The sequence below is a fragment of the Tinamus guttatus genome, unplaced genomic scaffold (genome assembly GCF_059628265.1).
Source record: "Tinamus guttatus ecotype Peru unplaced genomic scaffold, ASM5962826v1 Tinamus_guttatus_pri_ptg000197l, whole genome shotgun sequence".
Classification (NCBI taxonomy): Eukaryota; Metazoa; Chordata; class Aves; order Tinamiformes; family Tinamidae; genus Tinamus; species Tinamus guttatus.
This window is the reverse complement of record NW_028288731.1, coordinates 853,888-994,139: the sequence shown is the minus strand read 5'-3', so window position 1 is coordinate 994,139 and position 140,252 is coordinate 853,888. Positions and strand designations below refer to the sequence as shown.

Here is a 140,252-nt window from a genome sequence, read left to right as displayed (position 1 = left end):
TAACACCTAATTTATTTGTTTTTATTTATTTTCCTGACTAAAAAGCCTACTTAAGTGTTGGTGACCTGGAGCTGGGGCTATTGGCACAGGCAGAAAAACTCCCCATTGCAGGAGAGGTCGCAGGATGACCCAGGATGGGGAGGCCCTGCAGGGCCCAGTTCTATAGAAGGGTTTCTTATCCAGCTGCCCTCACGTTCAAGAGCGCCTGAGTTAGTACCTTTTAATACTGTCACACAGCTGTTTTGCAGGTCTTTTTTCGCGCTGAAGGAGCAGCAGAGCTGCAGGTCGGATCTTTAGGTGGTATAAATCAGAACAGCTCCGCTCTTTTGGCACGCGATCCGGTTGGCAGCGTGGCTGCCGCTCGTCCGGTTTGTGAACTGCATCAGCCACTTCTGGACAGGCTCCTTTTCTATGGCTGTGGTGTCTGGTCTGCCAGCATAACTCATCCTTTCCCGTCTCTACCTTGCTGCTGAGCCTGGCCCCGTGCTCCCCGCAACGGAAACGAGAGCGTGACCATGCAGCAGGCAGGCACAGGCTAGCCTGCTTTTTCTTGCTCGTGTGTGTATATATAATATATATTATATACATATATTTTATATATATAATTCTTTAAACTTTTTCATGGTGACCCAAGAGAGTATGGCTGTGACTTTTAAGTAACTTCTACTACCATCCCCTGAAATGAGGTCAGGGATGAGGGAAAATTAAATCATGTTCCATAGGAGCACCTTGGCTGAATGCAAATAGGAACAGATAGCCTGAATTTAATCTCATATAGGGTTTTCACTGCGGATAAGAGATGCTCAAGAGGGGATAGGGGCTGTAAAGGTAGGGGCTGCTGTGTGTTATCTCCTTCTCTTCCTGAAGTTGTATGTAGTTTGCTCTAGGACGGGTGCACGTAGGTTCCTGGCCTGAGCACAGGATTTTGGAGCAGGTGAACAAGTGCAGCCTGTGAAAACACTGGCTTTTCCTAGGGTGGAAAAGCAGTTTGCAAAAGCTGTAAGGCAAGCTGTGAGTTCGATTGCACTGCAAAATTAGTGACTAGATAAGTGCACATTTGCCCCTGTTGCTGTGTTTACCCAGGGGTTATTTCTACACATCAGAGCAGCCACCCTTCGCTCTGCACCCTTGCACCTCTGCTGCGGCACCAGCTCGGCAGCTCTCCGAGGAAGTCATGGCTCCTTCTTGGGGTGAAATGGGTTCTGTGTCTTCAAAGGGCGCCAGTCCTTCAAAGAGCATTGAAGACAGAAGAAATAGTAGAAGTCAAATGCTTTGGGCTGGGTCCTGAGGTACCTGGAGCCTCCGGGATGCATCCCAGGAACATGCAGGTGTCGGAAGCACCCAGCTGCATGCCAAGCTGATATACGACCATCCCGACAGCGCTCGTGTCTTGAGAAAGGAATCCAAGTGAAAAACACACTTAAAGCATGAAGGTAAACTGCCACATTTGGGTGCATTGGTAACGTGGCCACAGAGATCTGTGGTGACCTCTTCTTTACCTGAAGTGGCTGATCCTAAAGCATCATCCCCCTTTCCATTGGGGCCTGTGACATGAAGCGATGTGATATGTCCTTTTGCATCCTCAAAAAGGGTTTAGCCTGCAGAGACAGTTCTCAAAGCTGTAGCTCAGCAAGTGGAAAAACAGCATGAGACCATTCAGGACATGAGGACTGTTGATGCCCTCTCAGGCTTACTCACTTTCTCCTTTTTATTCCCCTTCCTTAAAGGCCACACTTGATCCAATGTTGGGTCACCCATGGCAGCCAGTCTTGATGCCAAATGCATGGAAAAAACAGAGAATAACGCTTCCAAAAGATGTCGCAAATGCAGACATGAAAAGCCTTGTGCGCTTGATCGCTTTCCTCTTTGGCTGATCCTTACTCAGTGCTGAGAAAAAGCTTGGGATTTTTTGTTTGTTTGTTTTTCCATCTTGAAGCCTCTCGGTGACTTCTCAGCCTTTCCAGCATTAAGCCTCCTGCTCTCTCTGCTGAATTTGGTGACTACGTTTGTGTTAAATATTTCTACATGTAAAAAGGAAAGAGTTTTGTTATCTCTAGCAGGTCTTTCTGCCCACTCCGGTGAATGGGAGAGCCAGGCCCTACTGCCTGGCTGGTACCACGTATTTCTCCATCAAGCTGAAGGGCTGCTGCCTGTCAGGTCGCATAGTTTCGAGGTTACATCTTTGCCCTAAATCTAGGAAAAGGCCGGTAATCCCTAACGTCGAGTAGGTCCTGCTTGGCCCCCTACCACCTCATTAACTGCTAAAACGTGCAGATTTATAATAATAATAATAATAAAAAAAGGTAGGAAATAGGGAGGTGTGAAAGGTAAGGCTCTAAGATGGGAAATGTGTAACGGCAAATGTAGCGCAGAAGAGGCGTAATAAACCATAAGGGAAGAATCTGGAAAACGTCAGCAATCTAGAAACCAGGCATTGACAATATATATTAGTAGTGATAAGTGTTTGTGGGGCCGAGGGGAAGAAGGACTGAGGTTGAAGGAAACCCTCGCTCCCATTCTGCAAGACTTTGCAAGGCCTTAAGCAGCATGTACGTCTGCGTAATTTAAAGAGAAGGTAACTTGAGCAAGTGTCTTCTGAACATCTTTCCCTGTGTCACTGGGGTGCAGACCCTGCTGCTTCAGTTTGATGCCCCCTGTAACACCCCTTCTCTGTTGTGGACCATCAAAAAGAGATACAAACCACGAGCTCTGCAATTCTCTGAATTTGGACAATTTCCACCCTGCCTCTCCTTCAAGGAGGCACGAAGGAAAAGGACAATATATTTTTGTGCAGTTGGGCAAGTTAAAAGTCCAGTTGTGCTGTAAAATTGAACTCTGCAGATGCTTCAAGACTGTCGCTGTGTCTTAGCTGCCTTTTCCAGCTGCAGAGCTGCCAGTTCATGAGCGTTTGTGGAGGCGTGAGGCTGCATCTGCCTTTAATTGGGGTAGATAAACTGCCAGCAAGCCAAATTCCTCGGCATGTCTGCGCATGGCTCTTGCAGAGCTACAGTCTCCAGCTGATCCTCGCTTAAATGTATCCAGAGTGATTAAAAGATGCCCCTCCCTTATTTTTTGCATCATGATTTTTCTTCCCTCCACCTTGAAAAATAATTGGAATATTCCAGCCCTGCAGCACACTTTGTTGATAGGAGTCAGAGCAGTTTAAAGCTAAGAGTTAAATATGAGGCAGGGCTGGGGTTAAAAATAAATAAATAAATTCTGTCTGGAATTGCTGATTTATCAGAACTGAAACCATTTGAGGGAATAGGTATTTCCCTTAAAAAAAATATAAAAATAAAAATAAGTGCCTTATCACTGCTTTTAAAGGCACTGCTGTGATCTAAATGTGAAGGTTTATTTTCTGGATAGAAACAATGCTTTATTTGGCTTATCCTAAAAAGCTGGAGAATGTAAAAGAAAACGTCAGAAGTTGAAGCGAAACATCTTGAAATTGTTATAGCAGCATTTTTTGGATAATAGACTTGTGAACATTTTTGAGATACAAAGTTTTGCTTGAAGGCAGATGCAGAAATGCCAAACTCTTGACAGCAACTCAAGTATAGAAAGACCATTTTGCCATCAGCTCAAGTAGATATGATCTCCCTGTCTTGCTTGTGGGCAGCTTTAAGGATGGATGGAGACTGAGTTGGCCACGCAGTCCTGGGATGGCTTTGGGAATGGAAACCAAGTTTCCAAATTCCAGGCCAGTTCTCTTTTGCCGAGGTAACATCATTCCCTTTCCTCCCTGTCCTTCATCCCTGAAGGATTCATCAAACTGCTGACACCAACAGACATGGAAATGCGTGTTGAAAGCTGGCCAAGGTCATTTGAAGTAGATGTGTCATCAAGAAAGGGTTTCATAGGCAACTTTGTTCATGTCAGATCTGCTCTCCGTGTGAGGTTTCACAGTTCTTTGTTTCTAATATAGTTTCTTCATGCCAATCACTGCTGCTTTGGTTAGGTCAACACATACTGCCAATAAGGTTTTGCATTTCAAACTGCTTTTGCTATTTTTGAAGGGGAAGAAGGTATCTCAAGCTCTTGAGCAGGAGGTTGTCCCAGATGACCCTGTCCCTAGGTCCATTCCAACCTGACTTTTCCCTATGACCCCTGAGCCAGGAGAAAGGGTTTGAGCTCTGTTTTCTTCCCTCAGAAACTCACATGTAGACTTTGGGGAAATTTCCTCATAAGCCCTATTTGTTATGTTTGGGACTATGATGCAAAATAGGGCTAGATGGGCCGCTGGCAGGAGTTTTGTTTTTGACTGCGGTGGTGTCTGGCGTTCCCCTGGTGTTTATGTCTCCGAAGTCTGACTCAAGCCCTGCAAAAGCCAAGGAAAAAAATCCCGGTAGCTTAATAGGTATGAAGTTGCTACTCTCCAAAGGATAAATTTCTGGTAGCCTGTTGTTTCATAAATATATCTGCCTTCTGATCTACTGGGGGACGGTCACCAAACAAATGGGGCTTTTATGATGGTTGCTCAAGCACGCACAAACGCGCGTCAACGTGCTGGTGCTGCTCAGATGGCCCACTCTGCATCACCATCACGGCATATTTTTGGCACCTACTATGAACCTGTTGCACCTTTTTCACCTTCTAAATACTGTTTTCTTTTCTTGGGCAGAAGCAATAACTGGCTAAGGAATAATTTCCTCCATTTGCTATCCTCTTCTCTTTATTTTTTACCACTTTGAGCAAATAACTTCTCCTCTTAAAGCTTAAAGAGACAAATAAGATATTTCACCAGGCCACCTGTTAGGAAAACTCAACAATCTTCTGGCCATCTAATTCCCTTTTTGGGGCATTTAGCCCAGCAAAAAAACAAATGGGAGAGGTTGTGGTGGTTTTGCCTATGGGATGGCAATTCTCCCTACAGATGTGGCAGTAGTACGTGGAGTTTTTAAGGCAAGGAAATGTTTCTGATAATTCAGAAGTTGAGTAACAAGGATCCCCTTTGCAAATATGGCTGTTTGTCTTCAAAGGAATACTTTTGGAGAACTATTTTGTGTTAAGTCACTCAATATTACTGATCCTCATTAGATTAGAAAAGCTTTCCCTCCAGGAAAAGTATGCAAGTGTTGCTATTTCTAATGTTAGAAATGATTGAAACTGAGGGGTTTGAAGTGGTAATTTTTCCTATAGCTGAAATTTAAAAGACAGCTTTTTTTCTTTCCCATGTCTGTTCTCGTTATTTATTGGAATTTATGGTGTGATTTACATCCACCGTGAGTAAAATGGAAAGGCTGACTCCTGGTCAGGCCACCACCTCTCGCCTCCATCCGGCACTGCCAGCCTTTACCAAACACCGTCACTGCCACCTTCAGCCTGTTTTACAGCTAACAGCTGAGCTGTCATGGATGATCTGGACAAAGCACACCACAAATTCTTTCTCCTCATGTTGTATGCCCTGGGAAAACTCGGAATAGGCACAGGAAACCACGCGAACAGGCACGCAGTCACCATAGTCTCCAGCCAGATTTGACTTTAACCGGTCTCTGTTTTGAATGGACACGTGTTACCTGCCCACTACCCTGCGTGTCATTGAGCTCTTTGAGATAAGAGGACGGGAACGCTCCTGCTCTGTTCCGAGTCACCCACCGCTCTTAAGTACTTTGCTCACCCACTCTTAAACCAATGTGTAGACCAGCGTTTAGCGGCATGGGTTTTCCCCAGGTTCGCTGAGCAAACTGATGAGGGAGCAGAGTGAGACAACCAAAGGGAGGTGGGAGAGAGACCAAGCTAGACCAATAGTTGGAAAAAATCAGGATTGCTCACTTGTCTTCAGGGGAGCTAGCGTGACTCGGTAGCAAGGGGCTGCATGTTGCAGGTTATCATGTTAACCATGTTAGTGGTGTGTGTTTCCACCATGACCTAGGAAAAAAGAAAAAAAGGGAAATCTAGGTGGTACATGCCCATGTTTTGTTGGAGGGAAGAAAAAATGCCCTTTTTTATTTATTCGTAGTTGACATATTGCTGAATACAAGTTGAGGTAACTCTTACCTGAAAGTCGAGTGGGCTCGGATGCCTATTTTAGGCCCCCTCTCATAGATTATTTTAGCAGGTTCTTGGCATTTTTCCTTCCTCAGCTAAAGGAGTGCCAGCCTCGCCTTCCAGAGGGGAAGATGAACGTGCTTGGTGACCATGCTAATCCCTGCAGGTGCCGGCCCCCCGTGCTGCATGGGAGCTCTGCCTCCCAACCGGCAGCAGAGCCGCCCCGGCCCCGCTAACCTTGGCGAGAGAGATGGGCTGAGCTCTGTCTCCTGACCCAGAGCGATTATTAAATGGCTAAAAATCAATCTCAAACCAGCAAACACAGGCTTGAGGGCCTTGATGCGTGCAGCAAAAGCTTGGAAGGTTTCCTCGTGCCTTTGCAAGCGGGATTTCCCTCAGCGCGTCGCGGCGTGGCTAAGGGAACAGTGGCATCTGGTGTTCACTCGGCTTTCTTACACCCAAAGCTTCCGAGGCGGGTGCTCGTGGGGTTGCCTGGGGCTGCAGCAGGGTTCAGTTACCCGTGTGCAGGTGTCTTGTGCAGACTAATGCACCTATCCAGGACTGCAGACAGGATATGGGGCCTATGGGACCCCAGAGCGCTCTTGGAGGGTGGCTAGAGGTTCAGATGGACCCCGGCAACGTGTCGAGTGACGGAAACTCAAACCTCCTCTTCACATCTTGTGTGATCGCCCTCTTGGGAGTGAATATCCCCTATCCAGGCCCATGAGAGTGATGCTTGCACCACCAGGGAACCCCTGACCTAGATGCTGCTCAAGACATTTATATATTTTATGAAAGTCTTATTCTATCTTTCTTGGTGGTGATGCATTTCTTGCCTAATGAGAAGGTCCCAGTCTCTATGCTAATTATTGTCTTCGTTTTGGTAACTGGAATTCAGTCTTCCACCAGTCTTCCACCTCAGATGTACAGAGGACAGCTGCACCACACCATAGCCCTTCTGCTGCCCCACAAGATTTAGGAACTTGTGGGCTGGTTGTGCATAGCACATGGCACTATAAAGTGTAAGCTGTCACACATTGCATAAGTTTTGAGGCTTTAATGACATTTTTCCATAAGGGTTGGATTTTGTGTGGTGTTGCATAGTTTACTCCTAGGTCTGCAGGGTCTCTGTTCGGCAGCAGGCTGTTCATGTAAATGTTTAGCACAGGAACCATCATGCGCTAGTGTTTATTTTATATAAAAATACAGAGGTTTTCCAAGGTGCAGCTGAAATTCTACTAAAAAAAAAACTATGGGAATGTTGCCCTAGTTCAGTTCCCATCCTTTATGAAGACTTCAGTCTCAGGCTGACATGCTGTGTTAGCGTGAGGAAAACGGGTCACAGAAATGTGTGCTCTACCACCCCCCAACCCTTTCGTTATCAGCAGGCAGGGTACCCGGTGCTGCCTGCGATCGTTTCCACTGAACCATTCCTCACCAGGGTCGCAGGGAGAGCAAGAAACCTTCACCTTGCTTTCATAACGAGTTTTCTTTATTAAATTTGGTTTTCATTCATGTCTAGAGTTGACAAAAACATTTTCCAGGAAGACTGACAAACAAACAACTAATAAATATGTATATAACATGTGCGTTTCAAACACTGTAGGTATAAACAAATAAATGCTCTATATTGCTATTTTGGGAGGTCTGGTGAAACCAGCACTTTCAGCTGGCCAATTAGCAGCAAATGTGTTAACCAGTGTTGAACATCCACTTACTCTTAAATTATCAAATCCAGTGTTTTAAAATTATTGCTCATTAGCAGACAAAAAACTAACAACATACAAAGGGTGTTCATTAAAAATCTTCAATCCCAGCAGCGCCTGTAAACTTCAGTACATGCAGCTTTGTAGTGTTTTCTTTTTTGTAGAAATGCAATTAAGACTGAAACTTTCAGAAATGAATTAAGGTGTTGGGTGTCCAATCTGGGATGTTACAGGAGCCAAATTACCAGCAGGCCCGACCTAGCCCCCTTCCTGAAATGCAGCTTCAGGCGGTGAACGCCGCAGTGCTGGTGATGAGCGTAGGGCTCCCTGGTTCGTGTCGGGGCGCTGATGGTCGGAGCTCCAAGGAGATTTCTGCCCCTGACAGCACCCCAATAGCTAAGGGTATTTTCTGCCCTTCTGGTGCAGCACTGCCAGCAACATGGGGCACAGCACCCACCTTTAAGAGCCCTGCACCACTTCGATGCCTGGAGCTACTTCCTCTCCCAGCTGTAAACCCATTTTCTGGGTCCGCCGGGAGAATGGGAGCTGGGGCTGTCTCCACCCGAGCGGCAGCGGTCAGCCGGAGATAAGGAAGATGACCGGTGCATGGAGGAACGTCACAAAACCGTAGCCGAGGGAGGAATGTTCCTCCTTCCTCCTTGCATGCTCCTGGCTATGAAGGTCAAGGGAGGGAATGGTACCAGGGGAAGCTGGAAATGCAGATCTCAAAGTGGCGCTTGCAACTAGAGATTTCCTGGCTATTGGTAGCATTGCTTTGGCAGTGGATCCCCCCTTGCCTAGACAGCGGTTCAGCTTCTCATCAGGACTACATCAGTTCTTGCTCCTTGCCACGGCTGCTTCCTTGCCAGCGTCCACCGGGACCCCCTTTCCGCGCCGCTTCGCTCTTGGGGACGGTTGCGCTCAGCTCCAGCCGGCCTGCTCGCTTCTCTGAAGGGAAACAAGGAACGGCTCTACTGTACTAACCGCTTGGCAGAGGAGCCAGATGCCAGGAGGGAAGGAACCCACCATCCATGCTGCGTTTGCGAGGCCATCTCCTCAGGGCATCACAGAGATGTGTTGTGTTGCCTTCTGACTGTCATCCGCTCTTTCCCCACTGGGTCTCTTGGGATACACCACGCTGGCCATCCTGAAGAACTCATCTGCGGCATCAAGGGCTATCAGCCGGTCCTACCAAAGCCAAGGAGTTTCACAGTCACTATAATGCTTATGTCAGTGGCATCTCCCTATCCCACATCCTCCCTCCAAGGTGGCTCTCTTAACAGTTCTCAGGCAACATCAGGCATGAGCTCTTACCCTTTCCCACTTCAGTCATCCAGCTGCAAGAGGACCCTGCAATGCCCAGGTGCAGAGCAACTTCGAGGGCTGGATTGACAGCACTACAGCACGGATGTTTCCAAAAAAGTGAGTTCTGAGTGCAACCTCTGTCACGGAGGCCAACATGCATGGGAGCTTGCTGCGATGCAGCTCACCTCCTCTGGCCATCTTGACCCTGCTTGTGGAGGTGGGGGTGACAGCAGCCTCCGAGTTACTCACCACCACAAAGAGGTACCGCTCAGAAAGCTCCCAGCTGGTTGGGAAGATGTTTGTCTCTTCAGAGAGCTTTAGCAGGATCTCCCGGGCTTTGCCCATGTTCTGAGAATCACTGATAATGCTGAGCTTCGTCACCGATAACAGGGAGTCTGCTTCCTTCTGGAAACCTAGGGCAGAAATGGCCACCTTTGAGTCCTGCATGTTCTTTTGACCTTCCTTGTTCTACCTCTACCTTGTGCTGCTTTTTTGCCTCCTTGTTAACACAAATTAGTGTTTCCCTGAGGCAGTCTCATGTCTACACTTGCTGTAGGGATGAGCTTGCTTGTGGGGATGGGAGAAAAAGCCCTAAAAAAATCATATGTATTTGTTGCTAGTTTTCCAGTGAAAGGATACTAACACTCACCACAGACCTCCCTGCACGTCAGTACAGCTCCTATGTGCTCCTGATGTACTTACAGCAAGTACTTTGAGGGTAGGCTGGGGGTCCTGTGGACTCTAGGGGTTAGAGCTATGTCAGCAGGTCTCTGATAATAGTAATAAAAAGCCTACTGCAGTAATACTGTGTGGATAATTGCTCCTGAGGCGTTCAGTATTTCCCATAGGAAGGGTATCCCAGGAAGGAAAGGGAGAGATATATATCAAGGGGATGATCAGGAGGTCTTTAAGGATGTCACGTCATTGCTGTCACGTTTGGCCCGAAGAGGTAATGTTAGCATCTTGACAAAGATGAAGGCTGATCCCCAATTCTAAATTTATAATGTTCCTCCTCTCTTGACCCCGGAGCGGCAGACAGGGTGGGAATATCGGAGATACAAATCACATCTGCTCCTATTGATAACGTCCTTGAGCATCCTCGAGCCAGGCAAGGACACGTGAGTCACGCGCGTCCTCCTCTCCCTAGCCACTGTCCATGTCCATCCGCAGCGTCACCCACACGAGCTGCTCGGCCAGCGGGCTGGTGCCACGCGTGGTCACCCGGCTCCTGCCTCTCTATGGCATAGCCTGCAGCTGGGCCTTGCTGTGGGAGAGAAAACAGCAGGCCTGGGAGGGCCCCTGTTGAGCAACATCTTCTGTGAGGGAGTGCGTCTGATTTGCTTAGGCCCAAACAGAGTGGGTGGGTTGCCTCGGATCTGCTGGCACAAGGAAGAAAGATGTCTATCTGTGTTCAGATCTGAAAGGAATATTCATTCTTCCCTGCTTATCTTGGTTATGAAAACACCAGGTGAATTCCCAGGTATCAATCTTCCCTTTCCTTTATCCTCTGCAAGTCTGGTTTTGTGCAACTGCCTGAATCCTCAGCGATCATGAGACCCCTCATTTGGTACCACCACCTATGCCCGTCCTGCAACATTTTGTGTTCCACAAAGAAGGCATCTTTTTGTCTGCTGGCTTACCTAAGTCTTCCAAAATGTGTTTCCACCTGCTTCTCACTTCTTTTCGGGTTTGTCGTAAGGTATAAATATCGTAATTGAGCTTTTGCCATTCCTGCAAAGCAAAAGGATAAAAGATGGTCAGTTGTCTGTGTGTGGTGGAGTCTCCATTGCATTTCTAGGAATGTGGCCTTTTAGAAACGGGGCAAAATCCAAAGTGATGATGTTGGCATTGAGGGATCAGCGTGAAGGTTGATGGCCAAACTTGCATTACTGCTGGAAGACAGAGCACTGGCAAATGTAGAGTATTTTAGCATAATGTTTCCTCTCTTTACCTCTTTATCTTCCCGGCATACACAAAACAAGTAACCTCCTTGGTAGCTTCACAGACTTTTAGTTACTTTAAAGTCAGATTGTGGAATTTGGCTTGTGAGAATTTAGCTGATACCTTGTGGCCAAAGTGGTCTCCTTAGTAGGGGCAGGGAGAATACAGCACTGCACCTCTGCTCATGGCTGAGAATTATAACCCTCCCCTCAGCCGGAGGACAGCATAAGCTTCCAAATGTACCCTTAAATGTACACACAAATGTACAGTCCCGCTCTTTCAGCCCGAAACTTGTATGAGATAAACAAACCTTGACATCCAGGTTAGCATCAAAAACTGAGGTTGTGAAGACACCTTATTTGACCTTTGCAGCTTGGGAAACCAGCCATATATCAATAATTGTCTCCTGACAACTCTTGCAACACCTTGTTTGCATGCACTTGCACTGAAAATGGCATGATGCTGGCCCTTGGGAAACTAGAGATTTGAAAAAAGAAAAACTGTCGCTATATCTGGGACAGACACATGGTGGATTCTCTAAACTGCTTGGCCCTCTGTTAGGCGTTTAAGTAGAACAGAGAAGTTTTCCAAAGCACTTGAGAACAACTTGACTTTTTTAAAGACTGGGGAAAAGGCTTTTAGTGGCAGAGAAGAGGTATGCAGCTGCAGAGTTGAGGTTTCAGTTGGAAGCATTTGCCATAATAACTATTCTTAGTGACTACCTGTTCACGTAGCTAAGGCCTCGGTTAACTACACAGTACATGTAGTTGGGCTTGACCTCAAGCTTTGTATGTGCATAATGTGACACTGTCTAAAGGGGAAGGTTTTCAGGTTGCTTATTAAAGTTCTGGCAATGCAAGTAAACATGGCTGTTTATACAGGTACACTTTCCTGTGGGAACATCCATACTCTGGAATAAAAGGGCTTTTCCTAGTTTAGTTTAATAAGTTTACACATGTAAAAAGATGCTGTGGTGGAAGTGTCCAGACAGCAGGTAGTGCTGGTTTTGAGCACACGGAAATTATTTGAGTGGTGTTACAATCTTAACGTGTGTCACTTCCGAGCAGGAGATTACAGAAACGAATGCTCGTAGGATAAATAGATGTTTATCTGTGTCGTCCCACTGGTGTTTTCCTACCCGACACGTTGGGTTCCAGCTGCGAGGAGCACCCACGGGTGCAGGCTGTGCTTTGGAAACACAGCTGCTCTCTGGCACGCGGGGCCTCGGAGAGTTTGTTTGCACCAGCCGGGGTCCTGTGTGAGATCCACACCATGGACCCGAGGACACGGAGATTTTCCAGTGTTGCCCCTGAGCACAGCCCACGCTTCTGAGTCAGCCGAGCTGTACGTGGCCTGCGCAGCGATGGCTGCAGCAGCTCCTTGGAGATCAGGATTTGGAGGAAGGCCGTCCGCAGGGCTGCGATCCTCGTGAGCGCAGGTCAGGGGCGCGGGGGGATTTGGGAGCGCGGGCGGCTTGCTCGGAGCCGCTGGGCGGCCCGGCGCGGGGGCAGCCAGCCCCGTCCTCCTCAGCTCGTGCCGGTGCTCACGGGAGCGGTGAGCTGCTCTGCCGCCTGCATCGCTGCTCGTGAGGGGCTAGCGCCGTGGATCAAAACACTGTTTCCTTCCTTACCCAGGAAAAGGGAGGAGGCAGGAACAGCCTCTTCTCTCGTGACACGGACTCATGGTCAGGGAGGGGAGTCCTCTCCCTGAGAAGGATTCCTTTCTTCTTCTCTAATTGGAGAAAGCTCTGTGGGAAGTTTCCCCTCAGCCTTGAAAGTTTTCAGCTTTTGGCAGGGCTCCCTTGGACGCGTCTCAGCCTCCTCGTGACCCCACAGCCTTAAGCAGAAAGGAGAGAGCAAACCAGTCCGGGCACACTGGTGGGAAAACGAGCTGCGTGCCTCTGTCCTGCTGTGTAGATAAGCCATGGGACACGTGCTTTGAGGAACACGATCGACACGTGCCTCCGTGGCGCTGACTTAGCACGCTGAGGTGGCGGCGAGGACCTCATGGCACCCAGAAGGAAGCCCTCATCCTTCTCTCTCCTGAATGTGGTTCTGGAGCAGGGACAGCCTGGACCAGGAGGAGGAGGCCACGTTGTGATGGTCATTGAGGAGCAACCAGAGACGATGTTGCAAACTCTGGGCGAAGATGAGCCAGTTCTGTTTTAAGGGACGTGCCACATTCCCCAGCAGCCTCAGAAACCACCTAGATGATATCAAGTTCCTACGAGGCCAGGAAGTGCTGAAGTGACTTCCAGAGAAGATATTTATCAGGGAAACCTCAAACTCAGCAGTGCATCCACTGCAAATGCCAAGAGTGCAGGAATCCTTGACATTAAATATAAGCCAGACTGGCACAGAGCTGAAAGCCAGGGAAGAAGGTGCCAACGGGACCAGGCAAGCACTGTCCAACTTTTCCTCCCTGCTCGTATGGAAATTTCCTAATTAGGAGTAGTTTTATTTGCGTTGCCAAAGCAATCCTCTCTCCAAGCCATTTCCTTTATTCCCTTGGAGGTAATTTGTATCACCGTTCTATTCTCTAGTTATTTAGGAAAAAGGGTGAAAACACAGTTACTGGGGACAAGCTGCAAAAACACCGGTCCAGCTTGGTAGCACTTCACATCAGGGCTGCGCCTCACGTGGCTCAGGTGAAGTGGCCCAGTTTGAAGCAGCTGAGCAAATACAAACACTTAGATCAATCTCCCATAAAACACTTTCCTCCCGCTAGCAGGGTTCGTGCTGAGGCGGCACCTTGGTTGTATCTATGCAGGAACTCAAACAACGACTTGTTTTCCTCGAGCCCCTCTGTTCACCTCCAGAAGAGTGAGGGGTTTTACCTTCCACCACCGCCAGGTTTGGCAACACTGCAGGGTGGAAGGCATCCTGCAGGGAAAGCAGTATTTTTACATATTTGAAATATCGACCAAGTCTTTAAGAGGTTGGAGCACTCCTTTGATCTCCAAAGATTGCATCGGTTTTACCCATGTCCTTAAGCCAGACCTTCAGCTACAGCTTTTCTGGTTCTCTCTCCCACACTCCTCTCTTCCTCATGCTTTTTCTCCTCTAGGTGCGTCCAGGCACGTTGCCCTCATTGCCCGATGGCAGAAAAAGGCAGGAGCTGTGAGCTGCTCAGCCCTCACTTAGGACATCGCCTCCAAAATGTGTGCTCCCCACGTGCCTGCATGTCTGTTCACATTTCTGAGCTCTCTTTTGCCCTGTCTCTTGTGCTGGTGAGGTCTGTCATAGCTGCAGTTTGTCCTTTGTAGGCACCCCTGGCGTGTTAGGAAGAGGAAAGGTGTTTTTTAGAGGTAAACCAGATTTTGTCCCTCTTTTCTCCTCAGTCCATTCACACCCGGCTCTTTTCTGTGGCTCCTCAGGAGCACAGGCCTGGCAAGGGCAGTGCCATTCGCCAGGCCCCTTGGAATGAGGTCCCACATGGACCCACTGGCCTGCACACATATCCCATCTCTCAGCATCGCCTCAGGGCCACAGCAGCACCCAGCTACAGAGCTGGGCACCTCCCGCTGGAGATTTGTCTTAGCCTAAACATCCCCGGCTTGGGGAGGCTCCAGGGAATTTCATCTTAGCGTGCCTGCCGCGCGGTGGCTTTTGCAATCGCAAGGTGCTCCAGCCGGCTCCTCCAAGCCCGGCGTCGTGATGAGAAGTCACAGGGAGCAAACGGCACCGAGCAGGACGAGCCAGTGGGCGGGAAAGGGGCCCACGTGCGCGATGCCTGGGCGAGCTCGCTGCCCCGGTTCAGCCGGAGGCAGGGCAGCTTGCGTCGCCCGACCCGCAGCCCGGCCTGCGTCACCCGCTGAAAACGTCTGCAGATCCCCAGGCCCACAGAGGGACGTCCCTCGGCCAGCCCGCCCGGAGCACAGGCTGAGGAGCCTCCTCAGCATCGAGCTTGTGTAGCTGGTGTAGATGAGCTGCGGCAGCTCTTCCAGGGAAACGATGGAGGCGATCCTCCTCGATCCGCAGACCTGCCTCCCAACCCCGCTGCGGGTATAAACAGACCCCTCCAAATGTGATTACAGGTTACATCCTGGTATCGCGTGAAGGAAGCAGCTAGTTCCCAGCAATCAAACTGTAAGACCTTACTCATGCTAGAAGGAAGAGCGTGGTGCAGGAAATCATTTTTTTCATGCATTCATCAGTGCTGTTATTCAAAATTACTGGCAATTGTCAAAAAGGTTTGGTTCTACATGAGTTATTCTGCTGTAAAGCCTGGTGGGCACTGGGCACTCTGCTTTCCCCACAAGCCAGACAGGGTCCCCACTGCATCGTGGCCCACTGCTTCTGTTCTGTGGCTCGCAGCACCTCATCTCCACTAGCTTCATCATAGTTAAGAATAAATAAGTACAGGCACGCAGAAGCGGGTGAGCCAGATTAAGGAAAAGCCAGTACCGGAAAGCGGCAAAGGTGGGGCCGTACGGATGCCAAAGACGTGAGCGAGGATTACCTGCTCTGGGTCACCCTTGCAAAATCCCATCCTAGGGAAGCACGATGTCGATGGGGGCAATGCTGAAGGATATAATAAGGACACAGCCCTTCCATATGGTTTTCCCTTCCATTTTATTTCAAGCAAGGAAGAAAAGGACCCAAGGTTTTGTAAGATGCGTGTACACACATAAAGAGCAACCCCATCCTCCGTGCCCAGCACGGGGGCATCCCCGCTCACGCTCCTCGGGGGAGCGGGAACCGAGCAGCTCCCCAAAGCCGATTACGGCTTTTGCTGCTGCTGTTTTGCAATTAGGTTTTTTCCTCTCTCAGGGCTGATCTCTCATTAGATGAAGCAGTTTGGCCTAGTTTTAAAATGCTCGCTGCAATAAGAGCAGATCTCTGCACCCAAACACAGCAGATTTCCCAGCTAAATGTTTCCCTGTTCTGCAGCACATTGTGTGGGAAGGGCTTGTGTATTCCCTTCTGAAGTGATGCAAGGCCCTGCATGGGGTCGCAGGAGGCACAGGTGGGTCCCTGTCTGGGGCTGAGCTGTTAACTGCATTGCAAGAAGAGATGGGCTATCTGCACTCGCGTTCTTACGAATACCCATCACTTATGAGTGTTGCGGGTCAAGGGCACAATGGGCCCTACCCCAAGAAGGAGGAAGGCGCCTTCAGTTCGGGTTGCTACAGTGAGAAAGGCCATGGGCTGTCACAAAAACGTGGTTACAGAGCTCTCTATTGTAAGTGGCAGCATTAAGCCTACACCCACCAAAAAACAAACAAACAAAAGGCATTAAATGGGAATTCTGGTCATCTGTGTACACAAAGAATCACATTATCTCATTTTGACTTTTTAAAGAAATGTTAATTTTTATCCCAAGTGTGCCTTTGGAGCTTACGTCTCCTGGTGAAAACTGAGCTGTTCTTTAAGGGTGACCCATGGCAGGGGGAATTTTTAATCTGAGCCTTTCAGCTAAAGCAGGACCACTCTCGAATGCTGCTGAAGTCAAACATGAAGCCTCCAGGTTTTATAGAAAACGTTTTGGGTGGGGGAGAGGTGTCAGTATTTGCCTCAGCCTGGCGCTAATCCGTGGCTGTGGGAATCTCCTTTGCGTGGCCAGGCTTTGCAGCCAGGCCCCAACACCCCCTTACGTAACAGCGTCAACTTCCCCTCCATGACGCTGGCCCCGTAATTACCCCACAAGCAATTAGAGAAGTATTAGACTTGACGCATCGTAAGAGCGGCGGCTCAGCACGAGAGGAGAAGGCCGAGGAGCGGAACTGGCCGAGGACCACAGACTTTTCCTGCTCTCCTTTATCCCATCCCCTGTTTGCTACAGCAGCTCTCTCCTCACCTCCGAGTCCGTGTCCAGCTGGTTCCTCACCACGATCATGTTGTAGAGGATGCGGTCGTCGTCCGCCTCGGTGTGCGTCACGTCGTGGGGGGTGCTCCACAGGTTCTGCTCCTCGTCCCGCGCCAGCGTGGCCCCGAACGACGCGTACGGGTTGTTGTTGCTGCAGAGAGGAGGGCAAACGTGAGGCAGGGGCGGATGGTGGATGGCGCCCTCCCATCGCACGCTCCCACCCCTGCCTTCCACGCGGAGCTTTCGGGCACCGGAGGGTGGGTGTGTGCAGAGCATCTCCTGTGCCTCTTGGCCAAAGCAGCAGTTTCTACCCATCTTCTTCTCAGAGCCGTTGCAGATGAACAGTATTTCATTGTGGGCAAAGGAAGACAATTCCACTTGAACCCCAGAGAAGACTTTGTCACTGGCAAGGCGGTAGAACCCTGGAGCAGGTTGTCCAGAGGGGTTGTGGAGGCTCTGTCCTTGGAGATATCCAAAACCCAACTGGACTTGGTCCTGGGCAGCCTGCTGTAGGTGACTCTGCTTGAGCAGGGCTGGGACGAGAAGATCTCCAGAGGTCCCTCCAGCCTCAGCGATCTTCTCCTCGGCATTAGTCTAACGTTCATTAGACATTCAATAAACCAAGAAACCTGAGCAACAGGTAACAGGGGGAAAGATCCTCTGTTACGACCTCTCATTCAGGACGAGCGAGGGACGCGACGTGGAGGGCGCGGGCTCAGCCGCACCAGGGCCAGCACGGGTTCGCTCAGGCCGTTCCCCCGGCCCTGCCTCTCGCTGCTACGAGCACAAACAAGCAGGGCAAGACGGTGCAGTGGCACGAGGCGGGTACCCTGTGCCTGCCCTCAGCGGGAGCTCCTGCTCGCCCATCGCCAGCGCTTGGCATCGCTGTGCGAGCCCTGCTTGGCAGGGATGCCGAGACGCCTCCGCGCCTGCCAGCCGGCGCTCTTTGAAATGTCACGTTCGTTGGGCCGGAGCCGCTCGGCGCGGGGGAAACGAGGCGAACGCTCCTGACGTCAACATTTAGGGAGTTAAACCCCGCGGGAAGCTCGGCAGCCAAGGAAGCCAAAGTCGGCCAGCAGCCCTGAACGCCAAGCGCGATGTTCATTCGCAGCAACGCAGCACGGCCAGACAAGCCCGCGCTTGCGAGATGCCCGCGCGGCCGCAAAGCCCCAAAGCCTCCTGGCCCGCAACAGGCTCATGGCTGGGGAGCAGCTTAGCTGCGGCGACGCACTTGGGCAATGCCCAGCCGTGGGATGGGCTTTCCTGCTGCAAGCCAGCATTAATTGGATTGGCGTTTAAAAGGTTGCTAAAGAAAGGTCCCCTGCGCGGCGCGAGAGGGGCCGCTGCTTCCTAAGGCAATAAAACAATAAGCGGCTCCGACCTTTCAGCACCTGCACTGAGCCCTTGTTAGGTTAATGCCAATTTCCTGGGCTGCAGCCCCCTCTTCCCGGTTGGGATTATCCTGTTATTATTTAGGACTTCTTTGCAGCACGAAATCAGGACGTCGCGATTGCTGCCGCTTGCTCCCTGCATGCGAACAGCGGCAGCGAGAGGCGCAGCCGCCCTGCTGCGGGGACGGAGGCCCCTGTAACACCCGCCCGTGCATCTGCACGAGCTGCAGCCAAACCCTCGGGGCCAGGACACGGACCCCGTTTTGTGCCATAGCGAGTGAGGCCGCAGGGCTGGGTGCCGCTCAGCGGGGGCACGGACAAAGGCCAGGCGGTTTCTGTAGTGAGGGGGATGCGGCAAACCCTTCTGGAGGAGAGGGAAGCAGCCGGCAGCGGCGTGGGGTGCATGGGGGAGTCTGCCTTGCCCGGGGCACGCTCAGCCCTGTGAAGACCCAGACTAAACTGAGATCACAGGATCGAGCTGCCGTCCCGGGAGCTCCGTAGTCACGAGTGGCTTGGAAGCGGCCGAACGTGAAGGGGAAGCGCCTCAGACATCCCACCCAGCGCATCCCGCATCCCACCCAGCGCATCCCGCCGCTGCATCCCGCTCCCACCTCAGCAGAGGCTCCTTCTCGGGCGCCGCCGCGTCGCCGGTGCCGCCGCCGCAGCAGCCGCAGCAGCCGCCGCAGCCGCCCAGCGCGCGCAGCCAGGCCCCCAGCCCCATGGGCCGCCGCCGCTCGGCCGCCCGGCAGGCGGGTGATGGCCGGGCCCGGTCGGGGCGGCGCATCCTGGCGCCCGCCCCGGTGCTGCCTTCCCCCGGGCGGAGCGGGAGGCGGCGCCGTGCGGTGCCGGAGAGCCCCGGCATCCCCGCGCAGCGCCCCGAGCGCGGCTCGCCTGGAAGGATGCGCGCTCCTGCAGCACGCTGCCTGCGAGGCCTCTGCGCCCCAGCACGCCCCTGTCCCCAAATGCAGCGCAGCGCGGCTGCTGCTCCTTCCCCCGGCGATATCCCGCCGGCGGGAGCGCCGCTTGCGCCGGAGCGCGAGGGCTCCTGCATCCGTCCTGCCTGTTTCCAGCAGGACTGGCTTGCAGGGCTGCACCCTGTGAGGCTTTTGAGACAGGGCCCGCTTGCGAGATCTCCCCGTGCAGTGCAAGTTGGTGCAAGATCCCCAACTGCCGCGGTTGGGTAATGCTGTGTGGTCACCCCCGACATGCATCGTTTATGGAGGGAGCTGTAGTTACTGCGTGGCCATCACGCAGCCTCTGAATTATCTTGAAAAAGTGCTTTTAGGGGTTGTTACAGCATCATCAGGCCTAATTGCAGGGGCAAATGACAGCGAAACATGCCGGGGTAGCATCCTGCGCTCACCACCTAATTCAGTTTTAGTGCAGTGGCTTCCAGAGAGCATCTATTTTTTTTTTTTTTGCTCATCCCAGAAGATACCACATCTGCTGCATTTCTCTTCACTGCTGGGAGTGTGTCTCTGGAGGTGCTGCTCCTGCTCACATGCGCTCAGGATTAGTCTCCCTTTCAATGCCTTCCACGGCGCCAGTTCCATTGCGTCCGTAATTTAGTGGGTGACAAGTTTAAAGCTAGTCAGGAGCTTAGAGAGAGGGGCAGAAAATCGCGTATGTGCAATTGCAGTTTTGTCCTGACCATTTCCATACTCCTGTGGCATTTTATTCCCATCTCCCTGTCATTATTGACCCAGCATCAACCTCAGGAGGAGCCAGCTGGCTGCTGCAACCATCAAATGCAAACAGGGAAGATCAGCAGCAGCTTCCCCCATGCTTGCTGCTCTGCAATCCAGCTTCCCCCAAGGGAGACGCACAGGGGAAGTTTCTGGGCACCTGAGGAACCTGAAATGCAGCCGCCGGAGCTGGAGGCACATGTAGTGCTGCTGCTCAGCACGAGGCTTCTCCCCTGCAGATCTCAACCTGTTTGCTATGCGGAGGTTGCCCCAAAACACACAAATAACTGTTAATACTTTCACATCGCACACCTCTGTTGCAGGGGACCTCTCTTGGCCTGAACCAAACTCATCTGGAAAGCTGGATCATGAAGCTATGACTATGGTTTGGAGCGTTCAGGTCTGTGCAAGGCCACGCGTGAGGGAAGATTATCATCTGGGTCTCTGCAGCACGAAGTGGCTCTGCGCAGGGGAGGGAAGGCATAGAGAGAATAGGAGTGGAAATGCTGCACTGGAAACCTAATCCTGAGAGTGATTTATCCCATGGGGAAATAGAGATGGAGAGCCAGGCACTGCATTTGGGGCAGGGACTAATCTCGGCGACTGGCAGAAATTCAGTCATTTCAGTTGCAAAGGATTTCAAGAGAAAAATAAGCTGCTCACGATGCTTTCACAAGGGAGAAATGAAAGAGACATTAGAAGAGATAGAAAGGAGGAGATTTAGGTGCTGAGAAGAGGAAATCTTGGCATGCTCCCTGCCTCTGCCACAGCTCCTCATGTGACTTTTCAGTTTGATTTCATAAGTCAACCCCACAATCCCTGTTCCCGTCTTCCTTTACCGAAAGGGTCGAATCTCCTATATTTATTTCCATGATGCTCAGGATCGTGCGCACTCCCAACGCATCCTCCCTGCTCCCTCCCCTGGCTTAGCTCTGGCTCCCTCCTCTGCCCCAGGGCCTTTCCACATGACGGCAGATTATTTTTCAGATAGCAGATGCCAGGAAGCAGGGGCCCTGCCTTGGTTTCTGACAGAGAAGCCCTGATCCCAGAGGAGCCCTCGAGGCAGGGCTGTCTCACGCGCAGTCATTTGCTCGGCTCTCCCCAGCCGAGACACCCCCAAATTGGGGTTACTTTTACACCATCGATAACTTCACGATGGGCAGCCCTTCAGGAGGTCTCCCAGACACTGCAGGGAGCAAGAGCCTTTCCTAGGGTCAGTGGCTACATCCCAGATGGCATTTTCCATTCCCCGTTGTAATTATCATCTAAATCCGTGTCCTCTAGGCTCCAAGATGGCCAGGGGAGGAGGAGATGAGCACCTGCCTCATCCTGGATCAATATCCTTGCAGTTGGCTGCAGCCCAGGAGGAATATGTCCCCATGGGAAAAATGACAGGTCTCACAGAATATGACATCAAAGCAAGTCACCGGAGAGAGGCTGTGCAGAGGTGGCCGAGGGGGATGAGATTCTGCACCGATTCGGGTGCCCCGCATGTGTGGTTGGCTGCAGCCTGGCTTTGTGTCTGCCCCATCAGGGCTCTGCATCTGGCCAGCACAGGCCCGAAGCGCTGGGTGTCCCCTCCTTCGTCTTCCTCACACACGCAGGACATAGCAACCGGGCTCTGCTGCTGACCAGAGCACAGGCCCGTGGCCTGGCTGCTGCTTACAGAATTGCTGTGATTCTAGTGACATAAAAGGCCTTGCCCTGGCACGGAGAAAGGACACAGGATTCGCTTGGTTGGCACGAGGCCTAGTCCTGCGGCTTAACCTCCACCCAGTGTCCAGGTGACACAGACGGAGACTTCTAGTCGGAGAAAGGAGGAAAACGAGGCAACCTCTCAGTATCCCAACCCTCCCCCCAGGTGCCACGCATCTTCTTGGCATCGTCATGGCCTCGAGTTTAGCGAGATGTAATTAAGCGGTGCCCTCCTGATCTGTGTCTAGCGCCAACGGCAACAAAACTCAGACAATATCCAAACGCGCGCAGCTAGGCCTGGCAGTTTTCCTCAAATTCCTCTGGACCGGTGTGGGAAGGGTGCCCAGGCTGTGTTTTCCCAGGACAGTGTGAGGATGTTATTCTCCACAGAGAAGGTGGAGAACTGGGAGCAAGAGGTGCTGCAGTTGTTTTAGCACTTGGAGGCTCTCCAAAAGACGTAACGTGGCAGTTAAGCTCACTGGGTAGCCCGACGGGCAGAGTTGTGTAGGTCAGATGATAATAACCTATAAACACTCTATAGCTCTTCTCTCTCTATAGATTGATATAAGAGGCTTTTTTATGCTACAGAAGCTGAACGGAGGCAGCAGCTTCAGCAAAGGCAGTGACGTGAGCCTGGCCTAAGCTAGGGGAGAGCCAGACTCCCTGGCTTCACGGCGGGGAGTTATCATTAAGGGAAGATTAAAAGTCACCTCGCTGGGAAAAAGACAGAACCGATTATGATTTTTAAAATGGGCCAGTCCGAAAGCGATCGGTGTCAGGTGCGCTGGAAGTAGAGTCGCAGAGGAAATGAAGGGGAATTAGCTTTCTGCTTAGGAAATGCTGCTAGTTAATGAGAAGGCAGCTCTGAGTTTTATGACAAGCCTTTCTTAGCTGCAGGAAAAGCAGATCATTAGCTGTGTTCATAATGGAGTTAGCTAAGATTTTTCCATCAGAAAGTTCATACTGGGGAAGGTGTAAGCACAATTTTAGAGTGTGTCAGGCTCAGAGAGGGAACCAGTTGTCAGTTTGCACAAGTGCAAGAGGAAAACGGACAGGAGCATCATTTAGACCTTTTCCCCCAACCTGGAATTGTTTCCCTCCAAAATCTACTCAGAGAGATTTTCAATGGTTAAAAAAAGAACTATCTCTATGGCACTGATGTGACTCAGCCCAGTGAAATGCGGGAAGCCGGCCAGGCAGGGAGCTACGCGGATCTGGACTTGTGCAGGGTGATAAGGACAGGGAGTGGGTGCTGCCGGCGGCGCTACTGGATAAGCAGCTGGTGTGGCTGGTTTGAAATCCTCGTGAAGGAGGTGGCTCCGGCAGGTAGAGGGCCTGATAGTGGCTGCTTTGCTTTGCTTTGGCTCTTTTGCATCCCTCTCAGTGCACAAAATAAGCCACGGGACTGCTGCGTGGGCACAGGGCCCTCAGTGCCACAGAGAGGAGAGCAGCTACTTGGAGAACAGAAACAGCTTTAGAGCAGGAAAGCAGTGGGGCAGAGCCCATGTGTTGAAGGCTGGCGGAGGTTAGAAATGGGCTGGTGTCATTTGGAGCCAATGTCTCTCTGATAGCTTTTTTTTTTTTTTTTTTTTTTCTGTAGGCATTTGATCCTAGCTGTATCCAGCGGGCAATCAGATGAATGTCATCTTTACCTTCCCTGCAGGACTAGCTGGTGCCATAGGGACCTCAGCGCTAGGAAGAGGGCAAGCCGTGGAGCTCTGTGCCTTGCATTTGCTTTTCCCTCTATGCACTTCTGCTCAGCAGATGTGCTCAGAGGGAAGCAGTTAAAATTAGGGAATATGGAAACCAGGGAAGCTGAAGGCTTGCTAGGTTCTGAAAAAACAGGGAGCATCACGAGGACACGGTGGTCTTCTGTATTTTCTCTTAGTGTAGAGATGCCTTCCCTGCTGTAATCAAGGCTAAGCTTTCTCTCAGGTTTTCTTGGGACTTACAGAGGCTTTAGATATAACTAGGGTTAGGATCAAGATAGGGGTTACGATCAAGTTTGAGCTGGAGGAGCCCATTCTTACTCTGGGCTGTAGATCCATTTTTGAAAATAAATATGATTTCTTGTGAGGCACAATTCAACTAGGGTCACCTGTTGAACTCTGAAGACTCAGTTCTTGCTGCTCCTATTGGGAGGAACATGCAGGGAAGAGCAGGGAAACCTGAAAAATCAGGTAACAGCAGGGAGATCACACAGTCCTCACACTGAGACACCGAGGTGGTCAGAAGGGAGAGTCATTTTTCCCTGGCATAAACCCGCGATGGGGGGATTTTGCAGGATGCTCGGGGCTCTTTGCCGAGCTGCTCTGCAGCAGGTGGCCCAGAGGAAAGCGCTGAAGGATCCTCGCTCCTCAGCACCGCTTCACAGGTGCCGGGAGGTGAGGGCACAACACAGGTGAGTCGCAGAGAAGCATCACCCCAGTGACTCCTCTCAGGGGAGGATCTTCACCTAATTCCCGAAATATCAGTGCTGCTTGTGCCCCCTCTTTGTGTGGGGTGACCTCACGTTTCAGTAAGCTGGTGCTGGAGCTCCAACCTCAGTGCCAGCGGTGCCACCGGCCGGGCGGCCTCCGCGAGCGCAGCCTCGCTGCTGCTCTAGAGGGAGCAGTTTGCTGGTTGAGTGCAGGAAGCTGTGTGTATTCCGGAGGATGCCGCCTCCTGTGCCTTAACCCTTCTTTGCACCAAGAGGATCTGAATTTTCACACTGTGTTTTTGTGTATATAAGGTATAAGTGGATGGCGCAGCGCGGTGCTCGCGTGCGAGGCGGCCCGAGCGGCCTTGGCGGCAGCGGGGCTGTGGCCGGACACCGCCGGAGGTGGCCTTTGCTCTTGGCCTCTCCCTTCCGGGCCCTGCGGCGCTTCCTGAGTGGCTCCCGAGCTGCGGGAGGGCCCCGGGGCGGCTGATTCCCAAGCTGTGTTACTCGCTTCCCATTCCGGCATCGGCTCCCGCAGCGCTGGACGTGCCCCTTTATTAGCTGATATTGCCTATTTTTGTGTCCTTCGAGACACTTTCTGAGGGCAGTGTCCTGTTATCCAGCCTGCTCGCTGTGCGTGCAGAGACTCTGAAACACATCGGGGAATATTTCCGGGAGATTTTTCAGATCCCGGAGCTGCTGCTGTCACGGAAAATTCCTGCTTGCTCGCTGGGATAACCGGGACACAGAGAGGCTTCCACTGGAAGGTATTATCTTATTAAAGAGAGATACCAGGAGCTGCTGGCTGCTGTGAGCTTGATGGACCTGTGCCCGGTTGGACCATGGGTTTTTTAGGGATTAAATCCATAAATAAAGGGAGGAGCATCAGAGGTTAGAAAGGCAGAGGGGTGGTATTGGTGCGACGAGGAGAAATTCTGCTAGTACTAAAACATGAAGGAGCTAAAAACATTTCTTTTCTCTGCTGTGAGTTTAGGGGCTTTAGTTTTGTTTTTCCTCCCTACTCTGGCAGGTCCCACAAAGTCACAGGTATCCCAGGTGCGATGGATATTTTTATTTCATTTTACTTAGTCTCCTACCTCCAAAGGGGGAAAAAAAAAAAGAACTAAAGAGGAAGTGTTTAAAACCCTAGAAAGCTTTTCCTTCTCCGAGCTCTTCCTGCTCTGCTTCTGCTGGGAAGGGCCGGGATGCAAAGTCTGCAGCTCATGCCAAGTCTTCCCGTGGCCGAGCCGCTCGCACGCGAGGCTGCCCGCAGGAGGGAGCCAGGGGATGAAGGCGGCGCTTCCTCCCGGCAGGCGCCCGCGCCGGGATGGCCACGCAGCTCTTCGAAGGGAAAGGACACGCCGCGGTCTACCAGAAATACCGCTTCGCTCCCGGCAAGGAGCTGCAGCAGCTCATCCTCTCCTACGTGGAGGAGAAGGTAAGCGGTGCCCCGGGCCTGGCGGGGAGAGGAGGTTCCATCTCTGCTGGGGATGCTGGCCTGGGCATTAGCGCGGGGAGCAAGGATTCAGTGGGACACCGTGACGGTGACTTGTGCAGGGGAAAACATGGGCAGCCAAGAGCATTCCTGTGGGATATCCTATAACTAGATCATTCCCGTGCGCGGGGAGGGGAAGGAGAGGGCTGGAAGTTGGTCTCACCTATGGGGTGAAATTAGCTGGCTGCTGAGACGCGTCTGCTCCTTCCGTCAGAGGACCAGCCCCACGGAGCTGGTAGTGGACGTGGGCTGCGGGTCGGGACAAGGCACCCTCTTCCTGGCGGAGCATTTCAAGAAGGTGGTGGGAACGGACATCAGCGAAGCTCAGATCCAGGAGGGCAGAGACGCGGCCTGCCCTCCAAACTTGTCCTACCTGTGAGTGTCGCACACGGAAACCTCGGCTCCTCGTGCAGAGGTGGTGTTTTGTGGGGCGGGCTGGGGCTGGCAATGGAAATCCCTTCAGAACAGAGCCCTCTCCGTACACATCTCATGGAGAGGGTGTCCTACCTCTGCCCAGGCAAGGTGGGGGCGGAAAAGGAATTATCCAAGATTGACAGTCCTGCCCCTTGGGGTCTCACAGCGGAGAGTTGTGTCAAGCTAGAAATTGCCGCTGGCTCCATATTCTGCTCACTAATTGAAGTATTAAACACTGCTTCCCCCCACCCGTCCCCAGTGTGTGCCCTGCCGAGGAGCTGCCGTTCGAGGATGGCTCCGTGGACCTCCTCACCTCATTCACAGCCGCGCACTGGTTTGACATCGAGAAGTTCATGAAAGAAGTCGTGCGCGTTGTGAAGCCGCACGGTTGCATAGCCCTCAGCACCTACACCGTGGACATGAGGCTGCACTACGGAAACTGCTCCGAAAAGCTGACCCAGATCTTCGAAGAGGTGAGGCAGCGAGACCCCAACCCCAGAGCTGGGCAGCTGCTGCAGGCAGGAGGAGCAATGGGCTCAGGGGCAGACACTTAGGAAGAGCAGGTGCTCCATCCATCTGCTTCTTGCTTTGATCCTGCTCGGGACTGAGGATGGGGCTGCCAGCCCTGCATGCGCCTTGGCTTTGGTTTCACTGCAAGGTCTGATGACCATGAAAGTAATGTGAAATACAGGCTCTTTTAAGAGCAAGAGACCAATAATGTTTTAGCAACTCATTAGAAAGCAACTTTCTGTTATAAATAATGGTGGAGGGAGGAGGACAGAAGCCTATAAAATGGTATCCTGAAATCTTGATACTGCACATGTGTGGTGAACTTTAAAAACAGGGAATATAAAATTATGATAATAAAGTTTGTGTGTGTACCTCAGGCATTAGGGCCAAGAAAGCCTGAGTTACAGTGGAGGCTGAGAGCTGTAAGTGGTTTTGTTTTAAATCTCCTCTCTCTGTCTCTCTCTCCAGGTCAAGGATCTGATTTTTAAGTACTCGCACGGTAGAATAAAGCACGTCTTGGAGAACTATGAAGAGATATTTGAGGCATTGCCATTCCGAGACAAGAGGAGGTGAGGAGGAAGTTGTGGGTGAAGCACCGAGGGGAAAGGAGGAGGAGGGAAGAGGCAAGGAGGAGACACATTAGCAAAGGGGGGTGGGAATGGGTCTGGGTGACCAGACTGTATGTTAAATGGTACCCAAGACACAGCTTTTCCAGCAGTTTATCCATGACAGCACCTGACCCACCAAACACCATAATGAGTAAAGCTCCAAGAGGAGGAAACATCTGATGTCGTGGGTCTTCAGTCACTCAGTTTGCAGTGGTCCTTGGTCAGCTGCCTTTTGGGTCTAATTTGCCAATTCTCCTTTCTTCCCCTGCTTCTGTCTAGAATCACTGATATCTTCGATAAAATTCCGATGACGGTTGCTGGTGTGGTTGGTTACTTGGAGTCTGTCTCTCCATTTCAAACCTACATGAAGCATGACCCTCAAGCTGCAAAAACACTCCTCCAAGAAACTGAAAAGAGGTAAAAATTGCTTAGGAAAGTAAGCAGGATATGGAAGAGTCCCTCATGCACTGAATGAAGAGAGGCCACAGTGAGACCTTTGGAGCTAGAAGTGGCCATTACAGCAAGGTGCTTGCTCCTTCCCCTCCATTCTGGATGGATATTTGGCAGAGACTTTAAGCATCAGCTGCTCGCAGCACTTCAAAGCTCAGTTTAAGTCAGTCAGGCTGGCCCATGCACCTGCACGGTGCAGCAGTTCAGTTTCATATCGCAGGTCTTTTAGTTAAGCTTCTCAGCTCAACTTTTGATTAACAAAAAAAAAAAAAAAAAAAAAGGTAGATTACATCAGTACCTGATGTGGTGCCATTTTGGCCCATGCCAAGGATACTCTACAAAGTGAGCAAGGGAAGAGCAGCCATCCCCAGGGCACGTGGAGTGTCTTCCCGGAGCAGAACAACCCTTGTGCATAGGCCGTTAGATGCGTCCTGCATCTGGGATGAAACTCCTGGTGCTTTGGAGGAGTTTTGCGCAGAGCAGGGCTATCCTGGCTGTGCATGTCACCCCAGGTCCTGTGGCAGCGGGGTCTGCCTGGACACAGGGAGTCCCGTCCTGTTTCTTGTTTCAGGTTCCTGGACACGATGGGAGTTTCCTCTCGGGAAACCCAGCTGGAGTTCTGGGTAAGGCACGTCTGCGTCCTAGGGTGCAAGGGACCGTGAAAGGAAAACTCTTCGGCTGGTTGAAGGAGAAAAAATGTGGATCTCCTACTATCCTCTTTGTAACCACTCATATTCCTTGGAAAGATTGATAGTGATTCTTTTTTTAATTTTCTTTGGTGATAAAGTTCTTATCTTCTGTGGAAAGCAGCCATGGTTTCATGTCTGCTCTTAGTCCATAACAGCCTTTCTGTGGTGCCTGCCCAAGGAGACAGCCTTGTCCTACCCAGCGCTGCTACTGGGAGCAACCAGTTTCCAACTGCAGCTGTCGGCCTGCGCTGGGGATGAGCATTACTGACACAGCGGAGAATCTTGCTTATTTTCTTGCACAATAATTAAAGCAAAATGTTTACAAATAAAGCTGTGGTTTTGGTTCCTTTTTAGCAGAGGCTGCGGAGCACCTTCTGGGCTGAGACTAAGCGGGCTTCATGGTCATCATTCACCCCAGCACCTCCGTGCTCAGTGCCCGTTTGCTTCCCAAGCACGAGGTGCCTCCCTGCAGAGAGAGGACAAGCCCCAGGCTGGCCGATCTCCAGAGGAATTTAGGCTACCCCCCTTTCCCCAGCGCGCTGCAGCTCTACAGAAGGTCCCAGGTGTGAATGTGTCAGGCTGGGTAGGTGCAGGACGGGCTACTCTGTGCCCTCCTGGCCTCTCTCCCGGGTGGGGAGAGCTCTATGGAGCTGTGTTTGCGCTTGCAGAGCGCCCAGCCGCACCGCGAGGCCGCGATAACGGCCGCATGGCAGCGAGGAGCAAACAGAGGTGGATGGAGCGCTCCAAAGCAGGGAACAAACTGGCACGGGTCGCCTCCTGTTTGCTTTCCGGAGCCTTGCAGGACGCCAAGCCCTTGCAGGTGCGCCTCCCATTCCCGTAATTCCTGCCCCAGCAGAGAAGGCTGCTGTGGAGAGGGCAGCCAGAGCTGTGTGCTCACCTCCGGAGCAGATTAGCTTGTTGCTTTATCAAAGACACCAGAATGGGAGTTACCGAGTCACGGTCCTCTAAGGGATCCGGGTTTCTTACCCTGGGCAAAGAGGAGTTGGGGGCCGGCCATGACCTGGGGGCTGAGCAGCCTGTGCCCCCTGGTCACAGCAACACGCAGGAGGTCAGGTATTAGGAGGGTTGTGGGGCAGATGCCCTCGCAGGTGGAGATGCAGCTGGTTTGTCATCTCCTGCAGGAGCACTAGAGGTCCCTCCCTGCCCAGGATTCCTCCATGGGAAGCAGCCTGGCCTGCACGAGGGCTGCTGGCCCAGACTGACAGGGTCCCCATCCCCAGCAGGGCCTAGTCACAGGAGCAACCCCGCAGCCCCCAGGCCCTGCACATCCCCGCTGCGCTTCCCAGGGCCCTGGGGAAGGAGAAGTGCCCAGGAACACACCACACGCTTGTGCCAGCTGCATGTTGCAGCGTCGCTGTCCTCCGACCCAGACACTGTGTCCAGGTCTTTGATCCCAAGTGTGCCATGGAATGGCTCTGCGTGGCTGCTCTCTGCAGGTGAGACCCTGCTTGTGTCCCTCACAGTCCCTGCTCCCTGAGGAGGGGCATCTAGAGCAGCTCTGGAGCCAAATTTTTGCTCCTTGAGGTCACCTGCACCACGGTGATGATGAAGTGATCCTATCTCGTCATCACTCCCCAGGCTGAGCTCATGGCCCGAGCCTTTGTGCCCGCCCCGGCCTGACGTTTTCCTACGTTGGCACCGCTGGATGCCTGGTGAGTCATGGGGCAATTGCCTCAGCTCTGCCGTGGCAGCTTTCGCTTTCCTTCCCTCACCGGCATCGCTGGGGCGGCTGCGGGCAGCAGCGGTCCCACGGGTCAGGAGCAGGTCCTGAGGGTCAGGAGCAGGTCCTGAGGGTCAGGAGCAGGCCTGGCACACGCCAGCTGCAAACACCTGGAACGGGCACCCAGGGGCTGCAGCCCCGTGCCCGGCTGCCCCGTCGCGCGGTGCCCTGCAGCGCTCCGTGAGCCCGCGGCTGGGCTCACGGCTTCCCCGCTCCGCTTTCACTTTTGCTGGCCATGGGATTTTCATTTTTCATGTTTTCTTTTCCAGACAAAAGTGATGCCCGGGGCCGTCAAAGCCACAGGCGTGTGGAGGAGAAAAACCAAAGCAGCCTGCGGTGCCTCCTTCCCTTCTGAATGTCTTGCTGAAAGGAGGAGAAAGATGTTGTTATAACTGGGGAGGGTTTCACCAAGAAGTTACCTATCATGGATGCTGCACCTCGCTCCCGCGACACCTGTGTACTTATTTACACCTTTCAGGGCCTTTTCTTGTATTTAATAGGAACAAACTGTGTGGAATAAAACATCTGTTACAAAATCTGTGTGTTTCTGTCTTTAACCATACGGGACATGCAAAGAAGTTGCATTCACACCAACTGCCAACTAAGAAAACTGGTCCTGGTTGCAGGCTTTGCTTTTATTTAGCCACCACACTCAGCCCCTTGAAAATCTTGCTCAGCCCCGCTCACTTGGGCAGCGAAAGCCTGACCGGGATCCCGGCTGGGCTGCGAATCCTGCAGCAGTGTCTGCGCTTTCACACTGCAAACCACCTTTCTGACCAGGCTGGCCCTTCAGCCACCTGCAGCCACCGCTTTTGGGCTGTCACGGGCCGCGCGGCAGCAGCGGTGGCGGCTGTGGCTTTTCTTCCCGGCGCTTTTCCGCGGCGATTCGCACGCCCGCGGGAGGCTGCGGGCAGGGCGCAGCCGCCCAGAGGCGGCACGGTGCACGCCTGCTGCCCGGGATTCCCTCTGCCGCTTTCGCTTTCCCGTTTCCAGACACGAGCACCTGTGGATTTTCCTGCCGATCGGAAAGCGCGCTGCTGTTCGCTCAGCTCCGTGCCGGCCCTGTATAAAAGCGGTCGGGATGGGGCAGAGCATCCAGACAGGCAGCCACGAGCCGAGCGAGGCAGCTTCTGAGCATCCAGGTGAGCAGCGACCCGGCTCCGGCTCCGCGGGGGTATTTGTCTTGGCAGCTGCACCTGCCAACGGAGGCTCTTACATTGATGCAAGGGGGTGGGTTTGGGGCTGTGCTTGGCTTCATGGCCTCGCTCTCTCGCGGTCCTTGGGGGGCCCTGGCTGATGCCGGCATCCCCCCACCACGATGCTCCCAGGCAAAAATGCAACCCGTTGGCGGCCGATCCATGCTCCTGCTGCTCCTGCTCCTGGGCACCAGCCTGGTGGGCGCTTTTCCCCACGAGGCCCCACGGAAGAGCTGCGGCCTCTCCAAGTACCGCTTCATCCTGCCCTCCGAGCTCAAGGCCATCCAAGAAATGAAGGAGCAGTTTGTGAGTACTGACCCATCTTGTCACGCGCCCGGACCTCCCGAGCGTGGGCGGCAAGGTCCGACGTTCCCTGGATGCTCACCCCTTGGAAGGGGCATTTTTTTAAAGTTGCCCCTCTCATGCCTCCTCCTGCTCCCAGGAGAAGACCATGCTGCTGTCGGACCGAAAATGCAACACCAGGGTTTTCCATCGGAAATGGAACACGGCAGAGCTGTCGGTAAGAAATTAAAAAAGCGATTAAGACGGGGGACTCCCGCTTTCCCATGTGTCCCTCGGGAGGAGCGAGCTCCCTTCGTGGGGAAGCTGGAGGGCCAGGCACCCAAAGCGCCGCTACCCGCAGGTGCCCGACCGCGTGCTGCTGGCGGAGGCCGAGCTGGAGCTGGTGACGGAGGCGCTGGGGCGCCCGGCGGCGCCCGGCCTCGCCGAGCGGCGTCGGCGCCCGCTCTCCTTCCTCGCCCAGGCCCGCGAGGACCTGCGCGGCTGCGTGAGCGCGTCCTCCCGTTCCCTGCGCGCGCCCAGCCTCACCGCTGCACCACCCGGCCTCGCCGGCGCGCTCGCTCCACGGGCACCCGCGCACCAGCCCTCCGGGAAGCTGCGGCACTGGCTGCACAAGCTGGACACGGCCAAGCGCAGGGTAAGCGCCGCTCTCGCGGGCTCTCTGCGCGCGCGCCCGGCCGGCCCCGCCGTGACGGCCCCGCCGTGACGGCCCCTTGTCGCCGCTGCAGGAGACCGACGGCTGCCTGGAGGCCTCCGCCATCCTGCACCTCTTCCAAGTGCTCAGCGACCTCAAGTGCGCGGCGCTGCGCGACGAGTGCGCCAGCCCCCGCGCGCCCTGAGCGGCTCCCGGCCCCGCGCGGACACTGGCGTTTCCCGTTCTAATTTATAATTTTTTAATGGACTATTTATGGGCGCCTTGGGAAGACGTGGAGAAGTGTGGCTGCTGGAAGAGGTTCTCCAGCAGGAACCCACGCCCGCCGAGGACGCTGCCGTTTTGCTGGTTTTCAAAACGGGGACTGTTTTTTTTTAAGGAAATCTATTTTTGTACCTACTATTTATTGGGGACCACACTGGGGGGAGTTGCATGTATAGATAAGTTATAAATTATACTTTATATGCTATTTATAATGGAAAATAAATTAAAATAGAATAATGCTTTTGTTTTCACTGAGTTTTGTTATAACATCATCACTCCAGCCAAGAGAACTGCTTGTGGGGACGGAGGAGGAAAGCAATGTGGATTGGGAGCATGGGAAAACCAGCAAAAGCCTTGTTTGCTTCTGAACAGAGGCTGATCAAAGTCCTGGGGCCACGGGAGCTGCGTGGAGCTGGGAAGGGCACAGCTTAAGGTGATGATTGCAGCTCGCTCAGAAGAGCAGCATCCTCGGGGCAGTCTATCCAGGAGCCTTGAGAAGCTCCCTGAGAGATGGAGCCTCCAAACCCAAGGTCTGAATGGGAGCAGGTGAGGGGAGCGCCAAGGTCCTTGTGAGGACCCTATCAGCCAGGACTATCCCGGTCCCGCATTTATGGCTAAGATGTAGTGGTGAGATCTTGAGTCTCTGCAAGAACTGTGTATGAAACGCAGTCTTACTTTGGTAGGGATTTTTTTTAAGTGATGTTTATTTCATGCATATGCGTAGCTTGGCTCCTGCTGGGTGAGTGCAGAAAAGTTTCCTGAATCACAGAAAACGCACGGGAGTCTGTGGCACTCTCCACTCCTCATGGGATTTGTCTCTGAGAGCATCAGGAATAAATGGGCTCCCACCTTTCCTGGGAGGCCTTAGACCGTGCGGTATGTACACGTGAGCTGCTGCTGTTATGGGAACGTGCTGATTGAGCAGTTTCCTCTTGCTCCTCTTCCGTATGCATGAGGAATAAATCAATCCCAGGCAGTAAGAAACCAGCGTTTCACCATCCATCTCAACAGCGAGTCACCCAGTGCAGACTCTTCACCCTGTGGTGGAACAGCCGCCCTGTGCTGCTGCAGCCACCTCGCGCCTGCAAGGCGTCACGTTGTGGTAACAACCCAGCGCAAGGAGGGTCGGGAAGAGTCGGCGGGAATAAAACAATCCCGCATCTCTGATGTGGAGAGCCCTTGCTTCACCTCAGCGAGCTCTGAGGACAGCTTGTCTGTGCTGTGAGTGTATGTTAGAAAAAGTCCCCAAGTGCTGGAGAACCACCCCGCTGCTGTACTCCTAAAGGAGAGGCTGCAGCTGCTCTTAGCAGCTTATACCATGGGTATTTTTCCTCTTCCCTGGGCTCAATGTCTTGAAAATCAGCTGCCAGCTGCTGCATCTGGTCATGCCTCTTTCTGCTCTATTCGGATGTGACTTTTTTGTTTCAGTTTTGATCATTCCTGGAAGGGATAAATAATTCCTTCTGCAGTACTCTATCCCAAACACCTTTTTTAAAGTCATGACTTGTAAAGTTCCTATTTTATAGTATCTTAAAAACAGGATGGTGCTCTAGATGTCGCTTATTCTCCCCTATAGTGCTGGTAGTAATTCTGCCCATCAGAAATCACGAGGGAATCATGAGGAATCACTTCACCATGCTGCTGTCAGCCCAGGGAGCTCCAGCTGCCTCTCATCTGCTTTGAAAAATCACCTCCACTTTTATCTGCGACGACTTCAGTAGCACAGACTGAAGCTGGTTGTTGGGGCCCCTTGTTTCCACGCAAGCAGCTTGGGCTTTGTTGAACAAACATGAGTGATTTTTATTTTACTTTATTTTAGCTTTTTGTTTTTTTTCAGGACCTGCAGGCAAAACCTGGCTTTGTAACCTGCTTCTTGGTGTTGTTTCAGCAGTGCCCAGGGTAAGCCACGGCTGAATCCCAGGGCAGCCCAGCCTCTGATCGGCATCAGCAGCTAACGGCGCCCATTGATGTTTATCGGGGAGCTGCATGGTTGACCGTTTGCTCTAAAATATTCCCCAAATCTCTGTAGCTTGGCAGCCCCCATGAGATCCAGGCGGCGGGACCGTTTCATTCTTCTCTCTGCGTGTTTCTCCTAAGCTGCCCGGCGTGCAAACTCCCCACAACGTGTGCTCTTAAGCCAGTCATTATGGCAATGCTGGCAATTAATAGGATTTTAATGAAGCTGTCTGTGGAAAAACACTCTGATGTTGCCGTGAGGACCACAACACAACAACAGGTATCTGCTCTCTTTCCATGACAGGTCAGTCTCTAATGATTTCTGTCTAAAACCCAATTCCTCTTGTTTGAGAGGAATGGCGTGGGGGGGAAGGAAATAAAAAACACAACATGGCTTAAATTCCAAGAAAGAAGCAAGCTGAGGAAAGCAAAATATGTTAGTGAGCACGTACGCTGCCACACCAGAGATTTTCTCAGGTGCTCGCTGGCCTTGTTCATGCTTAAATGCTGCAAACTTTGTGATACCACCCTGCTTTTACCCTCAGGCCTAAAATCAGATGCCCTTTCAAAAAGGAGCCTTATAGGTGAAGTAAATTCTTCTTTCTGTTCAAAGGCCCATGCAGCCTTCTCTTTGCAAGATTTACTTTCTTGCTTTTTTGTGGATGAAACCGGTGATGTAGCTTTCTGGTTTGCTGGGGCACTTCAGAGCACCAATGGAAAATTAGCATATCTTAGGAGATTGGAAAATCTTGGGCCAAAACAGGAGGCATCTGTGGCCTCAAATTAGCACGCTGCTAATTTGCAGGGTATGCAACACAACTTGCACAAAGGAGCAACTTCCAGCAGAAGGCCAAATTTCTTAATTACACATGAGCCACAAGTGTATCATCGTCATCACAGGTGACAATGTTTTCCAGACCGGCCTCCCTTTCTGACCAAGCAAACTCCCCAAGGCATCAGAAGGGCCACTATTATCGCTCTAGTTTTACTGTAAAAGCCTTCCTTTTCGGAAAGTAAGTATTACGCTTCCCAAGCAATAGCCAGCTGGTGTAGTTTTTTTTGCCTCCCTCTCGTTACTGCATTTTTTTCACCCTTTTTTGGGAGGAATGACTCCAATAGAGGCTCCCAAGTTTGGGATGTGCCTGTTGAATTCGGGACTAGCGTTTGCTTCTCGTCACATCAGCAGGCAGGTTTCTTGAGGCTTTTCTGTTTGTCCCGTGAAACCAAAAGGCATCCAGAGAGTCTAGTAAGATGTATAGTTTTCCCTGTCTGAATCAGGGTTTCATAATGTTTGCCCCAACAGGAGCTGGAGCATCACATCATTGCACACCTTCTCTGCCTGCTCATCACTCACATGCCTCAGAGATCAAAAAACATCTGAGGAGGGGATGCTCCTACAGTAAATATTTATTCCTGCAGAATCATTATGCATTTTGCAACAGATCATCTCTGACATGTGCATTAGAGGAGTCACAAAGTTTCAGTAGGTGCCCTTTATTTTGTCTTCATGCAGCACTTCTTTTCACCTGCTTCTGCACTCTGAACTGAACAAGCAGATATTGTTGCGCTGTGAACATGGGCACAAGGATCCTCTTGCTCCTTCTGACTATTCAATCTCACCACTGAGTGCAATCACTGGCTTCCGTGTCACCTATGAACACCAGAAATGACAAGACTGGCAGCTGTGTGTGCGTGTGTGCTAAGAAACAATATTAAACCAGCAGGATACTGCCTTTTTTTTTTTTTTTTACGTCTACTGTCTGACACTAAAACATCATTCTAACTCACTTTTTCCCCGGGGGATCGAAATACAGTAGTAGGATAGCAATATTGCAGACAGATGTTATGTGCATGAGAAAAGGATTTAAAGTTACTGGAGATAGCTCTCAAGCTTTAAAAAACATGAAAGCAGATCATGTTAAACTAAATGAGCTCTCAGTTTTAGCTCTGGAAACAATCATGTTAAATTACCCTTCTTGAGTTAAAACCCCAGCCACTGATTTCTGCTTGTCCCCTGCCAAAAAAGAATTGAAATCTTGGTTTTGTTTGAGGTACCAACTGATGCTTGGAACTCTGCAAGTTTGACAAGTGAATATGGAATATTTCTGCAGTCAAAGAAACAATGATGGGAAAACAGCATATTCCATAATGTGCGCATCGGCCAAAAACAGGGTCTGCTAACCATTTTGAAATAGTTATTTAGCATTTGTAGATAATAATTAATGTTGAGATATAAATACAGATGTAGAAATAATGGTACCAAATTGCTTTAGAAAATCAAAATAGTCTGTTTTGTGTTAACGGAGTCTCTGTCAAGATTCTGGTCTCCTTGCTTCTGGTTCATGGAGAGATCAGCTTCTAGAGTATTCTATACCTCAAGATTCAGTGAGAAAAGGAGATGAGAGAATGAGAAAAACCCTCTTAAACATGAAAGAAAATATCGAAAAAATAATTTTAAAAAGTGGGAAGTGTGGGTATGCATTCATCTCATATGATACCTTTTTGTATATATGTCCATTTCTTTTCTACCAGACTAGATTTTTTGTGTGTAGAGGTAGGACACAGCAAGAGACTCTCACTTCCAGTAAGATTGCCATCTCTCTATCTAGATGTCTTTGTCTCTCGCTGCCTTTGCTTATCCATCTCTTCCAGCCTGCAAGCTTCTCTGTGATGGCTTAATTTTGGTCGTGTTTATTTTTGGAAGATAAAAGATGGAAAGCTATGCATGTGCTGGAGTTTTATTGGCCTGCTTTAACTTGATTCTAGAAAGCTCTGCCAAAGAACCAAGCATTCAAGTGCGTCTAAAGACATGATATCCAAGCCGTGATATTAAATACACCCCTGCAACAGGTTTGTTGCATTTGTTGTTAGACAGCCCACTGCTGCTACAGGTCTGGAGCTGCAATGTAGTTTAAATTACTTAAGCCCTCTCGGCTCCCCTCCCCAACCCGCACGGCCGTGCCCTTCCCGCCCCTCTCCGAGCGCGGCGACACCGCGGCGTCACGGACGCCGCAAGATGGCGTCGGGCGCCCCGCGGCCTTCCCGCCTTCCGCAGGTCTCGCGAGAGCGCGGCGCGCTGTCCGCGCCGCCGGCGCCCATAAAGCTCTTGTTGAAGGCGCCGGCACTTCCGGCGGCGCTGCCGAGGGAGGCGGGCGGGCCGCGGGGAGGAGCTGCCGCCGTCCCCGTCCCGGCCATGGTGTTGGCCGCTGCGGCCGGAGCCGGGTCCTGACTCCGCGCTCAGGTGGGTGCGGGACGCTTTCCCCGAGGCCGGCCCCGGCCCTGCGGGCCTGCCCGGAGCCGGCCACCGCGCGGCGGCTGCCGTTAACGGTGGCGGTAGCGGCTCCCGCCGCGGCTTTGCTCCCTCAGGGAGGCGCGGGGGGCGAACGAGACGCGTACCCAGCGGTGCCGCAGCTCGGGGGGCTCAGGATACCGGCGCGAGTGCCGAGTCTGGGGCAGTGCTGGGCTTCAGCCGCCCTTTGCGCTTAAGAGCCTCTGGGGAGGAGTTTCTGCAGCGCCCACTTTTATTTTGCTTTTTTAAAATTATGATTTTTCTCTGAATTTTATTTCTTTTAGAAGCCTCTGTCACCCTGTTTCCTCCCTCCCTCCCCCCCCTTTCTGCTTCACCTCGGAGAAAACAGCTGCTGTCTTTCCCCAGGAAATGAAAATACCGTGTTTTGGTTGCTTGTTCTTTCTCTCTCTGGGGCAATGGGAGTCGGGGAAGGCCTCCCTGTCTCAGCTGGGCAAGCTGCATTTGTGTTTGCCCCCATTTTCCTTCTAAATCTTTCTTGTGCCTACCAAGTATGTTTGTCAACTTCTGTGAGCCTGTCCTCTTTGTATAGCTTACTAGAGTGTCCTGCTATAAAGCATTGCTGTGAAACAAGTTTCCTTTGCTTCTTAAATCCTACTACTTGGTCCACTGCTGTGCTGCTCATAATTTCTGAGTGTCATGTCACAGTTTTGTTTCTCCTTTTGCCCCGTAGCTGGTGTTTCAGTGCTGGTTTGTTGCTGGTGTAAATCCATTGTGTTCTTCTCCAAGCTTGGGAAGCCATAGGACTGTTTTTACGGATGCGGTGTTTAGACTGGCAGCCCAGAGGCTTTTCTCCCCCGTTGCCTGGGGCATGAGTAAAGGAACAAACTAAAGTAACCCCTGTTGTGAGAGACCTGGTAAACTTCACTTCAGGGCTTGCTTACAAGAAGGAAATGCCAAAATGCAGAACTGAAGCTGATGCGGCTGAATTTCTTAGTGCGTCTGTGCTTTGCATTGTGATCATATTATCTTGGTGTTTTCTTCAACTCAGCCATGAACCCTGTGTGCATCTCAACTGATTCCTCCTTTTCATACTGTGAAAGCTGATGTTTCTTTGACATCTCTTCTTATCTTGAGTAACATTGCTCATGTCATACCAGCATGGTCTTCTGTTCGAACTATTGCACATGCAGACTGAATACTGGATGGTTTTTTACAGAGTTTTTGACTTAGATTAGTGAATCAGTATGAGAGAAGAAATCTTGCTGTATTAGTGGTAATAGTATCTTAAGGGTATGGATCTTGTCAGCACTTTTTTGGTTTTGGCCAAACTGCTGAAAAAGGGTGAGTTGCCTTTAACTAGGACAAGAGTCCAAATCTTTTGGGAAGCCAGAAGATCTGAAGAATAACTTTATAATTTTAGGATCTCGTCCACCTTTCCTGTATCGTTGGTATCTTCCATAGGAGAGGACTGACATAGCAAAAGAAAACATTTCTCAGTCCTGGTTACTAACTGTCTGTGTGTGAACGACTTTGTCCCTCATCAGTTTGTGCTGTCAGAGCCTCGGGTGTTACTCTTGTGCAATTGCACAGATAATAGCACTGCTTTGGAGTTTGGATTTGTTTCCTGTGTTCTGATACCTGACTCAACACTCACTTCCTAGTGTTACAGAGTTGTTTCAGTGATCCCTCGCCTTCCTCTCCTCTGGTCAGCCAAAAAGTAGCCCAGAATGGCTTGTCACTTGAAGCAGGGCTGAGAATGGACCCAGCAGGCTACCTGGCCAGCAGTCTGGTAGGGTATTTTTATAGTAATTCTCTAGAGGGAGTGAGGTCAAGCAGTTGCTCTACTCTGGGAGATGGTGCAGTGAAATTAGGTGGCTGAACACTGTTTAATGAAAGTCTACACCTTTTCCAGTAGGACTGAATTTCCTCTTGGCCTTGCACTTGGTATTTACATAACAAACTTCCTCTTTAGTTCTCGTCAACAGTCATCTTTGAACACAGTCATGTTATTTAGGTATATACACTTTGTTTACTAAGAATATAATAATTTTTAAATACAGGTCTGACTGTAAGCTGTTTTTCACATGTCTTTTCTCCTAGTGTTTTGAGCTTTGGTAACTTTTTCTTGTAATGCTTGTGCTCTAGGCTGAAGAGAGCAGTAATGCTAACTCTGGCAAGCAAGCTGAAGCGGGACGATGGCGTCAGAGGACCCCGTGCATCCAATCCAGCGTCTGATTCAACTCGGAGAGTGTCAGTTCGAGATAAATTGCTTGTTAAAGGTGAAAGGAACTTACATTTAAAATTTCCAGGATTTACACTTCTCAATTCAGCTGCCAGGACATGATAAAAAAAGTTCAGTATAAAATCATTTCCAGAAATATTTCTAAATTGTTTTTTTTTTTACCTTATGATTTGCACTGTGCACTGTCTATTGGTATATCTCAGATCTTCACCAACTTCTTGGCTGTAGGACACTAGCTTTTGTTAAAATTATGCCAAAGTTAAAAAGCATTCTGCACACTCTATTGACAAAATAATCCATCCTTGGGGAACTACAGTGTCTCTTCAGTTAAACACTGTGGTCAGGTGTTGGCACTTAAGTGTTCCTGAGTATGTAGGAGAAGGAATATCAGATTTGGCTTGACAGGAAGGTAATTCTTTGCGCAAAAACACAACTTCTTGTGACAGTAAAGAATGTCCTGAAAGTAACATCCGTGTTCTGGTAATCTTCGATGACATAAATCAGAGGCAGTCAACTGTGAAAGGCCAGCGTAGCCTTCCGGAAAGGCTGGTGGAGGGAGGCTCGAACTATCTGGCTCTGCAATGGTGGGAAAAGCTTTTACTTTGCAGCAGTTCTGCATAAAGAAGGCTGTTAGCAAGACTGACCAAATATGCTGTTTTACAGTAAAATTGGGGAGAGGACTTTTTTCAGTTTTTCTCCAATACAAATAATCTTATATTTTAAAGTTCACAGATACCAATACTTTGCAAATGCTGTGGTTTAACTCTGGTTTACTCCCTGCAGTAACCATTGGGTGCTGTAATGTCCAAGCTGCCCAGCTTTGTCTAGTAGCAAGGTGTGTGTTGTTCATGTTGATTTTTCTATTAAAAATAGTCAACAGTGAAAATACAACTGTTGATGCTTAAGCTTGTGCGGTTATAGTTCATGCCATTCCATCGAATTGTTCAAGTTTTGTGGTCTTATTTCAGAAGGACTTCAGAATGATGCTTGTGCATCTGCTTGGATGGCATTGCCCACCTATAGTGCTACAAATGGCTTTTTGTAATAAGTTGGAGGGGTTGCTGTGTGGCTGTACACTGAGGGAGGAATTCCTTTCAAGTTGTATTCAGTGCCCTGAGAAGCATCTCAGGCAGACCATGGACTGTTGTTGTCACACTCTTATCTCTTCTTCTAGGATTGTTCTAAGGATTGGGAGCATTAATGCATTTTAAACCCCTTTTGCTTGTTTGTTTCAGACTTTAAGTTTGGGGATTCTCATTTGACTAATTTGGGGGTGGAGAGAGGGCAGGTAGGCAGTACTGAACAGGAAGAATAAACTCTTCAACCAGTCTAAGCTGCAAAGCCAAACTGCTAAAATATGTAATCTGTGCTTATATTAGCCTACAAGTGTAGATTAAAGGGAAAAAATACTAGCATAATATAAACACACTTGAGTTACACTAGAAAGTGAAGTACCAGAAGTATAACTCTGCCCTTAGTAAGAGCAGTCACATTTCTCACACTTTAAGAGTAAAACTTTATTTGCAGTCTTTCTCCTCCTGCAGAGGTAAGGGGTATGAAATTAATACTGACATGGTTATTGCCATTATCACCGTTAGCAAACAGCAGCTGACCAAGTATTGAACAAGCTGAGTCCCAAGCTCCAGGTGTTCAAAGCAAGTCGCTGCAAGCATCTGTCCAACAAATGTGAATGTTGTCGGGTCTGACTGTGAGAATTGTCACGTGGCTCTCTAAAGAGAAGTGTACAAGCAGCTATTGGTCTGTTTAGAGTGACTTTTCTAGACCAAATTGGGAACTGAGGGTAGAAGTAGGTCACTTCAGTATAACCCCACTGAAAGCGAGAGAAAAATCAAGTAGCTGTATCAAAGATGGCTTTTCCCAGGTCTCTTTGTAGCCATGCTTTTTACGAGATGTAGGCCAATTGCAAAATTGGTCAAGTGGCTAAGGACAAAAGCTTCTAGGACTTGCAGCAGTTGTCAATACTGGGTCACCTGAAGCAACATCTTCAGTGTTGAGTGAAGGGGGGACTTCTAATACTGGTAGTTTTAAAATTATTTTGTCTAGATCTGCAGGAGTGAAGAGCTGCCTATGACAGAGGCTCCCATTGCACACAAAGCAGTGAACGTCTTCTGCTGTTTTGTTGTATACAACTGTGGTAACCTGTTTATGTGCTTAACTTTAAGCCTAAAAAAAGCAGTTTTAGGCAGAAACTCTCCCTGAGACCTCAAACATAGTCGCTGCAGAATGGGTGGAAGGGTAGGGTCAGTTCTCTGGCAGCTGTGAATTAAATAGTCCCTGCTGTGTGCATAGAGTCTAGTGCAGAAAGGCAGAGTGGGATCTGTTGCAGGCTGTGTTGGTACACTGATAGTCCTGCATCCTCAAATGTATTGTACAGAGACTTGTAAATTAAATGATGCCTATTTGTTTATGGAGATGAATGATTATGACTCCAACTGCTGATAAATGTAGATGGTACTTAGCAAATTCTGAAAACTAAATGTAAATTAATTCTGTATGTTTGCTTCCTGATATGGCCTTTATGTGGGGGGTAAAAAGTGATAATCTAGGTATAACTACTGAGGAGAAAACTTCACGTCCCAATTTGAAATATTTTTGCTAAAATTGCAGACGTGAGTTACTGACTGTGATTGACTGCTGTCCTTGGATGGAATGAAATAGGATGCTGCTTTTTGCGCTTTTGTGAAAAAGTTACTCCTAAAATAATGGGGCCCTTTGTGACCTGAGACATCTTAAAAGAAGCTCTCTAAAATCACTAAGGGTAGAAGCCTCTGAGGGGTAAGGGTGGACAAGGACCAGTAATTTAGACTGCCAATTCCTGGAGAGAGGCTTTATAATCAAGAAGGGATGAACTGGAAAGAGACCAAGTGGTGACTAACATGCATCAAGACAAATTAAATGGGAAACGTGCAGTTGAAGGGGGAAAAAAGTAAATACTCTTGCAGAGAGGGGGAAATAGGCAGAAATCATGTGTATGAAGAGGTTCTGCTGCCTCTCCTTCAGGGAAGAGAGACTCAAAGAAAACACAACTTTGTTAAAAGCTCAGTGTGACTCATTCTTGCATCTCGTAGCTGGATTTTCAGTATAGGCTCAGCTGGAGACTAGGACCTTAATTCTGCAGGCTTGGTATGTGAGTTAGAGTAGAGCAAGCATTGCACTTGGCTTTAGCAACTTTCAACTTCTCTGCTGAGAATCTCCTTTTGAGTTAAATTCCTTCAAATTGATAGTGTGCACACAAACATTTTTTAATGCTAAAGCAACTTAGTTCCCCTCTACGGATGAACTTTAAGGTAGGAGTAGTGGCCGGTGCCTGCTCCTGTAATGCTCGGGGCCTTGTGCTGAACTTGAAAGGCCTCTCCTTTTTTTGAAAGTTTGAAAGCAGCTGAGGACAGCAAGCCAAAGTACTATATAAGGTTAACATTATATAACAGGCATTGAATTAAAAATAAATGCCAGAGTGTCAGTGCCACTGACGTGTATGCGTATTGATCACAGAGGCTTTCACTTCAGCTGCTTTTTTCTTGCATCTAAATGTCAGTCAGTTTTATGTTACCAGTGGTGTTTTATTTATTTATAAATGACATCTTGAAGTTACTTGGTTTACTAGGAAAAAAAGTTAGCGTGGTTTATCCCTCGGTGGTCTTCATGGTACATGGGCTTTACAACCAGATTTTTAAAAACTGAAAATGTGTCAGGTGGCTTTTGTAGAAGCCCAAGGCAGTAAAAGGAAGAGTGAAACTTACTGTATAAAAACACAGATAAGTGGGCAGAGTAAATAAAAACAAGGGAAATCAATATATTAACTTATTTCAGACCTGCAAGTATAGTAATGCTCGTTGTCACAATAGTAGGTGAGAAAATTGAGAGGAAGAAGATAGCACCTTTCTTAGGATTTTTTTTAATCATCTTTAATTTGTTAACACTGAAATTATGGGTTTTTTTAATGCTTCTGTTTATTGAAAAGAAAATACTAACCATATTGTATAATGATGCTTTTGAGTCCAAATAAATAAATCCCATATTTTAGAAGAAGGCATTGGAAAATTTTGTGGTAAATAAGCGATTAGTATTTATTAAAGGGAAAACTAGTGGTTTACAATAAAACACTTGCAGTGTAACTGTGATTGACATACTAAAGCTAGCAAGATACCAGGGGATTTGAAATTAATTCAAAAAAGTATCACCAAGATACTTCTAGGACTGGCAAGGGAAAGCTTGGCTCAGTGAATTATTTCAGCTCTTAGGCTCTGCTTTGCAGTATACCTGAAGAAGGAAGTAAAATGATGTATTTCAGTGTTTGTTTTCCTCTATTTCTAACCCCAGTGGCTTGTTCTAGCTATTGATGCCAGGGTAATAGCTTTTGCAGCATAGATAATAATGCATAGAAGCTGAAGCATGTGATTTGATGTTATCCTGATGAAAGTAATCATTGGAAGAGGAAGGAATCCCTGAATCTCTTAATATATTTAATAACTGGTGATATTAGGCGAATTGTTTGACTTACAACTGCGAGATTGGTGTTTTTATAAGGTATGGAGGAGCTAAGAACAAAAAGCTATGAAGATGGATGGGTAAGAATTGTGTTGCTAGAATTAGAAGACAGAATTTTGTTTTATTTTATCTTTTAAGAGTTTCAAGGTCTGTCTTCACCTCAAACAATCTTAAGATGTACATTGAGCTGGGAGCAAGCAGTGGAGGGGATTTTTGGATGAAGCCAACGCAAAATAACATTGCAGATGAGAAAAACACTAGTTGCTTTTGAGGAAATAATGCTTTCAGTTTGCGTGCTTAAAAGCAAGCTGCAGTGGGAAGCATCTGGCTTGGCTCTTGATGGCAGGACAGCAAACAAAGCACTTCTATATTCTGACTTGTTGCATTGAGCTGGGGGCAGGGGAAGGAGCAGAGCAACTTTTGATTATAGCTTGTGTGTTATGTAGTCTAATGTTCCTGTGGTATGTCATAAACTGTATGTTTGTACACATGTCAAGGGTGTACATTCCCATTTCTGGCCTGAACTGTCACGGGTAGGGGAAATTAATCATTTGTGAAATCACCGATGTGTAGCTTCGGCTGTTTGTTTTTAGCTTTTTCCCCTGTTTTTGTAGGGTTCTCGAGCTGTTTCTGCAGCATCACCAGTTTGTGTTCAACTTTTCCGAAGTCTGTGCCACGCTTAAGTTTACCTGCTGCGTTCTTACTCTTTCTATAGCTCAATGGCATTTGAAACTCTGGGAGCAGCTGAAGGGTGCACGCAGGAAGCACTGTGCAGTGTGACTCCTGGTTACCTGTGGCTGTGTTGTCCAAATTGCAGATTATCCCCTCTGGATGGGAGCCAGCTCAGGCCCTGTAGAATTTGTTGGCTTGGGCAGGTGCTAGGTCCAGAGCACCACTCTGCGAATACAAATGCCCATTGGCCTTGCTTCTGCACTGGATCTAGCAAGGCTTTAGAGGCATGGAGCAAGCTTGGATCTCTAATGGCTGTATTTGAGTCTGTCCCCAGCAGAAGCTCTGGCACGTGTCTGCGCTCGCACCGTGGCCTTTTGGACCTGCCTGGGACAGTTTATCGGCGTGGGTGCTGGGTCTTGCAGCCCTCTGGCACTTGGTCTGCCTTGGCAGCCAGCCCTCTTGACAGAGAGAGGAATTCAGATGCTCTGCAGTATTTCTGCAGCACTGCTGGGCCAGCACTGACCTGAGTCAGCAGGCGTTGATTTCTAAGGAAGTTTTTCAATTTTTTTTTTTTTTGGGGGGGGGGCACTGTGTTTGTGTAAGGTGGACTGTTCAATTGTCTCTCTCTGCATCTTAAGGAATGGTGGGGTGGCCGTTACAAATGGAGAACACTAGCCATGCTTCTCCTTAAAGTATTGCTTGCGTGAAGTGCTTAAATTCGGATTTTCGTAAGTCTTTCTATAGAAACTGTTGCTTACTGGAAGCGGAGGTCAGTGCATGCGTGGGATTAAGTTTGTTTTAGTTTAGTGAGGTTTCTGAAGCCCTCTGAAGTTCAGTGTGATTGAACTCTAATAGTTGCTTCTAAATTTTCCTTCTTTACGAATTTGTTAAGACATCCAAAAAAGTTGGCACAATGCACAAGAAGCATTCACTTATGAGGAGTGTATTTTGACGAGGCTATTGCTTTTTGTAGGCAATATATAAGGCAGAATACCAGGATCTTGATGAAATTCAAATTGTATGGTAAAATGCTCTTTTAAAGCAGCAAAACATAAAAATGATATCAATGTAAAGACTTGTCAAAGATGCATACCATTTGAAAAAACTTGCAAATGCTCTGGTTTTGGCCCTGTAAAATGTGCTCGTTATTGTTGATCACCCCTATTAACATGGTGCAGGTGGTAACATCTATTTCCTGACTTTGCTGCTGATTAAAATTTTAGATGGTTGAAGCAGTTAAGGATAGAGCTGTTTGTTGTTTTAGTGGTTTGTTGCTGAGTTAAAAACCTTTATTTTTGGTGGGACCTTGACTCACAAAATTTTCATGTACGCTATAGCCTGTTTGTTTGCATACCTTGAGAGAGCTTGCTGTTCTGTACTTGTGCCTGGGTGCATCTTCGTTTTTGTGCATTTGTAAGAAAACAGTTTTTGTACCAAAACAAAGGGAAACACTGAAGTCTGAATGTTTTGCAGGTAATTTTGAAACCCGTGTGAGTAGTGAACTTCCTGCTGAGTGCTGCAGAGGTGAAGCAGTGGCTCAGTGGGGCTGCTGCTGCCGCCTTTGCTCAGATTTGGTTCTCTGAATTCTCCCCTTTCCCCTGCCTGCCCTTTGCTCAGGTGGGATTTGTTAAGTCGAACAGTTCACAAGGGAAATGATAAGGAAAAGGAATCAACAGCCCTCAAAAAAACAGGCCTGGTCCTAAACTTCCCCTGCAGTGTGAGCTGGTGATTCCTCCAAATACTTGAGGCTGATGAATATGAAGGTGATGAGCTGGGAAGGGAGGTGAATTCTGATGTGGGTGCTTAACTGCAACACAAGGTTGCTTACCGTCTGCACTGGTAGCTGAAGCATTTTGGGCTGCTTCAAATTCTATGTTCTTCCTTTCTGCTTTCTTGCATACACATACTTTGGGGAAAAATTGTAAATTGTGATTTGTCTTTCTCTCCCACCTCCTGAAAGTAAAAATCTTTGCATATATTGAAACTGCATTTTTTGCTTGTTGGAAGGATTACACTCTGAAAACTTCAAATGTAAGTAGGTCCTCAGTATAATGTGTATATTAGTACCAAGTTTTTGGTTAAGTCAGTTACAGTTACTCAAATGCTGCTGAATGTAGAATTTTAAAGTGCAGTTATGAACTTTTGATGCAGAAAGCATGATACTCTTTGCTGGGCTCCTCAGTGAACTGTTACTTGGTGCAGCAGGCTGCAGACATGGGGATACACAAGTGCAGGCTGCTATGCCAGAAGCTGGCTGTGAGGGTTTATCTTTTCATATTGCTTTAATGCTCCTAATGCCGATTTTTCCAGGCAGAGCAATGTCTGGTGTGAGCCTGGCCTTGCACAGGAGAGCAGGGAACAGGTCAGTGAGAGAGGGAAAGCTGATGAATGCTGCAGGAGGAGACAGAGTAGGAATCCAGCAGCAGCCATGCAGCAGGATTTCAGCAGATTATGTAGGGAGAGGATGGAGCATCCCAAACACTTGAGAAATCCTTGCCTGGAACCATCCTGTCACTGTGTAATCTGCTAAAGTGGGCAGCTTTGCCCTTATGCGTTTGAAGAGCCCTGTGTAGACTGGCTTGGTGTGGGGGTTGGATAAGGTTGTCTCTTGAAGCACCAGCCATCTGTGTATGAGAAGCCCTGGCGCTTTAGACTTGGTGGAGCTGAACCTTTAATCACAGCAGGGTGTTTGCATTGTCTGTAGGGCAGATGAGCATTTTTAGCAATGAATCACTGGGTAAGGTGTGTGACTTAAAGGGGAATTTCAAGGTAAATCATCTGTGCTCCTTAGTTTTGTTTTTCAGGATAAAATTTTATTTACTAGGTAGTTTAAGTTAGAAGATCTGCCAATTCAGACTTCAGGAATGGCTTTATACTTGCATAAATAACTGTTTTTTTTTTCTCTCAACAGAGGTTGCAGAACTTGAAGCTAATTTACCTTGTAAGTATAGTATTTAATGGCATGCATTTTGAGGAGAAAAGCTTTGCTCACTGTGATTGTTTCAACTGACATATGAATGCAAATGACATCCCTTTTCTTTAGGGAAAGCCATACCTTGCTCCTATCTCTTCCCTTCTCTCATAGCTTCCAAAACAAGAGTAGCTCAGTTCTCAGGAAACCCATTAAACCAGTCTATTGTCTTTTCATTTCACATGAGATGTAATCTGAAATGCTTGTTAATAGTGGGAATGGTCATAAATACTAAAAAACAGAATCCATGTTCCTAAAAAAAAAAAAAGAAGATACTCTGCTTTTAGCCCTGGGATCTCCCTTTCATGTTTGTTTTTGTTACAAGCAGACATTACTAATGTTCCCTTTAAAGTAATAAAATAATATTTTAGGAAATAGTAAAACAGATTTTTAAAAGTACATGGTAAGTAACACGTTGCTTCTGAAGCTGAGAATAAAATAGTTAATTTCTTGATCCTGAGAGAGAAGCTACTTCAAGAATGGGCAGCAAAATGAAAAGCCTTTTATAAAAGGGAATGAAGTTCCCAAGGCTCTGCAGTTGTTGCTGAGAGGGGATGTTGACAGTAAAACTGAGCTGTTGCCGAGCTCTCCTTGCCTTCAAGCATAGACCAGGGCAGCAGCATTTTGTGTCTGAGCGATTTTGCAGTGCATACTTGGGATATGGACAAGCAAAATAAATGATTGCATGGTGCGCTTAGAGGCATCTTTAGAGCCCATTGCTCGCTCCGTGAAGCTTCTTGTGCTGCGTCTTCTTGTTTGAGTAGTGCAAGATGCTTCCCAAGCAGGGGAAGAGGTGTGAGCAGCAGTCTGAGAGTATGTGTGCAGGTTCTCACTGTGCCGGCTTACCTGCGCGCTCGTCCTTCAAAAGAAAGCAGTGAATATTCTCCCTCACTATACTGACAGGTAACTCGAGATGTTTCTGGTGTTCCCAGTCTGAGGGAAGCTTTGCTCACCATTTTTGGTTTAGACCCCTGAATGTTGTGTCTTTTTGGTCTCTCTGTTTTTGCAAGCCCTTTTAAATCCAGATCAGCTCTTGGATCTCAAAACCAACCACCAAAAATTCCTCCTTTTCAGTATATAGGTTCTGATGGGAAAAACTAGGAGCAGAGCAGAACAGAATCTTCAAAGGGGGAAGACATGAAGAAGCATTACTCTTCCTTTAGTTATCCTCGTCTTTCTTGGACAGTCCTACTGAAAGCTCGCACAGAGTTATTTTAGCTTTTTGTTATATTTCATTGCAGAGACTTTTTTATTGGATAATGGATGCTAGAGGAGCACCTCAGTGTTTAGATATTACAATGCAAATACTTAACTACACTTTGTAGTTAACAAAGTGTAGTTAACATCAGTTATATAGTATGTTTTTCGTGCAGATGAAGTGTGCATCTCTAGTGCTGTTTATTTTCTTGACGAAGGCAAAAAGGACAGCCAGCTTGCTAGATTCAGAAGCTTAAGGCTGCCTAATATGGATCTTAATGCATCCATGGACATAGGCCTATTCTAGTGCCAGCTTGACAGCTTGACTCTGCTGTGCTCAAGAAAGGCTATTTTTGTGCCTGAGAAGGGTTTGTGTCATCAGTTGCAAACGACGGGCTGCTGTGTTGTAAAGTTCCATCTGCTGGATGGAAACCATTGACTAATTTCATTACAGCTGCCAGACAACCTCTGATGTTGTTGTCCTCTTCACATGTGTTCATTCTAGTTATTCTCCTTCGACTCATAGAGTGTGAGAATGCAAACAGTGTTTAATTTGTAAGGCTGCTCCACCAGCTTTGTGTGTAACTGCTTACACAGCATATAAAACACATACAAAGAAAGCTTGCCCTGGTAGTTCTCTTTCACATTTGGAAGGTGCTCAAGGAAAGCAGTTAAGTGTTGGAAGGCTGTAGTAGAGTAAGGGCAAGCACTTAGTATGTTTGGAGATACCAGATTTGAAGCTCTTCAGGATTACATAGGATAGAAGTGTATAGTAGCTGTGCATGCCTTGGCAGGCGAGCTGGAATGCTGTGTATGCCTGCCGGGTCTTTGCGTTCCTGGCACTGTCAACAGCTGGTTCTGGAGTGGTCACTTCATCAGATTCAAGTAATTCCGGGCTGATTGTGCTGCCCTGAAAAAGAGAAGCATTGCCTGATGGATTAAAATGTGCCAGATGCCAGGCAGAATGATAACTTCTTTTAGAGCACATTTCTCTAACAAAAAAACTATGCAGCTGTGCTACATGGACCTCTCCTTTTCATTCTAATACAATAGCTCCCATGTTATTAAATGATTTTGAGAATTTTTTGAAGGGACAGTTTAAGGATCTGATAGCCTAATGTGATTTTGGAATTCATTCTTGGATTTAATGAATTAGGCTAATTAGAGCTAGGAATTCATTCTCACAGCTCATGGAATGAAATGCCGTTGGTACAGGTGAGTTGGCATAAAGGAGTCTGAGCAGTAACCCTGTGGGAAGGGGGCCCTTAGCATAGGAGCTCAATTAACTGGAATGTAAGAATTAATTGGGGAGCAAGCTTGGAGTATATGAAAGATGATATATTTGTTTTAGTAAGGATAGAAGTAAAATTGTTTGATGCAGACGTATTTTCTTTGCAGGTACATGTAAAGTGAATTTTCCCGACCCAAACAAGCTTCATTACTTTCAGCTAACTGTAATCCCAGGTAACTTTCTAAACTTGTTTTTGGTTTTGAGTGGTTGTTCAACAAACTGAAGTCAAAGATTTTACTCAAAAATTGAATAAAATATTTTGACAATAGTATTTAAAAAACTGTGCGTGTAATATAGCGACTGTAGCAGCAGGGGAGAAATAAGGTTGGATTTTTGACAGCCAAGTTCCATTGGAAATAGTGGTTAAAATTAAGCAAATACAGGAATTGTTCAGGTCCTGCTTGTTCACTTTGATTGAAAAAAAATTTTTCCTCTCAGCCAATTTTGCCCCTGATTTTATTTGCTGAGGGAAAAATCTCAGTCAATGCTTGGAGAAATTACTGTATTACAGGCCCTGTTATGTTGCAGATTCATTCTTTTCCAATTGCTTGATTCTCTAGATTTAAAAGGAAAGATGACAGATTCAACATCGGTATAAAAGTTCAGATATATGCATGCTTGAAGGCATCAGATATGTGTGAGTCTTAGTCCTTGAATGCTGAATGTGGAAAATAGACTTTTTGGTACTGATACCACTTAGGTATACTGTGGAGCTCCTGCTGGCATGGTATTAAATATAAATGAAGACTCAGTAATACTTTTTCAGAATTCATTATTTCCAGGTGAGTTTCTTAATAGCTATCTGAAATGGAGCTTGTTGCACATATAATTAAGGCTGTCAATTTTAGAATGCAAAGTTGAGTTTTGTGGATGAAGGTCTGTGGAAGATCCACTAAAACTTTAGGCACATCTCCTATCACTGCTACATCTTCTTTTTGAGACTTTGTGCTGCGTTTTTAAGCATGAGTATTTACCTATGCAGGAACTGTAAAATGTCCAAGCTGCTGCTGCTGGGATCAGCACTTTCCTGCCAACTGGTTTCTATAGGTCTGCATTTTCTGTATTAACAGCAGAATTATGATGCAATGCTACTTGTGCTGTCTTAACTGTACAAATAATGGCTTTCACTTGAGGGATGCAAGCTTGTATATAGGAATGCTCCCCAAAATCCAGTCTCTTGATACTAAATGGGCACTAGATGTCACTCTTGTTATTACTTTGCTGGAATCAACTAGCTCTTACTGGCAGAAGAAATTCTGGGTGGTCTTTGTCAGGATGCCCCTTCATGTAACTTCTGTGATGGAAAAATGAGGGAGGAAAATGCTCTATTCAGTATAATCAAAATAATAAATGAAAGTGGGAGTATGGAACTGCTAACACCTCATTCTGTATAGGAGATATGTTCCCATGTATGTGGTGAATGCTGGTCTGTTCATCCATACCAATTATTTGTTCTCTTTTATGTGATACACCTTCCTGTAGTTCAGAAATGAGTTGACTTTACAAGGTCATTCTGATGCAAGTCAAGAATGTCTTAGATGTGAAGCAATGGTAGCTTTATATTAATATAGAAGTGCCTTAATACCTAATGAGTTAGTCTCTTAGTCTCCTAACTGTTGGAAAGGTGGTGTAAGGCCTTGCAGTGCATGGATTTTGTGCTAGCTTCATTGCTGAAATGATCTTGGGAATGAGATGATCTTAATTAACATGTTGTTACTCTAAATATAGCTGCACAGCTGAAGTCTCTGCAGTTGCAGTCTGGCCGAAGTAAACATCTATTTTCAGCTGTGCATAATTCAGGTACAGAATCTTGTGATCAGCTGCAGCTTAGCACAGCTCGCTGAAGGCAGGATATAATGCATAACAAGAAAATCTCTGCAGCTTTCTGATTAGTTTTATTATTGTAAAAGTCTTGCTCTATTGTGTTCTAAATCTTGGTTCTCTCTGGGATAGCAGAGGCAGCCAGGTGGTTCCCAGTTTTTTTTTTTTTTTTTTTTTCCTGACTCAGATGAGTAAAAATTCCAGCTAGAAGCACCTGTTATAATATCTGAACATTGTTACACAAATCTCCACATTTATAGGGGAGCGGCCTTTTTTTTTTCCTTGTGCCTGGAATCCTCTCTAGTGCTGAGTAGTTGAGTTACTTCTAGAAACTCAGCTTGTACATCTGGCTCCTACGGGAGCGCTTCCAAATAGCTCTGCAGCTCTCCGATTGCAGAGCAGGCGCGGAGCCGAGCCCGGCTGCTGCTGCCAGGGAATACTGAGCGCTGCCTTCAGCGCTCGCTGCCAGGCTCTGTCTGGTAAGCAGGGCAGGCAGGTTTGATACTCTGCGTCGTGAGGAGCTGCTTGAAGACCCCCTTCTTAGGGTTCACCCCTAAGGTGGATCATTTGCTGTTGCAGTGCTTGCATCCTTTGGAAAACTGGTAACAGCGTCGTAACCGTGATGTTATCCTGATAAAATATTTTATGCTCAAGTTATTAAAATATTTTATGCTCAAGTTATTTCATATTTTGATTAGGACAAGAGCTTGCATTCTCTAAATGTAAATTATGAAACCAGGACAGTTTCTCACAGTAGCTGCTGGTCAGAGTACTGTGCAGGTACCAGCTGAGCCTGCTTTTTAACCTAAAGAATGACACTTGTGGTCAGTGCCCATATGCCTTTTTATAGGGAAAGTCTCTCCCTGGGGACTGTTTTATGCAGTCGTGTTGGCTGGTTGTGAATGGATAATGAAAAAAACCTTTTTTTAGGTTCTCGCAACTTAAGTGAGAAATGAACTTTCCCATCAATGTTGATTAGAAATCCTTTTAAGGGATGTAGAATAAAGGTTCAGCTCCCTTTTTCTCTGCCTCTCATCATAATCTTGCTGTATTTGTATCACAGGATTAGTCTGACAGGCAGTGTCAGATGAAAATGACTTTGTGGCAGATCCTGACAACGATGACTGCTTGTTTCACATAATAAATTTTGTTTAAACTGATGGTCTGAGCAGTTTAGATTTCTTTATGTGATAGCTCTGCTTGCAATGTGTATTGAGTAGAGGCATAGGATCATAGCAGAAAACAGGAAAGACTTGGTTTGTCCCTTGTGATGGTAAAACCTACGTGTTCCTGGAGCAGATGCTGCTGACTTTCTCTGCTGTCTGGAGCTGTTCCCTCCTTGTGCTGTCTGAACCAGTTCTGTTCTGTAAAAACATTGTTACGGCACCAGTTGCCTCTTTGTTTGTAGCCAGTAGCATGGCAGATCAAGAGCTAGGAAAGACCTAGAAAGGCAGGTGGAGTCTGTGGACTACACTGATATTTGGAGTCCAATATTAGATGCGTGACACTGGTTGGGGGGAAATGTGTGAATTTGGATAGCTTGCCCATGAGGAAAGCTAGAAGAACGTGTGGAGTTAATGTGACTTCCCTATAGTTTCCAAGCAGTTGGGGTAATCTGGGATAGTGTGGTTAATTTCTGCATCCTATTCTTGAGGGCTCTGATAGAGGCTTTTCTGTTCTGCTTGCCGTGGCAAGGCAGGTGTTGGTGAGCCTGGCTGAGCACTGCAGTGCTGCTTACTTGAGGAGCTGCCCAGTGAAGTGCCTCCTTGTCCTTCTTTTTGCTTAAAGGGATAAAGTGGAAGTAGTAGAACTTAAAGATTTGAATTTAAGCAGTAGGAAGACTGGAGCAGTGGCACTTACCTAGTCCCTTCCTGCACAGGTCCTTGTCAGTGACCAGCTTGAGTTGCACTCTAAAGCTGTTTCAGCTGACTGCTTTATTTACAGCCCTTTCCTCACTACTGACTTTGCTGAAACTTCAGCTTTTATCAAATATTTTCATGTGAGTAACAAATAGAAGGTTTTCATCTCGGTATGACTGTTGATGGGAGAAAGGGGAAGACAACCGCGTGAGAAAGCCAGGTTGCTTCATTTGTGAAGCCGTAAGATGCTTCACCGTGAAGGCTCGCAGTCTTGTTAATGCGTTGCCTGCTTTCTGGACAGGTGCTGGGGCTCTCCAGGGATATGAATTTTTAATATGAATTTGAGTGATTGGTGATGAGTTGCATGCTTTGTTGCCTTAGAGATTTTAGAGATTTACAAACATAAAGGGAGAAGTGTAAAAAGGGGGAGGAAGGGATGCTTTGCATTTGGTAAACGTCTCCTAACTTTGTAACAGGAAAAAGTAGGCTATCAAAAAAAAAAAAAAAAGGATTTTTTTTTTCCTTTTTTGTTAGTGTTTACATCAATTGATGCCAAGGTAAACCAGGAATGTGAAATGAAGAGTTAGGAATTGTAATGCAAGACAAGGAGTATTAATCTGTGTTTCAGGCAAGGGGAATTGGTTTGTGTAGTGCATGTAAAATAGCTGTAGGTAGGATGCAGAGTCCAAAGTGCTCTGAGACTTTCAGTGCTTTTTTTTCTAGCCTTATCTAGAACATAATAAAATTGATTTAAAAAAAATAAAATATTGCATGCAGTTACAAAACACCTGGGTATCAAAGGCATGCCTAGTCCTGCCTCTTCCCTGACTTCAGGGATCGTTTAACCTTTCTGTGGTCAGTTCATCCCAGGGCTTCTGTAGGAGACTTTCTTTTTGCCGTGGTGAAGGGTGTGTGTTTTTGCTCTCTCCTCTTCAGAAAGGAGTCCCACCAGAGCTGGGTAGAAGCAGGGCTGCCCTGAGCTCGCCCCTCTCCTGCTCCCGCACGCAGAGCTAGTGCAGGAGCCGCTGCTCTTATTTCCGTACCTCTCATGAGCGAAGTCCCCGGGGTCTTGCCGCACGGGTCCTGCGCGGTGCAGAGGTGCTGGCCCTGGTGCCTTGGCATGCAGCGAGGTGGGAGCCTGGCTCTTCCTCTTGCTGCGTGCCTGCCAGGAGGCTGGGGTCTTGGCCACGCTCTCACCTCAGTTTCTTTTGGACAATTGTATTACAGTTCAGTCATTTAAATATGAGGATTTTCTTTGGTATAAGGCATATGTAGATTCTTACATCGATAGCCATCTCTCTGCCTTTTTTCCTTTCTGCATGTGCACTTCCTTGTTGGTAAAGTGTATTTTGCGTGACAAAATTGCTTAATCAATGAGACCTACTCCAAAATTGCATTGGGATGAAATGGAGAATGTCCCTGAACCATGTGTGCTGAGCAGACTGTTAAAGGTAGATCTGCAGTGGCCAAGGCCTGCAGTTTCATGCATGTATGTGGGATGGCTAAAGATCTGGGTGGGCGAGGTGCTAGAAATCAGTAGCTCATTGTGGAGACAGCTGTAAATGTTACTGTGTGGGATGGAGAAAAACAGCCATAGCTGTGTTGTTGTTGTTGTTTGTGCTGCTGTTGGAGCCAAAAACTCATGCTGATACACAGTGCTCTGAATCTTAGTGGCCCACACAGAGGTTCCTGGGAGAAACCAAATCACACCGTGTTCTCCAGTGTCATACAAGTGAGAATTTGTTATTTAGTGGAGTAAGTCCCTTCAGCAGCTGAGAGGTTGCAAGGGGAAGGGGAGGAGGAGTTGGCTGCAGGCTTGTGGTTGTTGCAGTTGTGTGAGCATCAGCTCCGAGCCTCTGGGAGGGCAGTGTGGAGTGCAAGCGGAGCAGGGGAATAGAGGGTGTTGGCTGGTGGGAGCATGAGCCACATGGGAGTTCTGTAAGCAGGACCCTATGTTGATTTAAAAAAATAATAATAGTACTGAAGAGACTGGTGTGTGAGGGTTGGCCTTAGTGACCCTTGGGTCTTCTCCATGGCTGTTAGTGCACAATCTGGAGATCTAGAGTGCTTGAAGTAATTTGGACTAGAGCATCCCTCAGGTGTCCATGACCTTCAGTGTGGGCAGGTACCTGCCTATGCCCCTCCATAATAAAGGTACAATAATTGCATGCCAGACAGACCCGTTTCACATCATTTGTGAGTATCTTGGCTTCTGAGCACAGAAGACTCAAGAGTTTCAGGTTGACTGTTACCTATTTCAGTCTCCCATTAAGTGCAGCTAGGTATTTTCAGGTTTCGTGTTTTAGAATTTGGCAGTTTGAATAATTCAGTATTGAATCCGAAGTTGACGGAGGCAGGCAGGTTTTCCAAGCTGATACATCCAGGATAACTGCTGCTCAGAGAAACGAGCCAGTTCCCTTCTGCAGTATGCTGAGGTGTCGCATGTATCACTTTATCTGCACCCGCTTTCATCTGTTATTTTTACTGCTTGATCTGGCTGGATGCAGATTGTCTGGTGCCTGGATAGCTGCAATTGGCCCTTTAGGGGTATCTTACAGCTGCAGGGCCCCTTCCTACTTCATTTTTTGTCTGACAGTGATTTTACCCTTACTGTGGTGCCTGTGAGTCTGGCTGAGGAGTTCAGTTTGTTCTAGAAAGGGAGGCCTCTCTCTAGCTCTTTTCTTCCCTTCCTCCATAGTTAGGGCTCAGAAGAAGTCTGGTAATTGGAAGGCAATAACTCTTTTGGAGGAAGAGAAGCATGGTGAGTGCAAGAATAACCTTTGGTATTTACCCAGTAATAGATAAAGCTCACACTTGGAGAATAAGGTGAAAAGCAGCATATTAGGAGTTGCATTTTCATGCATGCTTTTTACAAAACTCAGTACTTGATACTGTACTAATTATTTGACCAACCGATCTCTCCATTGCAGTAATGGTATATTACCAATAGAAAACCAGTTTTCTGCTTTTTTTTTGGTGCATGAGTTTTTCTCTTTTTCACTCATTTAGCCTAAGAGATCCTTTAGAGAGCGGAGTAAGACATCTTTATTTTACTAGCTGGAATTGCATTCAGGGATGACTCAGAAGATGTCATTCTGCTTGCTATAGTTATTGTTGGCAAATGACTTCAGTGTTGGCCTTTAGGAAGGGATATTAATAATGAGAAGAGACTGGCTTTCATCTGGTTGAAGAGAGTATAAAGAACATATGAAAACAAGAAATCTGGCCATAAATCCTTAGGAAAGGGGTAGTCAAAAAATAGGATGATGAACATGCTTTCAAGTGTAATTTTACTAGATGACATTAGAGTTTTATGGTATAACTAGATTACAAAGATTAAAATAACTGCATGGGGTTACCATTGAATATTTCTTAATGACAGGTATTTTGTATTACATGACATCTGTTTCTTTTCTCTTATTTAACCATCTGTATTGTGGCTCTTGTTTGTTTGTTTTACTAGATGAGGGCTATTACCAAGGTGGAAAGTTTCAGTTTGAAATTGAAGTTCCTGATGCCTACAATATGGTGGTGAGTACTTGTCATTAGTCTAATAGTTGTCATTTTGTGTTTCCTTTCCACGTAATAGGACTTCAAAGAGAGCTTGGCATTGAGCCTGAAAAGAACTTCTGTCTGTTGCTAAAATTTCTTAGAAAAATCTTGGATGCAAGGGACATTCTGAGGTCATCTAGTCCCCTGCTGAGACCTGAAATAGTGTTAAAGTTGGATCAGGTTGCTCAGACTTTGTCCAGATGCCATTTGAAATTGAGGACAGCATTTCTCCTCTGGGCCCCTGTTCCAGTGTTTCATTACCTTTAGTGCAGATACTTTTTCTTACCTGGTCAGAATTCCCCTTGTTGCAACTTGTCTGTTGCCTGTAGTGTTCTTGCTGAGCACCTCTGAAGGAGTCTGCCTTTGTCTTCTCTGTAGCTTCCCAATAGGTAGTTGAGTTTGCAGTTGAGTTTGCTTCATTTTGTCGATACACCCTGTACTGTGTCCCACTTGGGACTCCCCAATATTGCAGATGCAATCTTGAGAATCCCACGGTGGTGAAACCACCTCCCCTTGACATGCTGGCTATACTCTTGCAATCTAGTGTTTGGTTAGCTTTCCTTGCCTCCAGGGCAGTATTCCTTGAGGGAAGAAGGGGAAAAAAAGAGGAAAAAAGGGACGGAAAAAACGATGAGTTTGCGGCCTCTGGCAGAAGCTGCTTGGAAGAGCACGCTAGGATCTCCCTTCTGGCTGCAGTCGTCTTGTCTGTTATTTTCAAGACACACACTTAATGATTATTCTCATTAAAATGATTTTACATATATGAAAGAAATAGGTATATGGAAGATAAATTGTTTCTTTCTAGGGTCTTCAAAATTGTGCTTGTAGTTCTGATATTGGAGTTTGAACATCCTCTACTATTTGTTCTAGAAAGGACATCAGTGGCATCTTTCTACTCACTCCAGCAGTTCTGCTTGTTCTCAGGCTGCTTGAGTATCTTGACTGTTTTAACAGATTTTCAGCAAACAGTTTCAGAGAAATGCTGTGTCTTATTGTGGAAAAATGAAAGCTTCAGACAACTTGCTCTTTTCAAACATGAAAAAAAATCAGTATTTCATGTCTTCATTATACTAAAATTTCTGACAAGAAGAGGTAGATGCACATGCAATAAGAATAACTACAGAGTTTGGAGTTTAGCTATCAAAAGAGCAAGATTGGCCCCCAAAATGGGAAACAGTTGAGACAGAAGTCTCAGTCTCATGAATTACTCCAGACAGTCTGTGTTGTGGTGACCTAGTATGTGGAAAAACTCATTTGAACACACCCTGGTGTTTTCAGCTCTTGGTGCTGATAATTCAGAGCCCTCATTTTCGAGGGGCTGAGGAATGCGTAGGGGAGGATACTAGTGAAACATCTGAGAAGGCCTTTGACTCCTGTGTTTAGCTGCCCTAAGCCTAAATACAGCAGCATATATGTCCTGTAGTTGCAGTCACAGCATTATTTACATGACTGTTTATATATACACACAAAGGAGGTGCAGACTTTTGGAATTTTAATAGTTTGAATTCCCAGACTAAGCTTGGAGAACAGAGCATTAACACTAGTGGTTCAATAAAAAAGAAAGGCTGTTTCTCAAAGTGACAAAGATGGATTTGTGTTCTAGAAGATGCCTTCATAAGTTCTGTTATATTTCCCTACAGTCTATAGCTATGTGGGATATGTACTGTATTTCTTCTTGAAAATTTGCACCTGTGGAGGATAGGTATGTTTCTGATACAGCTATGAATTTTCCTCCTTTCCCAAAAATCACGTTCTCCCTTCAAAATATTGGTCATGGAAAACAGGCAACATTTAGCAATGTTTTCTGGTGGACTCCGTTACTGGTAGAAATTTTCTGTTTGGTGTAGCCTCAGGGAGCCAGTTTTGATTAGTCCCCCCTACAAAGGACCATTTTGCTTGATGCATGAGTCCTTCTGTCCTACTTGATTCTTTAGCTTTGAAAATGGTAACAACGGGAAAAATAACACTGCTTGAGGAGCTCAGTGTGTGTAGGTGTTCGAGCTAAAGCTCATGCAGCTGTGACTTATTTTTTAAGTTGCCCTTAACCTCAATTTCAAGCTGTGATACAGGTTGATTTTATTAGCTTGTGTGTGTGTTTATGCACATGCTGTAAATACAAAGCTGGTAACTTAAAATGACTGCATCCTTGTTCTAACGTGAGTAAACTGTGCTGCCACATACCCATCACTCAGGTGGCAGATTTTTAGTCCTCTTCAGTAACAGCAGCTTAATAGCTTTGGAGTAATGCTGAGTGTTAATTAAAGCAGAAGGGAAGGCTATGCCGTGTATATTCATTCTATCTTCTTAATTTTTCTGTTTATGGTATTCACCTCAACAGCCCTGTTATGGGAAACTACTCATTACATGTTGAAAGGAGAATGGGGCTTTTTTAATTCTAAGTTGTGGTATTTAAAAATTCTTCTGGTTTGTTATGGCTGGTGCTCAGTTTTAATTAAGGGTTTCTAAATTATGGCATTGCTCTGCAGGTGTGTCTTTGTGAAGTGAAGAAAGGAGTAGATTGAAGTATGGTCAAGTTATTAATGAAAACATGTAAATTCACAAATATTGAGGCAGTTGTGCTGAGACCATCGTTTCCTGCCAGGCAGGATCTGACTGAAGTCGATGGTGGCAGTGTCTTTAAAGGAGCGTGTCGGAGCTGCTGGTGCTTTTTTAAGCCCCTAAGCAAGGCTGGGGTGTCACACATCTGCATCAGGCCCCTTGCTGAGCTGCTGAAGATGCTTGTTAGTAGGGAGTGAAAATACCAGGCGGGACTAGCAAGTCATTAGAGCTCTGCCTCAGAGCCTGCATTTTCTATCTAATTTCTTTAGCCTGCAGGAAAAAAAGAACATCTGTTTTTAAAGCTATAAAATGCATAATTTATGGTGTGATTCTGTAACAGCATCCTTTAACTTCTGTGGTTATGCTGCTGCCAAAAATCTGTGTTTGTTGGTTCTCTGAGGAGTTCCCCCCCTGCCTTTTATTCCTCTTGAGCTCTTTCACTAGAAAGAGAAACAGAGATCTGGAGCAGTGGTACAGTGGAAGACGATAAAAATCCATAGTTAAAAAGGGGAAGGACTTGGAAGGCTTTTGAGTTGCAGTCATGGCCCAGTGCTCTGCCCAGCAAGCAAGTCGCTGAGACCTGAGCTGCTCCCTTCACCAGCAGTGCATCTGTGAATACAGAGAGGTGGCTTATCCTCATGCCTTACTGATGCCTGGTTATGACATGCAGCAGCCTCTGGCATCGAGGCTATGCAATTCCTTGGTGCAAAGATGCAGGAGCCTCTAGCATGCGAGGGATGCTCTGCAGCAGGGATGTTTTGGAAGCTGGGTCCTGATCTCTGAAGTATGGCCGCTCGCTTGTGCGCGGAGCTCACAACCAGGGTTTAGTCAGGGGCTTCTAAATCACCAAGATGCTGTCCTTGAGTAGCAGAAAGGTTTATTAGAATCTTCTGTAAAGCAATAAAAGACCAGGAGGGTTCTTCCAGTAAATTCGTAATTGGCTAAACCTATTTAAGCTGCTGGAGGGGTGGGTAATTTTGGAGAGCAACTGAGCTTGAGAAATTGGAACAGGGGGTTATTTTAAGTCAGTTCTCAGACATAAGGTTTGGGTACATTCCCATTACAGTGCTATTAGTACCTTAATTGTATCACCCACTCCTGCAGGTTGGTAGGCTGCATTTTGCTTTGTGGTTTCCAAAAAGGCTGAGGAGGGGAGAGCAGCGGCAGCAAGAGCTCCCCAAGGGACTTTCTGAAGCTGAGTGTTCCCCAAAGACGAGAGCTCTTCCCTGTACTGGAACTGTGCACTCAGGGTGGTTAGTGGCAGCGATGAAGCTTTCACTGCTGTGAACTCACTGCTAGAACTGAGCAAATGTTGGGGTGGGTGGTTCGTTTCAGCGCAGATGAAACGGACCTGGCCTTTGCTGTGGCCCTGCAGGAACCTTCTCCTGCACTGCAGCTCTGCGAAGGCAGCGCAGACCCAGGATTGAGCTCATCTTTTTTCCTGTTCATGTGTTGGTGGGAATCTTCAACAGAGAGCCTCAGTATTGAAGGTGTTTGCTCTTTCCATCTGCCTTTTGGAAATGGGGCAGGCGGAGGGATTTTGTCCTTTATCTGTGGCATCCACATGAGCACTCAGGTGATGCTTCCTGCGCTCCCAAGGGAGGAAGCAGAAGTGGCTGCGCTCCCCAGGGCACAAGTGTGTGTGTGGTCCTAAATGGAAAGGTCTCTGCTTTCCAGGGACCATCAATGTAAAAATCCCATCTGTGTCCCCAAAATGCCTTTAGAAGGGAACTTGGTTACATTCCTTCTTGTAAGCTGCTGGTTCTTGCCTGCCTCTGAAATTTATTTGCAAGGAGGAGAGTGTTCCAGTGACTTAAATATAGATGGGAAATTGAGCTCAACCCAACACTGCTTCGGGGCTCAATTTTTGAAGCAGCCTCTGTTGGAGAACCATGCTCTCCTCAGCACTGAGGAGCCCAGGCTGGCAGCCCTTTGGGAAGCTTAGGAATATCTGGCATTGCAAGTGCAGAATCCTGATTAGATCTGAACTCTTCCATTGCCTTTGAATTCCCTTCACAGCCAAGATTTTAAGCATTATTCTTATTCTGTTGACAAATCTGTCAGTTGGCATTTTAAAGCATTATCCTCTTCAGGAAATAGGCTGCATACTCATGAGCGTTTGGAAAACAGGAGCGTTTGGAGATCTGTCTGCAGCATCTGTTGCCCGAGCATCTCTCCTTGGTTCATCAGCTGCCCAGAAACGGGGGTCAGTGGCAGATGGGAAGAAATGTGGAAGTTGCACTGGTCAGGGAGATCTCTTTATCAAGAGACAGCTTCTTTCCTGCTTTCAGATGCAACTGAAACCAGGATGTTGCAAGATTGGGGACCTCGTGTTTAATCTGACTTCAATAACATAGATAAGGTTGAGCCTTGACATAAAACTAACTTTCTGATACCGTGGCTTGTGCAGTTCTTGTATGTGTTTAAGGCTCACTCTTGTAACACTGCTGCTCTTCAGCTTGCTGAGCTGTGTAACGCAGCTTTAATCACAGTCCATTTAAAGCCCAGAGCAGCGTGGCTGTGTCATATCTCTCTGAGATATGAGCTGTGCTTGGTTTCAGCCTGTCTCAGAAATGGTCAGGGCCTGGTAAAGGAGAGGGACTGGCAACTAACAGCTTAGTAGGGCAGAGCTAGGTTATAGTTGGGTTGCCATAATGGGTGTTCCCAATAACGCCTTTTTTTTTTTTTTTTTTTTCCCTCTGTAGAAATTGTAAAGGAAAAAAACTAGAATCATTAATGCTGTGTAGTTTACAAGAATGTTTTGGGCTGAGCATACAGAGTCTAGACAAAGCATTAGAAATAACACTGTAGACTTCAGACTTCTGCTGGAACCTCATTATTTCTCCATGAGAAATCTTGTGAAGTGGAAAAAATGACAGTTACAGGAAAGACTGAACCGTACGCATACGGGCACACTTGTATCTCAAAAGTTATTACACTCTCCCAACTGATCAAGGTCTGCAAGTGTTAATTAACACCACTTACTGGCTGGTATTTCATATCTGATCTTCACATGGTGAGTGGTTCTTGTGACCTTGAAGAAAGCAGAAAGCTTGAAGGGGTTTTGGGTCCCTTCTTCGTATATCTTGCAGCAAATGGATTTATAGCACAGCAATTACTCTGGGTAGCTTCCATAGTTACCTGGGGCAAATCCCCCCTCGGAGCAGGATGGTGGTACCGCCGAGTAAGAGTGTGCCTGTGACATGAAGCATTCGGTTGAAAGCTGCTTCACGGAGCTCTTGTGCAGGTTTGGTGGTGAGAACCAAGACTCAAAGGCGGTTTGGAGCCCAAGGCCTGCGAAAGGGCGGTCTTGCCTGGCAATGAATTCCTGATAGCGTTTCAGTTCTCGGAGAGAACTCTTTCTTCATGGCCTTGAGTGACTGACTTTCTCTTCTGAATTCTGCAGATGAGACGCTTTGGGTTTTGATGGAAGGGAAAGATAAATTCTTTTGTTTCCAATGTTACTAAAAATTGAGAAATGAATTACTCACTTTGAAGATTATCTTTCTGTTTAGCCTTATAAAAAGAACTTGAGGATCTGACTGGGTTTTGAAATGACTGGTCTGTGTAAAAGCAGCCTACTTTTCTTCACTCATTGCTGTGTTTGCTGGCTATCAGCACGGATGTTAGAAATTCTTTGTCTTGAGCTACAGGTATGGGGGGAAAAAAATACCACTACTTCCTCTGGTTTTGGAGAACTGGCCAGAATCTCTCAAAACAGTGTAACATAAAGGCGTAAGACTGGGCGGTTACGGGAGTACGAAGGGGAATGCTGGGCAATTTTGTAGATAAAAAGATGGATGGAGCTTTCTCTGTACCACTTTTTCCTGGTGGGGTGGCCCAGCCCTTGGGCAGTCAGTATCCCACAATGACCAAGTTTTGTGCAGTACGTGGGGCAAACATTAAAGTCTCAGTTACAAGCTGTAGGTGGGTTGTAATGCTAGCTGTTTCTTTATTATTCCACTTTCCTGCTGCCATACAGGTATATTATTATTTAATACCACCAATATTTGCATCTCCATGGATCTGGGAATATGTATTTAAATATTGTGCTAAGATGCTGGGAATTTGAGAAGAAAGCAAAGACACAAAACAGGTCCTGCAGAGAGCCCTTGGAGCTGGTTTGTCTCCCGACTGCAGATTTTGTGGGAAGCAGTGGAGAGGGGAAGCCCCGCAGCCCGAGTGCTGCAACTTGAATTGAAATTAAGAAGGGTACTGGCCCCTGTTGATACAGACCCCTGTACCTGCTATGAGAAATATCTGCTTGATTGAAAGCTGCAAATTGTAGCTTGAAGAAGGGGGCTGGCATAATGTACTGTTGCTAAGCTACTAAAACTTTAATGGCCCAGTCTTTATTTACTTTACACAACCAGAGCAAATGAGAGTGTATTTTAAGACTAAGGACAAAGCCCACTGTGGAATTTAGGATTATGGCGACCTCGCCTTAAAATAAATCTTTTTTGCACTAGTGCATTATGTCTGAGCATGAGTGCTCCTCATACTTCTGAGTGCTTATGAATAGGATGGTCTCTATTTAAAAGAAACTGTTCTTTTGATGTTGTTAGTGATAGCTCCTGTGCTGTTTTTAGCAAACACCCAAAACTTGAATAAGTGCTGAGAAGGGGAGAATGTAGCTCTGTTGTTTAATTTTTTATCTTGATGATTGAATGTCAAGAACCTGAATAACATGGAAAGCTTCCTTCCCCTGAAGGAAGCAGAGTAGATGGGAGCTGGGCTTCCTTAAAATTGCCTTTTTTCTTAAGCAGCAGCTGAATGCCAGCCCAGCTTTAGTAAAAGAGCTAAGAGAAGCTAAAAGGACAGAAGGCTGGTGCTCCCCAAGCTAGATTATCAGGCTCTTTAATATGGCACCTTAGGCTGTCGCTATCGAACATGCTTGGCTTTTCAGTTCTGTAACTTGTAACAGTGGTTTGCTTTTATTTTGAAGGCTAACACTGACTTGTTTTCTCTCCTGGCAGCCTCCAAAGGTAAAATGCATGACAAGAATCTGGCATCCAAACATAACAGAGACGGGAGAAATCTGCTTAAGGTAGCTACAGCTTTCTGATCTTTGCTTTAGAAGTCTCTTCCTGTGTGTGATAAAATACTGTGTAACTTTCAAGTTAGCTTTTAGTGCCTCAACAGATGCTGCAAATCAAATGGGTCTGGACTCTTGGGGACCCAGGGAATTCACTGTTTCTGCTGTGTGGAAGAGACTGTATGACTATATAGATTCCTGTTCCGTAGGTTTGGACATAAAATGCTATCTAGGGTGAAAGCATAAACTCCAAGCCTAAAATTGGCTGGTCTTTTTTTTTTTTTTTTTCTCCCCTCCATAGGTGAATAATCCTCAGTGAGAGGGCTTAGTTTTGCTTGTTTAATGGCTCTACTCTATTAAGTACTTGAAAATCGTTTACATTTCCCAATGTGGAGGGAAATCCTGGAACTTGGACCTTAATGGCTGTATTTGCCATTTTTTTGTTTTCACACTTAATATCTGCTATAAAACACGGGTGCTAGTTAGAACAAAATATGACAGGGATACTTTTGCTTTAAAATGAGGGGTGTATAAGTTAATGTGAATCCTCAAAACTCTCTTTTAGTGAAGTAACAGATTTGTTGCTGCAGGCTCTTGCACAGTAGCAAATGTTTCTTTTTTAAACTCAGCTTTTGAATCTTCTTAATTTGAGTTTTTCATCGCAAGTGCCTGATGGTGAAATTGGCCAGAAACTAAACATAAACAGGAGTGAAAAGCCTAGCTGTCACTTTCTTAAGTTGATGGGACATAAAAGAAATAAACAAATGAAGCATAAGCAGTAAAAATAGCAAGCTGGAAAACTCTTCTGAAAATCCACAGCAGTTGCCACCATATATAGCAGATCAATGTTTTCTTAAAAAACACTTTCTAAACTGCTCTTTTTCCTCTAGATGGAAAAATCTCATTTTAATGTTGTGGCCAGGGTCATGATAAGTTTTCATACCAAAGTATGTCGTATCTTATAGGTTAGTTCTGGCTCTTTGGCTGATAACAGGTACAAAGCTGGTTACTACAGGTAAATATGCTGATATACTGTGTCCTTCTGAGCAGCTGATAATCAAAGAAGAGACCAGGCTAGGAAGGGCACAGAGCACCTGCCTGATCTGATGTGCTGTAGCTGTCACTGCTGCAGGAGTCAAGTCAGTGGGACTGGTGTCCGTAGACTCTAACCTGCCCTTTGAGGAATTAAAGATTTTAAGCCCCAGAAAAGCTTTCAAACCCCTGGACTTCTCAGACTATCTAGCTAATGCTTTTTGAAAGAGTGTGGTTTGCCCATTGTTATTGGGATTTCACTGCTAGTGATATAGGAAATGTGTTTTAACAGAAATGTATTGCAGCTCTTAGCAACTTTACTATCTATCCAGACCTGCACAGTCTGAGTGCCTCCCACCGCTGTTGCACTTTATGCAGTTGAACTGTTAATTTGACAATGGGAACACAGATTAAAGGATTACTTTTTTACAGTTTAAATTCCTCCAAAGTCCTCGTGGCTTAATCAAAGGAGAGAACTTGGCTGCTTTTCGTCAAAAAGTCAAAGAAAAGACTGAATAAGGGAGCTGTTTGGAACCAGCCAAAGGGATATACTAGACACCAAAATGCAGCTAAAAGGTTAAACTCTGACTACAGTGTAGCATCTCCAGAAACTAGATGAAGCCTCCTCATCTTCCTGTGGATATTTAGACTTCTGGTCTTAAAATGGTTTTAATTCTGACAGGTGAACTTGGTATTTGAGCACCATAATTCTACTTTGTGAAGTGGTTGCTTCAGAATCTGCTCTGAAGCCTCAGCTTTGTGCTTTATATTAAACCTTTTACCTAAGAATACTTAATACCTAATACCTAAGAATTTAGATGGAAAAAAACTAAAATAATCTAGACTGCTTTGTGCCTGTTATAATGGAGAATGCTGCCTATATATAGTACCTGCAATCAATGTCTAGAAGAGTCTTCATATAAAAATAGCTTCAAGTATTTTTTTTTTTAAAGCAGAAAAAATCCTGATCAGTGTGTTTTTCCAACTTTCTTTCACTACATTTAAACACACCTTTACGGTATCACATTGGTTTACGTGATAATCATACCACAATCAAAACCTAGCAAATGATTAAACTTGCATTAGATATAATTGTTTTGGGCAGGGGAAGCATTGCTTGTGTTTCATGGGTTGCAGTTAATCAGTTTAGATCTGGACCCTCCTTGTTGGTATCGTCTCCATGAGATGCACGCGTGGGTGACAAACATCAGGGTACCTACAACAGAAACTTCTTGCATGTTCCAGGTGACTCTTTCTCTGAACATCTATTGCATGTGTCTCTGATGGTTTCTCCTTACTCATTTAATTTCTTCTGCACAAGCTGTTAGGGTAGTGTTTTCATGTTGCATTGACACTGCCAGATCAGGAAGGTGGATGAGAAAGAGAAGATGTGAGCAGCTGGAGGAGGAAGAGAAGCCCTCAGAATTGTCCCTGCCAATGGAGGGGTTCAAATGTAGATTTATAGCCTTTTAACTCACTTACCTTCAATGATATTTTCTACTGGCAAAAGGAAGACAAAAGTGTATTGTTGGAACTGACATTTTATGTTGATAAATGTGTCCATCTGAGATGTTTAAAGTGGATTTTCTCTGGGACTGATCGCCCTCTTACAACAATTTTTTTATTCCCTTAAGCTGTAAAGCATGTCAATTTGAGCTCCAGAAGGACTTAAACTTGTCAGGACCATTCAGTTCCCGCTTCAGTAGAAGTTTGGAAAGCTCTCTTAGATATGTATTTAAAGGTGAGGAGGCTTTGAAGAAATTCAGGAATTAAGTCATGAAATAACTGGAAACTAATGACTAAACAGCTGGCTGGTTATATCAGTGGCTGTTTTGGTTACTATACATCCAGAAATAGCAATTTCACCATCTTCTCATAAGAAATCAGAGTGGTTGGAAGTCACATTTTGTTTTGGGAGGTCTTTTTAGGGATATAAATGCCAGACATGAAGGTGTGGTTGTCTGTTCAAGTCATTCCGCAATCGAGGATGCGTTTGACTTGTGAATTCCTCACTCAAAGCAAATGGGAATATTCTTTGTTGTGTCCCTCCTTATTTTTTCGTCAAGTTACCTGCTTGATAAACTGCTGTTTGTGCCACAGCTCTTACCCTCCCGTTGGCCTTGTCATTTCTTCCTCAGCGAAGCAGTTACTCCCTAGCTTTGTGTCCCCAGGGTTGCAGAATTGGCTCAGCCTTCTCTTTGTGGATGCAAAATCAGTCTCAAGCATCGCAAGGGAAGCGTCTGAAGGCTTGTTTAATCTAAACAGTAGTTAAGGTTCCTGGCACACTTATACAATATAGCAAAGTCTTGGCGATTTTAGCATACTCAGTGCAAGTAAACAGGTTTTCCCATCCATCAGGTATCTCAAAAACCCTTGCAGAACAGATGGTTTTTGTGGCAGATCTGGGAGCTCGTCAAAGGAAGCCTCTTAAAGCATTAAGGAGGGGGAAAAGCATGTTTGCCATTCAGATGTCCCCGTAGCTCAGCTCTATGGCAGCGTGTCCCCAGAGGACAGGCCTTTGAGCAGGTATGCAGGTGCCAGTTTGTCATGTAATTTCTCGTATTTTGAAGCCTCCATACAGTCTGGCTGCTCTATCTGGGTCATTCCCAGGCAGAAGGAGAGATGCTCTTTCTCTAGACACCCAGTGCAGGGCAAAGGTGTTGATAAGGGGCATGATGATCCTTCCCATCTGAAGGGAGAATGAGGGTGCTTCCTGGAAATGAATTATATCAGTAAAGCAGTAATAGTAGAAAAAGGGATGCTTATTTATCTTCATTGCTTGGTTGCTGGAGCTGTCGGAGGGGAACGAATGTGTCAGGTCCTGGCTGCCAATCTTCCCTAGCTGGAGATTTGCCTAGAGAGCTCTGAGCCTTTGGGAAGCTTGAAGGGTGTTAATGAGGCTTAGCTGCTATGCTCAGGCACTTTGAGCTCTCTCAGTGGATATTTTTATGCTTTTTTGTGTGTTTTGGGGGTCTGTGTTAACTTATTCCTGGCTCTTGTATGAACAGGCCAAGAGATGGACCGGTAGCTAATGTAACAACATGTTTTGAAGGGGAGATGTACTGAAATGAAGTTAAAATTATAATTCACTACTTGCACAAAACCACAAAATCCTGGCTCTTTCTTGGTCTGCACCATTCTTGCTTTTACTTTTTTGCTATGAACAAAAGCCATAGCCACAATATCCTGTTTTTAATGTTCTTGAAATTAGTTTTGGGCTGCACTAGTGGTAGTTTTATATTTTCTTTCTAAAGGCACAGAAATGAGCATCACAGTTAAGAAGGATTTATTGTGCCCTGTATTGTTGTTACTGAGTTCTGAAGGAAGCATAAAGCACTTCATTGCAGGTTAACTCTCTGGCCTCTGTGCAGGCAAGGTGGGATAGTCCTAATCACCAGTTTTCCTTGAATTTGAAAACCTTGTGTATTGAATAAATACTTAGATGGCTATGGTTCAGTCATCTGTAGTTTAAAAAAGAGTTAATCTCATCCTGAAAGTTGGCAAAAGCTAGTTTAAGAAAATTTTCCTTTAACCTTATTTTAGTCGTAAAAGTCCCTTTTCGTGATACATTTTGCTGCCTCCCCCCTTTACGATGTGAGTTTTCTGTCTTAGATAATTTTTTGACAGAGGAGGAAGAGCTTGTGAAATGATGTTTAAAGGAGTTTTTACACTGTTTTCCTTTCTGATTATTATTTTTGTTTGCCTGAATGAGTGAGAGTTCTCATTTCTCAATCATGCTCTGGTTTCCAGTAACTTTGACTCTCATAACTGCTAATGTTTTGATCTTTAAGGCCCGGAAATGACTAGCCAACTTGATTCACTTCATTTTTTTTTTTTTTTTTTTCCTGTTTTTCAGCATGTAAATGGGTTAACTGCTTCACTGGGCTTGGTATGCCTTAGAGTATACAAAATTTCTACAGTGGGTGGCTATATAGGAAGTCTGTATCCTAATTGTTTATACTCTACATTCAGAAGCATTTGCCTACAGTTTATAAGAATCTTTCCTCCTGCAAGTAGTCTGTCTTACGCAGTGCATGCTCTTTATTTGTGCTTTAAGACTTACTGATTTCCACTTGTTGGTGGTTTTGAGTTTGTCTGTAAGACTTAACCCGCTCTTGCACACAGAATATTTTGATCTTTTAAGCAGGATATACCAAAAGTGGTGGGATGCTGTGGCATTTTGCAAGACCTGTCTCTTTACCGGAGACGAGTATGTCCTAAACTGGAGTCCAGGTGCATCTGTGTGCTCAAGGGAAAAGCAAAGCTCAGTATTGGACTGTTATAAGGATTGTGGCCACACTTACTACACTGAAAGTAATTTTTGTTTTTGTTTTGTTTTTTGACAAAACTGAGCTCATCTAGCTCTATAATGCTGTAGGAGGAATATAGATCAAGGATATACAGATTTCTTTGCTTTCTTAATATCTTGGGACGATATATAGTGCAAGTGTTCTGTAGCTCTTACATTGCAATAACTTTCTTGTTTTCTGAGAAACTTCTGATTGTTTATTTACCTAGCAGTTGCACTGTATAATACGTGTGTCTTTTTTACAGTTTATTGAGAGAACATTCAATTGATGGCACTGGATGGGCTCCAACTAGAACATTAAAGGTACCAGTTCCTTTTAGATATGTACATGAAACTAGATATATCTTTTAAAATACTATGTCCTTGCAAAGAGACAGATGCCTTGGAAGCAACTGGGTTTTTATCTTTCAGTGGTGTCTTTCCACCAGTGTTGGTGGCAGTATTAGTGACAAGTGCAATGCTAATGAATTATAAAACACTTTGCCAGTTTTGGTGTACCTGCCAAACGATGCTTTAATCGGAGGTTATGCAGAGTAGAGACTGTATGTGAGCCTGGAAAGTCCTTGCTAGTGAGGGTGCTCTGTTTTAATGGTAGGTTTTTTTGCCCTGTCAACAAAGAGCAGGATGTGAGGTGAAAAAACTAATTCGTGACCCTTGTAACTTCTGTTGATATTGCTGGCAATAGGCTCTCTGAAGCAAAGGAGCTTAGAGAAGTAAAAGGACGGGATGCATTTGGGGAGCAATGCTGTCCAGAGCGTAGGTATGGGGCTGTCTTCATCCTTTTCATTCTTGATGCTTGCAGTCACGAGCCTGCATTTAGGTGTTGTACAGGCAGTGCCCACTTGGCCGCTTTAGCAATTTCAGTGAGGATCTAAGTGCCTCTGCCCTTTATTTTGTCCCAAATGTCATTTTGCCCACGTCTCTAAAACGTGAGTGAAATTTTGCCCCTTTTAAAGCTGGTGTCAAGTCTGGCACTGTAATTGCAGAACAGCTTTAGAAACCAGCCCCTTAGTAGAACAGAGCTAACAAATTCAGAATTGTAGTTCCTGGAGTTAACCAAATACTTGGGCTCCTTTTTGGGACCGTGAATAAGATCTTTGGCTTCTAGTTGTCTATCTGTAAAATCTTTTCATGATCTGCCTGATTTTTCAGGAAAATGAAATGGGTGGATGACAGCTCACCCCAACATCTGCCTCAGGCTTAGCTGCTCCCTGTGGGCATAGAAGCAGCACAATGAAAGATCACATTTTATAGCATTAGAAAAATCTTACAAGTTTTACAGTTTTGTTTTGAGAGAGTCTATTTTAAATATGTGTAAAAAGTTGTCAATATTGGGTTTGGTATGGCATAACCTGAAAGGAGGGCAGTTTCTTGATCCTGATTTTTTGCAGCTGAGTCTCTGTAGGAATGTAATGAATACATTGATGCTGCAGCACAAAAGGAGCTTTACAAAGAAGTTTGGCAGAAGTAGCTGTTGGGGTTGTTGAAGAGCTGCAAGCGCTATTCCCAGAACAGTGTTTTGCTTTGGATATAAAATGTAAGCAGATAGCAACTAGCAATGAATGTCTTCTGCAGCGAGTCTGTTCTGTGTAGATCTGATCCCTCATTCCAGTGTGCTCTTTGAAATAAGTATTAATAAAAATTGGAGGGTGGGTCTCTGTCCGAGCCAAATTCCTGACAGGCTCTATACCAATTCTTCAGCCGAATGTCATCCCTAAAACTTCACGCATGCCTCCCTATGGGTTTTGTGGATGCTTGGTTAGTGTCCAAGTGCTTAGATTCCAGGCTGCCTACAATTTTGAGCTGGAACATATGGAATTGTGCTGGCTTATCTGCAGCAAAGCCACACAGTCAAGCTATTTGTTAGCATTTATTAGCTGCATTCTGTAATTGGTGTCTATTGACTGTGTGCCTTTGGATTACAGTGTGTGAGGGAGCTATAGGAAATGAGAGCCGTGCAAAACAAATGACACATCTCTTAACACTCCGTGCTCATCCACTGATCCAGCTTTCCTGATTTTAGTTTCAAATGCTTAATGCTGCCGTTTGGAGAAGACGGACCTTGCCACAAGTTGGCAAAGGTTTGCATTTGCACAGTAGCACAACAGCTGCTGTCTGGTCTTGTCCAGTGATGCGTTTTAAATTGGTGTTTTATTTTGCACTCACTGATAATAGAAGGCAGCCTGTTTTTGTGGAGGAACAGTACCAAATTCGTCCAGTAAAGCACTCTTATACCACTGTTCTCAAATGAATATTCTAGTTGGATGTCCATGGCAAAATTCATAGTCCTTACTAACATAGCCACCCTGAGCAGGTTAATAAAACTGTTCAAATAAAAAATAAAAATAAAAAAAAAACATGATCTGCCTTGCTGTTATAAGTTGTTGTATATTAACTGTTTAATCTTTTAGTAAGATGAAGTTTTAGAAGCAACAGCCAAGATTGTGCCTCATCTTTTCTATCCTAGCGGTGGCAGCAGAGATCTTGAATGAAAATTCTTCAAAATAAACTGTTATGACATTTTTACCATTTGCTTTACAATAAAAAAGATAGCAACTTGTAGAGGCATTTAAATTGTCTTTTTAAAGAAAGTTTAAACCTTTCCTAGGCGCTTTGTAAAAGTTTTCCTCTAGTATATTTTGACAGCATAGAGCTTTTTTTTTAATGAGTCTTTTATTGTGTTTTATTGCACTCAGTATCTTCTCATATGTGACTTCTTTGTGTTACTAAATGCGCCTCTTAAAATATACTCACTCTTACCTGTTAGGGTTTTCCATGGACCATGCAGTCTGTGAACCCCTAGACACTGAAGAATACGCCATCTCTGAAATTACTGTCATAGTTTCATTTTTAATCTGCTTATACAGAAGGTGGCAATTTAACCTTGGAAAAGCGTGGTTATTTTTAAAGCGTATGTATACACGTACACACTTTCTCACAGTTGATGCAATTGTGATGTTTTAGCTGTAGAAACACTCCTAAATTCTCAGATAATCCCTGGTAGCAGGTGGCTCCAAACTGCACAGTGTGTAAACAGATGCACACTGGTCTTTCAGTGTAAACTTATACTTTACAGTTAGTTCTAAGCAAGCAGCAAGAGTTCATTTAGTTGGTCTCCTTTCCTCTTTTTCTACATCATCTTAGTGCATTTTTTTGCTCTCCAGATGAGAGCAACCAGAAAGCAGAGGGCTGCTGATGTTATTCTAGGCATTTGCGCAGGCTGCCTGAATAGCTCGTTCTTCTCCTGCTTCTATTCTCTTCCAGGTGGAGAGCAAGTCGGTGGTTTTAATTACATACTCTTCTCAGACTTTCATTTCACTGAGGATATAGAACTGGAGAATTGCACCAGCTGTTTAAGTACCTATAAGAAATAAAAATGCCGCTACTGCTCTGATACCTTGTTTTTCTTCCTCAATAGTTCCAATTTACAACTCAAAAGTGCTTCAGTACGAAGTAGTAGTTCTTAAAGAGTATCATCTGCCTGCATAAGATAGATCTCCCCTACCAGCATTTCTCTCAAATGCTTCTTTTGACTTTGATAATGTTAGCCCAGGTGATTGTTTTTTAAAAAACATCAAAGAAATGGATCTATGTCTAATTGCCTCTTTGGTTCCAGCAGTCAAGCTGTGTCTTCTGCAATCTGTAAAGAGCTACAGCTGGAGACAGGTCACTGACTGATTCATGAACTGTGCAAATAATCAAAGCATTTCTGAGCAACTCTGGCCTTGGAGAGCTGATTGTAGTAATGTTAAAAATGGTGTTTTTTAAAAAGGTGAATGTTCACAAGCAATATTGGGGCCACTTTTATAAGCTGGTTCTGATGGCACCATAGTGCGTTGCATATAACTGGAGTAACTGCTTCCTCTGGTACTTCACTTACTGGTTAGGTATAAATGCATAACTCCAGGTAGTAGGTTAAGAAATATCTTCTTGCATTCCTAGGTAATTTAATGTGAAAGGAGCTAAGAGTCACTTACTATAAACTGATTGCTGTTTGAAGTTTATCTGCAAGAAGCTCAGTTTATGCAGTTCCCATTTTATACTAAATTGGAAAATAGGCCATTTGCAGCAGTTCTGCTGTTGTCTTCAGGCAGTAAAATTACAGTTTGACAGTTGCATGATTTCAAATAATGTAATTACTTGGAGAAAATAAATCAGAGGGTCTCTACATCTTTTTCCAGTTACTTTTCACTTCAACATTTAAGGAAACTAAATTTCAAAAGCTTTAGTCACAGCCCAGTACTTTCCATTGTCTCCCTGAAAATAGGTGGTCTGCTGTCAGAACCGTATGTGATTAGTGTAGAGGAGTATTTTAAACAGATAATAACTGTCACTGCCTTCAAGAGGAGGAAGAGAGCAAACCTGCACGTTTCCTGTAATTCTGTTAATTCTTTATATCTCTCTGGCATCATGGGAACAGCGCTTGCTGCAGTAGTGACAGGAGCAATACTGCTCTCGAGTTACTCAAATGCCATTTTGTAATGGGTCTTCCTACCTGCATCTGTCTAGAAAAGTCACAGCATGTGTGTGTATGAGCTGCCACCTTAGGAGGGATATATTTCTTCTTCTCATTTTGCCAGTATGGGGGCTAAAATGTTTCATCAAAAGCAAGAGGCTTCCCACCTGTGCCAGAGCATGTGGGAGCTCTTGTTCTTCTCAAGGAGAAAATGCTGGAGAATTGAGCAGAGCTTAGCCAGGAGATGCTGGATATAAAGCTTGCATCAGTTCAAGATTCTCTGAATTTTATGAAGGCCCCAGGAAGAAAAGCTCTTAGTCACCTGTGCAAGCCTTGAAAGTGAGGGAGGACCTGTCAAGATCTCTGCCTCCTTCAACCAGTACAGAGCCCCTGAGCAGCAAGGAAAAATGAACCCAGGTGCAGGTAGTCTCAAGAGTGTGGATGAGTTTCAAGTGCTGTGTTAAGCAGGTGATTTTATTTTTTCCTGTGTTCATTTCTTGTGTGTGTGGTGTGCTGCTTTTGCCATCTGAGAACCGAGTCAGGTTGATGGTCATTAGAGGCCCCTTTGAGGCCACTGAGAGCTGCAGAGGAGCAGCTTTCTGGGAGTTTCCATCTCTGTATCCGGACCTGGGGAGGTTTTGTGTGGGTGGCTGCCTAGAGGACCATGTCCTGTGCACCTCGCATCACTCCTGGTTCTTTAAGGTTCCCCATCTGCATGATTGTATGATGAAGGTTCTTGGCACCATTAGTGCATCTTCTGCTGCCAGTATTTTTTTTCCCCTCCTCCACAAAATGACGCAGATGAAACAGAGTAGCAAGGCTGGTGACTCAAGGTCTCATTAGAGCCCCTACTGTGATGTGTTAACGTGACGTGTTTCTTCACTACCTTCCCTTCTTGACTCCCTGGCTACCAGGACGTGCTCTTCTCTGGCTGCTTCTGCCCGATGATGGCAGGACATGGATACCCCAGTGAGCAACAAGCTTTGCTGCATGCTCCCCCCAAAGCCGTGTTCAACTCTTCTGTAAGCAGAGGGGGCACCAAAACCTCCCCAGATGTGGTTCAGTTGCCCAGAGGCTTGAGAGCAGGGGCTGCCCCTGACCTTTGGGGTGATGCTGGAGCAGCATGGACGCTTCCTTGTGGCCCGCCCTGCACCTTGTTGCATTCCCTGGGGGGCTGCAGGGGCTGTCGGTGTCGCAGGAGATAGTTCTAGGGAAGCAGCTCGAGAAGGGAGATAAATAAAGGGAATTTCTGATCTAATTTTACTCAAAAGTTTATTTCGCACGCACCAGAGCTGCTGCATGAGCCAGCACACAGAACGCCCGGCCAGATGGGGCTGCGGCGTGGAGGGACAGCAGTGACTCACCGACCGAGCCGATGCCCGAGGCCGAGCGGCTCGCGCAAGGAAACGCTGCCGTCCCCGCTGCCGTCCCCCCCGGAGGCTGTGCAGCTCTAGGGACTGTGGACGGCCCGCGCGTCTCACGTGCACAGCGAGGACCAAACTGCAAAGATGCTCTAGTTGTTACGGGCCAGGCTGTTTCTGAACGTCCCTTGTGACTGCAGTTTAGCTGGGTGTTTGTGACCACAAAAGGCACAATTTTAGCATGACGAATGGACCTTCCAAAGGTTCAAGTCTTCTCTGAAGCCTGTAGAGGAGACCAGTTAAGAGTGCGCTGCAAAGTGGTGTTTTCCCTCCCAATATCCTTGCTCTCAAAAGTGGTTTAAACGCCCATTGTTACTGCTTCTATTGCTTTTCCTTTCTTCTTCACTGCAAAGAAATAAGCCACAAACAAAAGCCTTCAGACCCAGTATTTTTAAAGGGAATTTATAAGAAACTGAAAATGGTCTTCTATGTAGACCTAATGTTGTTATACTTTTCTTATAATAAGCTATAGAAATTTTTCTGCAGGAGTATGTTTTGTTATATTTTGATTTTATAAGCCTGCCTTACCAGGTTTGCAAGGAGTGATTTTTTTTTCCCTTTTGTTCATGCCAAGACCAGGGAAAATACTTGCACAAATCAGTGTCCTGTTATGACCTCTGCTTCATAAAAGAATTTTCTCTTTCTCTCCATAGTGGCTTCTGGCAAGGCCAAATCTTTGGTTTTAATACAATAGCTGTTATTGCTAGCACATTTTTAAAGAATGATTCAGTAGTGCAGTGCATCAATAAGTACATGATTAAACCATGCCTGGTTTCCCAAAATTGTTGATTCCCGAATGTGCAATTTGCATTGACTCCAATCAGTTCTGTTGGCTTTTCTCCGGAGGGCTCTCGCTTCTCGTTCGCGATCGCTGCTGCGTGTTTCCTTACGAAGCCTTTGCAGGATTCAGGGAATGGTTTCTACGAGATCATCTGCTTGCTCTGGAGTGACCCTGGGGAACAAAAGCAAGACATTTTAGATGGGTGCTCCTACACGCTTGGCACTTCACGACTGGCTTAGGTCAGGAGAGGAACAGACTGGAAGAGTTCCTGTTTTCTTCCCTCCAGGAGAAGTTGTTTCCAGCCTTCTCCCTTTTTCCATTTGCTAGCTGGAGCAGGTCCTTCTGTTACCCAAACCCTCTAAATAAGCCACTGCCCTTAGGTTTGAGTGGGAAGCAAGAGCTAGGAGACCATTCAAGGCACGGGAGTGTTGAGATGCCCATTCTGCCTGTTTGCAGATCCTATTTTTCACATTGCTTTATTTCAGGTGCCGATGGTGCTTCACTTGCCCCAGGATTTTTGCAAGATACTTTAGCAAAGTTACATGTATGATCTCAGAGGAGCGGACACAGAGAAGAAACATTAACAAAGAATATTTTGAGAAGATCGTTTAGCAAGAAAGCAGCCTGCAAACTAAAGATTATTTTTGTTCGTTTGCTTTGCATCTTCTTTATGCAAAGCTTGTTGTCCCTAGTTAGTAAGCTAAAAAAAAAATGCATAGCATCTCTACTATGGAAACATATATTTGCAGCATCACAAACGGTAGGTTTTTTAACAGAGTAGTTACAAGCAACTGAGTCAACAAGGAGAATGGAGATGTTGCAGAGGCCCATTGAGGAGGCAGAAAGAGAAGCCAGGGTGAGCTGGAACATTTGGGTCAGGGTGGGATGAGGAACGTTGATTTTCTAGGCTACGATGAATAGAGAAAGAAGCTGCGCTTGGCAGCAAGAGAAGGCAGGAGGTGGTGGATGGGGCTGGAGAACACATTGGGCCAGTCCAGAGGCAGGTAGGAGAGAGCTCCCTCGAGAGACACCCAGGCTGTGCCGTGAGCTTTCCGTGCCGTTCGAAGTCCTTTTCCAAACTAGCAGAGCATTCGTTTTATTGCAGTTGCATCTTCAAGTTTTCAAAAGTCACCAAGAGATCTGTTTGTGTAGATGGCTGCTTCTCCCCTTTTTGGGCTGAACAGGTTAAACTGTTTGCATTTCTGACGTGCTTTAGCAGTGAGTTTTAATTTAGTTAGTCTATTAGATCAGAAATGCCCCATAAATTTCTAGAGAAGTTTGATGGGAAGCTCATTAGCTGCTTCTGTCTGCCTTTCCACCGCCTTAAATTAACATATTAAATATACTTTGACTGTAAAGGGAAAATCTTAATTTCCAGTCTCCATGTTTACAGTGGTATCAAAAGAAACGCTGAGCGGTTGCGTTTGCAGGCGCCGCGAGCTCAGCTGAGCGCCCCGCAGTGATGTGGTTTCTTTGGCCTCGCTGCTGCAAAGCGCTGCCGAGAACGGCCCCTTCGGTGCCTGGCCCGGTTCAGCCCTCTCCGTGACTGCAGTGCTTTGGAGCCTCTCGCCTCCGGAGAGGCTGTTTCTAAGGCTGGGTTTCATGCTTTGTTTCGCTGCTCTTGACCCTGAAACGTTGCTGCAGTGGCAGAGTTTTTCCCTCCTTTGGCATGCCCTAAATAAGTCCGTGGGCAGGGGCTTAATGTAACTTCTCGCTCCAATTCAATCGACTGAAAAGGGCTGGTTGCAAAGGTTTGTTTATAACAGTCTGTTGATCTTCTGACTTACTCGTGTTGGCTTCACCGTGCTTGAGCTCTAGGTGTCTGCGGTGCCGGCAGCAGAGCGGGTTTCCTTTGTTTAAACCCCCTTTCACTTCAGTATGTGGGGGGCTGACTCCCCTGCCAGAGATATTTGGGAAGGGGAGAAGGCTCCCCTGGACACTGCCGGATCAGGACCCAGTTATACACCTTTAAGGCAAGTCTGTTCTGCTCCAAAGTGCTTCTCTGCGTGGGACAAACAGCTCTGCTGAAGTCAGTGATAGAAAGTGATTATTTTTGCAGTGCAACAGCCTAATGGTCTTCAAATATTTTGAAGCAATTGAGGAACTGCAGCTTTTCTGCTCCATCCCACCTCCCTTTTTCAACCTCCTAGAGCCAGGCTGTGTTCAAGCTCATTAAAAGAAAGGTCATCCTGTAGTATTAATTTAGCACTCCTTAATGGACCTAAATCCAGCAAATTGTTAAGCCTGAGGACATGGAAACAGATCAGAAATGATACTAAAAACTTCACACACAAACTATTCATATAACACTAGTAATCCCCTTAATGCTTTTTGGTCTCCAGGATGTCTATGAAAATAAAGTGCTCTGAAAACCTACAGCCTTAAAGATATTTCTTTTCCTTTTTGATAGAGCCAGCAAAGCCAGCCTGAATTAAATAGTGTGATCAGACTTTCAACCGTGGTCCAGCAAATGAGAAGAATGTTGGTGGAAGGATGTGGGGAAAGGGTTTGGTGTGATTTACATTTGTATTTTGAGATACTCTGTTTGCTTGTGTTAGGTGCTGCTCTTAGCTGCCTAGGCTGCTCTTGGTTCACTAGTGGAAGCTCCTTGCACCTATTTGGGATTTTCTGATATCCTGGACTGTAATTGTGCAGCACGTTCGCCAGCCACAGCTTGCTGTATACACAGAAGAAATATAACCCTTTAAATGTAATTTATTCTGCTTCTTGGCGTGGAAGAGAGCAAATTACCATGCTTTAGGGAAGGCTCCTTATCAGTGGCTTTGGGAAACACGTGCCGGGTTAAAATCAGACCCAAGAAGTTCTTCCCATTCCCAAGATGTTCGCTGTGACTCCATGAAGGATGAGGCATCCTGGAGGAGGGCAGAGGAAGGAGCTTCAGCCCTTCAGAGGTCGGGGCAGCTGGTAGGAGACAGGAGTGGTTCCCCCGGCCCGGGGACCTGCAGCGTTTTGTGCTGCTCTGAGGTGCCACTGTCACACATGTAGGGGCACCAAGCTGAGCAAAGCCCACGAGCTCTTCCCCTAATGCCAAACACAGCAAATTCAACTGCACCCGGTTCCTGCGCTCTAGGAGGGCATGTGATGGTTTCTGATGCTTGATTAGAAGAAAACTCAGTTTATTTTCTGCTATTTTCTCTGCTGCCTTTAAAAAGCTTTTATTTTAAGGTTTTAATGTGAAAGGAACGCTTTAGCTATAGAGTCAACCAAGGGCAGGATCTCTCCTGCTAGTGGAGGTCAGAAAGAGACTTTTATTGGAGGCAGCCAAGCACTGGCATGTCGGGAGGGCAGTGCTGGTGCAAGGCACGTCCTGCAGAGGTGCCTCTGAGCGGAGCGCGCCGGGGACCGCGCTTCCCCAGCGCTTTACGGCCACCCAGTTTCGTTTGGGTGCTGCTAAAGACACCATCTTGCCTCCAGTTAGAACAAATTCCCTTAGGAGGTGATGCTCTGTGGTGCTTGTAAGTGTCTTTCTGTAACGCTTGGACTTTGTGTGTTTTCTTAGCCTCTAAAGCACGTAACTCGGGACTCTCAGGTCAGTGCTAGGAGGTGCCCACCTCAAAGCAGATTGCATTTGATGTCAGCAGTTGAGGGAATATTTGGGGACAGTTTTTTCTTGCAGCTTCTTATTGGCAGGAATTGCAAGCCCTCTCGGTTCTACTATGTAAAGCTGATAGGCAAATAAATAATTTGAGACGTATTCTTATATGGATGGTATTATTTTACTCGCATTTCACCTAGATCTGCTTCTCTGGTGTTTGACAGAGTTTCAGATATTTGCCTGGCACAGTTTTGATTTTAAGAACTGGTCGTTAAATCAAGTTTTGTAGCAATCCTTTGAACTAAGGGCCAGAGTTTAAATTGGTAGTAGCAAATGCTAAGGTATTATTCCTTTATTTAGGGAAGCAAGAGGAGGAACATCCTATACGCACAAAAGAAATCTGAGCTTGTATTTGAATATTGGGAACTTGGGATTTGGTGATTTCAAAATATTAGGCATCCATGAAATAGGGAAGCTTTTTCAATACTTCAATTCAACCTAATAAAATGTAACCCTCAAACTAGATTTGGTTTTCCAATAATTTCCTGGATTAATAGAAATCTAAGTATGTCAAATTGTTCAAAATGTTTGAAGTGCATGTCCAGCTGACTGCTTTTCTTTTGCAGGATGTTGTCTGGGGATTAAACTCTTTATTTACTGTAAGTAAAAGCATATTTTTGCATATTCACTTCCCTTTTCCCTGACTGATTTGGCCTCAGCCTCACCTAATGCGAACCCAGCCTGCTGCCTCTTGCAGTTAAGGCTGTTATTTCCCTTGGCTTCTGTGGGTATCGAATGAGTCCCTGGGTAAAATCAGTTTGTGGTTTTGCTTGAATAACCGCAAAGCTTGTGCAAGGTCCATAATGCCTTTCCTACCCTCTTTTTACTTTTAGTTACACATCTTTTACTGGATGTTTTCGTAATAAGCTGCTTGGGATCTTCCACGCGTATGAGTTTCTTTCAACTGTTTTCCAGGAACTAAAAACATGTGCTCTGCTAAAGGAGTTGTTGGGGTTATGGCTGTTAAAAGCGAGGCTCGGTAGTTAATGACTGCACTGCAGTCCTTTTTTTATTATTATTTTTAACAACTCCATCCATGTTCAAGGGCTTCCTTAGTCACGCACAGAACTTGCAGAAACCCTCAGCAGCCCCTGAAATGGTGGGATTTCCTTCGGGAACCCCATATCCCCCCTTCTCCTTAGATCCACTGGTGCAAGGAGCCCGTTTCTCGTGCTTAGGGGAGCAGCTCGGGACTGCAGGAGGTGGCAGGATCTGCCTGCAACACTGGCTTTTGCCCCAGAAGTGGAGGGAGGCCAAGTCTTTCCTGTACAGAAAACTGCCCTTTTTTAGGGAGCCCGGGATTTTGGTCCCCTTCCAGTGCTGTTGCTGTGAAAGCTCAGGGCAAAGCAGAGAAAGGCCTTGACTGGCTTTGCTGCCAGGAGTTGACCTGTCATTGACTCCGGTGGGAACTACTCGAGCCGCTGCAGCGCCTACAGGGACGGCTTTGAATAATTTTGGGTGAGTTTGGGGCAGAGCAGCGACTGTCCTGCCGGCTCCTGTCACCAGCACTCCCAGGGCTTTTCTAAAATCTCGAGCACAGACCGAGCCTGGTGTCGAAAGGCTGGATTCGTTTCAACAGCTCCTTTAGTACCTTGATTCAGCGAGGCTGGAGAGCATTTGCCTTTTCACCAGAGAGTAACTGCCCGTCGTGGCTGCGTCTGCTGCTGCATGCTAAATAACTGCCAGCCAGTGGATCCGCCGGTGGCACAGAGAGGCCCCTTCAGCGGGGACCGCGCTGAACTGCACGTAAAAATGATCTCATGGGGCAGCAGCTGCTGAGAGGGACAGTCCCACATCGGAGAGCGCGGGATCCGCCGTGTCCGTGCGGAGCCGCGCGTCCTGCCTGGCTCCCGGCGTCCCCTGTGCCCAGCTGCTCCAAAACACCGAGGCGCTGAAAAGCTGGCGTTAGGCCGTTTCTGCAGATAAATGGGTATCTGCTCATCACACTGATGCTTTCTGTTCTCAACTCTACACCCTGTCTCCTTCCAAAGTTAATCCCTACCAAGGTTGAACAGATAGCCCTGAGAGTTATTTTGGCTATTCTACTCTCTGTCCCCAACCTGCCCTTATACCTTGGGGTCTTTGCACTCCTTTTCCTTCCCTCTAGGCCCTCTTGTTCCAATTTCACTAAAACTTTATGGTCTGCCAGGCTTCATGTTATGTAGTTTGCCAACAAATGAAACAAAACTGACTTTACTGCAAGAAGGTGGCTTTGAGGAAATTCTTGCTCCCTTATCACTGGGCAGTTTGTAGGTCTAAACTTTTTTGTTGATAGTACATGTCAAAGAAAATCAGAATTTTTGCTTCCAGAAAATTTGGATGTTCCCTAAAAAAAAAAAAAAAATCTCAATATTTCAAATGGAGGTGCATCACTGCCATGGAGTGTCAAAGGGCTGAGTGTGGGGCACTGAGACAGATGGGTTTGCCCTTCCATTGATTTGTGAGTCGTTTTACAACCACCACACTCGTACGCATCTCCCTTTGGCAGGAATATCTGTGAAGGCAGTGAGAAGACAGAGGCACACCTGCTGTTTTTCTCTGCTTTGTTTCCTTGTATTTTTCATAAATACCCTGAGTTTTCTGTTTGATGCAGTGAGCAGTAAGGGGAAAAAAACCTATAATTTTCTCTGGTTCTCTTTCAGGATCTTTTGAATTTTGACGATCCTTTGAATATTGAGGCTGCAGAGCATCATTTGCGTGACAAGGTGAGTCAGTGGTTTATTTAAAGTGATACTCTGGTCCTAAGTTGATGCTTCATAGTGTTCTAGCTGGTACTTTAGGCAAGAGAGTGACTCAGAGTATCGGCAACCAGTTATTCAAACAAAATCTGCTTTATCTGGAAGGAGAGACCTAACGCTGTAGCGTTACGAGCCATACGCTAAGATTGTTGATCCATATTTGCAGAATTGTTAGTATTTTTTTTTTCTTCTTTCTGAGATTTTCCCTGAAGCTCCATATGTCGTGTGAAGCAAAGGGGATTGTTTTGGCGCAGTTGCATGAAATAGTCTTCACCTGCAAAAACATCTCATCCTCCTCTCTTTCAAAATGCTGCATTTTTACCTTTACAAGTCTTACATGGTGCATGCGTTTATTAAGCTGGAAGAAATTTGAACATATTGGAAACCAGAGGTGAAAGCTTTCCAGTCTTTATAGTATTTTTTATTGATCCTGTGTGTTCTGGGCGTATTATGGAAGGGACAGAGCAAGATATGGAAATCTCTAGTGGCCCAGCTAATAAGCAGTTTGAAAGTGTGCCTCTCGTCTGAGATTGAACATGGACATAGAGGTGAACAGAAATAATAACTTTCCATGCACTGCTAAAGTTGCACATCACATTGTATGAGTGCCTCCCCAAAGCACAGGAAATTTCCATTTGTCATGTAAGACTAGAGAAAGTTTCCAGGTAAGTGGGGGTTTGAGGAATTTGTTGAAAATGCAAAGTCAGCCAATTCCCCTAATTTACCTTTTTTTTTTTTTTTTTTTTCTCCTCAAGAAGTATCAGGATTGCAAGGTTATCTTTCCAGGCGTTTTTTGTTTCAATAAGATCTTGTAGCTAGTGTTACACTTCTCAGTGTCTGCAGAGCTGGGAGGAGATGGTTAGCCCAAAGAAGGAAATATTTAGTTGGCACCTACCCTATAAGAGGTTTTCTTTGTCGTTTTATTAAACCTTTTCGGCAGAGAATACTAGTAACGAGTGGTGTCAGATATTCTGAGACTGTGTCTCGTGGGGCTTATCAGGCCTGCTAATAAATGTAGTTGTGCATCATACCAGCTTGACAGTCTTCCCAAAGAGTGAAACACTGAGAAATCGCTGTCCTGCGTCTTCCTGCTTCATTCCAAACTCATAGGAATCCTAACAAAAGCAGGGTGTTAACTGCTTTACACCCTCCTCAAAAGGAGAGAGGTGAGCATTCAAAGTACACACTGCTACACAAAGAGCATGGAAGTTTTATCAACAGCTGGGGAAAGAAGCCTTAAAGGGAAATTAGGAGTATTTCTGTCCATCTTCTGAGTTAGAAATATTCAATGCAGAAACTGACATTTTAAAATTTATTGAACTCAAAATAGATGGAGCATCTCTGTAACTTATATTCTACCATATTAACTTTATTTATTTGTTCTCTGTATGTAGTGTTCCGTGAGTTTGGTGGTATTTCATTCAGAGTCTTATGTTAACTGAGTTTTTACCAGGCACTGGTGGATTTCTCCTGGTGAGCGTTACCAAAGCAAAGCAGATAATGCTGCAGTCTAGGGAGAAGAAACTGTGCTGCTGTTACAGTTAGCCCCAAAGGTTGTGACTAGTTTGTGTTATATTTTGTCTTTCTAGGTGCAGTTGTTAGCACGTATGCTATATATAATAAGCATTTTATTATGAAGCGAATCTGCTGTGGTCCTGTCCTATCTTCAAGAAAATGCTTGTAATGCACTGTATGAATACAATGTAATGCACGTTAGGATGGGAGTTTGTATGAACTTCTCCTGAGATGTTTTTACGTGCGGAATGCAAATACACAGGTAGTGTATGTGTAGTATCCATGCACGCAAGGACCCCCACACCCATATATAGGCAGATACACACGTATGTCCACATAGACGTGGTTTTGCATACAGGGCCTGTATGTAAAGGATAGTTTAAGAAAAGGCCTTTGCTTAGTGACAGTAGAGGAGTGTGTGGCTGGTGGCAGCCAAGGAGAGGGGACATCGAGTGCACTTTGGTGGCGCTTCTGGAGAGAAATGTCAGCGACGCCGCCGCGAAGCCGGAGATGCTTCTGACGCTCCAGGCTAAGTGCGGCTGCCGCAGAGGTTAGCAGCTGATCTGAGACCTGCCTCTGGCTGGTCAAATCACAAAAATGACGTTTGTGCAGTTCCTTGGGCTGGATTAAGATATCAAAGCTGATGGCTGCCTTGCAGATTTTGTAGGAAGCCGCACCGAGCGTCACATCACAGCTATTGCCTCCTCACTGCTGATTAGGGGAGAACCATTCTGCAGTGATATATGTACCACACATCAGGCTGCAAGGGACAATTTTAATGTATTCCTGCATAAATAGGTTTAAAACAATCTTTGTCAGTGTTACAGGATACTGCATGCCATCTGGTGTAACCTACAGTAATTTTTCAGAGACCCTTTCATTTGTCTGCATTAAGTGCTGCTGCTCAGGTGGTTTCATTGTTGCTGTGATCCGTGACCTGCAGTTCCTCTTCTCTCTCTGATTTCCTCTGCCTTTGTTGAACTTGCAAGTGCTCCTGGTATAATCCCATAATTTTGTAGAATGAGGTTTCTTTGCTGATTTTAAGGAGCAGCTTAATGGTCAGCTAGCCAGGGTTGCCTTTGATGCAACAGCAAAGTCTGTCTGTCAGTAGCTACGTGCATAACTAGAGCAGCTGATGGGCAATAGGATCTGTTGCATGGATTCCTAAACAGCAGCAGTAAGTATATACATTTTATTGATTTTGTGTTTATAAATGAAGTTGTAAAATATGCAGGTTTGTTGTGGCGAACACTGAACAAATAGCTCCATTGATTTGTTTTCTGTGGTAGACAGAGGGACTAAATATTGCAAGAACGGTAATACGTGTTGATAATACAAACCTAAATGAACTTGCTGGTTCAGACTTTTCTATTTCTTAGCCAGAGATGAAGCTAGAAAATTGAAATTTAGAAAATACTTTCCACACGAAAGTAGACCATGACTGCTTTGAGATATGTCACATCAGTACAGTCCTTTTGTCAACTTTCCTTCAAAACTACCCTAGCCCTTCTATTTCCTATTAGGACATTTTACAGCTATATGTTCACTGCACAGCAAGGAGATTCATTGCACCGTTCCCATGTCTGAAATAGGAAAAGTTTTTCTAAAATACTACTTTGCTTTCTTCCAAATCAAGCCTTGCCATAGCGTGGATGCTAATGTTGTGTCCTATTTTAACTATAGTCTCCTATTGTAGTAATTTGAAAGGGAATGCAATTTTTGTCATCTTACAGATCAAAAAACGCTCATTTACTTGTTGATCCGTGTGTCAGTTTTGAGTAGTTTCATAGAAGCAGCTGAACAGCGTAATCACCCTGCATTATTTTCCTTTTTGAGCTTTCCATCTTCCCACCACTTCCCTCCATCAGTATTGAGTGTATGGAAATGTGTCCTGCTGTGTCATTCTTGAGGGGCAGAATAGGTGGCTGTCTGTGAGGTTTTTTTTTTTCTGTGAAGCTCTAACATCTCTTCCTTTGTGTGACTTCTTTTACAAACAGCTCTGAAATGCCAAAGCTAAGCAATCTGGCCGGAATCAGTTTGCATGTGCTAAGGGTCTAGCTTAAATACGAGTTTTTCTGCTTAATTGAAACGAGCCCTGATGTTATCCAAAGCTTCCTTGGGAAGGGTGCCGCGTGTTGGTGCTTGCAGGAGCAGGCCCCGCTGCGCAGCGGGAGCGTCGTGTCCCTGCCCTGGGCAGGGAGCTGGCGAGCGCGTCCCGACGAGAGCGACGAGGACGCTCGATCCCGGCTCTCCTTTCCCGCTTACCTGCCGCGTTTCCAGGAGCGGGAAGGACAAGGGCCCTGTGCAAAAGAGGCCCAGGAGTTTCTTTTTATTTTTCTAGTCATCTTCGGCCACTGTCAGCAAAGGGACTTTCGAATGTTCCCCTGCCTTTCCCACAGCTAGACCAGGAGCAAGGCTGTAGCCATTATTTTAATGCTGTAATGATGAATTACTTTGCACTGGTTTGTGTGAGGGAGTTTGGTATTAGCTCTAGTATTAACTATAGCTGTAGCATTTCTGCATTTGGTAGTCGCCGACTGTATTTCTAGCTCCATCTGTTCTCACGTAGTCTGTTGGACATTGTGTTTTTAAACTAAGGAAAGTGCTTGTAATTTTGTAGGAACACTAAGGGGAAAATTTGGGAGAGGGGTGACAAATGTATACCACATAACACAGTTAAATGTAGCTCTGGGCAATTCATTATATTCTTGCAGCTCTCTTGTTCCCTTAGTATGTCAGCCCTGTGGTCGCAGCGCTGTTTCCATCTGGCCCCAACCATGTTACTGTGCTCGTAGCCGTCCTGGCGTGTTTGCAGGGGTCGCTTTGGCAGTGAGATTGGGCCGCTAGCCTGTGCCACCAAGATGTGTGGTTGCAAACCCTGAGTAAGATGTTCTCGTGCTGTGTGTTGAGAAGGAATCCCCAAAATCAGGTTGTCTTCCAGGAGAGAGCCCCGCTGTTGAGCAGCCACGGGGGAGCTGTCGGAAGGGAGAGTCCCCAGAGGTTTGCAAAGTCTCCTCATTTTGCGGATCGCATCCCCCCTCTGTTGCCCCTTCCCCACGGCAGCAGACAGCAGGGACGGTGTCACCAGCCTCATGTCACCACAGCTCACGGTGGGTCACCATGACCTGCGCTCCCACGTAAATCACAGAGATCCATTAAGGCATATAAGAAGACAAGAGTTACCAAGGAAGAGAGGTGCTAGGGCAGATTTTTCCTCATGTTACCTGCATGCTGCTATGACAGCTATTCAATCTTTTCTTTTTTCCTTTTTTTTTAGCATGTGAAAATACATTACCGCTGTTTTATTATTTTTATTAAAGGCTTCCCTTGGTAGTAAAGAATATGTGTAAGTGTTACTTCAGTATTCCTGTGGAGATGGATTTATAATGTTCATGTCCTTATGGAGTCTGAAGCTGCCTGCTAGGTTTCCTCTTAGGATTTTAATTGCCCTCCGTCGGCTCCGTTCCTTAGGAAACTGGGCTAAAAGAAGTCTATCCTCTCAATTGCTCACAGCCTTCGGAGCTTGTTCTAATGAGTCTTCTGGGATGAACGTTTTCCATGAATTGCTTGAGGACTGTTTTCTTGTCTTTACAAGTGAGAGTCTAATCTAATTACATTAGAAATACCATTGATAATTAGAAACATTTGTAGACTTCAGATTTCCCTGAAGAGTTTTTGTATGCTTTCGTAATTACGTGCAGGATTTTGAGTCCTGAAATAGCAAACCCTTTAGGATTATGCAGAATAACCTTAACTTCTCAAACCCTTCCTCGGGCAGCTGAACTAGAGCCAGCAGCACCTCACAATGTGCCACAACATGGGCCAGATTCAGGAGAGGACATCACGGATGACTTCTGAAAATAAGTGAGCCACTGAGAGAGGGGGGTGCCAGCAAGTGCCCTGCCTATAAATAGTAGTGGCAGGTGAAAAAACAAAGTTAGAAATGTGGGTGGATTTCATAAGGCATCCCCTTGAGAATAGATGTTCTTCTGCCTCAAAAGATGCTGTTGTCCATTTGTTTTTATCAAAAAGCTGTAAATCCATATGACACACAGACCAGGAATCTTGTGTTTTTGCCTTCATGCTTATGCTGATAGGTATTCCTGTGTGTCTAGAGGACAAAATGCTAAACAGGGGAATGTTAAGGGATTAGGGATGTTCTGTCTCTGCTGAAGTTCAGAGTAATTTCGTCCTTGGATTGATAGAGCCTACAGACAGCTAAGGAGTCCCAGGGCTTGCAGCCTGTGCAGCATTTTGAATTTGATCTTCTCTTAAATGATGCCGTGGCCAGCTGTACTTTCATCTGTCTGGCTTTTTATCCCTGTGCTTATACATAATAAGAGCTCAGTCACATTTAGATTTAAGGCTACCTTCGAAAATCCATTTGCCAATGTAATTGAAGAAGTGCATTGGAAATGAAATATTATTTTCAAATTTGTATTTTTCTCAATTTCATTGACCTTTCAAATTTATTTTTCCTGTACTAATATAACTTCATATAACAGAGCCTTGGTCTGTTTGAAGCTGTTTGAAGCATCCAAATGAAAAGCTCAATGATAACATGAGACGGGTGTATTGGACCCTTTAAGCAGGCAACCAGAACCACAAAAACTAGCATTAAAATGTTTGGGGGGGAAAAAAACCCACCCATCATCTGTACTTTTTTCCTCAGATCTTCTGCTTTAATTGAAGTCATTTAATTGTTCAATGGAATAGTCTCTCTATATCTGCTTTATTTGCTTACTGTTTTCATATCAGAAGTGTTTTGTGAGTGAGACTGTCTTCATACGTTTATCCTGTTAAAATTATGTGTTTATTTGGAGATTAGAGTTTTTGTATTGAAAGTAACTTTGTAGAACCCCACTCTCCTCCCAGATTGAACAGATAGGGTTTTGTTTCCTCTTTGGAGGAGATTTTGTATGGAAATCAAACCTGCTGATAGGACCCAGCAAGGAAATTTGTCTCACGACGTGGAGATGTTTGCTTTGGAAGTTGAACTAGAATGGAAATTGCTTTCTTCTATATTGAATATCACAGCTCTATAAAAGCTATGAAAATTCGGAGGAAAATATAGCTTAGCTTACCTAATTCCAGCAGGGAGAAGTCCACTAGATTGCAGTGACTGCTGTCAACTTTGAGTGCAAAACAGTTTAGTAGTGCAGTAATTCCTGGAACTATCCAACATGTGGTAAAAGGTATTTCAAAAGTATCACTTATTTTTTTAAAAAAATAGTCCACAGAAGAACTATAGAAGTCCAGGTGAAGAACAACCCTCTTCATGTTACTCTTGCTACGAAGGCTGCCTTCTGGCTTCGTTTGTGCTCAGAAACGGGAGCCTGGAGCCGTCCTGGTGTCTTTGCCTGTCCTCCTCAGCGTGTGCCCTTCTTGCTGCTTGCTGGATTCAGTGCCAGGCTCTGCTTGGAGCCCCGCAGTGAAAATCCCCAGCCCTTAGAAGCTCCGAAGTTTTAGCTAAACTCCTCTTAAGATACTAAAAAGTGGGCAGATTCTTGTATCATTTTTAGTGTTGTTCCCCAAATTCTGACCAATAACATAATGCTATCACAAAGCTGAATGAATGTTTAAATAATAGACTTGTTCTTTTCTACCAAGGCAGCCTAAAGGAGAATGTGGAGAGCCAAAGGGTTGTTTTGCAATCTCTCTGGAGCATTGGTAAAGCACCTTTTTAGATTACTGACAGGGCAGGAGGATCCGTTTTGTGTGTGATGCTTAGGACTAGGTTGGCAAACACCGGTAAGTGATACAGAGCGCAAAGCGTGCAGGATGCCCGGCACCTTCGGTTCCTTTCCAAGCAAAAAGCAGTCAAAACATGCTGAGCTGCTCAGGGTTGATCTTTAATTTTGCATTGCTCATGCAGTAGCTCATGCAGAGCAGCACCTGCCTCTGTTTCAGCATCACACATGAAAATAAATTACCTCCTCCTGCAAGACCAAGCGAGGTGGGGAGCCGGGATGCAGATGAGCTGCCATTCACTCCTGTTTACTGCACCCAGGAACAAAAGCGCGTGGCAGCGCGGAGGGGGATGCCGTGGTGGGGTAAAGTAGCCGTGCATAAATGAATGGAGATAAAACAAAATGCGAGTTTGCTCTTACTGGAAGGAGGCAAGATAATATCTAGCTCCAAGGTGATGGAAGTAGCCTGGTGTTTTGCTAATTGTGCAGAGTTACCAGATCTGGCGTGCTGCGATATCAGCCCGTTTCCTGCTCTGCGCTTGCCAGTAATGTTAAATTTATGAGTGACAGCTCTGTGCTGCTTGCTTGAATTTCTGCCTTGGTCCAATTTATTCTGTAATTTGTTGAGACGTGGCAGCCTGCTTTTCCTGACCGGCCAGCGCACTCCAGACTCAGGGCACCTCGTGCAGGAGCCATCTGGGACGACTCTGGCAGGAACACGTCAAAAAACGCAGCCAGGCCACGGCCTCCGCCTTGCCGAGGGCACCTGCGGCTGCGCAGAGGTGCCCTCGCTCATGGGTGATTCCTCCCTGGCTTCCACATCCAGAGCGCAGCCTGAGCCAGCCCGTGGGCGCAGCAGCCAGCCCAGCACGAAGGGTGACATCTCTGAGAGCGTCTTGCCCCTTCCTAGCTGGAAGCCCGAGTTTGCGTACGAGCCGGCGACACGCGGAGCACGCGCTGCACGCGCGCCAGAACGGTCTGCAGCTTGCTTTGGTGACCTGCTCGGCGTGACACGAAACTGTATTGGTTATCAGCAATGAGCACAAATGCTTTCAGGATCTCTCCTCCAGCTTCAAGTATGACTTTGTTGACCCTCACATTCATTTTGGCAAAAAGGAAAAAAAGGAGAGAAGGTTATTGATGGCAGCGTCCCGATGACGTGCTGGCAGGGAGCTGCTGTTCTCAGTGGATTCCAGCCCCGTGCTGGCAGGATGAGGAGGAAGCTCTCTGAAAACTTCAGCTGGTCCTGGGGTGCTGGCTGCTTTGTCAGGAGTGTGAAATATTCAATAACAACATCCCTAAAGCCACAATCTTTGCCCCGGTGTCCTCTAGAGGGACTTTTATTTCAACAGTAAAACATCTGCCATGTCCCTTGCAAATTACTTTGTATATAATTTATTATTATTAATCAAACATACAGAGAAGTTGTGAAGTTGTTGATGAGCCCGTGACTTTTTGTCCAGTGTGGACTGTACATAGTCTCTGCTCTTATACATGCAGGGTCTTGCAGCAGCAAATTTTGTGCTGCTGCTTAGCACTGGAAAAAAATCCAGCTTTCTTTGAGCTCAAGCCATCCATTTAGCTGCATGCACCACCCCTTAATTAATGATCCCAGGGAATTTCCTGGTCACAGGAGACCGTAAGCGTCTAGTGAAAACCCGATTTCCTTTCCTCTGTGCTGTTTGTTGCAGAAAAATATTTACAGGATCACTGAGCATACGAACAGATGAGCTGAAATCTCACTCAAAAAGTGTGTAAGAGTTACCTTTAATAGTCGGAAGAGGCTGTAATCCAGCTTGGGCCATATCGTGGCTATTCTGGGCTTTTTGTGGTCATTACTGTTGCCTCAAAATTGGCAGGTTTTGCGAAAGGCCGCTCAGGTGGACCAGCCCCAAAGACAACAGCAAGAACCATCCAGCTGGGATAAGATTCTTGGTTTATCACAGATGAAAATTAATGTTTCCTCACCTAGAGGCTTTTTTGTTTGTTTTTTCCTGAAAATTTACCATTTGTTGCAGTCAGAAGATTTGGAACTTCAGATTTTTGTCTTTTTTTTTTAATCTTTGACTTCAGCTAAGCCAAGTTTCTCACCTTGTCTTGCTTTTTCTTATAACGCTGGGTAATAATTCTCAGTAACTTCATTTTGATGACTTTTAGTAATAAACTGGATAAACAGTTTTAAAGAAAAACGATCTTTTTTTTGTGCTTTCAGCATCGTGGGGCTGGCTCACGCTGGCTTCCAGCAGAGTTCTCCTGCCGGTTGTTGTGTGCTAGATGTGACGTCTGCGATTGCGGCTGCCCTGTCGGGCTGGCAATTTTGAGCTGAGTTCCTCCAAACTCCGGGCTGCACAAATTGCCAGCGGCCCGAAGCCGGTGAGGACACATCGGCCTGGCGAGAGGACACAGCGACCTCCCCTCCATCAAACAGGATCCAGACATTCCCTTGGATCCTTCCAGTCCTATATTAATACCCCAGGCATTTAAATCGCATTTTGCTGCTTCTCCTGTCATAATTCTGACTCAAGCAGCTTCTCGGTGCTTTTGTACAGGGCAGCCTTTGCAGCCTGTTTTCTCTCTGCTCCTCGTGTTTTTGGAGGAATAGAGCCCAGCTCCCTGCTGTGCTGCCCATCTTGCTTGTGCAGGTTGTAAATTCCTCATACATATTTCTTGTTTAAAAAAAAAAAAAAAAAAAGAACTAAAAGGAAAGTCTGTCCCATGTGTGCGGTTAAGGTTGGCGGCATCTGTCTAAAAAATAAAAACATGAAAAAAAAAAAAGACAGACTGCCATCAGGAGGATAATTTCCTGTACCAGGCAGTACAGGACTAATAGAAAAGGCGGAAAGGAAAAGAAAAATCTTGCCTTGCTCCTTAGAAGCAATCAATTTAATGTGATTAATGTGAATTATTGTACGTGAGGAAAGATGCAGCGTTGCAGGGCGCGTTCAGGTTTCAGGTAATTTTTTGATTAAATTTCCCTAGGTTGTCACACTGGGGAGGGGGCGGAGGGGAGATGCCAACAGGCTAAAGGATCTGGAGCATCTCGGGATCTGCCAGGACACTAATTGGGTGCGGAGCGAAGGCGTCTGCCGAGGAGAGGAGGGAATTAGCGCCCTGACAGGCCGGCACGGTCACACTTGTGACAAGGTGCTCTGGTGTGGGGAGCATCGCGCGGGTGCGGAGATGTGTCAGCCTCTGCGTCAGCCGCGGTGTCGCTGCCCCTCTTGGAGGATTCTGGTCCCTTTCCGTCCGTCTTTGCCCGAAGCGGGTGGTGCTTTGGGGGCTGCCAGCGTTGACGCTCCTGCACCCGCAGCAAAATCATTTGCAGGGTTATAAAACGAAGGAGAATGATGAAAAGGGGTAAGGCGACTCAGGAAGACCTGCAGGTTAAGTGAAGACAGGCCGGTGCTTTTAATGTAACTGTGAATTAAAGGTTGGCTGTCCTGACAGCGGCGTTTTCGTTGCTCTCATGCCCCGCGCGGCGCTGTCGAGAGAGCAGCGGTGGGAGCGCAGCTCTCCTCTCCGCTCGGTGCCTCTTGAAGCCCTTTCTTGATGTTGCCAGATCCTGCCCCTCTCTACGGGCAGACGTGTGGCTGCAGAGGGGCTCCTGCGCGTTGCTGAACTGCCGTGAGCGATGGCACCGCCGTGGGGAGTCCCACTGCTCCTCACCGACCTCCAGAACCGCACATTTTTACTTAGTTTTCCTCTTCGGTGTTAAGCTATTTTTTAAGTCATTAGTGATCAGCCTACTGTATACGTTAATTTTCAGGAGATTTTTGCAGAACTCTCATTTACTTTTCAGTGCCACTTGCCATTATGCCAGCAGCAGAGGCTTATGCTTCATCAGTAATTGAGGTCAAGGCTTTGAATCTAGTGTTTCCTCATCTTGCAGCGTTAATGCTCAAGGTGTACAAAAGTGGCACTTAATCATTGTGAAATTGTGTGTCTGATAATATTTGCCGCTCCTCTCCCAGGGATCATGTCAGCGTTTGCTCAGTGCACGAGCACCGCGTTGCCTTACCTCTTCTGTAGCAGTTTTACCTGCTTGTAGTTCATCTGAAAGCTGGAATTCCCCTTCTCTCCCGTCCACTCTTTGATCTAAGGCGCTACCTTACCTAAGCCCGTGTCAGCTTCCATGATCCCTCTCTGTCTGTTGGTTACAGTTGGGTTTTTGCACTTCCTCACCTGGTTCCCTTCTTCAAGTTGAGAGTTTTGCATCATCCCTGAGCACACTGGAAGCTCTGAGGGTATCAGGAAGGACCTGGCTCTGAAGGTTGGCTTGAAGAGCTCTGCTTTTTATTTATAACCGAGCAGTGATGTGGTAAAAGCATGAGGGGTTTTTATTTTTTTAGCCTTCTTCAGGTAAAATAAGCAGCTCGCGTTTATTCTTGGATACTGAATAGAGTGTGTTTCCTGCCTTATTCCACAAGACGTTATGAAACGCTCAAGAAATGTTCTCATTAAATGCACCCACCACGTGGGCGGTGAGGCGCATCCTCACCCCTGCCCAGACAAACCTGCCGTCTCTGGTGCCAGGCTGCTGCTTCTGCTGCGTTTCTTAGTGAATCCCAGAGAACCCGGAGCAGCCTCGGAGCCGGCAGCAGCTCGGCCGCGGACACGGGGGCTTCCGTGAGTGTTTGGGGAGGTTTTGTGCTGAGATGGTCCTCAGCAGCGCTGGCTAATACCCTACAAAGTGCTCATGTGTGGCCGTGGCGAACACCAGCCCCTCAGGAGAGAACTTAGCTTTAAGACTGTCAAACTCAGCGTGTTCTTCAGGAAGCCACTGACCCTCTGTTGTGACTCTGTTGGTTTTAGCTGAAACATTCTATTAGGGACAGCAGTGCCACCCCAAGCCAAGAAACATCTTGTAAGAATTCACCCTGCAACTCATTGCATTGACTGATCTCCGTATTTATTCCAGTAAATTCTTTGCTTCCTCTGTGCAGCCAACCAGCCTGCTGGGAGTTAGTGGTTCTCACAGAAATTGTGGCACCCCATGTTTTGCTCTTCAGCAGTATTTGTGCATGCAGAGAAGCACGTGGGGATTTGGGGGACAGATTCTTCCCGTTTTGCACCATGTGCCCATGTCCCAGGCCCTAAAGCCTTGTCCCAGTAAGCAAGAGCACGTTAAGCAGCATGTGCAAATGGACAACAGCACATCTGGTAATTGTGCTAGCAGATGGAAACGTGAAAAAAAATATTTTCTAATGCTAAAAGTATTTATAGAAGCCATTACCCATCTTTCATAACACTTTGATTATGGACGGAGCCTTTTTGTGGTTCAGTAAAGTTGGTTAAGCTTTTGCAGATGGTTTAACTTGTCGAGGCCATAGTAGAAATATGGAAGAACTGCGCATGCCTCAGTACTTTGGTTTTGCATGCTCTAGGCAAAGCAGCAGCTCAAAAGTGACACTTTCCTTTTTCGTGCTTTGGAAAACTGCATTGCTTTAAAGCACAGCCGTGGAGCGGGTTGCTGCAGGGCAGCCCCGTGCTCCTCCGCGGCCGGAGGGTGTTTGCGGAGCAGCGGCCGCAGCGTCGCTGTCGCGGCCCCCCAGGCAGCTCGGGTTTCCCCGCGCTGTAACTTATCCACGGAGATCCGCGATCCCGAAGGCATTTCCTGTCCTGGGAACGAGCGGCATCCTCCTGGGGGGAAGCGCTGGTGGCTCTGAGGAGCCGGGATGCCCCGGACCTGCTCCAAGTGCAGCCCTTGGCGAGGGCCGCGGGGCAGCGCTGGGAGCCCCGAGCCCGTGGCCAGACCCAGCGGGGCTGCTCCTCCCCGCAGCGCCCAGGCCCTTCCACGCGGCCAAGGTGAGAACCCAGCAGGATGTGGGATCTCCCACCACCGCCACAGCGCTAGGACGGCAGGCAGCCTTAGGCACCTCGTACCTGCGCGGGCCGGAGAGGGGTCTTCATTCAGCTGCTCTTTAAACAGGGCTGTAACTCCGTGTTATGGCAAGAAGGGGAAGGAAAGGCCATTTCTACAGCCGTTCTGCTGGGCTAACGGGTAAGAGCAGCCGAGGGCCGTGTCCCCCTCCGGGGAGCCCGGCGGCTGCAGGTGAGCGATGGCTGCTGGCGCTGCCGCTCGCGCCGCTCCAGGGGCCCAGCCGTGGCCCAAGCTGGGGATCGAAGCAAAGTTCCCCTGGTGTTTGCCTGTTTTTTTTTAAGAAAAATTGAGTGTTTTCTTCAATGCGAAGGAAGAGGGGAGGGCAGGAGCAACCAACTGCTTCTGCCTGTCTTGCCTCATCCCGCTGTGCGCGGAGCCGCGCAGCCCAAACACGGGGAGCGCGGAGCTGCCCGCGGCGCAGCGCGGTCACAGCGACGGCTCCTCTGCGCCGCTCCGCACGGCGGGAACGGCAGGACAGGGTGGACACGGCAAATGCTGCGCTGTGTGAAATATGTGATGGGTAAGGAACCAAAGCTGCTTTTAACCTTTATTTCATTTTACTTAGGAGGTTCTTACTGATGTTCCTGTAAAACCATTCCCAAAATAGAATTTTTGTTTTCCAAAAGGTTCCATCATTCTCAAGTGCAAACGGTTCATAGAGCTTTAAGCACATGCATCAATATGCTTTCATTTCCGTACTTGTCTATATTTCTGTGAGGGAATGCCTCAGAGATGCCTAATTTCGGATCAGCGTTCATCCTGCCTGGGTACTGAGGAGATTTTTTTTTTTCCTAAGGGTAAAATACATTGTATTGGTAACGTATTAAAGCCTGCCAATATTTAGGTAATTTGTTGAGCTCGTTCCAGTGCTGTAGGATCAGCTCATCACTTGAGATTGAGGTGAGTTGTTTTAGCACCACGTGGGTCAGCAAGACTTTTTACTGAGACACGAGGAGTTGAGTTACCCTCTCGCTCAGGATCTGTCCTTGCAGGAGGCCCCTCCCGCTGGTCAGAGTCTTCGCACTGCGCAAAAAGGGTCGTTTTGCCACGCTGGGTCTTTCTGCCTCTGTCAAGCTGGCTGCCTTTTACTCAGCTCCGTAATGCCCGTGTGCTGTACAGGGCAATATATATATATAGCACAGTGTGCATAGGGCGGTGTTCTGGCTGACTTGCTCTGATTTTTATTTATCCGAGACCCAACTGAAAATGAGTTTTGGTGCTGTGAGAAAGCACTAATACGGAAAATATTCATAATACCCATTAAATGAGGGGGTTCTGACATCATCTGTTATTGTAAATAACCTTTAATTGTATCCGGGTAGTCCATGGCATATCCGAGCCAAATGGAGATCCGAATGGTTCCTGTTTTGGTTTGATATCTTAGCAGACCCGAGTATCCAAATGCCTCTTGCCAGAGACAGCCTGAAATCTGGGCACTGCTCAGACAGACGTGTCATTTAGTAGCAGTTAATTCAAAAACACATTGACATGATACTCAGGTAGCAAAACCATCCTCAAAAACCGTTGCGTGCCTGGTGCTGAGAAGCCTGGCCTCTTCTCATGTTTTTTCGTGATGAACAGTTGTAATTTGTACCGTCTGGTTCTATTTCAAAGTACAGATTTGTTGCTCTCTTGAGGAAAGAAACATTGGTGGGGGTGGAATTTCCCTTGAGTTTGTTTATGTTTTTGTTTCCCCTGCTACAATGTTTTTGGCCTTAAACCGTGTTCCAGAGCTCCTCCGGGCCCCTCGGAGCACTGAGCAGACTAACTCGCTCCCTGGAAACTGAAGTTGGGGGCAGCGTTTCCCACCGAGCGCCGCTCCTGTCCGCGCCGTTTGTGCCGGTGCGGGCGCTGAGCGCGGCTCTGCTTCCCCCTAGGAGGACTTTCGCAGTAAGGTTGAAGACTACATGAAGCGCTACGCGAGATGATGAAGGGCAGCGGGTGGCAGGACCGTGGCTCTCACACCGTAGACTCGTCTTGAACTTCAGCAGCAGCAGCCAAACCAGCCCGGGTTGTCCCAGTCCTGTGTCCATGTCGTACCGAAGAAGAAAACTAACTCCATAACCTGTCCCTGCGAAGCGGAGAGGTGGGCCTAGATGCGGCGAGAGAGTGTGTATGTGGGTCGAAACAAGTTGTTTGCTTACTTTTAAGATGTTTACTCTTCCGAACTGGACTGTATATCCTGTTGATGAGATACGCTTGAGAAGTTAAGAGAAATCACTATTGGAATTGTATTTACACTTTTTTTTTTTTTTTTAAATTCTTCTTGCCTGATTTTGGGGGGAAAAAAACAAAACCAAAACCAACCCCCCCAAGCAAGGCGGTGTGTTTCTGGAGCACTTGGCAATAAACTGCTCTCCTGTGTACCCTGCGCGCGGTGCCCCGGCCTGTGGTGAGCAGCGAGCAGGCGAGCCGCGGGCGGGAGCCCCCGGGCACATGGAGCCCGCGGCGCTTCCCACACGGACGTCTTCTGCCACGAGTATGGAAGCTTCACACGATCATTTTGGGCTCCGATTTGGGCTATGGTGTTTTTCCTTCCTATTCATTGTGTGGAGCAGTTGAAAGAGATAGAGGCTAATCCCTAACTTAATAAATGTGTAGTATAAGTTAAAAAATATATATAAATATATATTTTTCAGTGAAAATACAGCAAAGGGCCCTTGTTCTCAGCCGCCCTGTGCGTGCCCTGTCTTGGACCACGCTGCAGGGCTGGCAGAGGCGTTCGAGCCCACGTGCCCCTGCCCCGGCACCCTGCCAGGGGGCGCATCCTTGATCCCCCAGTAACAGCAGCACCCACGGCCGGACATCAGGCACTTCTTCCCCTGCTCGTGGGCTAGTCCCGGAGTGGCCACCTGCTGCGACAGGAGCCCTCTGCCCCCCGGGACCTGCTGGGCCCCAGGCCCTGGCTCGCACCCACCGTGGGCACCTTGTCGGGACTCAGCCCAATCCCCATCGCCCATGCGCCCGCACCCTGCTGTGCTCCCCTCGCAGCACCCCCACACCCAGCCCCAACAGCACTGACAGCCACGGCCCTGTTTTTCACTTCCTTTATTTAGGAAAAGCATCGTGGCACCGCAGGTGCTGGCCCCTGCGCGGAGCCGCACCGCCCGCGCGCCTCAGCCACGCAGGGACGGGATGGGGAGAAGGGAACCCTCCATCCTGCGGCGGGGAGCTGCCAAAAAGCAGCATCCCCCTCCCCACTACACCATGCCCTGGCTGCGCTTGCTGCGCCACACGACGAGCGCCGTGGCCAGCAGCGTGACGAGGACGGGGCCTGCGATGAAGGGGCAGAGCACCCCGGCCGGGGGGTCCCGCAGCGCGCGGCCCGACTGCGAGCAGTTGCGGAAGTAGTGCCGGTGCACGGCCACGAAGAAGTCGTCCACCAGGCGGTTGGGCCAGTAGCAGGCCAACTTCTCGGCCAGCAGCGCCGTGCAGTTGGTGAGCTCGCCGTACGTCCTGCGGGGGGACAGAGAGGCCGCCTGTGCTGTCACCACCCACGTGGGGACAGCGCTTGGCGAGCAGCCATACTTGGAGCGGTCGTTACCGTGCCACACATTGGCCTTCTTGCTTCAGGAACCTGTAAGGGCCCACTTGCAAAGCCCCTCTCCATGCCCACCTCCACCCCATGGCTGGCGCTGCAGGACCACACCACGTCTCACCAGGACAAGTTCTGGAGAGCCACCCTGAGCCCGTGTCCCTGCTGCAGAGGCTCCCAGTGGGACAAGGTGGTCTTGCCACCCTGGCAGCAGGTCCCACCAGCCACCACCTCCCGGCAGGCTGTGGGCACATGGGAGCTCTGGTGCTCAGCGCCCGGAAATAGCCAGGCTCCTGGGGTGCTAAGAAGGGCTTCTCTTTATATATATTTATATATATATATAGAGAGAGAGAGATAAATGGATACAGCTGCTAAATCAGGCAGCCGGAGCAATGAAAGGCCAAGGAGCCGTCGCCAACTCCTTGCCCGCCCAGGCAGCTGCCAAGGGGAGTTTTGCTTGGCCTTTCTACAGGGACGAGCAGCTCGGGGCGAGCAGAGGGGCTGGTGGGCACCCAGGCCCATCGTGGGGCAGCGCGCGCAGAAGGGCCAGGGGAGGGGGCGCTGGGTCCTGGCACTCCTGGCTCGAGGGGGGCGCCAGGAAGCACTCGAGGAATGATGGATGGTCCCAGAGGCCTGGCATTCCTGCCCTGCTGTAAATCCCCAGCAATGCCCCCGCCTGTGCCCCTGGCTGCAGCGCCATCGTGGCTGCCTCAGCGGCCCCGCACTGGCTCCCTCGTGCCGTGAGCACCCAGGGCACTGCCCTGTCCCCAAGGCCCCTGCTCCTGGTGGCAGGGAGAGCGCCAGCGTCCGCAGCATGGTGTGAAACGCAAGGGCAGGAGAGTCTCCCCCGGCAGCAGCCGGACCCTGGCATGGCAAGGGGATAGCCAGGAGGCACCTGGCACCCGGAATTGGGGCATTTCGGACAGATGCAGAAACAGCAGCAGCTCCCAGGCCGTTTCCTCAGTCTCGGGGTATTCAGGCTGTGCGGCCTGTTTGGCCTCCCGAAGGATCCAACGCTCCGGGGCACAGCGGCTTCCTGGCCGGCAGGCGGGCGGGTCCCGCCGGTGCGCGGGTGCTCCCGGTGCTGCGGCGAGGCGCTCCAGCCCCCGCGGCTGCAGCTCCCGTCGCGCGGCGGTGGCGCTGCCGGAGCCCCGGCCGTGCAGAGTGACACCCGCAGCTGCGGCACCTCCCGGGGAGCGAAACGGGCAGGCGGCTGCGGGGGGTATGGAGGAGACCACGTTGCTCCATCCTGCTCCAAACAGCTCTTTGCTGCAGGAGGTAATACAAAAACCGTGGGCCAAAAGACGCACCCCCCCCCCCCCCCCCAAAAAAAAAAGCTCTGGAAATAGCACGTGCACCTAACACCCCTTCCCACCAAAGGTGCTGGGGACCCGGCTTGTGGCGGGGAGGAGGTGTGGGCTGTGCTCTGTGTGCAGGACGCGCTCTGGCGCGATGAGGGCAAAGAGCTGCCGTCCTTACGGCTAAACGCAGGAAGATGAATGAACCGAGAGCACCGTTAATGCTTCCTAACCTAACAGGGAGGGAAAAGAATTGCAGACTATAAATAGGATGAATAAACCGCAATTAAAAGCCCTGCTGGGACAATACTTTCTTCCAGATGTCCTCCTCATGACATGCTCAGCTGAGCAGCGAGCACTGGACCTAACGGATGTTCCATCTATAAATGAGCAGCAGGCAAGAAATCCCAGCTCTGAGCGCAACACTGTGGAACACAGGCAAAGCCTGGAGATAGTTCCCTTTCAAATCTCCTTCTCAAACAGGTTTCAAGCCCTTGGTAGGCTGAAGACCTGGAGGGGAGGCAAGGCTCTGGCTGGGTATTTTATTTCTAGTTCTTGGTGTCTCATCCAGTGGGAGTAAAGTCCTTCTCTCCAAAGCTGGACAGGAGACCCCAGCTTCCCTGGCCTGTCTCCAAGGTGCAGCAAGGGAAAGCGAGGCTCGGTATAAGCTGGGATGAATACGCTGGGTCCTGGCTTTGTGGATGCTCTAGGCTTGGGACAAGGCTGGACAAGACCCATAGGGATGTGCCATGTTTTCCTCACAAGACTGTCTCATAGTGGGACAAGGAAAGTGAGGAAGAGGAGAGCACTGCTGGCCCAACGCCCATCCCTTCCTGCTTAGGGGCTGCTCCTAAAACCAGCCCTTTTCTCCCGAGAAGGCCCTGTCCCACCAGCTCCGTGCACAGGGGGCTGTGCAGCTGAGCTGTTTTTACCTGATTTGCCCCGGGCCCCAGGGCCAGGCAGATCACAGGAATGTCTCCTCTTAAACAGACCCACGCCTGCGTTTACACAGAGCAAATGGCCTCACGCAATCAAATTAAACACTGCGAGTTCTCAGCATTTCCGCCGAGTGACTCAAGGATAACAAGTTTAGTAGGAGCTATTTAGAAGAAAAGCAGGAAGCCAGAGATGAAGAACGAGCTGTTTAAAACCTTCAGCCCCTGCTCAATGTCTTCACCAAAGGCCCAGAGGAGATGGATGGGACTTCATCACGGCTGCAGAGGCTCCAAGATGGGGGTGCTGACCCTGCGCCACATGGCAGAGCCACCATCCGGGGGAGCCCGGCCAGCAGGCAACCACCAACAGCCTTCCCATGAGGCTCACAGGGACAAGGACACCGTCCCAGCCCTGGCAAGGCACGCCCACGACAGCCTGGCCTGCTGGCAGCCCTGCCAACCCGCTCCTTTTTCCAGAAAACTTGAATGAGAAAACTTGTATCAGCCTTAGCTAAGGCTCTTTCTTCTTTTCTTTCCATCTTCTGCTTCCTTTCACACCACCTTTCCCCTCTCTTTCTCACTCCTCCCCACGCTCCTCCCCACGCTGTTTGGTTCCACATAAAGGCAAAAGAAAAGCTAAGCTGTCCTTTGCAAAAGCTATATGTGTGTGTATATACACACCTACACAAGTAGCTAGATGTATACGTGTGTGTGTGTGTGTATATATATATATATATATATATATATATATATATATATGCACATGCATCTCTGTGTGTGGGGTATATGTGTATGCATGACCATGCATATTCATGCTCACATATGTGCCTATTATGTGCCTATTTATGCATGTGCGTGCGTGCGCGCGCACACACACACACTCACGCACGCACGTAGCTACAGCTTCAAAAATCACTACCAAAGGCCAAGAGGAAACAGCCTCAAGTTGTGCCTGGGAGGACTGGGTTGAACAGGAGGCTTCCTACCTGGGGTGGGGGGTGGAGCCTTGGGAGGGGCTGCCATCCCTGGCAGTTCTCAGGACACTGTAGCTGAGATCCTCTTAGGGATGTGGGTTTGCAGGCAGGCAGGGACGGGTTTATGGCTGGACTTGATAAGCTTAAAAGGCCTTGCCAAACATTCAGTTTCTATGTTTGTTTGTTTGTTTTTTCATAAATGTGTGTGCATGTGCACATGCATATATATATATATATATATATGTGCACACATATATAGTGTGTGTATATAGACATACATACACACGTGTGTGTATGCATGACTATATACACATATGTGCATGCATGTATATATATGTGTATTCAGGAATATGTATGCACACACATGAATATGTATGCACACACATCTATCCATGAACCCACGTGTGTGTGCATACATTTTATATATATATATATATACACACACACACACACACAGGCATGCATATACACATGCGTGCATATATATATATATATATATATATATATATATATATATATACACACACACATGTATATTCATACATGTATGTATAGAATCATCACAGGTTGGAAGGGACCTCTAGAAGTCATCTAGCCCCCCCCCCCCCCCCCCCCCGCCCTGGCACACACAGGGTCACCTAGAGCTTGTGGCACAGGACTGCGTCCAAGTGGGTTTAGGAGAGCTTCAAAGGAAATAACACACGCACACAAAGTCATGCATCTACATGCACACATATGTCCTGTATGTATACATACATGTGTATGTACACCTACACACACATATATGTGTATGAATATGAATACACATGTGTGTATGCATATATATATGCACACACATGTGTATATATAATACACACATATAAATGTGCATGTCTATCCATGTATATATCTACACACATATCTGTGCATGTATATGCATGAATATACCTGCATACACACATACAGCTCTGTGTGTGTGTGTGTGTGTGTGTGTGTGCATGAATTTTATATATATACACACACACACAGATATATAACGACATCTGTTTTTTAACTAAGCACAAAGGAAGCTCTCGCTGACGAGCTAGAGACAGGCCTGACGTGCGCCTGTTGACAAGTGACAGGAACAGTCTTGGATGACAGTACCTGGGACAGCTGCAGGCTCGTTCCAACCACCGTGTCGGGCATTATTTATACCACTACTGTGCTGGGAAAGTCAGCTCTGCTCACTGCAGATAGGGTGGAGATAGTCCTCCCCACACCCAAAAATGTACTTCAGGGCATTGCTCAAAGAAAAACCCAATGCAGAGAGGTTCATGGGCAGCACTGCCCTCAGTACTGGTGGGCTGAGCCGGGGTGGGGGGGGGGGGGGGCCTTCTCCGCCTCGCCATCCTGACAGAGCCCCTGTTCCATCCACCGTGCCCAGGACACTGGCTGCAAGAACAAGGTGGGTGTCTGTCTGTCTGTCCCGCACTCAAACCCTCCCGCTCGTCCCCACATTCCGCCCGTGGGGAGGCACTTACCCCAGGGTCTCATCCCAGTCGCACCAGAGCCGCGGCCCCAGCGCCTCCATGCTCGCCTGGAACTGGCTCAGGCAGTAGTCGCGGATGAGCTGCCCGTAGTCGGCCTCGTGGCACGCCGTGGCCACGATGAAGTGATGGGCTGGAAGACAAGCAGCGAGACATGGGCTGGGGTCCTGCCACTCAGAGCCACCCCCGCCACAGCCTGGGCGCACTTAGACCCCGTCCACAGGGGAAGATGCTCCCATTTCCTGGCCCCAAGCTCATTTTATAGCGGTTTGGCGGGGTCACGAGACATCAAGGTTCTTGCTGCCACCAAAGCATGAAGCGGAATTTGAAGTTAAACCTCACTGACAGAGCAAAGCAGGAACAAAAAACAACCCCACTCTTGATCAGGCTCTTAAAAAAATATCATTTTGTTCTTCTTTTTTCTGTCCTTCTTTGACTCTTGCATCACTATCTGCTATTACTCTTTGAAATTTTTGAGACTAGATAAACCAATTACTTAAACTACAGCCTCCCAGATAAGCCATAACTATAAGAAGAAACAGATTTACTCTCTGCTTAGCACACTTCGGGCTTTAAACTCACATTTTCTGTTTAGATAGGGGTGCAGGAGATGTGGGGAAGCAGCCCACAGCCCCACGCAGGGCCCTGTTGCTGTTGTGTGAGACCAGGCGGCCTCCACAGGTCCTTCCCGATTCCTGTATTCCTGTGACTCTGAAACCCCAGTACCACCCCTTGAAGGGTGATGGAGACCACCCAAATGAGGCTGCAAGCTGGCTTAGGTTGCACTGGTGCGACTCCAGCAGGTTACTAAATCCTATTATTGGATCACTCCCTGAATTCCTACAAGTTCCTTCGCCATTCGTACAGTTTTGGTAGCCAGTTAAGTCTGGGAAGGGAAAAAATAAACAGTAATGTTAAAAAGGGAACAGGGATCAGGCTCAGAGAAAATAGTAGGGACAATTTATGGAGGCTGGCTATAAATAATCCCGCTTGCTCGGGCCCGAAGTGCCAGCCCGTGTCTTTGCAGCCACTGGAGTGCATTGCAGGCAGGCATCACATACCCATGCTATTTTTTGCCATGTGTCAACAGCTCTGCTCAGAAGAGGAGGGCGAGTCTTTCAAAAATAAGCAGGAGGGTGGAAATTAGTCACCTAAGAAAGTGGCAGTGACCAAATGTGAGGCTTTTCCAGCCCCCGAAGGAGCAGCTGGAGCAAGGCACCTTGTGGCTGGCGCCGCCCCAGGCCAGGGAGGCAAGGCAGGTGCCTGGACCTGGCGGCTGCGGGTGCCGAGGACGAGCCCTGGTTTGTAATTTCAGCGCGAGCAGAGAGGGCGCGAGGCCGGGAAGAGGCAACGCGGCCCCGGGGGCGCCTGTGGCCGCCGGCTCCCATCTGCCTCGCCCGTGGGGTGGCTCCAGCCCCAAAAGCCTCAGGGCCTTTGGGTGCCAACGTCCTGCGGTGGCAGCTACTGACGTCACGGAGGATTTGGGTCGCTGTATGCAAAAAATACAAAACCCACCATTCAAAAACACTCAGGACAGGCAGGAGGCACTTTATCCCTTGCAGCCTTGCAGATCTGGAGCCATCAGCTGAAGGATGGCAAGCAATGAAGAAACGCGAGGGGTGAGGGAAGCACATCCAGCGGAGAGCAGCAACGAGACACGCTGCGAGGAGAGCGGAGGCACGAAATGGGGTTATTAAAGCAGCCAGACAGGCAGGAAAGGGGAACTGGGAGCAAAGGAGGAAATGGAGGGAGGCAGAGAAGAGCAAGACGTGCACAGCACAGCGCAAAATTGAGGAAGATGAAGCCACTTTAGGAAAAACAGAGCCTAAGAGAACACGAGAAGGCAGAAAGGAGTTAGGTAAAGCGCTGTCCCGCTCCCGGCGCATGCCGGCTGGCTGGACATCCGGAGGGCAGCGCTTCCATCGCCCAGGAGGGAGCCCAGCAGGAGGAAGGCAGGCGCAGAGGTGCCCTCCGTGCCGGAGGTTTTCCTGCCAGCAGGGGACGGATGGGCCGGCTGCGGGAGCTGAAAATAATTGGGAGCTGGCACGGCCCCGGCGTGGCCCAGCACCTGCACCAGTCCCTTCGCAAGGGCCGTGAGGAGCTGCCCAAGGGACGAGCTCCCGAGGCGGCCTCTGTGGAGACCGAGCTGCTCGCAGGGCACCAACTTTCCATTAAAAGTCCCACCGTGGCTGGATGCCGGGGACCCTGCTCTGCTCCCATTCCCCTTGGGAAGCCGCAGGGGAGCTGCAGGGCTGGAGGAGGCCCTGCGCCAGCATCCAGAGGGATCTCCACTTCCAAAGTGCTCATTTGTCCCTCCATGTTGCCTTGACATGGAGGGAGGGTCATCTCCAAAAATCCAGGGTTTCTCTGCCTCCCCAGGCTATGCATCCACATGCCACCCTTCACACGTCGTGTTACTGGCAGCAGACAAAGATCCAGCCTTGAGCACAAACCCTGATCTACTGTGCTTCCCTAAGGACACTTCATTTGCCTTCTCCCAATGAACATCCCGCTAGGAAATGATGGCATGAAAGGCTTTTCCAGGCCTCCTAGATCCTCACAATTGCCCTCGCATTGCTGTTGCAGAGTAGCCCAGCAAACACCTACCAGGGCTCAGCTTTTTGACGATGAACCACAAAAAAGCATGAGGAAGTCACCCACATATCCCAGCAGGGACACAGTTCTAAAAATATGGGAAAAGTAACTAAACATTTGTCCCTTGCACCCTTGCGGTCTGGGTTTGCGTGAGGAGCTCTGCACTTACAGCTCCAGAAAATCATTTGATGGACATCTCCTCCTCCTCTTCCTCCTGCTGCTCTTCCTCCTGACCAGAGACCTTCGCACGCTAGTGGCTATGAGATTCTCCAGCAGAAAGTGCTCAGCTTTCTTCAACACTGGCATTTCATGTCACTCTCCTCTCTCTCTCCTCTTTTCCTGGTACTTCTTGGGGGGTCCTCTTGCTGGAATATAGCCTATGGGAAAGCTTCTACTATGGGAAAGCTTCTGCTATGGGAAAGCTTCTACTTCTACTTTCCCTATGGGAAAGCTTCTACTCCGGGCAACATCAGGATCTTCATTTTGATTCTCTGAGCCGCACAGAAGCAGCCTGGCTGGACCCTCCCCTTCCTCAGCTCTCTACCCCTTTCTTTGGAAGAACCAACTACAGAAACCACTGGGAAGGACAGCAGTGTGTGTCACTAGGTCTGTCCAGCCGCAGCAGACAAGACAGCTGCAGCCAGAGCTGTAGAACTGCCTGCCAAGCCCGGGAGCTGCTGCGCTCTCGCCCCTGCTCCGGGCGCTTTTAGCACGAATTCCCTCGCATGGGAATCGCAGGGCAGGGGCAGGGAGGAACGCGGAGCCCGAGCACACATGGGCATTTCAGGCTGCCACAGGGAACGGGCACCCGAGGTCAATGCCAGCGCAGAAGGAGCGGGTTCCCAGGCATCGCGACGGACTGTGTCAATATTTTTTCAAGCTTTGCTGTCCTGGTTCTCTGCTATTCGACCTCTGGATGCTGCCCACAACACATTTGCACTATGAATACACAGAGCACTTGGGGCAGCAAGGCCCAAAAAAGGCAGGGGTGTCTGCAGGGTCTCCCCAAGTGCAGCTTGGTGCTGGGGGGTTCCCACCAGAGCCGGCCCAGGACAGCGCGCGGCCGCCTGCGACAAGGGCTCCTGCACACGAGGTCTCCTTCGCTTGCACAGGTTATTTTGAGCTGTTATTATCCCATTAGAGACCTCCCCAGTAGTGCACAGAGGCAGGGTTACTGGAAGAGCTGCGCTTTGCAGAAGAGGCTACGATTTGCACAGATGTCTTGGGGACAGAAAGCAGCAAGTCCACCCAGCTCAGGACAGGTCTGGCAGGAGAATAACCCAGCTCTCCCAGTGCTGAATTTCAACCAGGGCCCACACAGGCAGTTCATGAGCAACGGACCCATGAGCTCCCCCCGGACCAGCCTCGGGCAAGGCAGTGCCTTGACTCTCACACTGCTCCATCCTCCTGGACCTTCTCGCACCAGAGAATGGCTACAGCTTGCCAGGATTCACCAGTCCAAGCATTTGGATTCCCTCGTACCCATGACACTCCTCAAAGACGCTGGATGAAGGAAGAAGCTACGTGACTACAGGTGCAGAGCATGCAGTGCTGGAGGGGACAACCATCCCAGCTGCGGCTGCACCCTTCTGGCGGAAAATATCCACAGCTCCTGAGCAGACAGCAGAAGAAAACAGCCCTTCATTCAATTAAAAGCTTCAGTGTCTAATTAAAGCCCAAAAGGCTGTGGGTAATTGCAAAGTGATAACTGTAGGCCCAGCAAGGAACAAGCAACATGTAGTTAAGCTAAAGAACTAGAAAAAGCAACTGAAAAAAATCCTGACATGACCTCCTGGGTTTTTCCCAAATGCTGGGAAACCCCAAGAGGAATTATTTGCTGCCTCTTGGCAAGCACAAGATGAGCACACTCCTCTCCCCATCTTGTTTGTTTGTCTGCTTGCTTTCTCTGAGAACGAGCTCTGTGGTTTGAGCCTTGTTACACAAGAAAACCAACAAGACCCAGAGCTCTGGACCTCGTTTGCTGCACGAACTTCAAACTGGACCTTTGCCCGGGCCCCATGTCCAACGAAACCTGCCCAGGGTGGCCAACGCATCCAGTCACCTCCGACCTGCGGCGCTCTCTGCGGCGATGGCCAGGGCGAACGCAGGACAACATGGGCCCGGCTGGAAGGCAGCTCAGCACGAGGCCGCAGCACAGGAGAGCCTCCAGGAGAGCACCTCTTGTGGATGAGAGAAGCCTTGGAAGCTGCTCTGTGCCCAGGGACCACCAGCTGAGCCGCCTCCGGCTGCCTGTTCTTCCTTTCTCCAACGGTGGGCAGAGCTGCTCTGGGAGAAAAGGGAGGCGAGCGAGACACCTCCAAGGAGAGCAGGGCCATGGGCCCCAGCGCCGGGGCACGCGGATGCTCTGGGGATTTTAGCCCAAAGCCAAGCAAAGATCAGGGCTGGCTGCAACCTTCCTGCACCAAATACCAGTGGGAGGGCAGGGAGAGGACATGGCAGGGAGGGAGGCAGAAGGTTTCTCTCTGGGAGTTTTTCGTCTTTATAAACACTATCCTCCTCTGACTTCCCCTTCCCAAAGACAGACAAAAAGACCTTCCCTTGATGTGCGTGAGTAGGAAAAACCTCCAGCTTTGTGGAAAAACATCCAGCTCTGTGGTCAAAAGATGAAAAATTGAAGACTAGGGGGTGGAGAGAGGGTTACGTTTGTTGATCCCCAAAATGGAACTGCACATTCTTGGAGCAGCAGACGGTTTTGTGGGGAGCAGAACAAGTGCTCACAGGATAAAAACAAACGAGTTTTTAACAGCCACGTTTCCACATCAGCTGCAGTTCAGCCAGAGCAGAGAAACTTTGTCCAACGAGGGAAAATGCGGTGGCCACAAGACAATTCCTGCCTGAGCAAAGGGAAAGCTCCGCTTTGAAACACAGACTGGCTGGGGAGACCCAGCTGGTGCCCAGCTGTGAGGGGCCACGAATTTTATTCTCGCGGTACAGGAAAAAGCTGTGCTCCCAGGCGCCTTGCAGCTTCCCAACCCCACGCGTGCAGCGCCAGGGTTACATTAAAGCCCCGAGCAGTGCCCGGGCTATTTCCGTCCCGCGGCCGGGCCAGCTCCGCACGGGGAGGTATTTTTAAAGGCTCCCTCTCCCCTCCACCCTGCGGCTGTCCTGGCCCCGGGATGCTGGGCACATCACGGCTGCCCCATTCCCACGTGGCAGAGCCTGGAGCTCCCCTGCATCCCAGGGAACGGGGCCCTCGGCCCTTCCGACCTGTAGGATATCTCAGCTCCAGCAGCTTCCCCCTCGCCAACCACCCGCTGGAGAGGGAGGCTGGCAGGGGCAGCTGCCCAGGCTTGTGCATCTCCCTGGGGATGACTCCGCTGCCCAGGCAAGGTGAGACGAAGGGCACTGCTCTAAGAGCAAACCCTGTAGGCAAGATTTAAGCAAGAACTCTCCAGACAGACCAATTCCCTCATTGTTATTCTTTCAAAAAGCTAAAAGTCTATCCCTTTGTGTGTATTTTTCCACCCTTACTGCTTAACGCATGGCAGGTACCTCATTTTCCCAAATGCCGGGTGTGTATTCAGAAGAGCACCATGATAACAGCACAAAAGCACCACTTTTGAGCTATGAAGAGAAGAGCCCATGATGAGACTTGCTGCAGACACACATGAGGACTCCAGTGTCATCCTCCGTGGCTGTTTTGAGCCCGGTACTTAATGGGATGTCAGGTTTTCCCAGTCCACTCCTGTAAGGAGAGCCTGTCACCCTCCGCTGCCAGCTGGACCACGCAGCACGCTGTGACACTGTCCTCTGAGCGATGAGATGATATGGACATGACAAGATCATATAACCACCTTTGGGACTGCTCTTCCTAACAAAACCATTCAGGAAGTAAGAGGGACTTGATGGGACCCTGGGGTTTTATGGGGCAGTCCATGTTCAGCAAGGATGCAGGAGACAGAAAAGACAAGAGGAAGCAGTGAGGAGCATCAGTTTGGGCATCTCCAAAGTGCCCCACACCCAGTTAGCAAAGTCCTGGGGTGGCTGGTCCTGGAAAAGTTCAGATTGTGCCATTCCGCTTGCTTCAGAGACCAGCATGGAAAACAGCTGGATAAATCACTCATCTGCTTTTCGACGCTCGGGTGGTGCCCACACAAGAGGCACAGGCTGGCCAGGCAGGGAGTCGGCCCTCTCCCTCCTCTGTTAGACCCCTCGGGATATATTTGTAACCAGGTGTTTCTGTATTTACAACCAGGTACTTCCACTTGCAGACAAATCCACCCGCCTGCTCTCACCCTACCTGGCTCCAGTTCACTCTCCCCTTCTTTTCTTTCCTTCAAGCTCTTCCCTGAAGCCCAGACTTGGTCACAGAAGGGTTTTCCTGCCTCCTCCTCACCCCTATAACCACGGCATGGATGTGGGTACAAAGCTCGGACCGAGTTCCCCGGGGAGCTCCGTGCATGGAGGTTTCCCCCCACGTCTGCCCTGCTTCACCCCGGTGAAGCACCAAGAGGTTTTCAAAGGTCTCGTGTGCTTGGGAAACCAGAATAGGAGGGAAGTTACTCAGGTGTGGGATGCCTGTGGACAAAGGAAAAAAAAAAGGGGGGGGAAAAAAACCAACAACAAAACCCTTGTTGCCAGGAAAAAGGCTAAGCGAAACAAGCACTAGGAAAGTTCCACTGTAGGAAAATGGATGTCCCTTTGAGGTCCCAGCCCGGGACTTGCTTGCCCTCCTGCCTTGCTAACCTTACAGAAAGCTCCTTTTGGAAGCAGTTTGTTGGCCCTGCTCTTCTCCTACAAGCCGGCACAGGCAGCCTATGGCTCTGCTCAGAGCCACATGTTGCAGGAGCAGCAGGAAGGCTCCGTCAGCCTCCCCATCAGTGACCCCATAGCTGCCAGCTTCAGCAGGAAATGCTCTCAAGAGGCCCAAATAGGCCCAGAACAGAGGATGGGTGGGCACTTGCTTAGCACTCACTAACCCTCGCAGCTGGCAAGGTTGGAGGCAAAGGAAGCATTAGGCCGAGATTACAGGGTGCAGCTAAAATGCTAATTGTGTTTTCCATGACCATCAACCAAGCAGCCAAGCTGAATGGGTTTTAAATTGCTGAGCGGCTAGGACTCTAATTCAGCATGTAAGTCCTGTTGCGTCAAGGGCACCACTAAACCCGGGTGGGTGACGGCTGGGTGAGCCGAGGGCCTGTGCAGCCCAAACCCCGTCCCGGGAAAGCAGCACTAAAAGGAGCGAGATCGCGCTGCTTCCAAAAGCTCCCGGGGTCCTGTGAATGCTGCCCTGCTGCCGTATTTAGAGGAATGATGTTGGAAGCCCCATTTGTGAAGGGATCCAGACACCTATGGGAATGAAGTCCTGCTTGCCAAATGGGCTCAAAGGGCTTTGCTTCTTGAGCCTTGCAAAAGCTCTATCGGAGACGACACGGCAATGCTTTATAAACACTTCTGGGGACAAACAGGCAATGCTTTATAAACATTTCTGGGGACAAACAGCACGGGGGATGGAGAGCTATTTACGGTAAAAGGCCGTAACAGGAGAAGGACAAATGGAAACAAATGGCTCATGAAAAGAAAAGGAGAGGCCTGAAAGCAGAAGATGCTACCAGCTGAAGACCTAAAGCTGGTCCTCTGCGGAAACGCCCAGTGCGGTGCCCTGATTTCTCCCCGTACTGCATCCCTTTGGGCACGGTTTTCCCCCTAATAGCATGGAACGTGTCTTGCTTTGTGTTTTCTTCCCTGGCACGCACTGAGAAGAGCACTGTGCTATAGCTGGAAAGCACAACTTTGCCTTCCAAACGTACCGCTCCTGCGTGGCCAAAGGAAAGGCTAGGAGAAGGGACAACCCAGCACCCTGCATCCTGCCCCTGCCCAAGACCTCCACTCCTGCAAAGGGAGCCGGGCCGATCCATGCTCCGCTGCACCGGGCAGCGAGGACGGCCCTTACGGCCTTAATTAGAAGGGCTTTGTACGTGGCTGAGCTAACGAAGCCCCGTTTTCCGCAGATCTGCAGTCCTTTGCTCTCTGCTCTCCTCCCCCTGCCGCCTCTCCTTGCCAGGGCCTGGATACCTCCCAATGCCGACGGCCGCGTCGGAGACCTTCCCGCCTGCCCTTAGCTCAGCTGCTTCTGCAGGCAGGGAGAAAGCGCTCGGGCAGCTGAACGGAGGCTCCTCGGTGGCCCCAGGGCCTGGCGGGCGTTTTGTAGTAGTCGAAGACTCCTCCATGCCCCCTGTGTCTCTTCTGCTTTAGATTTTACAATTCCATTATTTTTGTAATCTTACCTCATACCCTGTGCTTTCTGGAGCCCTGAATGCCAAGTCGCCGGCTTCCGGAAGGGAAGAGCGGGCCAGAAGCTCTAACTCCAGCGCTCAGTAGAGCCACGGGAGTCCTCAGCAGAAGTGGGGACAGGGAGCAGTGTCCCCTGCACAGCCTGAGGTCACTACAGTCGCTTTCTGGAAGATGCTGCTGTTTTCTTCTGCATACTGAGAGCAGAAGGGCCAGGTCAAACAAGGAGAGGGACCCCAAAGGACAGCACCCTGCTTACACTGGAGGTCCCCCGCTCCCTCTAGAAACTGTCCCCACCACCCTCGTCCCCTCACCATAACCACAGCCTTCACTCAGAGCCAGCCCTCTTGCCTGGCAGGGGGGAAAACCCCCTCAAACCAGCTCTTTTGGGAAAACCCCTTTGGGTAAAATGTGGATGGTGAAGAACAGCTCCAGCAGGAAGGTCACAAACGCACAGAATCCCCTTTTCTACACCGATTTCATACTTCAGATTCAAGGTCACTCTAGGTTTGTCATGGAAAGGACACGCAAGCCCAGTTCTCCTATGCATGAAGGTGATGAGTTTTCTGAAGAGTTGGGGGATTTTAGATGTGGAGAGCTGTGAGATGAAGGCTCCAAATCCACTAAATTACTGCAACAGGCAGCGACTCTCAATGGTATCAAATATTTGGGTCAAGTTTTTTACCTGGCCTGTTTCCCACGTGTATTTGCAAGGTGCCCATATGACCTGGTAGCAGTCCCACGTGGACATTTTAAGGAATAGGGTTTGAACAGCTCCAGACTCAATCAGGGCAGGCAGGATGGCAAACACTTGTCTTCCAGCAAACAAAATTAAGGCTGCTGCTGAGACGGGGCAGAACGAAAACATGAATTAAAAAATCAGACAAGCTGAAAAGCGAACGCTGCCTGATTGCAAAGCAGGAGAGGCAAAAAACTGACACAAACAAGAGAGAAAAATAATTTTATCTTTAATGCATAGCATGGTCTTAAAAGAAAAATCTGCTGGCCTGTGTTTTGCAACTAATACTGAGGCCAAACGTGCCAAGCATCAGCCTGGAGATGTGCGCCGATTCCAAAGGTTCACTTGCATTAAGTCGGAATATTGGGTTACGGGTGACTATGCGCCACTTCATCTAACCACCTCCAAGAGAAGAAAGTGGCTCTAAGACAAGAATTATTCACTTAAATAAACAGACTGCCTAACAAGAAGGAGCAAAATAAGTAGATAAAATTCAGTAAGGGGAGAACCGAATAAATCGCCGCATTTCCCCACTGGGGCATTTATTAGAGGCTACGAAGAAGAGGAGCTTGCCTGAATACTTCCAGTACGCTCCTTCCAGAGGAAAATCTTACGGTGAGCCGCGTGGGCAGCCTGGGAACAATTTATTGTACTTTTTATCGGTTTTCTTTGCTTAAAAATGAACACTGCAAGGAGCCGGCAGCTCTCCCTAAGTCACGCACACACGGCACAGCTTTGCCTGAAAGGCAACTCTTCTTTTCCCTTAAACTCTGAAAAGCTCAAAATGCAGAAGTTCAGTGAACCCATTAGGTGGCTTCATTACTGGATTTACTGATTAAAGCCACCACAGAGATACGCAGCATCCACACTGGTACTCTATAGCACCACATGCCAACTGGACTGACTGTAAAAAAAAGCTGTTTTTAGAACCACAATCCTACATTTGCCTGAACAAAACATTTAATTTTCGCCACGAGAAACCGGAGGGAATTTGCCTGGCAAACCCAAGGGATTATTTACCTTTAAAAGCAAGAGATGGTGCGCACCATCTATCCAAGCACAAACAGGCCTACATACTCCCCACACAGCTCTAAATGCTCCTCTCTCTGGAGTCCCTGTTATTTTCTAGCACCCTCCCTCCACGTAGGATCAAAGACTTTTACATTTCTGTATGCTGGGGAGGGGAAGGGTTGGAGAAAAACAGCTTTCTAAGCTAAGGGCAGCAAAATATCCATGGAACACCACACGAGCCTCAGCAGAGACAGACTTTGCAGCCAGTTGTGGAGGCAGAAGGAGCTCACTAATATCTAGCAATAACTCAGAACTTGCACGTTTGGCCTTCAAAGCTCTCACTCAATTCACTAGCGCGCCAGGGCTGATCCCTGGCCTTCTGAAGACATGAAACAGGCCAAGGGCATCATTAGGACCGCGAGAGCTCTGCTTTCATCATAGATCCCTGTATTTCTCTTTTCATTAGCCGCTCTCGACAGGGCCATTACACACACGAGATTACACGAGCAGTACTTAAGGGCTGTTTAATTCAACAGCGTTTTCAAGTTAATGGACACAGTTCAATTTTCCAAAGCCGAGAGGGCTCCGCGTGGGATCCCGCAGTCCACGTCCAGCCAAGCCAGCCCACGAGCCACTGGTTCCCACGTCAGCAGCACCGACATGGCAGCAGCCCTAAGCCGGGGGTCGTCATCCATCTCCCTTCCCTGTTACTTTTAGCACTACTCATCTCCCATTACTGACATTTGTGAGTCCAAAGAGTCAGCTGAGGAAATTCAAACATGTTCGACTACGGACAGGGAAGGCACTTACCCATGCCCATGCTGCAGAGACAACCCACCACCAGAACGCTTCCTCCTTCGCTGCAGATGCTGGAGACACGTGCTGGCGACCCAGGATTTAAGGTCGCTCCTTCCAGCAGCCCGGACGCGGGGAGCGGATGCCCGGTGCGATATAGATAGCGCTCGCAAAGCCCAGCCGCATTGGGTTTCATAGTGGCAAGGTTTATATGTACAGTTAAGACGATTTAAGCCACTTGGGAGACTGCAAGCTTTTCAAATCGATCCCTTTTCCTGTCACTTTGGAGCTCCTGAGTGGCACTGGCTGCACACAGCAGCACCTGCAGTTTCAGCTTTGCAAGGAGATAAGATTTGTCCTTTTAACACCACCACCACTTTCCACAGCCTGTGCATACGTGACGTGGGATAGCAGGAATTGATGCAACACTGAGGTTTTCCTGATGTTATTCACGACTGCGGGCATGACACTTTCCTCTCTCCTAAGAAAACAGCTGTTCCAAGCCAAAGGGAACAGACCCAGCAGAGCGGTTCGCTCCATGCAAGTGGAAATAGAGGAAGCAAAAGCAAAGGTGCACACATGGAGCAGCATCTCCAACGACATGACTGCTCCGCAAGCACCAGCCCAGCATGTGCAACCTGCCCAATCTCCCACCAAAAACCTCCTAGGAATCATGGCATGTTATTCCCGGCCCGCGGTTCCTTCAGTCCTGCCCTACAGTTTCTGCAGCGAATGGCAGTGGAAGCACTGGGACAAGCCCGGTTTTACCTCCCAAGGATTCGCTCTGCCCAGGATGCAGCTATCCCTCCTGTGCACTGAACGCGCTGGCGGGGGCTTCAGGACAGACGTTTCTCGTTGCCGCCTCTTGCTCAGGACTCGGCCATTGGCTGCAAAGTCACTTTGAGCTTGGGCAGCTCAAAGAGGCTTTTTTTGCATAGAAAGGAGGCCGAGCAGATCCTGCTGGGATGAGAGCCCCCAGGCCAGGGTGGATGGGGGAGTCAGAGTGTCCCTGTATTACCCTCTTGTGGCCCAGCCTACAAATGACTTTAGGAGGCAGCATCTGGTTTTGATATAACCGAGTCTGGCAGCTTTTGGTCACAGGCTCGGTCCTGCAAAGGCTCCTATTGGAGACGTGGAAGATACTTCAAATACCCCCAAGGTATTTTCAATGCCATCTAGGAATCTGTTCCTCCAGCAGCATTACAGTAGAGAAGGACAGCTTTCCCAAAACACTTCCATAGGCCAGGGGGTCCGTGTCGGGAACGCTTCCTTTCCCAAGGGATCTGCAGCAAGCGGGACACTATCTACAGGAACTGCGATGATGCCCCCGAAAGAAGCACAGCAGGGCCGCTCAGGGCTTGTCTGCCATCTCTGAGCTCCTTCCAGACACGAGCCGGCACAGCTATCAGCAGAGCCGTTTTATCCTGCTGCGCTCTCCGAATACATCAAAAAAGAAAAAAACAGAAAGGCACTAGACACAACACCTGCAACATCATCTCGACTTCTGGGCTTCCTCGGTTGTTACTTGCAAGGCGAAATGAAGGCAGCCACCTCCATGCATGGGGTTTTAAAGCAGAACAAAGCAAACGCTGTTTTTCCTAACAGTGCAGAATGTACTCAAAAAAAAAAAAAAAAAAAAAAAAAAAAAAAAACCACCAAAACCACATGCACAGAAGAGGGGACACAGTGAAAGACAAACGTCTGTGCGGCTCAGCACCACAATCAGGTGCCATCCATTGCAGGTGTTGCACAGAGGGAGCCTCCCGCTGCAGCAGGCTCCCGGGAAGGCAAGGATGCCGTGCGCAGCGCCGCGCTCCTGCTCCCCAGCACCCTGGCCGCGTGCGGCGCTGCCCTCGCTGGCCCCTTCGCACCAGGCACTGGGAGAGCCAAGAGCCTGGAGGGAAGCGGGGCAGGGGAGGAGAAGGGAGGCTGCGCGAGAGCACTCAGTGCCCCCACAGCGCGCTCGGGGTGCTGGCACAAGCTGTCCCAGGGCACAGCTCACCTCGCGTTTTGCCTGTCCGGAGAAGTGACATGAGGCGCCGCAAAGGTCGGGACAGGCGGCTTTGGTCTCCGGGCACGTTTGACTCCGCGCTAAGGGCGCTGCAGCCCGTCGCTCTGCAGCAGGCTGCCCACCTCCGGGAAGCTGCTGGCTGCAGGACCATCCTCATCAGCGAGATAATCCCGGGCAATGTGCAACTCGCATGCTCCACTCACAGCCCAAAAAAGCAGCCCACAACAACATACACCCATCCCCAGGGCCTAAGGTCTCCTTGGGAGGTAAGAAAGAACGAGGGGCCAGAGGATTTGGGAGATTACGCTCTTCTTAAACAGTTGAAATAATTCCCGACCTGACTCCTTATTCCCTTTTTTTTTTTTTTCTTTTTTTTAGCAGATCATTATAGTATTTAATTTGATCTGCTTGCACAAGAAACACAGAGGCAGCCCCCTCCCTGCTGCTTCCACGGAAGACATCGTCGGATGCAGATTTCCAGTGTCACTGCAAAGAAAGCAAGTGCAAAGGGACTAGCAAAGCAACACAGAGAGAGATGCGAGATAATCAACATTTGGTCATTCCTGGCACTAACAGTAGCCCCCTCGAGCGCTCCCTGCTCCATAGGTTTCTGGACAGGACTAGTTACTGTTTCGTGGGACATGGGGGGCATTCTCTGCACAGAGACATAGAGAATGTGCTCCAGCTGTGCTGTCTTCAGTTTCCCTGTGAACAATCCCAAACTGAGAAACAGTAAATAGTTAATTATGTTGCACAGAGAACCACTATACGCAGCAAGGTTCAATACATTATTTATCAAAGTTGAGAGCAGAGAAAGGGCACAGAGCTCTGTCAGGAGGAGAAAGAAAAGAAGTCTAAGTTTCCTCGGCAAGTACTTTGGTTTCAGGCAGGATCAGTGTTACAGTAATGGTAAGTGGTCTCCCTTTTAAGATTTAGGCAATCTTAAGTAAATTCACCCCTTATCCTGAGTACTACGAGCGCAGGATCCGGGCTTTCCACTGCATGCATTCTGACAGCTATGTTACAAGAACGCAAGTTTCTACCTGTTGCACCCGAAATCCCACAGACATCATGGAACGCCACAGCAAGGGGCTATATGTGAAATTAACTGCACAGGCAGAGCATTTCCAAAGCAATTTTAAAGTTGAACCAACAGGAAAACCCAGGAGTGTCCTGGGGGACAGAAACTTCCCCAATGGAGAACAAACCCCTCCAGCTGTGTCCTCTGCACCACATGTCTAGGTCAGGAATCACGGGGAGCACTAAGGCAGTGATGAACCTGACTCTGGGAGGAAGCGGTAGAGGTGATCTGCTAAAGCCAGCGTTGTTCACAAATCCAGGTTATCCTAAAGAACAGCACACGCAGGGCGCTGTTTCAGACAGCAGCATCAGGGGCACGTTCAGAGGCCACCTGTGACTTTCTACGATTTCCCAGTGCGTTGCACCGAGCTCTGCTCTTAATCCTCCCCCCTCCCCGCTTTGGGGGCGCCTCAGGAACCCTCCGGCGGGGCTCTGCGGCGGTCGCCGGGCTCCTTGCGGCGGCCCCGCTCCCGGGCGCTCCGCGGCCGCCCCGCACTCACCCAGCACGAAGCAGAGGAAGCGCCGCGGCAGCAGCGCCATCCGCAGCGCCGGGGCCGCCGCGGGCCGCCCGCAGCCCATGCGCAGGGCGCGGGGGCCGCCGCCTCGTGCGCCCTCAGCGCGGCCCGGCCCGGCGGAGCGCAGCGAGCGGCGCCGCCCGGGGGCGGCAGCGGCGCCGGCACCGCCCCCCGCCCCGGCCCCGCGCCCGGCGGTGGCTCCCGCCTCAGCGCGGCGGCACCTGCGGGGCGGCCCTGCCCGCCGCCTCCTTCGCTTCGCTCGGGCGCTGCAGAGCTCGCGGCGGCGGCTGGGCAGGCACGGAGGGACGGGAGCGGGAGTTTCCCCGAGCGAAGCGCCGGAACTCCTCGCTCCTCTCGCGCTACGGCACTGCCTCAGGGGAGCGCGACGAGGAAAGCCGCGTGCTCGCTTGCTCCTAGACAGCGCTGCTGGAGGTAATGCAATGTTTTAGAAGAAAAAAAGGTCGTGTACACAGCACGTCCGTGTGCATTCCTTTGAGCGGAAAGGCGCAACCGAGCGCGCACAGCTCCACCTGCAGCTCGGCGCGGCGGGGCCCGGCCGCGGCCAGCAGCGGGAGGACGCGTCCTCCTGGGCACGCAGGGCAGCCCGCGCCGGAGCACGGCTCGTGTCCTGCTGCTCCCCAGCACGCCCCTGCCTTGCCCTCATTGCAACGTGGGGCTCCCGTGCCGCCACACCAGCGCTGGGGCAGCAGGAAGAGCTGCGGGTCCATTAGAGAATCCAGGCTGGGCGCAGGAAGGGCAGCGCTGGCTGGTAGGTACAGAGGAGAGCAGAGCTAGCGCTGTTCTTACCCCGCTATGAACAAGGGAAACATAAAAATTAAAAAGAAAACAGAGCTGAGGCCCGAAGTGCAGCCTCGAGACCACATTTACAGTACAAGCTGCCAAACACAAGACCAGGTTGTGAGCACAGGGTCTGCACTAGGGGCGAGGAAGATGATGAAACTTGAGAACAGCAAAGCAAAAGGACAACTTTTTTGAAGAAGGAACTCTAACTTTTATTCACAAATGAACCATTTCCAGCAGAAAACATGGCCAGCATCAAGCCAGGTGTAACCATGGGACACAGCTGGGTAGCTGCAATGCACCCTCCGACAGGGTAGCACGTGCCTAGCAGGGCTGGTCGTGCCCTTACCAGACACTTCCACTCCGGCTACCTTCTTTTGCCAGGAGAGGATTTAAAAGCTACACCCCACCTGCATGGTGGCCTCTCACACACAAATAGACTGGGATCTCCCATCTCTTCCCCCAGTCAACTTAGCACCTCAAACCAAGTTTCCAACAAACCAGGCGAGGTAAAAATATGAAAAATAAACAAAAAATCCCAAATCCATATTCTGAAAAGACAGTCTAAGGTTGAACATCACTCAGCAGGAATTATTTGGCCATTTGGCTCCAAAGCACATAGCGGAAGTGCCAAGTGGAAATGGATACAAGAGCACCCTGCTCCCAAGTATCTGCTGCTGTTGTAACACTGTGGTTAGATGACAAATTCCACAAGTACAGAAGCACCAAAGCTGAGTTCTTCCAAAATAAAACCTCCTTTAACTCTCTTCTTGGCCTTGTATTAAAAGAATGCATGAATTTTCTACAAACCAATCAGAATGGGATGATCTAAGAAGAACTTCAGTGTGTTAGCAATTTATTAAATGTGTAGCACTTCAAACCATCTTATCAACTACCCTAATGCCTAAAACTGAGGCGCGTATAAGAATTACAGGGGTTGTGTATTTCAGTGATAACCAGGCACAGAAATGTGCTTCCAGTTTACACTGAAATGTACTTTTAATTATCCTACTCAGAGAAGCCTTTTGTTGAATACTTGAGAACTACAGGTGGAGAACAAAACACTGGGAAGCACCATTTAAGATCTGCATATACAGAAAAACACCCCGAAACACTTCTAAACTGATCTTCAAGCTATTTTGTCTTGGATAAGGCACATTTTCATTAAGTTCCACTGAAATAAAACAGGCAAGCAGGACAATATGCTCTTGGAACAAGCTAGAGTATAGGACTGGCAAAAATCTTCCAAGTGAGACGATCGATTCTTCATTATCAGAAAATTGCCTTAAAGACAGACAAACAAACAGACAGAAGTAGGTAAATTTAGCATGCATGCACCTAAACTGAAAGCAAAGGATCATAAATTTAGTGCCACTAGAAGCTATGACAGTTTTGCTATAGAGTTTGGAGGAAGCCTTTATGTAGAAGCAGCTTCCTAGCTTCAAGGACCACACAAAAGATGTCATCGGCAGGAAGACAATCTTTGTGTAACAAATGATATAGCCAGTCTTAAAAAAAGAATAAAATACAAAGTTTTAGAAATTCTTTCCTAATAACTAGTTTCTAGTATATAAGTTTCTCTCCAAGTTTTATAAACTACAGTCTTAAAACTATTGGGGAGACAACTGAACCAGCAGCGGACGGATTTGGGCTGAACAGAGTTTCAGGATCATTAGGAATGCCTGATGGATATAATTCAAATAACACATACTTGTCAAAAGACACTGTACAGCTTCAAAAAGCCTGAACTACACACAAACCACAATTACTATCAAATAAGTTGGACCAGAATCATCCTAAGTATTTTACTTGCATGTTTATAGCTCTTCTGTTACTAATGACTTGGCTATTGAACAGTTGCCTCATTATGAAAACAAAAATTGTTCTAGACAATCTCTCTTGAGCAAAACAGGAGACCAGAAACACTACTATAAAAGTAATTACGATTGTAAAGCACTCATGGTATTTTAAAATCATTTGACAAGTAGAACACATTTGAGAGGTATGGAAAGGTATGAAATCCTGTCAAAGTAAATCAGTAGATCACTATGAAGACTTTTTTTTTTAAATATTGTTTTGCTTCAGAAGAAGCCTCAGTTTACAAATGCCAAACTAAGCAATGCGTGTTCCATCAGTCATTTCAAAAGGAACTCAGCCAAACACGCATATTACCGAGGAGTCTTTTACCCTCACCGTAGGAGGTATAATTTCATGCAGATTCAAAATCCTATCAAATGCCTCTGTGTTCAGCACTTAATCTACCTTCAGTCATTCTCAAGGACTTTTCTGATTCCTAATACTCCTTCCTAGAGCAAGAACCAGGTCAAGAACTAATACCCAAGAATGGCTTGTAAGCATTTATCTGTATTGTATTGTCGATGCATCTGTGGAAGCACTTCTACTTCACCCAACTGAGCAGGATCTATTGATGTTAGTTTTAGTATTTAACACACGGTCCTGTTCAAGTTAAGGCCCTGTTGTAGTTACTTGCCCGCTACTATCACGTGTACAGAAACACCTGACCTGGAGAGTTTAGTCTGATAAGCAACATGCAAAGGGTAGTAAAGATCCTTACACTTTTCCAGCTATCAGCATAAATATTACTGGTCTGGTAATTAAATGAGTATCTCTTCTTGCTAGTATTCCACACTTACCCAAAGTGACTCCTTGATATCCTTGAGATCGAAATCGAAGCATGAAGAATTTGGTGAAGTTTGGGAAAAAAGCACCACAAAGTAACAAAAATCATGCAATTTGATAGAGTCCAGTGTTTGGGGGGCTCAAGAGGAGCATTTCTAAGAATGCATGGAACAACACAGGAACCCTGTCTGTGGCACTGCTAGCAGCCCCAAAGCAAGCAGAACTTGAAGCTTAGTGGAAGACTGGAACAAGTGCCAACTCAAAGACTTTTCCTACAGGAGGCTACATACCTCTCCAGAATGCTGGGCTGAGTGGGGTTTTTTTTTGGGGTTATGCTTATTTTTGGAGGGACTTATCTCACCCATTAAATTTACAGCTGTAATGCTCTGCCAGGGAGATGCCCCCCAGTTCACTTCTACCCAAACTTCTTTTTTTTTTTTTCCCATTTCTAATGATTGCTCTGAGTGAGATGGCAGATGAGATCTAGCAGTTCCTTCTTACTTATTCCGCCCTCAGTACTAGCTGCACAATCCCTCCTCTTCCCATGCCGACACCTGACTTCTCACTGCAACAACTCAACCCAAAAGATTAACTCAACGGGGAAGGAAGGAAAAACAAACAGCCAGCAATCCTCCCTAAGCCCCAATCGGCCCCTAAGCTTAAGCTCTTGCTCCGCCTGCTGCCCCAGCACCATCCTGGCTCTCTAGCTCCAGTGACCATCCAAGGCCCCTCAAGAAGCCAATCCGGCTCACTGTGCCAGAGGAGAGCTACTCATGGTGGCCACAGTCATTCTCTGGGAGAGAAAGCAGGACCTTTCCTTTCGGCAGAGGCCAATCGGATTGTCAACCTTTAGGGTAACCTATTATATTGGGGACCAAGGCAATGGAGCATGGAAGACACTTTCAACTAAAAAAGCTGTGAAAGACATACAATTATAGCCTGGAACTGACAATCCAATCCCATACTTCTGGCATAAATCTTTCAAAACTGAGCCTCTTCTGAGATTACTTTATGAAATGCTATGACATAAACTGACCATTAGATGTCACCTTTGTCCAGAATACTTACGAACATGTAGTCTGTGATTTCAGCGCTGTTAAAATTAAACAGTTCTCCACTGATAATCAATAGAATAATTTGTAAAATAGAAGCCTCAGTATTCCAAATTTTATAAAACACGTTTTATACGGGACAGAGCTATAAACCTCATCTGTTTCTGCAAAACTTAATGTTAATGATCCTCAGAAATCCTTCAGTAGATTAATTTAGTTACTCCTGCACACACAAAGCTTATAATTACTAATCTAGTCAGAACATACAGCTAGACAAATCAATGTGTTTTCTTATCAACATATTGAACATAACAGGCTAGAATACTCACTTATATTTATTCCTTTTTCCCTCCACTCTTGGGCATGGATTTTCTTAGAATGAGAGAGGTCCTTTTCACAATAGAGTTTATGGACAAGCCACTGAGAATACCTTTATTGTTTGTTCTCACCTGCAGCAGAGCATCTATAATTTTCTCCCTATGTAAATAAGAGAATTAACGGTTACATCACAGCATCTGCAACACATTTAGCTCAACTGAGCTACCATGAATACTGAATCCATTATAATAAACCAGGAAAGAAATAAAACCTGAACACTCTTACCTGCTAGTCTCTGGATGAATTTCTTGAAGTTTCTTCATTAACTTGGTAAAGCTGCTCAGGTTCAATGTATTAGGAGGAATAAAGGTATCAAGTGCATCAGGGAAATAAAGAGCAGATGTTTTCTGGAGAGAATTCTCTTCAGTCTTCTAGAAATGCATCAGAATAATCACAAAGTGAATGGGTTAAAAATACTGTACAGAAAAAATGGCATACCCTTGCTACTTATGTTGCTGTTATGGAAAAAGAACGGAACAGACATAAATACAGCCTAAGATTGATACTAAGTGGTTGTGCAAAGACTACTTATATTTTCAGTTCTATAAATTAGCAATAGAACAATTACATATGTTTGTATGTAACTGGCAGATTAAGTCAGAATATATCTACTGCTCAGAAAATACAACATAGCAGAGATGACAGTATTAATGTATCTAAACTGTATCTCCTAGAAAACTAGGACTTCAAAATTAAAAATGAAAAGTTACAAATCCATACAGCTTATTAGAGCACCAATTTTTTAATTTTGCCTCATCTATCAAGAGCAAACCTAAGTGAATATAATATGTATTTATATAAAGAATACTTAAGGTTGTACTTAAGAGTTTCCCCTTCAACATCTCAGCATCTTTCTGGTATGAAATCACAAGACATTCACATAGAGACAAACATTAACAGTGAAAAGAAAAAGAAAAAAAAAAGGCAAGAAGAAAAAATCAGAAAAATCCAGTATAAATAAAACTGGGTTCCCGACTGGCTTACAACATACAAGAAGAGAATATAACCTGATGCAGGAGCAAAGGAATGATGCCCTCACTCTTCTGCAGCATGCCAAAAATCTATTATTGCCCCTTAACATGTTTTGCTAACCTACCGTCATTCCAACATATATTAAATACAACATCTTGTGGAACAAATAGTTGCTTCAATTTTTAAGGCTCCTAATCTGCTACGTAAGGGAACCTTAGTAATAATCACTCACCTTTTGATTTACTCCAACCAAAGACTGTTCTGAGCCTTCAGTAGATGATTTCGCATCAAGCTGCTTCATTTTTGAAGAGGCTGGTGAACAGTGAGTAATTTTTGAAGAAGTTGTAGAAAGGAGCAGCACCTTCTCAGAAGCAGAGGTGGTGGCTGGTGCTTTCACAGAGTTGGAAGCTGAAGTGAATGTTTTATCTTGAACACTCTTTTGAGAGTTAATGGATTGGATTTCATACCAAAACTTAGTCAAAAGGTTCTGAAAAACTGAAGCTCTGTTCCCCGATGCATTTTTTACAAGTTCAACGCTTACTGTCTTTCCTTTGATTTCTTTCCTATTCATTTCTTCTACAGCTAACTTGGCTTTATTAGCGTCTTTAAAGCAAAGAAATGCATATCTAAGATGTAAAATAAAGAAATTTTAGGTAAAACATCTTAAATTACTATACGATGTTGATAAGAGCATTGATACTATCAAGAGGATCACATTGTGGCTCATCTTTTGAATCTTAACTGGTATTTTTCAATCAAACCTCAGCAGAAAATTTCAGACTGCCCAACTTGAAGAAAATACCAGTTGCCTGGAATTACAAGTCTTCATCGAATAAACTCTTATCTACATGAAGTGCAAAATAAAAACACACTAATGCACAACTCCCTCCTCTCTCCCCTATTCACTTATTTTGACAGTAAAAAAATATGAAAGAAATGAAACATCTATTAACATACCTGTAGTCAGAAGAATCCACACAGATAAGAATGTTATTAACTTCGTATTTCTGGAAATATGATCTTAAATCACCCTACAACAGATGAGCATATTTAGTTGTGAAATATAGTGTAAAATAGTTCACAAGACAAATAAACGGGAAGAAAGAGCAGATGTACCTCTGACACCGAAGAACTTAAGCCTCCAACAAGAATAAAAAAAACCTCACTGGCATTCTCCATTATCTTCATTTCTGAAAATTAACACATGAAAACGAAGTATTACTGGCTACTACTGTTTCAGCTGAAGCTAACATCTTCTCTGTAAATTTTTGAAGACATGTAGATAGAAAAAAATCTCTAAAAAAACCTAAATGAATGAATAGTATTTTTAAAAAGAAAAAAGGTAGTGCCATGAGAAATAGAAATCTGTTTCCCATGTGTATTTTACAATGTCTGATAAAGAATCATCTGCTCTTTTTAGCTTTCTCTTCAAGGTGGGTCTTTCAGACATATAGTTTCACATAATTTGCTGGAAAATGTCTTTCAATACCTTTAAAACAGTGTCTAGAAAACAAAGCATTCAGTATTCAGAAGGGAAGGAGAATTAAAAACAATTCTTCCACATACTGTAGAAGAGGTCAGCATCGTAACTACAATCAGAGACCCTGCTTTATACTAACGGGTGCCAACCCTGAAGCTGGATTAGGGTATCGAGAAACTCATCCTGGCACACACGCACTCTCAGATTTCTACGTACTTGGACTTCTAACCATGTCACCTGGGACCTGGATTTCAGAACATGTACCATTACATCCCAAATAACTCTTATATAGAAGTCAAAGGAAACAAAGAGGAGGAGCAGAGAAAAAGATTTCCAACTACACGATTGGCTATATTTTTCCAGGTTTAGTTATGTTTTAGAAGAACACAGAATATCCAAATAATAAATACCTATTAGATATGCCATCTTAAAGCATGTGAACTCACCTCTTGGACTATCTGTGTCTTGTTTTTCTTGTTGTTTTTCATCAAATGTCGCTGAAAAATCAGTTGCTGCCAAGTTCTCTTTAGCATCAAACCAATATTCATTCATTTCTTCATTTTTTCTACACTCTTGAGAGTTAAAATAAATTTCAGTGTGTAAAAATTCAAACCATGGTATCCAATATGAATAAGTATTGAGTTTCTGCTCTGAGTATTTAAGAAAGTTCCAGCTGTGCAGTTTACAACTTCTCAATTCTGATTTAAGCCACATGATTTTTTTCAATAAACTAGAATATACAGCTGATGCAAAATGAAGTGTTTCATCAGAGAAAGCACAAGAGCATTGTATATATATTTTATTCACAATTTCATTTTTAACAGCTTAGCTAACACATAATATAGTATTTGGATTAGAAGCAGCCACTTACCATATTCAACATCCTGATCTTTATGGTAGTCTTCAAATGTCTTGGAAGTAGTAGAGTGTCTGGGCTGAGTGCCACTAGTTAAATGTACTGTCTGAGGATTGTCCTACAAACATGTTTAAGTTATCTTATAGTGCTTGCATGTCTTTTTTTTTTAATGTTTCAGAATATCAATCAATTAAAAAGTACATTTTAAAAAGTTAACCTATGTATCCTGTTTGCAAATTCCCAACTTATTTTATTTTGAAAGGTCAGAATTCTGGTCACAACAGATGCATTTGCTATTACTGGCAGATAATGTTAGCTTGAATTATGAAGAACGCGATTGTATTTGCAATTACCTATCTAAAGGTAGTACAGAAAACTCAGTAAAGAAGAAGTCCCTACCACATTGACAGAAGTTTTCATTTCTTGCAGTTTTGATTCTTCAGAGTCTGTTTTTCTCTCACCTGAAGTGGAACTAAAAGAAGATCCGAGAATATAATACAAAATATGGCATCATAATCTTTAATTCTACAATGACACTGACTCCTATATAGTATTATCTTAAATATATCTAGTTACAGAAAAATTGGAAGAGCCCACAGTAGCATACATTGGATGTGCTTAATAAATCTTAGCCTGCAAAGAGAATTGGAATTTATATATTGTATTTTGTAATAGCACTGGTTGCAACCTGAAACTTAAAATAACGATATAGGTTTGCGTTGCATTGTTTTCCTGTTATATTTAGTGTGTGTTTTGTTTTGTTTTTTTTTAAAGACAGCTATCACAGAGTAGAGGTTAGAGAAAGGTGTTAAAACTGAAAGTAATGGAGGCGCAAAGCAAGCTGTAAATTGGAAATACTTGCTGTAAAGACACTAGGATACAAATACAGCTCCATAGTTTACCCATCAGAATGCTACGGAGTGAGATTTCTTAAAAATGGAATCACTGTGTGCAAAATACCACGCCAGGCTTTCGGCTGATCAATTTGGAGCGACAGCATACAGTCTGAAAAAACTCTCAAGTTTAACATCTTTGAACACTTGCACCACATTTTTTTTTAGCTATAATATATAACATACTTCCACACTACTTACTCATGAAAAAGATCCACTCTGTACGCCTGTTCAAAAAGAAAAGACTTGCTTTAACTTGCTGGTTAATTTATATTAAAAACAAAACAAAAAAGTGTTTTTAAAATTACCTTGCCTGGTACATAAGAAGAAAAGAGTGTGAACAATCTTGTCTCAACTGATAGAGAGGGAAGTGCACTTAATGGTACTCCCATTTCTATTTTCTTTTTCATAGTCTCGTAGCTCTTTTTTAGCTCTTCCAAAACCGACAGGAGAGATGCATTTAATTCTGTGTCAGCTAAACCATTTTTAATACATCTGTTAAAATATGCATAAAAAGATCAACTAAGCCAGACATGTCATTTGCTTTACTGCTTCCAGAGTTATTTAAACATTTTGCAGCGCTTAAAAGATTTTTTTAAAATAGGTATCAATATCCCTGTTCATATTGATAACTATTGCCTACAGACATTGGCTTCTTTTTAACTGCATTCCTAATGTTTTATGGACTCAGCCATGGAAGTCATTCATGAACTGTATTAAGAGTCTGATTGTTACAGTATTTGGAAGAAGCTTGAACTACCTTTCCCTCCTCCCTAGGGCAGAGCAGTATTGCTTACCATATCTTAGCAAACTGAACACTGTAAAAACTAAGATTTTTCTAAGTTTTGAAAGAACATTAGCTCACATGCCTAACATGCCCATTTATTCTTCAGAGACAGCTCCTTTCACAGTCTCACATGCCTCTTAAACACTTTGCTAAACAATTGCTATGGAGCAGACACTAAGATACTTTCTGAATTAGTTGATGTACTTAATTTCATTTAAAAGGACACTAACGTACATACCTATAAAAACCTTTTTCTTCCTCCGACATCAGTTTGTTAATCTCATAGCAGTGATGGCAACACATCTGATAATGCATATTTAGAACCTGCAATTCTGCTTGAACAGCTCTCCACAGTAATTTTCTGCAGCAGATCGAGTCCTTCAAAGATTGCTTCTCAAGGTGTAGAGGCCTTTAAAGTAATAATAATCTTGAAGAACATAAATTGAATCAATTTATGTTATATTTTGAAATAGTAGCTTTCCAGAAGCTATTTCTGATATATTTCAAGGAGAAAGGAAAAAAAAAATGAATACTCTGTCTGTCAGAAAGACACAAGCACTTTACTATAGCCAGTGGAACACCTTTCACTTTACTGCTCCCACTTCGAAAACATTTCTTACGCCCGGTCAGAAATATGCCTGACAGTAACTTCTGCCTCCTGTGCTTCCACCATGCACCTCCGCAAAGGAGCCCCCTACATCTTCTCTATCACCCATCACCAGACAGCTAAAGACTGCAGTTTGCTTCCCCACATTCCCGGGATCCCCTGCTCCAGGCTGAACAACCCCATATCCCTCCGTCTTTCCGCAGCCAACGCATACTCCAGCTCTTCTGTCCATCTCAGCACCCTCCACCAGGGTTTATTCAGTTTACCAATTTTTCTTGCATTAAAAGGCCCAAGACTGGAGAAAGTTTTCCAGCTGCCACCTCGTGAGCACCTAAGTGAGATGAACCACCACTTCACCCAACCCGCTGGCTGCACTTTTGTCCATGCAGCCCAGCATGTGGTCTCCTTCCTGGATACACAGGCGCACGGCTGAATTATACTCAACTTTCTGTTCAGCAGGATGCCAGGCCCTTTTCTGCAAATCTTCTTCGCGGCCAGCTGAGCCCTTCCAGTCGAAAGGCAGTTTCGGCAATCGTGCCCTCCTGCTGCAAGGCTACACTTATCTTTGCCGAACTTCATGAGGTCTCTACCAGCTCGTTCATCTGGTTTGCCCAGGTCCTCCGAAAGGCAGCCCTACCCACCAGCACATGAGCTGCTCCCCAGCCATCTCCTGTATCAGCTTTGCTAAGTAGTGCACAGCTTTTCAACTACGAAGAATGTAAAAAATCTTACAAAGTATTTGTCAGTCTGAAACAAGAACAGCCCCTGACTCACCTGGCAGTGCTACACGGCTCATTTCGTGATTCCCATGGATCCTGGACAGAAACATTAAAAAGTCACAAATCAACATCTGTAAAGACATTTCAAGCAACACAGAGATGGGGAAAAGTTTTATACATTGAAATTACTATTTTTTAAAGTTACCTGAATTTGTGAAGTCTCAGCTGCTGCAGTATTGCCATCTAAATGTTTGCCCAATATGTCAGCAAACTGTGGCCAAGTTTCTTCTGTACTATCAGATACCCAAGACCAGTCAGTATTGCAAGCAACATCTGCACAGACTTCACGGCGCCACTCCACGGGTCTGGATTTGTTCATCATTGTTATATCTGTGTTAACAGCCCTGGAGACCAGACAAACCTGGGCATTGGTAGCTCTGCTGGTTGTAAAGCAAGCTCTAAAATCTGAACTTGCATCAACAGTCTGGTTAACGGTAACTTTAGAGTCACTGGTAACACTATCCAAGCTTGCAAGCCGCTCTAGTTCTGGCTTCAGATACCTCACGTTGCCACCAGATTTGTCAACAGCTTCCAGCCCAAACAAGGGATTTTCTCCAGCATCAGTTTCAGGGACTGGACACCAAGTTTCAGCTCCCTGCTGAGTGCAGCCAACACAGCTGGTACCAAGCGCACACGCAATGGATTCATCACATCTGCGAGGATTAATCTCACCTGCACTTCTGCAAAATTGCGTGGCTATTGCAGGGAACTCTTCTTGCTTCACGGCGATGCTGTGAACATGTCTATCCTTTTTTTCCACTGTTTCTTCATTTACAGCTATTTTGGTCAATTGTGTGCCATCAATCAAAGAACTGTCTTTCATCTTTTCATTTTCTAAACTGCCATGTATAAACACATTCGGATAAGTCCTTTCTTCACTCCCACAAGTATGAATTTCAAGTGTATTTTCATAAAGAACACTATGATACTCTGTTAGCTCTTCTTCACAATCACAACTCATGTCTTTGCACATTGGCAGGGACAGACAGTCCTGAAGTTCTTGGGGAAGTTCTGGAACAGCTGCTTCTATGCAGTATTTACAGGTAGAACAACCTTCCAGTATGTTAACAAGATCCTGCTCCTTTCTAATCCCGTTTCCTGGAACTTCATGAACTGGATCTACTAACTGTAAAGTTTCAATTCCTACAGTTTTCATTTGCTTACAAAACTCGCTTGAGCTATTCCTATCATAATAATCTTGCTCGTCACTACTGACATACTCCAGCTGTGAATCCTCACTTAAATCACTTTGTCTGTAACCATCACCAACCCTGCAAACAAAATGCTTATCGTTGCATGCCCTTCCTGGCATATCAGCCTCTTTCTCCCTTTCATATCCACATGCACAGCAAATCGTTGCTCTCTCTTCATTATACATTTCAAGATCTTCATCTAAAGATGATGCTAGATAAGGTAAACTTTCCTCTGACAACTTTAATTCTGAGACGTTTACAGAACATGCCTGGCCAAAACCAGAGCAGTTAACTTCTGCTGCAAGGTCTCTGATGACAGTGTGCTCAACTTTCTCAGAATAGGAGAGAAGATGGGAGGTCTGAACAAAGAGCTCCGGTTTGCTTTTAACGCTGCTGTTCTTTTCCAGTTCCATGGTGTAAATACTTATGTATTCCTCAAAAGTAATCCCCACAAAAAACTTAACTCAATTTCATGGTAATCCCTCAAAGTAACCTGCGGCTCTTCTCCTGAAGTTTTTTTTCACCTTAATACAAATAGAAAAAGTTCAAGTTACTCTGTCACATACAGAGGCTCAGCAATGCCTAAAATAATGTATGTTTATTTAATTATCTTTAAGTATCTAAACTTTTGTATTCTACTTCAGAAACTAGGAACTACATGGTGTATTGTCAAAGTCTAACAGCCCAAGTAAGCCTCTTAAAAGTTGCCATTCTTTCCTGATTGATTCTAATTAATGGAGTAAAGGTGTCCTCAGAGACCAACCAATTCTGTTTTCTTAAGGGCTTGGGAAAAAGACTCCAACCTCTTAATGACAGAGTATTTCTTGGCTGAATCATCAAAATCACAGCTGATACACAGTAGTGTTTTTATGTTATATACTAATTTCCTGACAGTACACAGAATATGCCTTCCTCTTCTTTTTTTCTCTCCTGTTTTTGTCTTCTCCATACAGAACCTTGAGCCCTTTTAGTTCTTAGAAGACAGAGAGAACTGTGAGAAAGAGATTGGTGTCCAACAAGAACTAAAAGCTCTCGAAGTTTTGGAGGGTAAAATAAAGCAAACCCAACCAAAACAAGAAAAAAAAAAACACACGAGAGAAAAACATATTCTTCTTATTTGGGAGATACAGGAAGATATGCTTATCTAGCATGGAACTTGAGGAAACCTGAGAATCTTTACAACTGCAAAGTGTCAGACACTGAAGAAAAGAGGAAAACCCTTTCTTACATCACAGAACTTCTTTCCACAGCAAAAAAAAGCTGACAGCACATCAAAACTGTTCTTTGCTCTAGACTTGCAACACAGTTAGTTTAAAGGCTTATACCAACCACAAATGAAAAGCAGATAGAAAGCATACAGGGATGGCAAATTATCTTATTCCTTTTAACTCCTTATGGCTGCCTGTTCCTTGTCTTCTAAAGAGTTTACGGTGAAGAAAAGGGTACAAAGGGAGTTGTTAGGCATATTTCTCTCAATCAGGCACTTTTTCAAGCTATTTAAATTAAGTTTAAAAATTTGAAATTACAGCAACTGGTCTCTAACAGCCTCCTATCCACACCATAAATTTGGGAGAACTGATGAGAAGAGCGGACTTTAAAATAAAACACCCTAAAGAGGGGGAAAAAAAACCCCACAACCTCAGATTTGCATCACCGTATGCTCCTCTACTAAGAATCACCTGAGAAAAGCAATTAATGGAAGCAACGGAACAGAAATGATTTGCATCATTTAACAAAGCTGTTAACAGAAGTCTGAAGCTCCTTCCCAAAAAATCCTCTATCACTGTTTCCTGGCTTATATGCTTCTGCAAAGCAATTTGTTTCAAAAACTTACCTCCCTTACAACACTAGCTTTACCTAACTGTGGTAACAGGAGTTTTGAGTAAAAGAATCTATGATAATAATTATGTTACTGCAATGCTGCCAAAACACATTTTTTGCATATATGGATTACAAAATGCTGCTGCATGTGATTTTTGTCAGTTTACACTTAAGGCCAGATTAAAGAACAAGAAGCCAAGTAGCTTCACATGCGTTTTATACGTACGTAATGGCCACAGCCCGCGTGTCCCGCCAGCAGCCGATGCCTAGAGAGCACGCACAGTGTCAAGGAACGACGCCTGTGCTCGAGCAGCTTCCACCCCGGAGGGCAGGACGGAAGATGGGGGACACGAAGGCCGCGCAACGCCCTGCTGGCGGCAGGGACGTGAGCACGCGCCTGCCGAGCCGCGGGGCCGCCGCTCTCACCTCAGCAACGCGCGCCCAACGGCCGCGCCCAACGGCCGCCAACCGCCGCCTGCTGCCCATTGGCTGCGCGGGGAGCCGTGGGGCGCGTGATTGGCCAGCGCGGACGCCGGCGCCCGGGCACGCGGCGGCCGTTAGGGCTCGAGGGCCGCGGCGCCTCCGGGCGCTCCTGGGGCAGGGGACGCCTGGTCCCTGCCGGTTCTCGCTAACACGTTACTTGCCTTAAGTATGAAGTTTTTTTTTTTTTTTTTTTTTTTTTTTTTTTTAAGTCTGGCAAGCGGAATAGGTGTCCCCGAAATTGCAATCCCCTTAAAACAACCCGCTTTTCATTCCAAGTGCAGCCTGCCTTTAAGAAAGGGTTAAGGTTTTACACCTTTTAGTCACACAAACCCTTGCACATTTACGAACCAGGAAAATGCACTACTTTAGCATGGGCCTCCGCAGTAATATATTATAAAGGGAAATGAGCCGGTTATATCAATATCACCCCAAAACCCGCATTTTCCCCAATAACATTGTCACGACAGACCACGCTGTAAAAACCACCCAAACAAGCAACATTTTTATTGGCGAGTTCTGCTCATGGATTTCCAGTTCCACACTCAGGTCTCCACGGCTCCTAGCAGATTTGCTTCTTTTTAGAAATACTAATTAAAAAAAAAAAAGGGTAACATTCCACTTCCAAAACAATAAAGTTATTTAACATTTGAAAGTAAACCAGAGGCTGGCCATTTTAAATACAAACTGTAGGAGAACTCATGCTGGTTCCCCATGGAACTGCCACCCCCTCGGTTCCACTCATGGAGGCAGCAGGTCAGCTTCAGAGGCTCTCCCCTATAGAATTCAATTAAAAGGACAGGGGCATGTGCTATTAATTACCATTCAAAGCCCTGTTGTTGTACATTCTTCACAGGAAAAGATAAAACAGTTTGCATTACACCAAAAGGTACCTTTTTCTTCTTTTTCTTCCCTTATTCTAAAGCTAAGTTATATTCAAAATCCAGGGGAAATGTGGCTTCAAGATTCAGCTAATTTCTCATCACACACAAAAGATTTCTACTAAAGAGCATATCCAGGTTGAGATACACATTTGATTTTTGTCATGAGGTTAATGCTTATGGGGTACAAGATGCAAGCTACTTATAATAAACACATCACTTCTTGGTGAGCAAAGATTTTTTTTTAAGCTTTTTGGACCAACAATTAATGTTGCTTTTCTTTTTTTCCCCTCTCCCGAATCTAGCCAGGAGAGTTTACACCACTACAACAAATAAAAAGATGCCCAGTGGCTACCACACATCTTATCAGTTAATAAGATGTTGCACTGAACATGTTTGTTTTCATTTTTAAAAACTCTTTAATTTACTTTGTAGGCCCCAAAGGCTTTGTACACCAGAAATTACACAAGTCAAACACAGAAAATTGTAAATTGGTATCCACAACTATTTTGAGGTATTCCACAAGAACCCTGGCTCTACACCTGAATGTTCCTCTCAAAAGAAAAAAAAAAAATCCCAAACCCTAGCTAGCGTAGAAATTTCATCTAAAGGATTCCTTTAATCCCCATATCCCACTACATTTGATCAACACGAATGTACTCATGACTAGAGTCATGAAAAACATCTTCATCCTTTTCTCTTAATACTAATTTCAGTACTTCACTCCTAAGGATCAGGACACATTCAGAAGAGATGAAAAGAAAGGTATTTTCTTCTAGCCAAACCAGAGAAGCACATTCAGTTACTGTTTTTGGTTCACTGTTCACTCAATTTGTGGAGGTGCTCTGAGAAGAGACTAGCAATCCCCTTCCTTTGAAAATAGCAGCGTTTGATAACCTAACCTCTAATCTATGAGGAAGAGGCTAGGGAAAGATCTGGACCAGAATGTCCAAAGACCAGATAAAGAAGAAATGCTCTCCTCAGTCTGGATTTGGTTTAATAGTGTTATATCTACTGAGGCAGCAAACATCAACAGAAGATTACTCCTGTCAAACAGGATATGCTGTTTTACAGTGTGAACAGATTTTTAAGGGATTGGTCATCTACAATTCTGGCAAGCTTGCTGTTAGGGCTGGAGGGAAAAAAGAGGGTTTTCTTCTTCTAATAACTGCTATTTTTGAGTAGTACATTCAGAATTCATTTCCTATAAACCAGAGCTGTAGTGCTAGTTGTGTATTAATAGATAAACTGCTTGTAATGCTTCAGTTGGTTGTGTTCTTTGTCATGAAAAGTGGAAAACCTTTTCAAGGAATTTAAACCAAAATTATTTGCTATATCTGCATTTGTAGAAAAACATAGGTAGCAGTATTTTCTAAAGTGCTTCTTTACTTATCAGTTACCTTTTTAACTGTATTTTGTAGAGGCATTGTTTCCTAACACTTCATGGACTAGTAGATAGTTTCTGATGTAAAAAACCCAACATGTGCTGTGTTTAAACAAACAGCACTTGCTTTGACAAATACAGTGAAGTGATGTAAGTGCAAAATCCACCATTTTTAAAACATGGGCTTCTGCTGGTTTATTACTGCAACTTTACATCCTTTAAAAGTAGTTTGCTTCAATTCCAAGAACAGGGATTAAATAATACAAATAAAACATGTAATTTAATGGAGCTATTGCCTATTTACCCTGAAATAAAACAGTCTTATGATTGAACTGGTGCAAAAATCCCTCCAAACACCTTTGTTTTATTGGCAAAGTCATTTAAGGTCACTTTTGCTTCCAAGACCATCTTCTTCCATGGTTTCCACTGAAGGAGTTTTGCTTTGTAATGGCTTGTGGTTCCACAGTGATTTGTAAATGAAAAGCCTAATATGAATAACTCTACTGTAGTCACTAAACTGCAGGTACTGCCATGAGAAAGTCCAAAACTTAGTGTTTTTTTTTCCTAATTCTCAGCAAGACACAAAATTCCAGTCTAGTTAAAACGTATTCTTTGAATGCCATTTTAAACGGCAGTAAAAGGCTGCTGTGCCTTCTGGATGGAGAGCTCGCACGACGCCGTGTGCGCTTGGGCATGGGTATCGTACTTCAAATGTACCCAAAGTACCGCGTAGAAGAGCGCCCGCAGGCACAGCCGTTTGGATCAGCTACTCCTATGAATGCAGTGCAGTAGGTTTGAATCGGCGCCGAGGGAACCTCGGCTGGGTGGCACGTAGCGAACGTGAGGCTTGTCTGTTCTCAGAAGGCATGACACGAAGCGGCCCAAACAGCAAAAGGCAGAAGCAGCATCTGCGACGTTGTTCTCGTTCTGTCAAGTAGTAGTTCCCAGGGAAAGGCTTATTGCTGAGACAGTAAAGCACTCCGGTTGGCCTTCATCTTCTCCAAGCGTTTTACTAGATGACCGTTGCTGACTTCGAGCTCTTCAGTTTTATCCAAGGCTGAACGAAGCTGAAGGAAGAAAGCAGGAAAAAAACAAAAAGAGTCATTTCTGAAGCGGCTTTCCTTCCCAAAGACGAAGCGGCACTTGTGTTTATCAAAACTAAACCTATCAGATTTCCCTATTGCTGGAATTTCCTCTCAAGATAAAGAAGCTGCAAATGCTCATTAACAGAGTTAACAGGGAGCATTGCGTAACTGCCTACGCTCCTGTTCTGAAGGCCACACAAAGACATTTTCTAAGCACAGCGCCAGGAATGTGAGCTATTTACAGAGCACTGGACATATGGCTTCTAGTCTGCCTTGACTTAAGGGGCACGGAAGCTCAGAAATATCTGCTCGCTGACACATGCCTGACAAGGATAGCAAAGTACAGACAGAAATTACTCAGCTCAACAGACCTGGAACCAGTTGAACATTTACACTTCAGAGCCGTAAAATACTGTGCGAAGGAAGCATCTGAAGACGGCTTCTGGATTAAGACTGTACAAGAAGTACTTGGGTTTGCTCCAAAGAACCAACTCTGGTACAAAGCAAGGCACGAAAAAAATCAGCTTAGCAGGGAATGATAGAACAGCACTGGGAGTTCACAGCTGTGAACATGACGCCAGTCTGAGTGCTAAAAGTCTGATCAAGCCAGCAAAGGCAATAATAATAATTTTAAAAAACAGACTTCTATTCTTTGCTCTACCAAGAACAGTAGTGCCTACCCTAAAATGCACAACAGAGAGCCAGGCCTCCCCCTTCACGGTGCAAAGTAACTGCTAGCAGCCTACGACAAGTTAGAGTTACCTCTCTTTGGAGCTTGCGTTTCTCTGCTTTTAGTTCATCTTCTACTCTTTCAGCATTTTCAGCAGCAGTTTTGTATCGGGCTACTTGGCCTTCCAATCGTATTACCTAAGGTGAAAGGAAATTTTGTAAAGGCAAGTGTACAAGGAATTACTGTGAAGATTTCTTCTTACACTGGCAGTTTAGTAATAGTGAGAGTTGCTACACTTTTTAAATTAAAATAATGACATATTTTGAGGGAAAAAAATATGCTGAAGCAGTTTGGCTGTGATTACTTATGCCAGACCTTTTGCTTATACCTATATATATAATATGCTGCTGACAATAGAAAATACAGCCCATTGACTTAAATATTGACACCATATATCTCAGCAGAAGCACTGCTTGGGACAAGAGCAAACCATAACATGTGAACAGCCTTATGTACAATCCATATATGCATTAAATGTTGGGAGCCACTTATGAGTTGCAGGTACTAGGCATAAGAAAACATTCTGCAGAACTTGTAAGGTATTTAATACACTTTTTGTCTTGAATTGTTTGTTGTTCAGTAAAGGTGAATACTATGTTCATTATTGCCTGCAGATGAAATGAAAGCAGTTTAGCCTTTATGACTTAGGAGGCAGAGGCCTGATGCTCTACTTATTTTCATTTTAAGGGAAATCACAGTAATCAAGATTTATCATATAACAAAATACATTTTGCACTTTGCATTCACACCGTGCCTACACAAATAGAACGAAACAAAAAACTTACATTCTGCTCCAATGCCGTTATCTCTTGCTCAGACTTTGCTAGTTTAAATTTGAGATCACTGATCTGCCTGTTGGCATCTCCTAAAAAAATTGCAGATTTATCAGAGATGTCAGGACAAGTCTAGACAGAGTCTAACAAGTCTATCAGATGCTAGGGCCATCTACTTAACGGGCACCAGCAGCAGAGGAAGTGCTTTGCCTTGGTAGAAAGTTTCCTTCCACATCAAAGCCAGCAGCTAAACCCGCTCAGGCCCTGAGCTGTTCATGGTCTCTCCCAGGACACTCTGAAAGCAGAATTAACCAGGTGTGACAGGACTCCTGTCCTGGGGCTCTCCTGAGAGCAGCAGGGATATTTGCACTTGGAAACTTGTTCAAATAAAGGACATCTTTCCCTCGCCTCTAGCAGAGGTGCATGGCAGGCTCTCAGTTGGAAGCTCCCTTAGAATGGAAGGCTCACTTTTACTTAGAGCCACATATTCCGCGCAGATAGATTCTCTCATTCACATGCAGGACACACAAGGTTTCTTAAAATCGAAATGCAGCTCACTTTGAAGGTCAATCATGTGCATGTCTGTCCCGTTTTCCAGAACTTCATCTTCAGGCTGCGTACTCTCCATCTTGCCGTTCCTTTGCTTTTCTTCCAGTTGTCCTTTTAATTTTTTAATCTGAAACACCCAAAACAGTTAGTTATTTTCCATCTTCAAGAAATGACACCAATAAATTCTGCATGTTGGCATAAACTCCAATAAATTTGGCATGCTGGAAAGCATGTAAGGTAAAAGCTATGG

The 140,252-nt window shown here is 46.9% G+C and overlaps 5 protein-coding genes across 7 annotated transcripts; 3 read left to right on the top strand and 2 right to left on the bottom strand.

The window, feature by feature from the left end:
- Positions 1 to 8,727: 8,727 nt before the first annotated feature.
- MREG (melanoregulin) lies at positions 8,728 to 18,900 on the bottom strand. Its single transcript, XM_088523782.1, has 5 exons — positions 18,754 to 18,900; positions 16,743 to 16,902; positions 10,643 to 10,733; positions 9,252 to 9,415; positions 8,728 to 8,885 (listed from the first exon to the last, which is right to left on the bottom strand). Exons 1-5 carry the CDS (start codon positions 18,861 to 18,863, stop codon positions 8,754 to 8,756), a joined length of 657 nt encoding a protein of 218 aa, XP_088379908.1. The 5' UTR covers positions 18,864 to 18,900; the 3' UTR covers positions 8,728 to 8,753.
- A 6,007-nt stretch (positions 18,901 to 24,907) lies between these two features.
- On the top strand, positions 24,908 to 28,181 carry LOC104576193 (putative methyltransferase DDB_G0268948). The gene is made up of 7 exons (XM_010223562.2): positions 24,908 to 24,925; positions 25,255 to 25,379; positions 25,651 to 25,811; positions 26,110 to 26,323; positions 26,829 to 26,929; positions 27,248 to 27,385; positions 27,990 to 28,181. Exons 2-7 carry the CDS (start codon positions 25,269 to 25,271, stop codon positions 28,078 to 28,080), a joined length of 816 nt encoding a protein of 271 aa, XP_010221864.2. The 5' UTR covers positions 24,908 to 24,925; positions 25,255 to 25,268; the 3' UTR covers positions 28,081 to 28,181.
- Positions 28,182 to 31,182: 3,001 nt separating this feature from the next.
- LOC148594807 (interferon lambda-3-like) lies at positions 31,183 to 32,183 on the top strand. Its single transcript, XM_088523798.1, has 4 exons — positions 31,183 to 31,350; positions 31,487 to 31,564; positions 31,688 to 31,981; positions 32,073 to 32,183. The coding sequence occupies exons 1-4, from the start codon at positions 31,183 to 31,185 to the stop codon at positions 32,181 to 32,183; spliced, it is 651 nt and encodes a 216-aa protein (XP_088379924.1).
- Positions 32,184 to 37,381: 5,198 nt separating this feature from the next.
- UBE2F (ubiquitin conjugating enzyme E2 F (putative)) lies at positions 37,382 to 98,847 on the top strand. 3 transcript variants are annotated; one of them, XM_088523685.1, is made up of 10 exons: positions 37,382 to 37,457; positions 39,612 to 39,745; positions 47,801 to 47,830; positions 50,456 to 50,521; positions 57,492 to 57,559; positions 65,116 to 65,186; positions 70,761 to 70,818; positions 81,356 to 81,388; positions 83,432 to 83,494; positions 98,491 to 98,847. In XM_088523685.1, the coding sequence occupies exons 2-10, from the start codon at positions 39,628 to 39,630 to the stop codon at positions 98,539 to 98,541; spliced, it is 558 nt and encodes a 185-aa protein (XP_088379811.1). In that variant the 5' UTR covers positions 37,382 to 37,457; positions 39,612 to 39,627; the 3' UTR covers positions 98,542 to 98,847. The 3 variants fall into 3 exon arrangements, with proteins under 3 accessions (XP_088379811.1, XP_088379812.1, XP_088379813.1); XM_088523686.1 differs by lacking the exon at positions 50,456 to 50,521; XM_088523687.1 differs by lacking the exons at positions 47,801 to 47,830; positions 50,456 to 50,521.
- A 961-nt stretch (positions 98,848 to 99,808) lies between these two features.
- Positions 99,809 to 132,783, bottom strand: LOC104576198 (RNA-binding protein 44). Its single transcript, XM_088523797.1, has 16 exons — positions 131,252 to 132,783; positions 131,102 to 131,142; positions 129,959 to 130,129; positions 129,242 to 129,428; positions 129,135 to 129,160; positions 128,440 to 128,512; positions 128,056 to 128,158; positions 127,631 to 127,756; positions 126,821 to 126,894; positions 126,662 to 126,735; positions 125,937 to 126,330; positions 124,958 to 125,103; positions 124,691 to 124,831; positions 119,847 to 119,980; positions 104,858 to 104,996; positions 99,809 to 100,069 (listed from the first exon to the last, which is right to left on the bottom strand). The coding sequence occupies exons 1-16, from the start codon at positions 132,710 to 132,712 to the stop codon at positions 99,814 to 99,816; spliced, it is 3,546 nt and encodes a 1,181-aa protein (XP_088379923.1). The 5' UTR covers positions 132,713 to 132,783; the 3' UTR covers positions 99,809 to 99,813.
- Between the last annotated feature and the right edge of the window lie 7,469 nt (positions 132,784 to 140,252).

Bases quoted from the DNA above. Each gene is read 5' to 3' on its own strand.
- MREG (XM_088523782.1), bottom strand. From the start codon at position 18,863: ATGGGGCTGGGGGCCTGGCTGCGCGCGCTGGGCGGCTGCGGCGGCTGC. The intron at 10,734-16,742 runs GTGAGGAGAGAG...TTTGCTTTGCAG, and splicing joins AGCTGGACACGGACTCGGAG to GAATGGCAAAAGCTCAATTA. The intron at 9,416-10,642 runs GTAAGCCAGCAG...TTTCTGCCCTAG, and splicing joins ACACATTTTGGAAGACTTAG to GTTTCCAGAAGGAAGCAGAC.
- LOC104576193 (XM_010223562.2), top strand. From the start codon at position 25,269: ATGGCCACGCAGCTCTTCGAAGGGAAAGGACACGCCGCGGTCTACCAG. The intron at 25,380-25,650 runs GTAAGCGGTGCC...TCCTTCCGTCAG, and splicing joins TCTCCTACGTGGAGGAGAAG to AGGACCAGCCCCACGGAGCT. The intron at 26,930-27,247 runs GTGAGGAGGAAG...GCTTCTGTCTAG, and splicing joins CCATTCCGAGACAAGAGGAG to AATCACTGATATCTTCGATA.
- LOC148594807 (XM_088523798.1), top strand. From the start codon at position 31,183: ATGCAACCCGTTGGCGGCCGATCCATGCTCCTGCTGCTCCTGCTCCTG. The intron at 31,351-31,486 runs GTGAGTACTGAC...TCCTGCTCCCAG, and splicing joins AAGAAATGAAGGAGCAGTTT to GAGAAGACCATGCTGCTGTC. The intron at 31,982-32,072 runs GTAAGCGCCGCT...TCGCCGCTGCAG, and splicing joins TGGACACGGCCAAGCGCAGG to GAGACCGACGGCTGCCTGGA.
- UBE2F (XM_088523685.1), top strand. From the start codon at position 39,628: ATGCTAACTCTGGCAAGCAAGCTGAAGCGGGACGATGGCGTCAGAGGA. The intron at 81,389-83,431 runs GTAAGTAAAAGC...GTTCTCTTTCAG, and splicing joins GATTAAACTCTTTATTTACT to GATCTTTTGAATTTTGACGA. The intron at 83,495-98,490 runs GTGAGTCAGTGG...GCTTCCCCCTAG, and splicing joins AGCATCATTTGCGTGACAAG to GAGGACTTTCGCAGTAAGGT.
- LOC104576198 (XM_088523797.1), bottom strand. From the start codon at position 132,712: ATGGAACTGGAAAAGAACAGCAGCGTTAAAAGCAAACCGGAGCTCTTT. The intron at 126,736-126,820 runs GTACATCTGCTC...CATCTGTTGTAG, and splicing joins TAAGTTCTTCGGTGTCAGAG to GGTGATTTAAGATCATATTT. The intron at 124,832-124,957 runs GTAAGAGTGTTC...TTATTTACATAG, and splicing joins ATTCATCCAGAGACTAGCAG to GGAGAAAATTATAGATGCTC.